Genomic DNA, 144179 nt, shown 5'->3' with positions numbered 1-144179 from the left:
GTTGTTCTAGCAATTTTTGTTTATAGGAACAATTATTAAAATATGTCCCTATTTTTGGACCTTTGTCCTCCATTATTTTAGGCTTTGTCCAGATTTCTAGTACTAAGAGATTAAGATTAATGCTTCATTTTTTTAGATCATCACTATCTTAAAATGCAGTACTTGCCTGACCCAAGAAAACAATACTTTAAAAACAATCAGTAACAACCATTTGACAGTCAGTCACTTTCTTACTATAAACAAACACTTTAAACCCAACTTGCCACATAACATTACATTTTGTGCAGATAATCACCAGCTCTGTTGCTGACATGGAGCATAGTATTAAATCCAGTCTTTTTGTAATACTCCCTTGTATAGCCACATAGCCTGTGAACAAAACACATTAAACATATTAAAAAATGTTAGGTTCATCTTCTTGAAAGTAATTAATATAGTTAAATGTTACTCAACACAAGGTGCTGTGACTGAGTGGATGTGCAGCCTGTGGTAAGGACTATATGAAGAAGATGTTATTGGAGAGGAGCCTTGGCATAAGCTGCCATGTGGTATTGCACTTTGATGCTTGCTGTGTGTTCCAGGTGTGCTTTGTTGGCACTATATAGTCTGTGACTTTGGCATTTTAAGAGACTGGTAAGCAGGATTCAGCAGCTCAGCAATGGAAGGAAGTGACTTTATCTAAATCACAGTCTGAAAGTATTTGTAACTCAGATGCCGGCATCATCTGAGCCTTGAAGACGTAAAGACAAGTCAGATAAGCATTTGTTATGCTAGCATGGCAGTTGGTGGATGTATCAAGATGATTAGTTAAATGAAAATATGTTTTTTGCACTGGAAATCACTCTAGTAAGGCAACTGACAACCTCTACATTAGATACATAATATTACCATGTTACAAATGGACCATGGCAACAAAGACTCCTGATTAAACAAAGAGCACACATTTTGCAAGTGATTGAAGGAATAAGTCAAACATAGTTCTATTATTTAATATAATAAAATAATTATTATTTTAAATAAGTACTTTTTGACACTAAACATTTTTTTATATATGGATTGGTTCCTGGTTAAGTAAGTTATAATAATACACTATTGAAGTGACAGTCTGCAACAACAAGTTGTCTAAGATAATGTGGTGAATATGAACAAGATAAACATTTCCTATGCATTTTTTTTCTTTTTATCAAGGAAACGTTATTCTTAAATATGTTAAAACACTTAACAAGTTGCACTTCCTGTATGACTGTGATGAAATTCATGTAAACTCAGTTGTAAGCACATATGTTTGCTCTTGGTAACTACCTCCATGACGAATACAGTGTCATTTGTCTCTTGCCATGAACACCCTGAAATGATGTATCTAACATGTTCACACAATATTCACATGCCTTAAGGGCATATTTCAGCATTTGTTCCAGTTCTGCCATCTCCTTTGTGGTATAGATGTCTTGTTAAGCATGCAGTATGGCAGTGTTGTATACTGTAGTAACATACCAATGTGTGGGCTACATATCACATTTACAAAGCAGCAAAAACAAAAAGATAACATATTCCTGTGCTTCAGCCTAAGAAGGTGTGACATCATACATTCTAAATATCTCAAGGCAGTGATTTTGGATCACATCAGCAATTAAATAAAGGAGTTTGTTTGCTAAGCTTCAATAAAATATGACACACTATATTAATTGCTCTGTGTACATTTATATGCAATCATATTAAATTTGAAGGTCAGTGATTTATTTAAAAAACTCTGTTAATGTGTGTAAAGACATTGCAAAAAGAATAATATGCTAAGACTTTGCAAAACAAAAGGCTATGTTATCTTTAAATAATCAGTTAAAATTTAAAGTGAGCCCCTTTAAGCTATTTTAATTAATAATATGTGCAGGCTGGAGAATGGATGAATCATGTTCTTACTCACACAGCTCAATTTTGTGTAGGCTACTGAAGGTCCATCCTAGAATCATACAATAGTATATCTCCAACTTACTGTAATGAACTCCACTGAAGTTTCTGTTGTGGTAACTTACCAATGATAAGACATGACATTTCACGTGGAACTTTGTTCTCTGATTATTTAGCACTGCATGAAGCAGCTAAAAAAAGACAAAGAGATTATGGAGAAAGGTATGAGTCAGAGATTTAATTACTAAAACAATTACTCCAACTGATGTTCATAAAAGGCACTGGATGTACTGCTGGATAACTTAAAATAAAAGGACCTCTATTTCCTGTTATATGAAATAGGTATAGTTGATGGGGTGGGGGTGGGTTCCTTTGCTCACACCAAAATGAGTTCTAAGTAAAATATAGTTTTAACGCCAGTTTTATTTAATTCTCTTGATAGAATCTAACATCTATAGCAAAGTAAAAGCAAACTCTGCTGAGTGTGTATTCTACATACATTATCATTTCTCACGTTATTACCAGAAGTCATACAAACCCAGCATGATAAATGCCTATGAATGAGTCATAACTAAGGTGAACAAGAGAAACAATGTTGATGTGGGATACCTGAAGTTCAGTGAGGCCTTATAATCTCTACCTTAAAGGATTGTGTTAGAAAAATTAATGATAACTTGTGACCTGCTGTGCTAAAATAAGGGGAAACTGGATGCTTTAAAAGGGACACAGGGTAGGTGGAAGAAAGGAAATGTCAAAATTAAAAAGCAATGAATTCTACATGATTCAGTGATCAGACAAGGCTGGCTTAGTATATGTATCATATATCATAATTTATATGGACAGCAATATCCCCACATTTTGGTGATATAAAAACTATTGCAGCAACATCAATACAAGTGCCAGAATCCAGAGTGGCCTGTATGGTAGCATTGTGCGCAGACAGTTGATAGTCGGGATTTAATGTGAAAAAGTCCTGTATTATTTTCTTAGCAGTGGGGATTGCTTTACAGAATTGCTTAATGATTAATACTAAAAGTGTTTGAGGTAATATTCAACCTTAAGCATTGCCACCAAATCAGATAGTCATGCAGGCTACAGTGGGCAGATAGCAGTTGTCAGAGATTAGGACATAATCTTTACACTGAACATGGCACAAACCAAGCCATCTCTGTAGCACTGTGCACTGTTGGAGGTTATAAAGAGGAAATGAAAGAGGAACAATTGCAGGTCAGAGTTACCATTACAGAGACTGAAATAGAAGGGTTTGGGCATGTACAGAGACTTACACAGTTGACCCTATATACAGTGAAAGAGAGAAGAGAAGTCAGCAGATGGAAACACAAACTGAGAACATGGAATTGTTTAAGATAAGGGGAAGGGACAGGGCTGAGCAAGAGGAAAAAGAAGAATGAATGGCAACACGCCAACAGTTGTAATTGAGGCGGTTTAGAATAAGCATGGGTTAATATTTCTTCACATAAGAAAGCAGTCTACTAGAAGGTGTAACCTAAGCTAGAGGTGCAGTTTGTCTCTGGTGGGGTCAGGCAGGGGCTTCTATCAGAGCAAGAGAAAGTTAGGAGAGGTGTGTCTTTGCAAAAGCTAGCTGAAGTATAAGGTAGTTTAAAAGAACATGGGCCACCTTCCAATGGGATCTTTATTTGTCCATAAAATAAGGGTAGCTTAATCTAGTCTACAGTAAAAAATTACACACATGCATATACATACACCACACCCCTCAACTGTTCAGCTTTTCCCTGAATGTTCAGATTTCTGCCTCATATCTTTGGTCTGTTCCTCATAAAATTTGTGGTTTTCTGTCAAATCACTGAGGGTTGAAGTCACTAAACAATGGCAGACTTTGAGTTTCAGGCTTCTTATCCTTCATAAAATGCATGTTAACACATATCCTGCAATTTTAGCAACTTTCAAAATTCATAAGAGCACTATATAAAATCTGTCCCTATTTTTTGGCCTTTGTCCCCCACTATTTTAGGCTTTGTCCAGATTTCATGTGCTAAGAGGTTGACAGGTATGACACACACACACACACACACACACACACACACACACACACACACACACACACACACACACACACACAGTCACACGCAGACATAAAGAAATCCAAGTCCAAGAGTACCTAGCATATGATAGCAGAGGTAATTATTTGCCTAAAGAGTAGCAAGCACATTAGACCATGCAAAACCTAGCATTATTGTCAGCCATGGTTATCCATTGAGGGTACACATATCAGTCAGGAAGTGTGGTAAACAAGAGGAATCTTAAAGTCACTCTTGTACCAAGATGACACTAGTGTGCTGGGACAGCTATCACTCACATGTTTCATATCAAACAATGGTTAAAAACAAAGAACTCACTACAAGTACTTGCATGGTTAGATCTATACATAGCACTGTGACCTGGTAGCATGTATGTGGCTAAATATGGAGAAGTAAATTCCATTTAGATTCTATAAATATTGACCACTTATGCCTAGTCCAACATATACCCTTTAAAATAATCTCAGGATATAAACATCTGTCCAGTACATGTGGGAGGCATAGATAGGCTTAAAAGACCCCCTAGGATCATCACCCTAATAATCACTTATGAACCTATGAATAATTCTTACAGGTACAGCTGTTGTCAAAGCGCAACCATTTTATTGAGCACATAAACAGTAGAAAGTCTTGGTTATGTTCTGTATTAGTTTAGATTTAAATTTGCCATGATTTTGATCATGCTTTATCTCCTGTAAGACCAGAGTCCTGTATTTGAGGACAACTGCATATCTGAGAGCTAGCCTTTTTAGCACAAGTCCTTCCAACTGGGAGGAATGGAGGAGGTAGTGATACAAGTTCATTTGAAGATGGTTAGCCAAAGGGTGACATTATTAGAGCTGTAGCAATTAATAAACTAAGTTGTTCATTTGCTTGCTAATTTACATTCTTCTCCATGTCCTTTTTTTCTAATGTTTTATTGTAAGGGTGACGAGAAGTATTAAGAAAGGAAACAATAGTTGTAACGTATACTGTATATTTTAAATACAGTAATTCTTATTTAAAAAGGCTGTCCACCAAGTGAGTTTATTGTTATTAGTAATTTGCACTCACTAATTTTAATTCTTATTTTTTTATTCTTCATTTGACTTGACTTTTTCCTTCCTCACATTTGAGGATCAGAGATCATCAAAGCACATAAGGAAATATTGCTCCATTGTTTTCTTTCTCCTATTGCTGCAGTGTAAGCCATCAGTGGCATTTCAGTCCAGCCTTTCATGTCATCTGTCTGCCTTCATTTCTGTCCTCTTTTCGTTATTTTCCTGTCAGTTTACCTTGTAGAATCAACACTGCCAATTTCTGTTCTCTCATGATGTGACTAAACTATCAACGATTCTTTTGAACAGTCACATATGCATTTATTTATGGTCTTTATTTAGGAAAAGTTAAATTCTCATTTGTTTAAAGTTTCACATTTAGTCTCACATTGTCTCCAAACTTTTATTCTGAAACCTAGCCAAATAAATACTTCAAAATCAGGTAAATATTTAATATGTACATTTTTGAAGTTATGTTATATTACTAAAGTATACAATTCAGCATTGCATATTTGATCAACTAAGTTAGTCAGGTCTCATTTGTTGGGAGTCTTGAAGTTTTCAATGTCCTAGTAAAACATTATCTGGGTGGGGGATGATGACATCTAGCATGCTGGGACAGCAGCATTAAAAGTATTAGCTTTCAAGATGTAATCATATTACCTAATCGCAAAATCTAAAATCGATATTGAATATAAGGGCATAAAGTAGTAAATAGGAAGCATTCAAAACTGGCATGACTCAAAGTACAATTTATTATATTAGAACATTTCTAACACGTAGCTTTAGCTGTGGGGAATATTTTGACAGTCTTTCTATTTTATGACCAACTATGCATAACACCTTCTGGAAAAAATCTTCAGAAATGATAGAAAAATATCTTCCCTCAAATTGACTGAAGTCTGAGTAGAACAGTGACTGAAGTCTGAATAGAAACCTTAAGAAATAAATCTAGATATGGATCTATTTTTCCCATCGAAGAAATCCTCTTTGAACTGAGGTGTCTAGCTGATACTCCAGGAAAACAATCCTGTGTGATGGAGCCAAAAAAGACTTTTAAATATTTTTTTTGGAATCCAGTCTTGTGTAAGAGATCTCTGACCCAAGTGAGATATTCCTGACACTTTGAAAAAGTATCTGCAAAGCTAAGCAAGTCATCTAAATATTGAAAAATGTGGATACTCAGAGCTTACAATGAGCTATAACTGGGCCTAGACACTTTGTTAATAGTCTTGATACAGTGGATAGGAGAAAAGGCAAGACAGAGAACTGATAATGCAATCTGGGTACTCAGAACCTTAATGAAAAATCAAAAGTCAGGATCAATAGGGATGTGATGATAAGCATATTTTAACTCTAGAGTTATAAGGAAACTTGAATGAGAAAGGAGAGTTAAGAGGTTGTGAAGTGATGTCATTCTGATCTCGGGCACTATCACAAACAGGTTTAGCAAAGAAAGATCCAGAACTTGTCTCCAAGAAGTGTCTTTCTTTGACACTAAAATCATTCTCAAATAAAAACCTTTTGCCACCTGGGAAAGAGGAATTGGTTCTATCAATCTCTGGGACTGCAAGTGATGAAGAACAGGTAGAAATAAAAGACTCTGGTCTTGTGGAAGAAGAATTACCCCCTGCAAAGGAAGAATTTCCTCCCACTGCCATCTGTAACCTTGAATGATCTTTAGAACTCATTTGTCGGAAAATACCTGTTGCCGAAGAGAAAAGTAGAGATTCGGACTTCCTGGAAGAGGAAAAGGGACTGCTAGTGTAGTGGGGGCTTAAATAGTAATTTTTGACTTCTTGGACTCTCCTTGGTTTTGAGTGGTTCTTGAATTCTTTTTGGAGCCAGCCACAATTTGCCAATACACACTTTATTAAAACAAAAAAAAAAAAATGAAAAGCATGTTGGTCCCTTTTAAAATATCTGGACTTCATCAGAGTAATGGGCCTTAATTAGCCATGCAATAAAGAGCACCAATTATTTATTTATTTATTTTACTTTTGTTGACCGGGCTAGTCTAACTGGATATATGTCCATTTTCAGTAGAGGCCTGGGGAGATAAGCTCCACGACAAACTGCTAACATAAAAAATTACAAAGAAATATAAAAAAATGAAATTATAATAATATATACACTGACAAATTTGGTTAACTGGAAATCATTTGAAGAAGATCTATTAAATACAATGAAAACTGGAGTTTCAAAAATGACATGGAGGTACATTCCATAATGCAAAAAGGAGGCATACAATCTAGTTCATTGTACAGGTAAAGTACATTACTTAATGACAAAGAAAAAAAAACAGGAGGTATACAGTCTGATGCCATATACAGTACATTACACAATGAAAGAGGCTGATTAATGATCAGCAGTAGTAATAATTAGTTATAAAGAAAAATTTATAATAAAATGTTTTTAATAATTTTTTTTTCAAATAACTGAGAGAGAGAAGGAAATTAATGAGATATAGAGCATAGAGCATAAATAGCACCAATCAATGCCAAGCTCATGAATAAGTAACTTCTTAACTACCCTAAAGGATTTGCTGCTCAAAATTGTTAAAATGTAGTGTAATACACTACAAAAAATTTGAATTTTAAACTGCGGTGAAATAATTACAAACCAATGAATAAAAATCCTTTCTTAAAATTATTTTAAATCATTTAAAATAGACATTGTTAAATATAAGTTAATAACAGAATACCTTCATTCTTAATACACTCGTAATATACATATAATCATTGACCCCTGGGGGCTTCCAAGCACTACATCTCAGTTGTCATACTAACTCCTTATCTTCCAGAAGATTATCAAAGTCACCATTCTTTTCAAAAAACTACCTTGTCAATTACAAAAATACATTTCTTAAAATTAGAACAACAATATCTATGCCTATTCAAGGTGTTCATGAATTTGTTTCTCTTAATATCATAAATGTGTTCCCTTATCCTATCTTTTAACCTTCTATTAGTTTTAACAAAATAGAAGGCCAGGTATATAGGACAAGCGGCCAAATAAATAAAATACATAGATTCTTTCCAGCAAAAGTGGAACACTATATTTACAGTCAATTTGAAAAAAAAAGTTGTGTGAACAAATTAGGACAGTTTTTAGTAAAGCGTTGTGTTTGAAAAGTTTATTGGAGAAGAACCCTATGGGAACAAAACAAACAGGAAGGCCTAATTGCATGAAACCATGGGGTAATTGCAAATTTTGTTGATTTGTTAATGATGGACCATACATAATGGTGGAAGGGTTGGAGACAAGTTTGTCTTGCCCAGTAGATATAATTGCAGCACTATCAGGATGATTTATCTCATTAAAATCCAAATTTTAAATTTCATTTTTAATTTTAGTTTTTATGTTTAATTTTTATTTTTATATATTTTTTAATTTTATATTAAAATTTCATCTCATTTTAAAATCATCTGAGAAGTTCTGAAAATGCAGCCAGGCACACCTCATCAACACAGTACCGGTGGTCGAAGCCCTTAAAAAGTATCAACTGAATAATGTATATACTGTAAGAATGAGTAGTGACTTATATAATAGTAGAAACTATATTATTTAAAACAGATTTTTCCTGACAAGAAGAAATTGCAGACAAACCATTCCACAATTAGTTTGAACAAATCTTAACATATGAGCCTGACAATCAAAGTTGCAGAAACATGCATTTTCCCATACTTATCAATAATCTTTTATCTATACCAGAAAAAGAATAATTAGAATTAGCCTATGTTTCTATAAATAAATTATTTATATGTGAAAAAAATCTACTCACTAAACAACAGTAAGGTTAGCTACAGCTATAGCTGCTGGGTCTGGTTTGAGAAGAGTGTAGAAAAAATTAAAAGACTGAGGGAACTCTATGTATCTTATCTGCATCTTTAGGGGCAGTTGGCTGACTATCAGGAAAATTGCAGGCAGTAACACAAACACATATCCTCCAAAGCTGACAGAACAGGAGGAATAGGTGACGTTCCCAGAAATTCCTTCTCTAACAGCTCATATAATTTTCTGAGGGATTGAGAAATCTCAGTGTTCTCAAATTGAAAGCATTAAGACATTCAGAGAAAGATACCCCCCCACACAAAGAGAATCAGAAACTGAGTTCTCCTCTGAGACTGAATCAGAAGTCTGAAGAGAAAACCCTGTATCTCTCCTTTCATCTTCCTGTCCAGATTCAGAATCTTGAATCGCTTCACAAAAACAGGTATCCCTCCTTCTTTTACCAGAAACTATTTTATAAGAAGGATTGATAGCCTGATTTAATCCCTGAGTCAGGCCCAATAAAGTACTGTTGTTCAAGGACATTTGATGAGGAGTAGATACATGTTTAATTTTCCATTTCTTTTTAACAGGAAATATGGATCCGATAGTGTCATTATGGCAGCAGCAGCTTTCCCAGAGGTGGGCATAACATTCTCACAACACAGAGCAGCCTTTCCTGTTCCCTATCTCAAGACAGACAAGAATGGCTCTTTCTTGATCTCTGAGGGGACCAAACATTGAGGAAGACGTGGGTAACCCTTGATCCATACTGGCTGTAGGTGCTACATCAATGAAATCTGGGGCAAAACATGAGTGGTCTGAGGTATCTAATGGCTACAGCAAAGTCACCCACTCTTGGCTGAGGCAAATTGCTAGTCTGTTGTGGTGGCAAAAACAGCTTGCTAAACCTTTTCTTTTTTGTGCCTAGAAGAAGGACCAACCCTGGGATGAACAGTTTGTTCCATGGCCAAGCTAAAAATGGTACCTCTTTCATTGGGAAAATAAGCAGCAAGAGCTGGTAAAAATTTTAAATCTTTAAACGTCATTTTTCTTCCAGAAAAAAAAAAACACAGTAAAATGCACTTTCAAACAGTTTCCAGCTCCAAAAAGTTAAATAAACACAATTTCACCACAGAATTTTTTTTTTAAATAGCTTAAAAAACTTTTAATCTGACAGGAAAAATACAGTCTCATCTCAATGCATTAAAAGATAATCTCCTAGCTTATAAATAACTTTCCTGAGCAAGGAAGTTTTATCAATAAACACTATTTAAAAATAGGAAAGTTTTCCCCAAAAGGAAACTTTTCTGCCCAGCAAAGAATCAGTAAAACCCAACTGTTGACCCTCAAAGAGTCAGAGGCAGGAAAGCCCTGAAGGGTTTGGTGCCCAAATATGTCTTTTCACTCAGCTCAGCTTGAGCTGACTAATGGTTTGGATGTGAGGAAGGTGGCCTGAAACTATGGAAGCTGGCAGGCTGACTGCTATATCCTTGCATGATATAACCCATATAGCTTAGGCTACTTCAGCAGTGCAGAATATGAAGAACATCTGATGACTATTAGTAAGACAAGCATGGCAATAGACTGATATAGTCATTAACTCAGCAAGACACCATAATTTCAATTTAAATAAGAATAAATGTTATGTTAGTGACAAGGTCATATTCTAACATCAGTGAGATTGAAACCTGATGAAGAAGAAGTTAAAACAGTTGTTCAAACATAAAGTTCAAAAGAGATGCAGGCATTATATAGCTTTCTAAGACTGGTGCTGCATCATATGAAGCTTATGCCTAAAATGTGTGTGCTAAGTATATGTCTCTTAGAAAAATTTTAGAGAACCATGTGGCCTGAAAACAGAGATATTAACAAGAAAATCGTTTTGAATGCACAGGAAACTAATTATAGGCACTCCAACATTAAAATGGCATGGTATGAATAAGTCAAGTTATGCTGCAAGTAGAAGTCAGTCAGAATGGTTTAAGAGCTATTAGACAATGGCACCTCATTAGAATTAAAAAATGTGCACTCTGAATGGTTAGCCCAAACAGTGTGCCTGTTGTAAATTGAGCATATACCAATTGAAAAAAGTCCAGTTTCCTGGAGTTTCTTCTATTAATGTATGCTGTTACACATTTCTTAAGCTAAGAGGTCAGGAGGAACATATGTATGGCAGAGAAAATGCAAGGAAAATCAGGTGCATTTCTTTAGTTGTGCCTAATGTACTTATATTTTTGCCCTGACTCTCCCACACCTTAAAAAAATAAAAACAATGAAGAGCTATGAAATCCAGATAGTTTAGAGATTATTGCTAAATTGTTCATTTAATTTAGCCATCTTTCTCGAGTGTCATTTTTCCATATAATTAGACTCTAGCCTATGTTTCTATAAATAAATTATTTATACATGAAAAAAATCTACTCACTAAAAGCAATGGATATCTTCCTTTCTGCATTGTTTGCTTTTCAAAGCACTGATATATTGTGTAAGCATGGGAACGTAGTCTCATATGCATTGGGCAATACATCAGCAAAGTGGCAGAATGTGTAAACACAATGGAAGAACACCACTGGGCCATTGTTTAAAGACATTACTTAAGAAAAGTAAGTAATTTTTTAAATAATGTCATTGTATAATAGCAATAACCAGCTCATAGTTGTGGGTATATTAAAGTGGTGACCGCGGTGGTGCAGTGGTTAACATTGCCACCCGACAGCAAGAGGTTCTCCAGTTTGATCCACAGCTGGAGGAGCCTTCTGTGCGGAGTCTGCATGTCCTCCCTGTGATCATGTGGGTTTCCTACAGGTGCTCTGATTTCCTCCCACATCCCAAAGACATGCTGTAGGTGGATTGGACACTCTAAATTGGCCCTAGGCGTGCATGTGTGTGCCTTCTGTGGAAAGTTGGGCATCGGGCTGGCAACTCGACACTGTAAAATTTCACTGCCAATCATGAGCTGCTGTGGTGACCCCTAAAAGCCAAAAGAAGAAGAAGTTGTGGGTATATTAAAGATTTACCCATGGTTGCCTTTGTTTAATCACTTGGGCATCACCCTCATGATTAAACCATGCCAAGCATAGGTAAATCTACAATGTGCCACACCAACATCGGTTATTGCTTAATTATTCTACCAGACAGTAGACTGATTAGCTATGGTTCAATAACAATTTTCAGATGCATGTCAGCAAAAGTATAGATATGTGTGATTCCATGAATACATCAATAGCAAAGAAGTTCAGGTGGAAACAGAGTACAAATCTTTGTAAAACATGTTTAAAAGTCTTGGCATAAAGTACAGAATAGATGGGGTCACTCAGCTCATCACAGAATAAACTAAAGAAGATTCATCTCACTGAGATTCATTCCTTTAACCTCAAAGTGCTGTGACTTCAGAAATTTTGGGGGTTGAAAACACCCCCCAAAAAAACGATGAACACTGATTTTTGATGAACTCATTTTACAGATGCCTGCTTCAGTGAAATAATTTATAGCTTATGCTGACTCACCATAGAATGCACGGGATAATGTTTAATCTCTAGAAGTATAATGCAAAATTCAAATAGATACCTAACAAGAAATTACACATAACAGATAATATAAGTCAAGAGTAACTAACAGATATTCATGAAGATCTGCAAGATGAACATGAAGTTCTCTACATAATCCTACATTTGCCGATAGTAACAGAAAATGTGAAAATAGCACAGTGATATAATGACCCCAACCTTGATGTGCATTTATTAAATTATGTTGCTATAAAAGTTGCCTTGAGCAAAAAAAAAAAAAAAAAAAAAACCATCAGTGACAAAAAAAATTGAAACTTATTTTACTTTCAAGGCAAAAATGAGTTCTATAATGGTCTTGTGCTGAAAGTGACAGAATAATAGTTCTAATTCTTCTCACAAGACAAATATAATACAAATATCATATCTGGCAATAGGAAACTGAAGAAAAAAGAACAGATGCAATGTACTAGCTAGTGATATCATCTCATAAAGATCATGTGTGACAGAGGTGAGCCACCTGTAGTAGTTACTGTAATGGTAACTTGAAGGAAAAGATGATAGCAAACCCAATACCATATCATACATGAAACTCAGTGGACCCCGATGTGTACAATTACAGAGAAGCCATGCATGTTTCATATATCTGGATTAATAATCCATGTTTTGTGAAGTACCCTGGCAGCACAACAAGTTTAACTGCAATTAGTACATTCAATTTTGTGTGTTTTCAGCACAGGGTGTACTTAATGCCAAACCTAACCTAACAATAATATATGATACAAACAATGGAATATTTGCAAATAAGTACAAATTCAAAACATAGTGTCCAGACAACAATATCTGCAGTCTAACTGACACAAGGAGAGAACTATTCTAACAATGAAAATGTCATGAAAATGAGTGATAGTTAAATCTATGAAGATTGTCATCTCATAGTTTGGAAGATAAGGATACTCCATGAAAGGGTCACAGTTTCTCACCAGCTCAGCAGTTGTTGAACAGGAGGTGGAAAGCAAAGCATTGTTATCAGCTACATTGTCAGTGCCTGAAAGTCAGTACAAAATAAAGGGACTGCTGGAAAGATATCAGCAGAGGCAGAAATAAAACTGGGATAGATACTGCAATAGACTGCCACATTTACAGGTTAGAAATAAAGTAAAAAAGCAAAATCCATAGAAAAGCTTTCATATTGAAAATGATTTATTTGTTATAGCAGCAAAACAAGATGTTTTATTCTAGTGGAAGACAGAAGTTTGTAAAGAAGTAATCCTAGACGTGTATGTGATAGATAAGTTTCAGAAAGACATGCAATAAAAAAAGCCACAAGCAGTAAAGCTGCAGGATAGCAGTATTTAAGAAACTTGAGAGGAGAAGCAGATAGATACTTCTCAAGCTTTGCCTACAAGTAAAACTTTATTCCATTAAGACATTTCACAAAAGTAAGATGCAATGTCCAGAGTGCATAGACATTTTACATGTTCCAGATCTGGAAGACCATTGAAGAAAAACAACAGGCATATGTACTGTTTCAAAGTTTGTTTATCTTTTTGGCTTTTTCCCGGTAAGGGGTCGCCACAGCGGAACTCTGGTCCACTAATGATTGGCAGTAGATTTTTACGAAATGCTGAGGTGCCAGCTTGATGCCCAACCTTCAATGAAGGCATGCCCATTTACGCACGCATGTCTTTCGAATGATACCCAACTACAGGGAGGACATGCAGACTCCACACAGAAGGCACTCCCAAGCCACGCCAAGAATCGTTAGGAGAGATCCTCTTGCTGTGAGGTAATAACACTGCAGCCGTACCACCGCGGCTACTATATGTACTGTTTCAAAGATTAACAAAATACTAAATGTGGAAGAGGTTTTTTTTTTTTTTTATTAAAGTCTTGCCTTAAGTACGTAAAGAGTTCCATATAAATATTCCATAGCATGTTGAATAGAGAGTTAAGTTTAAAAATAAATGATCAGTGTAATATAATATACAGGCTGTGTAGGAAATACAATTTCTCATATATTACATGAATTATAATTGGTTTATAAATATTTATACAACATGTAATCTTCAGTAATGATGCAGCAGAGGTTCGGAAAATGAAATTCTTTTCAGACAGCTCTGCCCCCCCCCAATGCACACACACAGAGCTTTATTAGCAGAGTGTTTCATAAGCTGTTACTTTCATCTGAGAAGCAATTTACCATCAATGCATTGTAATTTTTAAGGCTAGGCAGCCTAGCACTATTTGTATTAGAAATGCTAACCTAGTAGTAAATAAAAAGAGCATGACAAGGCTGATTATCTGTCAATATTAATGTATTTCAGGATACACCTAATAATCAGCAAGTAATATGACCATTAAAAATTCAGAACTTCAGTTACTTATCTATGTTTCTTCACCAGTTGCTTTGGTAAACCAAAACAATGATGGGAAAATAAGAGGCCTTTTCATGGCCATTACATGTAAGAAAAAGAGACAGAAAGTGATTGAGATTGCTTCTTGAGGACAATGAATTTACAACTGCATATATATTTATATATGTTTGCTTTAACTGTTGAATCAATTTATAAGATCAAAATAGCCAGTTTTGGAGGTCTTTTTAAATTAAAAATATAGTTAGGAATAATAGTACTGTTGCTAGTATTTTTCTGAAGATAATTGTTCAAAAATCTTTTGTAATTTCCCAATAAAAGATTATATGCCTAATTCACAGATCTCTCTTTCTCTTTATATATACATCTCATACATATATCCATCCATCCACAACCTCGTTTCCCATTTTTGAACAAGGAGTTGGGGTGTCACTTCTACTGTGTCAATCATCTAAAGTCAAGGTTTACACCGCCAAGTGGCTACCCCTGCCATGGTAGTTACTCCACATGACAAACTCACACCTAGGTCCAGTTTAGAGTTTCCAATCAACCTCCTGCGTGTTTTTGGAATGGAGAAGGAAACTGGAGCACCTGGAAGAAAACCACGCAGACACAAGGAGGAGATGCAGACTTTGCAGAGAAGGCAACCCAACCAAGAACTGAACTGGGGGAAGCTCTTGCTCTGAGGCAACAGCACTATCTGCTATGCCACTGTGCTGCCCGAAGTCATACATACACACACACATACACACACACATATATGTCTATATCTATCTATCTATCTATCTATCTATCTATCTATCTATCTATCTATCTATCTATTTTTTCTCCCAGTTTAATTTGTCAGAGTGTTTTGGGTTTCTGGTAAACTGACTGGAATGGACCCCATTCCTAAGTCAAAAAATGATTAATATTCATAAAATTAGTATTGTTTCAATATTTGATGTTAGCCAACAGTGCTCTTCGCAGCATCCACAACATGCTTAGAAATTACTTCTTCTGTAATTCCTATGGAGTTACCAGTATTGGTAGCATATCTAAATATGACTCTAAATAACTGTAAATTCTTTTGTTTGAGATCCACTGTTCCTACTACTATTGGAACTGTCTCGGTGTACTTATTCCATAGTGTCCTCATTTCTGCCTACTCATTTTGGTATTTTATAACTTTTTGTCTCTCTGTATGTAAATCGCTGTAATCACTGGGTATAGTAATTTATTAGATCAATGCTACTTTTGTCTTTTTTCCTGTACTACTATATATGGCTTCCTCTCATCTATTTTTTGAACTGTTAATAGTGGGTGATCCCATGTGATATAAACTTAATAATTCTCTCCAATGTTTTGTGGTTCATGTTTCTAATGTTTCTCTGCTACTTCAATATTGCAATGATTGCACAATCTCTTTTCTTCCCACGCCTCCACTGAAAAATGGGTTTCTACCCTGTTGGACTTTCTCGGTAATCAAATTCAATAACTAACTAAATAAATAAATAAATGGATTTTGCAAACCAACATGTAAGTAGTTCACTATCCTGGGCCGTCGATATTAACCTTTCATCATTTGGTTTAAATTTACTTCTCCGTAACCGTTCCTGTGTCGGATCCTCATCGATATGAGGTTGTCCCATGAGTTTCTGTGCTTCATATTTATCTTCTTTCCACATGTCTTCCTTCTCATTTGATCCTTCTCCTTTTATTCTTTCTTTTTTATCACATTCAGTTGCTGCCTGATTTTTATTTGTTTCTGGTTTGATTTCCATTCCTGCTTGACACAGATATGCTTTAGCTAAACTAAGCAGGGAAGTCATATTAGAATGGTTCTCCTCATGTTCTAAAACTTTCACTATATGTTTTTATCTGGTGGAGTTAGCAGATATGTATGCAATCCTACAATTTCAGATCTATACATGTAGTGAATTTCTAGGAAGCCCATGCTTTCTTCAGAATGAGGAATACATAATTTTGGTATGCATTGATTTTTATATATCATTTGATAATCATAAAGCATTTTTCTTAGTTTTCCTGCCCAGCTGATCCAGTACCCGATCATTCACCCCAAAACTGTAAGTTGGAACAGGAAGAGCAAATTGGTTTATAGCCTGGACTTTGGTCCTAGATGTCAGGGGTGTTTTCAGTATTAATTTTTGTCTTGTAAAATGTTCCTTACTGAGATTTGTTCACATCTGCTCATGTTTTATTGTCAATCCTTGATCAATTTATAAATATTTATATACTCCCTCCTGCTTAAGTTCCTTTCTATCACATTCCTGCCCAGACTATTTTCTTGGTGCTACACCTTTCCTGATTCAAATGTTGCTTTTACGCATTTATCAAGACCAAATGTTGTTCTTATATCATCCGAGAAAGTTTTAACCACTTGCAGTTGGGCTTTCAGCGCCTCATCTGATGAACTGTATAGTTTTAAATCATCCACAAAAATAAGACGAGAAATCTTTATACTTGGTTGTTTTTTGGGAGCCAAAATGTAACCATGAACTAATCTGTTAAGCAGATAACTGAATGAGTTAAGGGAAAGACTAAAGAGCAGAAGTGACAGAGTCACTGTGGAATATCCCCTTTTGAATTTTTATGCCTGGGATAATACTTTGTACTTTTATCATGGCTTAGCTGCATTGTGGTTTGCCACTGTTTCATGGTCACTGAAAATTATCAATGCAGGGTATATCTTATACATATGTAAGCACTGCTTTGTCCAAGAATGTGGAATGTTGCCAAATGCTTTTTTGTAATCTAGCCGTTCCATACTTAGATTCTTCCCCTTTTTACAATTGTCCATTTTGACTTTACTTAACAACACATGATACTTTACACTGTGACTTTCTTTTGTTTCACTTTTGTTCTATTGTCATGATTGAGTTGGCTTCTCAATGACTATAAAATCTGTTGAATGTCAGTTCCAGTATGTTGTTTGTCTTTCGGCTTTTTCCTGGTAAGGGGTCGCTAATGATTGGCAGTAGATTTTTTTACAAAATGCTGAGGTGCCAGCTCGACACCCAACCTTCAACGAAGGCACACCCATTTGCGCATGCATGTCTTTCTAATGCTACCCAACCACATGGAGGACATGCAGACTCCACACAGAAGGCACTCCCAAGCCAAGCCGAGAATCGAATGAGAAAACCTCTTGCTGTGAGGTAAAAACGCTACCGCCGTACCACCGCGGCAGTTCCAGTATATAGTTTATAAATCGTTGGAATGCAAGTTATTATTCTATTATTTTAGGCTAGCTTGCAGTTTCTCTCTTAAGGAGGAGTATCATTTTTCCTGCTGTTAAACAGGATGGTCTATGTTTGGGATGAGATTATAAGTAGTTCTTATTTTGGGCTAAATCTGTGCATAAAGATGTTAATACTTTTAACCAGAAGTTAGGTACTAAATCTGGGACTGATGTTTTCCACTTAGGAGCTGTTTTTAATTTTGTTTCAATTTCTCTGACTGTTGCTTCATCCTATTTCATATCCTGTACATTTGAACTTTTTACTGATTACTTCTTCTGTCCATTCATCATTTTTGTTATGTTCCAAAGGGTCTTCATAGATATTTTCCAAAATATGTCCATTTCTTCTTCTTTTTTTGGTGGTGTTTCTATTCCTTTTGCTTTGCTCCCCAACTTTCTATAAAACTTTTTTGAGACATCAGTGAATTGCTTATTTTGTACTATCCCTTTATATTTATCAGCTTATCTTCTAAGTTTTTCTGCCCATGCTGATATCTTTAGCTTATTATTTGTAATAGCATACAAAAGGTCTTGGTCTGTTCTAACACTGAGCATTGCTTTCATCAGATCTATCTTCCTAATTAAATTTATTGTTCGGTTCCCTCTTCTATACTCTTCTAATAGTGATACTTCTTGTCTTAATTGCTTTATAGTTGTCTCTATTTGATGTTTCCACTATGGCATTTGATTTCTCCCCTTCCTTTCCCTTACTGCTCTGCATTTTTGTGGTAAGACTTAATTCTGTTATTAATTTAGTTGCAAATTAATGCATCCCATTTACTTCTATTATATCACATGAATTTTTTTAATAGTCTTAACTTCTATGTTCATCTGCTTTATCAGACTTCTGATATTTTGCTCTGTCTTTTTGCAATCTATTTCTTTCATTGATTTTAATAGGTCTACACATCTTTATTAAATCAAACAACTCTTCCCGGAGATCATTTTCTTCTAAACTGAGGACACATTCTTAGATTTTCTTCATATTGATCATGGTTGCAGTAGCCATAGCTATACAGGTTGCCAAGGATATAACAGTTAGTCAGCTTACAAAGCTTCAGGATACTTTGCATTTGCACCGGCTGTCAAGCAGCTTGAGATGAGCTGACTAAAAGACAAGCTGAGATGCAAATCCCTTCAGAGCTTTACTGCCACAGAAGAGTAGACTCCCCTGTGGCTTTTGACAGTCAATGTCCACTTGCCCTTTCCTTTGCACCGGCTGTCAAGCAGCTTGAGATGAGCTGACTAAAAGACAAGCTGAGATGCAAATCCCTTCAGAGCTTTACTGCCACAGAAGAGTAGACTCCCCTGTGGCTTTTGACAGTCAATGTCCACTTGTCCTTTCCTTTGCTGGGCAGATAAGTTCCCTTTGAGAAAGAAAAAAGAAAAAAGCTTCCATTTTCTTGTATTACTGATGTTTTATTACTTTTCCCTTCAGGCACATTATTTTAAAGCTGGGAGTATTGTGTTTTAATGGACTGTTTTGAGACTAGAATGTACTTTTAAATGAACATTTTTTTATTTCACTTTTAAAGCAGTGTAAACTAATTGATAACGTATTTTCTGTGGAGAAATTGTGTTTAATTTTCCATTGTGGGGCTGGTGCTTTTTACTGTGATTTTCTGTCAAAAAGTAACTTCTCTGGACTGGTAGTTTTATCAGCATTTGCTGCTTATCTTTGAGGCACTATTTTCAACTTGACCATGGAACAGATTGTTGGTCTCATGGTCAGTCCTTCATCCAGCCACAGAAAGAAAAATGTTAAGTAAACATCCATTGCCACAATGGCAGGCTACCAATTCACCTCAGCTGCCATTGGCTGACTCTGCTGTGACCATTTGTTGTACCTCATTCCACTCATCTTTTACACTAAATCCCTCTAGTGTAGCAACTACAGCTGCTATGGACGAAGGGTATCCACATCCTCTGAAGCTGTCATATTCCCCTCAGTGGGCAAGAAAGAGCCACTCTTGTTGGTGCTGGAAGTGAGAACATGAAAGTTTTTTTTCTGTTATATTAGAATGATGTGCCCATCCCTGGGGAAGAAACAGTTGCTGTTAGTAACATGATTGACCCCATTTTTCCTGTGAAAAAGAAACAGAAAACCAAACATGTATCTATGCCACAAATTCCATTGGATAGGAGTAGTTTACTGGAGCTAGCTTAGGGTTTAACTCAGGTATTGATCCTTCTTGTAGACTAGTTTCTGGTAAAAAAAAGAGGGATGCCTCTTTGTCTGAAGTAGTTTAAGATGCTAAATCTGAGCAGGAAGATGCAGAGATGGAGTCAGGGTTTTCTCCTTAGATTTCTGCTTCAGACTCATATGAGGGCTCAATTTCTGATTCTTTCTGTGGAGATTTCTCTTTCTCCAAGACTATTGCTAGAATGCCTCAGTGTTTTCAATGGGAGAACACTGAGGTTTCTCAGTCCCTCAGAAAATGCTATGATTGTTACAGAAACATTTTCCAGAACATAGAACTAGTTCTGCTGTCCTGTCTGCTTTGGAGGATGTGTATCTTATTGCCTGCAATTTTCCTGATAGTCAAACAGATGTCCACAAATAGGCAGATAAGATGTATAACGATCCTCACAATTTTAAATGCTTATACACTCTTTCCAAACGTGACTTAGTAGCTATAGCCCTACTTGTCTCCACTGCTGCTAAGCACTTATTTAATTCCAATCCTACTCTTTCTAATAAGGATGGAAACATTTATTGACTGGCATGGCAAAAATTGTACACTTCTGCAACTTTGATTTTCAGAATTTCAAATTGCCAGGCTCACATGTTAAAGTTTATTCCAACATATTATGGAAGTCTGAGGGGCAATGTATTTACAGTTTTTTCTTGTGAAGAAAAAAAATCTTCAAATAACTTGGTCTCTTATATTGCTCAGGTCGCCACTCATTGTTTGCAGTGTATGTATGATTCTGTTGATACTTCCTCCAGGCCCATGGCCACTGCTACTGTTCTAAGGAGAATTGTTTGGCTGCATTCTTAGAGCCTCCCCAAAAAAAAAAGACTTTCGGCTTTTCTCGGTTAGGGGTTGCCACACCAGAACAGCGGTCCGCTCATGATTGGCAGTGGATTTTTACGGTGCTGAGTTGCCAGCCCGATGCCCAACCTTCAAAGAAGGCACACTGATTCACGCTCGCACCTACCTGCATGTCCTTAAAAAAATAGATTTAAGTACTCCCTTAGATAGAGGTTTAATGTTTGGTCCCTCTGTTGCAGACATAATCAAAAAATGTGATGAAAAGGGCAGGTCCAGGGAATCTCCAAGATTTTCAACCCTTCTTTTCCAAATTGACAAAGGGATTTTCTTTTTCCTCATCTAATTTTGGCAAAAAAACAGAATAAACAGTCTCAACAGAATTCAGGTAAACAGACATTTAAGAGGTGGCAAGGGGTTTCCAAAAAGAAGTCCCAAACCTCCCAAAACCAAAGAAAGTCCAGAAAGTCAAATGACTGTTCGGGAAATCTTATAAATCACTCCCACCCTGGCTCTTATTCTCTTCCAAAAAGCCTGAATTTCCATTTTTCTCTTTAGCAGCAGATTATATCAGACCAATGTTTTCTGAAAATCATTCAACAGGGTTAAAGATGTCAGTGGGAGGAAATTCATTCATTCCCGAGAATCATTCCTCATCCTGCAGATCAGACTCATGTTTTCTCCTGTTCTTCACCATATGCTGTCCCAATGAGTAATAAAACCAGTTCCTCTTTCCCAGGTGAAGAAATGTCTTTATTCAATGATGTTCTTAGTACCAAAAAAAGGCAAATGATTGGAGACGAGTTCTGAGTCTTTCTTTTATAAACCTGTTTGTGGTAGTACCCAAATTCAAAATGATGTCACATCACAATCTGTTACCTCTTCTTACTCTTTCAAGTTTTCTGTTAACACTAGACTTAAAAGATGCTTATCATCACATCCCTATTCATCCAGATTTCAGGCATTTCATAAGATTGTATGTGTGTTTGTCTGGATCACATTGTCAGATATTCACCTTACCCCTTGGACTACCCACTGCATCAAAAGTGTTCACAAAGTGTCTGGCTCTTGTTATAGCTCATTGCAGGCTATAGTGTACCCACATTTTTCCATATGTAGACAATTTATATATATTTGCAGTATCTTTTTCAAGATATCAGAAGTCTCTCTCTTTCTGTATATGTATATAATATATATATATATATATATATATATATATATATATATATATATATATATATATATATATATATTATTTATTTATTTTACATTTGTTAACTGGGAAGGTCCAACTCGATATATGTCGATTTTCAGTGGAGGCCCAGGGAGAAAAGCTTCATACAGTAGACATAAGACAGACAACATAATATACTGTAAAGTACAATAGAGAAATACAATCCATAGAAATTTTTACATAATTAAATAATGAAACCATTTCATTATAAGAGTAATTCATGAATAGAGGTAATACAATGTATTTGAAGGTCATTTTCGAAGTTCCCAGGCCAACAATCAAGAGGTGCATATATAATTGTGTTACATAATATACGTTCTAGATTTCACTTAATCACATGGCAGAGCTGGCAACTCGGCACGTAAAAATCTACTGACAATCATTAGCGGATTGGTGTTCCACTGTGGCAACCCCTAACCGGGAAAAGCTGAAAGACACAACAACAACATGGCAGTACAGAGTAATATAGGTAGGATTCAGAGACACTGCTAAGAGACCATAGTTGGGTGAACAGTAATAAAGTGTGAGGAATTAGTCAGGGGTAGAGCAAGGACAGAGCCATCGCAAAATGAAGTATTGAGTAAGGTTCTTTTTAAATTGGGTTGGAGAGGGTTGTAAGGTTAGTTCTGTAGGGAGAGAGTTCCAGACTTTACCAACTGAGCTTCCTCAGCTGAGTTGTTTGCTTTGAAGGTGAAAATTAACATTTTGTTAGAGGATGGGAGAGTTTTAAGATTATGGTAGGGGGTGATGAGTGTTTTATGATCAGGTGTCCATTCAGGCTGATAGAGAATCTTGTGGGCAATTATTATTTGGTTAGTTAGTAGAAGGTTAGGTAGTTCAAACTAGCTTAGTAGTTTGAGGTTGTGGCAATGATGGGTCCTATAGGCAGAGGCAGTGGCAAATCTGGCAATTTGATTATAGCAGGTTGTGAGTTTGTTCAGGGAGATTTTATTCAGATTGGTGAATAGGGGGGAGGCATAGAGAAGTGTGGATAGGAGACGAGTGCGAGCAAGAACAGTTCTAGCAAGGGAAGATAAGAAAGGTTTGATTTTATGTAGAAAGCCAAGTTTTTTTTTTTACTGTTTTGATGGTGTGGTTGATATGCAGATCAAACTTTAGGTTGTTGTCGACCATGACTCCTAGTAGTTTGGTTGAGGGGTCTAGTGAGTTAATAGTGCCATTGTTAGATGTAATGGAGAAGGTCAGAGAGGAGGTCTTACAAGATGGGGAGAACAGCAGCAGTTTGTTTTTTTGGGGGTTTAATATTAGACAACGATAGAGGAGCCAGTTTACAACCATGGTAAATGTGTTTTGAGATAGTGTCAGTAGGTCTTCTGGTGTTGTGGCAGAGCAGATCAGGGTTGAGTCATCCGCGTATTGGATACAAGTAGTGTCTGGTATTACTTTATGCAAATCATTAATGAATATGGAAAATAAGAGGGGCCCTAAGATGGATCCTTGGGGGACTCCAAGAATTATAGGTAAGAGGGTAGATATGTTGCCTTTCCACAGGACTGCCTGTTGTCTACCTCCCAGATATGACTTAAACCATTGTATAGCATGGGTGCCTAGGGAGATTATTTCTAGGGTTTGCAGGAGAAGTTGGTGGTTTACCCTGTCAAAAGCTTTGGAAAGATCTATGAAGATGGCTGAGGAGAGTTTTTTGCTATTACAGTTGTGATTTATGGCATTGATGAAGGACAGTAGGGCAGTGGTGGTACTGTGGTTTGGTTTGAAGCCATGTTGAGAGTTTGGCAAGTGATTGTTAACAAGAAGATAGGCTAGGGGTTGTGTTGGATATATTTTTCCAGGATTTTGCCTATAGGAGAGAGTATTGCTATGGGTCTGTACTTTCAGATGTTAGTGCAGCTGCCTCCATTGTGGATTGGAATGATATGGGATACTTTCCAGGTACTAGGAATGGTAGCTTCAGATATGGATCGATTTATCATAATGGATATAGGGTAGGCTACAGCATCTGCTGCTTTTTGTAGGCAGTCTGCTGGTAGGAGATCTGCAGCAAGGGTAGCTGGTTTTAGTTTTATATATATATATATATATATATATATATATATATATATATATATATATATATATATATATATATATATATATATATATATATATATATATATATGTGTGTGTGTGTGTGTGTGTGTGTGTGTGTGTGTGTGTGTGTGTGTCTTGTTCAAGCTGGGATTCCAAGAGAACATTCAAAAGTCTTTCTTGACTCCCTCACACAGGATTGCGTTCCTGGGATGTCAGCTAGATAACTCAATTCAAAGTGTTTTTCTTCCACAGGGAAAAAAAAATCGATCAAATCTATTTCTAAGGTTTTCCACTTAGACTTTGGTCACTGCGAGGGGAATACAGCAGAATTTTGGGTCTCATTGCATCTATGATTCTCATGTTACCCCTTGTAAGACACTACAAGAGAAAGATACAGTGGTAACTGAAATCTATTTGGTTCCAGCATCAACAACCTTTATCTTTTCAGATCCCAGTGCCAGGGTTTGTTAAAAGAGAAATCACTTTCTGGAGACAACAGATATCCTTAAATCAAGGTCTCGTCTTCAACTTACCTTCTCCAAAAGAGTCAGTCACCACAAGATTCTAAAGACTTTGCTTGGGGAGTGGTTTCAGTAGAGATAAAAGTGCAGGGGGTGTAGGACACCAAGGACAGATGCAAGCACATAAATAGCAAGGAGATGCTTGCCGTGATCAAGACACTCACCTCTCTGAACCATCTTTGGTCCTAGGACCTCTTCAAGTATTTACAGATAATACCACAGTCATGCAGTACATTAATAAATAAGTGGAAGCAGTTTGTACCACCTTTGCAGACTAGCCATGTTAGCTTGGGATATATGTAGAGTCACAGCACAATCTCACTCTACAGGCATCCCACATTCTGTCAGAGCAAAACTATGTGGCAAACAAGCTGAGCAAGACAAGGACAGATGCTCAGTAAAGGAAACTGGATCAGAGAGCCTTCCAAGATCTGATCTATCTGTAGGGAATTCCTGAGGAAGACCTCTTTGCCTCCTCTCTGAACAATCAACTGGCAAAATTCTGTTCCAGGACTCCATGCAAGAAGGCCTAGAAGACAGATACCTTTTTTCTTTGGACAGGAATATTCCTGTATGTTTTTCCATCCTTCCTACTAATATCCAGAGTACTTCTGAAAATTCAGAAGGGATACTGGAAGATCATTGTGGTAACTCCCTTTTGGCCCAAGCAGTGGTTCTCCCTTCTTTTGAAATGGCTAAGGGAAATTACCACAAGCTTCCTCAAAACATTAATCTACTCACACAAGAATGGGGGGTGTTTGAGATATCTGACATCAGTCATCTTCATCTGACTGCCTGGATGATAAGGTTTTAATTCCTTTCAGGCATCTGTTTTCTGAAGATGCACAACAGGTACTAATGCAGTGAATCCATGCTTGTATAAAATCATATATTAGCAAATGGAAAGGTTAAAAGGTTTTCTTGTTGGTGCCAACAACATATCCAGCCCCCATTCAGGGCTAGTTAGTCTCTTGTTTTACAGTATTTCTGTGAGTTACTGTTCTATGGCCTTTCTTATTCCTCTATCAAGATTCATTTATCAACCATTTCAGCATGAATGTTCACAGATGCTCCTCTTTCAATGCAGTCTCATAACAAATTGTTCTTGAAAGGGGTTTTGCATAAAAGACCTCCAAATAAACTGGTGGCCTCTCCTTAGATCTTAATTTTATGTTAGAGAACTTAACATTTGCTCCATTTCAACCAGCTAATCTGGCTGTCTTGAGATTCCTAAAATTGAAAGCATTTTTTAATTTTACTCCTCTGACCTTTGCAAAAAGGGTATCCAAGTTGCAAACTCCTATGGTGAGTCAAACATATGTAATTTTCCATAGTGGCAAGTTTTCTTTGAGAAACAATCCTTTTATGCCTAAAGTGGTATTGGAGATTTCCTTAAGCCAAACTATCCCCCTTCCTGTTCTCTTTCCTGAAATTAAAAATGAGGTTGAAAGGATACTTCACTCCTTGGATGCCCACAGACAACACAGGTACTATCTTGACAGAACTAAATCTTGCTGGTAGACTGGGACTTAGCCAGCCTGGAACAGATGTGTTATGGTGAGGAGTATAACAAATGGTAATAACCTTAGACAATCATTTGGAAATAGTCTGTTTTGACACTGGTTTCCCTATCTTACCTTTACAAGAAATGAACAACCGATCTGGAGAAGATCTATTAGCTGCTATTTGGTCCTTACTCCTCCCAAATATAGTTAGTTGTTGTAATCTACCCATATAGCTAAAGCTGCTGCAGTAATGATTAATACAAGGAACACAGTACAGCTGTGCAAGTTTAACTTAGCATAACAACAGATGTTTGAATGATCACTGTTGCAGTAGTCACTCCCTCCCTCTATTCCCCTTGTTTTTGGTGTATTTTTATCCCAGGGTGTGGACATTTATTTTTTGTTATTTCTAGCATTGTTCTTTCAGGACTCAGCCTCCATTTCTTTGCTGGCAGGAAAGCTCTGAAGGGCTTTGTGTCCAAACGTGTCTTTTATCCAGCTCATCTCAAGTTGCTTGACAATTTGGGCATGTCAAAGGTGCCCTGAAGCTTTGAAAGCTGGCCAGCTGTTATATCTTTGGCAGGATAAAACCATATAGCTAAGGTTATTGTAGCAGTGATCATTCAAACATCTATTGTTATGGTAAGTTTAACTTACACAACCAAGCTTTCTGTTTCCTATGGACATTATATAGAAAATTCCAGAACATCTTCCTGTGACATATTCTCTTCAGCTGTATCCTGTGTCACCTGTTGCTCTTTTAAATAACAACTCAATGGCTTATCACTCCACACCACTGACTAAGTGAGAGTTGCCACTCTTTTCTGCCCCATCCCTTGCTGTGCAACTCCAAATGAACTTCTGTACTGGTTTCACACTGAAAGCTCCAGAGTATATTCATGTGGAAAATGATCAGATGCTTTCTGTTCCACCTCTTTCTTGTTAATTTGGAGACTCATTGTTCCATCATGCTGTGACATTCCCCAGAGTTTGATTTTCTACACTAAATCCTTCACTTTGCAAGTCATCATAACCTCAGTTTCTATTTCTTTAACTTCTCCATTACTAATCCTCTTTTCTACTTCCCCCTTTGTTTTCTTATTTTTGTATTGTGAAATTTTCCATATGTAGATGCCTTTGCCTGTATTTTTCTTCAAATATCTTTGGTGGTGCTTTTTGTATTGATTAGTTTGCTTTCTCCTTTGCATAAATATTGCACCCTATTAAATCAATATTTCTTCCACATCTCCACCTTTCTTCTTCAGATGACTCCAGCTTCTCCTTTCTCCTTACTCTGGTGATCTATTGTTCTATCATGTTATGGCATAACCTGTGTCACACTTTCTACACTAATCCATTTACTTTGCAGGTACTGCATAACTTCAGCTGCTGTTTATCTAACTTCTAATTTACTAATCTTCTGTTCTACATTCCCCCTATGTGATCTTATTTTTATATTGTGAAATTTTCCATATCTAGGTGAGTTTGCCTTTATTTCTCTTCAAATATCTTTGAAGCTCCTTTTTTGTATTGATTAGTCTGGCTTTCACCTGTGCATATATATATATATATATATATATATATATATATATATATATATATATATATATATATATATATATATATATATATATATATATATATATATATATATATATATATATATATATATATATATATATATATATATGCATTTCCCTATAAAATATTGCACCCCTAATGCAGAAATATATATTGGCATAATTGTTAAGGTGTTTACTTCACGGACACAGAGTACAAGGTTTGATTCTCACTTTTGAATGTAAACTGACTAAACATAAAATGGCATGCAAAGGCATCAAGCCTCGTACTTACCTATGAATATTATAGCTAAGAAGTGTCTCACTCAGCATTCCGTAGCTCTGATATACTTTTTGAGCCCATTTACATATGAGACATAGGATATATTATTATCATGAAAATGAGATGATGTTATACTGTTCTTTAATCCACTGCTGATTTTCAAGAACAATTTGGGATGCCCACCCAAAGTGCGCTCTTTCTTCTAAAACACCATGACTTGCTAAGATTGTAGCTGTCATGCAATACCATTTAAGTGCAAGATAGTTTATATAGATGCTTAGATCATTGGTATTTTTTTAATGAATTTGCCCTTTATTTATGCATTAATGGCTGAGGTCAGCCAGGAGCACTTATTACCTTTCTGTCTGCTAGTTTGTTTTGGTAAGAGTTTCTTCTGAATTGCGGATGAGGGATTGTTTAGTCACTTTCTCAGAAAACAGGCACCAGTCTATTTGGTCTCAAGTAGAAATGTGGTTTATCGTCTTTAGAAAGACCTTTTTCAGTGAAACCTGGTTTACTGCTATGCTTCTTAAAATATGACATAAGGATTAAAAGACAATGATCATGCAAGACCTTTTAAAGGATATAATTGTCTGTGAATTTCCTTATAATATTTCTTTACTTCCATTCCTGTCAACCATCATGCAAAAATTATCTATTTGTTTTCCTCTGTGAAACAAGAATCTAGCCATGGCATGTTTATCTGGCAGACAACAATTAGAGGGATCTTCATTTATGAATTAGGTTCCACAAGTACATGCCTACTAACAGGCAAGAAGGGGCATGCTACAGACCCCTTTTTGGTTTCTCCTTTTAAGAAGAATGTAAGTCTCAAGGGCCACTTTTCTTCTGCAGTGAGTGCCTTTTTGAGATCTCTGGTTTCATTAAGGGGTTCTAGAACACTGTGTGCTCCCCTTTCTTTTACACCCACGTCCTCAACTTGACAGAGATGAGTAGGTAGTGGGTCACCATTCGCCTCTCTCCTTTCACTTATACTGTATTGCCTAAGACACTAATCAAAGCCAGATCACCTAAGGCATAATCAGGGCTTTATCTCTGTTTACCACCAAGCTAGCTTATTAGCCAGCTTATGCATTTCTATGCAATACTAATAAGTACTGCATCTCAAAGAATGTGTACTAGTTAATGCCCTTGAAGACATTTAGGTTAAAATTAAGAATAGAAGTGGTTCCGCCAAGTTTAATTTCCTTGGGACCAATCCAGTCTGGATAAAAATCAGCAAGAAGGAAATGCTGTTTCTGAGCAATCCTGAAACATGGATACTAAGCAATATTCCTGTAAGAGATTTAGTTTTTGTGTGTGTGGGGGGGCAAGCAAGAAATCCTCATAAAGATGCTGGGGTGACCTCCTAAAATATGCTTTATTAGTAACCAGTAGGTGGGCTCTTCATTTCTGTATTTTTAACAGATCTATCACAAGTAGAAGAGGACACACTCTCTCTCTTATACACAAATCTGACCTTTTGTGTAGGAAATGTGGACATTTTGTTAATTGTAAGTAGTAGTCCAAGAAATTTCATCTTTGAACTATCTCTGCATCAGCGTTTTCTTGCAAAAGCAACAATTCTACAACTTCTATTTGCTGTTTAGGGTATTCACCGTCAGCAGACTATCTCTTGCATTAGAATTGTCCAGGTTTATTTGATTAGGAGACTCTGGGTGGTACTTGTCTGTTGAATGTATGCTAATTAACCTGCTATTTAAAGGCATATTCAGATGCAAGACAGCTAATGTAACGACACCTAAGGAAGGGACAGATTAAGAAGTCAGAACACAGCAGCAGCAGGAGCAGCAGAACAACATGACTGCATATGGTTCTACCAGATGAAGGGCCAAGAAAATTCAATTTATGTAAAGCAAACTGCTTTAGAGAGAAATGAGAAAAAAAAACAAAACAAATATGACACTTTATTCATTCCAAATTGTTATCATGTAAAAGAAGTAAAGAGGACAATCATTACTCTAACACAGAGTATAATGATCATGTGTCAGATCATAACCAATTTATTATGTATTCAAAACATTGATGACAAGAAATTCTCCTTCAGAGCAAAGCTCAAGAGGTGAATGTTTGCATTCAAATCTAGAACACTTAATAGGCTTTATGACTGTGAGGCCTGGTTATAATTCCTTGTAGACAGGTGAGTGGTGCTTCATGTGCTCTATGGACAACCAGATACAAAAAATAAAGATGAAGACAAAAGTTGTGGGAGCATGACCTGTTTTACTGGCTTCCAAAGCCTTTGAAAACAAGTAAAACACTTGAAGAAAACAGCAGGAAGAAAGCAAAAATTCCTCTAAAGAACGAATATCTTTAGAAGCTATTAGACACTTTGTTCTGCCACATTTTCGTCTATAAGCATGCTGCTCTGAAGTAGCTAACAGCTTTTACAGCTGTTTTACCTTCTGCCACTTTTCTTTGCCAGATGGCACTGCCTGTTGTTAACCCACAAGGAGAGAGCAGTTACATGAAATATAGTCATAGTGTTTCATGCACTATAAATGGGATGTAGGCTGTTACTGACATGGTTCATTTCTACAACTCCGGCATGATACTTGCGGTGCTGGTAAAGAACATGGTTTTGACACTGACCCAAATTCTGACAATTTATAAGCAGGTAACCTTAACATTGGCAGATGGCCTAATAGTTAAACACCTATACTCAGAGAATTCCAGAGAGCTTGAGATTATACGATTATATCCTAATGACTATATATTATCATCTAGCACACAAAATATCAGAGTTTGTGATATTTCAATTTTGGGACATTAAAGAAATGAAGTATTGATAGAATTGTCATTCAAATCAAAATGTTTTTCAGTGGCAATTATTTACAGGTATGACAGAATATTGTCATTGGCTATAAAATTGGATCCTTATATGAGCAGATATGCATTGCTCAATCAGTTCTAGAAGTTTTAGCTTAAATGGCTTTAGGTAAGCTGCCATTGTATGTAAATGTATATATTATTAACAAGCTACAGATGATATCTTGGGTGTAAATCAAAAAGCTGTATGCATACCTAAAATTATGTCATATCTGGTTATGTCTGAAAAAACGGTCATTGCGGATCAATGTATTATCCTAGTAAACAAATTCAAATGATTAAATAAAATACAAGTGTACCAGTAACAGGAAATATATACAGCAGTCAATACTTAAAGTCAAACCTAAATCATAAAGAAAACAGTTGATGTAACATTGTAAAAGATTGTGGTCTGTGCCCCTAGCTGGCCTAATACCTTTTCACTAAAAGATGTAGATTTAAAGCAAGTCTAAAAAAATAAATACTCTGGGAAGTTATCTGTATCTTAGCTCTCAACATAGACTGTCTTAATAGGAGTTTGAATGCAGTTGCCATAGCAAGGAAGACTTAATAGTTCTATGAGTCTTTACTTCCTTTGAAAAGCAGTGATTGTTTCAGAGGGTACACACAGGACAAACATAAATTAGTGAAAATCAGCAAACAAGAAAGTTGAAATAAAAATAAATGAATAGTGCGTAAGCAGTGTTATACAACTTTCATCAATTGGTTACTGCTCTCAGTAGGTACCCTGAAGAAACTATGAAACAAAACAGTCTATAAATTTCAGGTGTTTGCTGACAAGCTTGTCTGGCATTTTGAAATTATACTATTTTTTCCTTAAATATTCAACTTATTTCAATTAGAAAATAGATTGTCTACATGAAGCTGTCATGGATTTCTCGTTCTCCAACAAAGCAGGTAGGAGGTTGTTGAATGTATTGCTTAAGCCTGAGGTACTGTATTTGTGATCTGAGGCTTTTCACAGTTGTTTAGGACAAATAAAAGAGGGACAGCAGATAAAAGGCATTTGAGAGGTAGCTGTGTAACCTATAGCTACAACACTCACAGAGACCTCACAGAAAATAGTTATTTTTGTCACCATCTCTTTTTTTTTGTATGTCTTTATTTAACCATATGCCAAGTATTACACCTGTTAGTGTTTTCTGGTGATGGATGCATGCACTGCTGGTGAGTACGTCTGTGTCTCTGTATTGCAAATAATTTCTGTGCTCTACTGTGTCTGATCTCTGGATGCTTATATTTGTGAAGTCCTGGATCAAAAGTCTAATTTTGCCACATACTTCAGGGCAAAAAATGGACTCCTGACTCTAATTTTTGCAGAAGAAACCTCTTGCTGTCTAACTCAAGGGATCATCTTCTAACATATTTTACTGCAGTTAACTTGTAGTCCATTTTTCATCCCACTGATGTTCATTTCCACACATTTTAGAATGGAATTCTTCCCCTTGTGCGCTTCCTCCTCTGTACTCATTGATGGCTGAAAATGTTTCAGGAGTTCTTAACATTGACTAGTTGTCATTCATTTGTGCTTCAGAACTGCTCCTAACTGAGCTAAAATATTTCTAAACTCATACTATTAAGAAAACAATGCACTTTTCAGCTGACCGTTTCCCATTTAACACACTCTAATGTTCCAAACACACTGAAGTAATTTAAATAACACTGTATGCTATATTCCAGAGTATGACCTGCAGATAACAAAATGTGTTTGTTCATAAGGACACATTTGCATACCTCTCAGTTGTCCAGAATTAAATAGAATGTCCAGATTTTTGCCTCAAAATTTCTGTCAAATTGTTGGTTTTCTGGCAAATCAATGTAATGATCTGGGGAATGAAATTGGTAAATAATGTCATACAGTTGAGTTTCAGATGTCATATCCTTTAGAAAATACTTTAATACATAGTATTTTATTCTAGCAACTTTCTAAGTTTACAAGAGTAATATTTAAAATCTGTCCCTGTTTTTGGGCTTTTATATCAACATTATGTCAGGCTGTGTCCATATTTCTTGGTCTAAGAGGGTAAAAGGTATTGTCATGTGTCAAAAGTCAAAAACTGGGTTGTAAAATGTTTGGAGAAATTGCATTAACAAGCAGTATGCTACTTTATTTGCACTGGTTATAGTAAACGAGTGGAGGTCTCAAAACAAATATGAAAATGAATAAGCAAACTTTGTCCAAAAATGTTTCAGTAGGATGGGAGGATTCTAAGTTTAATTGGGTAAGTAGTTATGCTATTCCGTGTTTGTTATGTCAGTGAAGTGAATTTGCAAAGCAAATGCATATATTTCCAATTAAATCAAAATGTTTACTTTTACCTCTCTCCAAAATAGTGCGTAAGAGTTCATACCTCTCAACTGTCCCTGATTTTCAGGGATGTCCCTGATTTTGACTCAGATTTTAAATCTGTCCCTCTTAATCCCTCCTAAAACTAGTGACTTTTGGAGGAAAGGTGGTAAATTACACTTAATGAATAATGACAATAATTAAGGGTTATAGACTTCTTTTACTTCAGAAAATGTGTATTTATTCATATGCACCTATTCTGTCAATGTTTCAAGTTAATAGCACTAATATTTTAAAAGTATCCCTGCTTGTCCCTGATTTTTTCTTGACTTTTCCCTGATTCTGTTGAAATCTGTCCCCAATTGGTTGAGAGGTCTGGGGTGTGTGTGTGTGTGTGTGTGTGTGTGTGTGTGTGTGTGTGTGTGTGTGTGTGTGTGTGTGTGTGTGTGTGTGTGTGTGAGTGTGTGTGTGTGTGTGTGTGTGTGTGTGTGTGTGTGTGTGTGTGTGTGTGTGTGTGTGTGTGTGTGTGTGTGTGTGTGTGTGTGTGTGTGTGTGTGTGAGTGTGTGTGTGTGTGTGTGTGTGTAAGATATCTGTTTAATTATTAGTTGATGACTGGTAAGAGTAATGACAATAGGGCTAGGAATAGTGTCTTGTTATTCTGCTATACAGACAGATATTAGTTTTATGAACAATAATTTCCTTTAGTGCTTTAAGTAGTGATGGAAAGCTGCAGAACAGCTTACCATATAGTACTGAATGAAAATAGGATAAATTAGTCCAGATCATTCATTTATGAATATGCAAAATGGTAAGGTAGACTGTAGATAAATCATTTCTTTTGCTCCTTATGAAATATGTATATATTTTAGATAAACAATAGTTTTACAAGTATATATATTTTCCCTGCCAGGAAGCCAATGCAACACAATACCCATGACACCTGTTGAAAGGCTATTTAAAAGCATATTAATCATGACATAAATGCTAATACCGCCTGAACTAGTAGAAATATTTTTTCTTGTACATTTGCAAACTGACCAGTTTGAAATTTTACCAAAAATATATCCTAATATATATATGCACCTCTCCATTTGTTTAATTGCCTTCAACAAATCTTATTCAACTAACATTTTTCTATTTATCATTTTTTTAGAAACCACTCCAAACTTCTGACATTCTTGCTATAAAATGGAACCCTACTAAATGCAGTATATTTAGTTTTCCCCGAGCATAGATATCCATATTTGAAGTGTTGGTAGCATTACAACGTGTGGCATAGCTCAAATAACTGAATAATGTATAGGAAAAACATAAGACATACAGAATACAGGTGAAAAATAGGCTGCTCTCATGTAGGATCTGAATTTTTCCAGAAGATATGGAAACTGTCACATTGCTGTGCTATAAAAATCTTTTATCTGCTATCAAAAGTGTGTTTTATGTTGATACACACACAAACATATGAATAATATGTAAACATATTTTGTTTCTTGTATTCAGTTTTAGAAGCCAACTTTTCTTAGAAATGGCTTACAGAATATTGCATTTATTTAACTATGGAATCATAAACTGAAAGTTTTTCCTAATAATTAACCTGTAAAATATACCTTCATTACTAATGAGTTTGTTAAAAAGGCAGCAGAATTCTTTTCAATTTTACCTGAAATATAAATGTTGTGCATGAGTCATAAAGTACTTTTCACCATGTAAACAAGGCTGCCTGCTCTGACAGTGTCTTCTGATATATCCGTTCCACAGCGGCCATAAGTATAGACACAATCACAATAATCATAATACCCCCCAATACGATTTTTCAGTAGTTTAGGAAAATAATAGTGATCAGTAAACAGACATTTATTTATTTTAGGAGGAACAGATAAAAAAAATCCAGTTTCTATTTCTTGTTAAGCTAAACATAATGACATTTGCAAAAGAAAATATTGTGATTTCTACAAGAAATATACTTGTCAAGTAAAATTTGGCACAGCTTATTGCCATGAGTCCTTCAAATATTATTGGAGTGTTTTAAATGTCTTTTTCATTTGTAAATAACTGAGCATATGAAGGCTAACTTGATCTTAAGTAGTGATTTTTGTAGTTAAACAATGAGGAGGGCTGAGGGATAAATTCTGACAAAGGGTAATATGAATTAAAGTTCCTTTAAAATTCTGAATCGTCCATGAGTTTTAGAACTGAAATAAAAAAGACTATCCCCAGGATTCAATAAAATCTATGTAGGCTCAGTGTAGAACCTACACAGAATGTATCCATGTACACAGCCACGGTTCCCCCTCAGCATCACACCATGCATATTAATCATGACGCTCTTCAGAGGGAGATCACCATAACATGGATGTTTAATCCATGCAAGCAGCAGTGTAGAGGCTGTCCCGATCTTGTGGACTGCCTAGAAAATTTTGGACAGGTGCTAAGCACAGGACAAGTTTTTTTTTAATCTTTATGAGATGTTTGTGGTACGGAGTGGTGCTTAGCGATGCTGCGCTGTGCTAATACATATATAACAGATATCTGGTATATATCTAAAAATAGAAACCAGATGTAATCAATTGTATTTGTTTTTTTTTTTTTTTTTTTATTGTTTTCTTCCTGTTTCTGTGGTGCAGTGTGATGATTAGCAATGCTGAGCTGCACTTATACATATATGCATAGCAGCCATTAGGTATATATTTAAAAATAGAAACCAGATGTAATCAATTTAGATTTTTCTTCCCTCCTGCTTATTTGAGCATTGTGGGCGCAGTGCTTAGCAATGCTGACAGACATCTTAAGATAGAAACCGGATATATTCAATTGTTGTAGGTCTGCTGTGTTTAGCAAGTGTAAACCCAAGCAGCAAAGCTGCTCACTGCTAGCAGACACCTTAGTGGTATATGTGAAGATATAGTGTTTCACTCTGTTATCCAAGTGGCTAAATAGGTTGAGTCATGACCTACAATGGAGTAGGTTCTGAGCTCAAGTCTTGAGAAGTCATATGTTTTACATTTATTGTTGTGAAAATGTGTCAGGTGACTGAAACAGTTTAATTTAAAATAAAAAATTGTTACATTTGGAAAAGCTACAGGATGCTAAGCAGTACTTAATCATCGTAAATGGTCTACATCATGTGCGGATTGCTAAGCTTGGCTTAAACATGGTTTCTACAAGTTTGTGCGATGCTCAGCTACACTAAAATGGTTTGGGAAGTTTGCGCAATGATAAGCAAAGCAGCACTTTTTTGAAAGTTACAGTATGATGTAAGGGTGGGAATGCAACCTATACAAAGGCCAATAGGCGGGAATTTCTGACCATTCATTGGAGTCTTCACTTAGTTGTCGATATGCCTGGTGGTGTTGGAGGGGGACTGCGCTTTAGGGTGCAGAGGTGTGATGTGCAGGACTCCAAAGTTTTTGTTGGACTCCTAGTGAAGAACTATGAACCCCGGCTGCTGCAGGGCAATCACCATGGGTTAGAGTGTAAGTCTGAGGCCTGGAGTCATTGGCTAGGGTACTAACCAGTGCTACTTGTATCCCCTACACTGGTGAGCAATGTTATCACTGCTTCAATGACCTGAGGCATAGGAAGAGGGGAACATTGAACACCTGGGTCCAAGAAACTAGGGCTGAACAGACCACACAGATATGTAAGTATGTTTGGCAGTACTTTAGAAACATACAAGCTGAATCTGTGCAAAACTGGATACGTAATGGTTTGCTTCTTTTTCAACAGCTGCAGACGAGAAGGCTCACAATGTCCAGTCCCATGCAGGGCACCATGTGGTAAGTAGGGAAAAATCAAAGTAATAATGTAATATATAACAAACTTTTATGATAACTTATTTACTGAGTTTGCAGTCTTAACAATCAAGTATGACATACTTGGGACATCTAACATGTTTACTAATGTAGAAAACACAACTAAGAACAATTAATCCATTCAAACACAGCAAAACCTAGGTCAACAACAAAAACAAAAACAACTGGAACCAGGCTGAATCCAACAGACCAAATTAGCGTACAAAACACTTTATTCATGCTTTTGTCCTAAGACTTCTTCAGAATACACATTATACCCAACAGGTAATATTAATATAAATCATCATCCAATAAAATTGCACCAAATCAGACTTAATCAACTTGTTAACGCTGTAAAACAAATATAAAGCCATAAAACAGGTACACAGCACATATTATAACATTATATGTGCAAATATGCTGTCCAATCCTTCAGAAAGCATTTAATATAACTACAACATTCAGCCCAGGTTTTATATAAGAGTTTAACCTTATTTGCCATATGGCTTCTTTTTGTTCTAACTGGGTCTTAAAATCCCCACTCCTCAAATCCATAGATGTTTGCTCAAGAACTGCAAAAATAAACTTTTTTATAGTTTTGACATTTCAATGTATGCCTAAAAATGAATTTTTACTGTTCTTCTTCTTTATATTATATAAATATTCCAAAATTCTAACACATAACATCCTAGTAGTCATTTCAATATAAAATGCAGTACAACCAGTGCATACCGCAATATAAACCACTCCTTTACTTTTGCAATTAAAATATCCCGGCATCTTAATAGTATAAGACAAATGTGGCCCTTCTAAAATGATTCTACAAGTGTTGCATTCTCCACATTTATGCATATCATAGGGCTTGTTAGTCATTAAAATCCCATCATTTATACTAATATTGGCATTATCCCTATATAATAAGGACATTAAGTTGTACTGATTCATATATACAAACTGTGGGCGAAACCCTACAACCTTATATAATTCAAGGTTCTCTTCTAATATTTTCCAGTTATCCTGTATAATCTCTCATATTAAATCACTATCCAAAGACATGTCTAAACTACAATATACTTTTGTGTCTTTTATAGAATTTGTATTGGCATTAGATCTGGAACAACTAAATGGCACTTTCAGTATAGGGGGATAATCAGTATGTCTTTTACTCAACACATACATTGCCTGTTCCCTTAAATATTTTTTGTCATATCCCCGATTTTTAAATAACATAATAATAAACTCAAATTCTTCAACTAAATGTGATAATTCACTAGTAGTACGACTGGCTCTTATTAATTGCCCCTTTGGTATGTGATTTTTTTTCATAAAATGCAGATGCTGACTACTAAAATGTAGGTAACTATTAGTAAAAGTTTTTTTGTGATGTAGTCTACTCACAAACTTTGATGAATCCCATTCTAAACAAACATCTAGACATTTGACTTTTATACCTACATCCCCTAACACAAAGTTTAAAGAGTTTGTCCCATAATTTAAACTTTTCAAAAACTCATCAACGTTCTTTCAATCCCCCTGCATGATGAAAAACAAGTCGTCAATAAATCTTTTGAAGTCAACGACATGATATTGGTTAATAAGTATTTTGAAAATTAAATGTTCCCACAACCCATAACTACATCAGCAAAACAGGGAGTGCCTATCGCAACTCCTCTTATCGGCTTATAAATTTTTTTTTCATAGGTTCATAAGTTCATAGGTTCATAGGTCTGTTCTAGGCTAATGGCCCTGGAGCCTTTACATGCCTTGCCCAAAAAAGTGCCCTGACATTGTGCCGCCTGACATTAGTTCCCAGTGCCTCTATCAAGTATATGCTGAACAATAGAGGAACCAGGACCTATTCCTGTGGGACTCCACTCATGACTGGTTGGCAGTCTGGCTTGTAGTCCACTACATTCATAATGTGTGTTCTATCTTTGAGCTAGTTTGCAACCCACCTAGTGATGTAGGGGTTTATGCCTAATTTGGTGAGTTTATCAATAATTCCTGAGTAAGGAATGGTATCAAAGGCCATGGCCAGATTGAGGTAGTCTGTATGCACTGCCTTACCTTCATCCACAGCCCTGGTGACTGACTCAATAAATTCAACCAGCTTGAGCAGACATGAGCTCCCATTCACAAAGCCAAATTGCATGGGGTCTAGATTTTGGAGATTTCCTATATCTTGTTAATCAGGTCCATGATGATGTGCTCCATAGCTTTACATATCAGACTTGTCAGGCTAATGGGACAATAATACCCAGAGTCTGTATTTACTCCCTCTTTATGGAGAAGGATGACTGTAGCAGTGAGCTATTTGGCAGGGGCAAAGCCTGAGGTGAGGCTGTGGCTGAACAGGGCACAGAGATGTGGTGCCAAATCGCTTTGTAGTTCATGTAGAATACAACCAGGGATATTATCAGGTCCCATGGAAGTTGTATTCTTGGCCTTGGACAAAGCAGCTTTAACCTGTGCTGCAGTAATGCTGGGTGCTTGGCATTCTTCAGGTATTGTGATTGGTCCTTTGGGGGGTGAAGGACTAAAGTTGGGACTGAATCTGTTGTCCAGTATTTTGGCAATATCTGTTGGCTCAGTATAGGAGGGACCATTGTGCAGTAACTCAGAGCCAATCTGGGTATTGCTGTGGAGGTTCTTGATATAGCTAGAGAAAGCTTTGTGATTATTTTTGGTATCTGCTTCAATTCTACCTTCATAACTAGATTTAGAGGATTTGATGAGGGATATCAACATTTTGTTGAGACTAATAAGGGAGTTTTCCCAGTCTTGGGACTTCACCTTTTTTCTGCAACAGTTTCTTTCTTCTGTTGTATAGTTTATTAATGGCAGGGGATCACCAGATTGGCTTCCTTTCTTAGAAGGAGAGCATCTTGGTTCTGTTGGGTATAGCTAGTTCCTAGCATTTATGTACATGTTCTTACAGTGCATTGGTGTATGACTCAGCAGTCATGCAGCTATTTTCCATTGGCATGGGTGCCGTGAAGTTAGCCACCTCTGTTTTTAGGAATCCAAAGTCAGCTTTGGAGAAGTTTTTCAATGTAGTTTCCTTTGAGGGTGGTGTGGGTGAGATGTGGCTTTCCATGGTGATTAGTTTATGGTCAGATCTGACCAGGGAGGGATTGACTATTGGTGTAGAGCAATGGTCACCCATGTTAGTAATAACCAGGTCAAGGATGTTGCTTCCACTAGTGGTGGTCAGAATGATCTGGTCCAAGGCATTGGAAGTGATGAATTCCAGGAACCATTGGGCCAGTGTATTGGTGCTTCAATAGTTTTCCCAGTTGATAGATGGTAATTGAAGTCTCCTAGTAAGAGAACGTTCGTTGGACCTTGATAGATTCCAGGGTGTTCAGGAACATGGAGTGAGAGGCTAGGGACATTGTTGGGGACCTATAGCAGGCTATGACCTGGATCGCTGTCTTACCCAATGTTAGTTGTACCTGAAGTAACTCAGATGCGTTATGCTGGGCTACTAGTCTGGTGGTGTGCATATCCTTTTTGAATATGGAGACACCACAGCCTTTGCAGCTTTGGTCCATGTTTCGGGGCCGAAAGATGTGGAATGAATTATAGCCTGGTAGGACAGGGGTGCTTTCTGCCACTTTAAACCAGGTCTCTGTTACAGCACAAATGTCGATGTTGTCCGTTTTGAGGAGTGCTTCGAGTGAGTGCATCTTGAGATTTAGACTTCTAGTGTTGAGCAGCATGACCCTCAGATTGCATTTATTTATAGTTGTTATGGTGGTAATTTGGTCTTTAGAACACTGCCTAAAAAAGGCACTATAGGGTTGGCAAGAGCCTTAGCCAGTACCCGGAAACCCAGGGTTGACAGATGCAGGCTATGTCTGGCAAAGCATCGAGGTCTGTCAATCATGTCATCCCAAGCAGACAGATACTGGATCCAGAAACACACAAATCCTCTATCAACTGATAAAACAGCTGGTGTAAAAATATATTGAATCCAAACAGCAAAACAAACACTAACTGTACCGCAGCTAGGAAATTTATTGTAGAAAAACACACAGGTAGGCACTTTGAGGGATGTGCCCCTTCATCAGACATCTTACAAAAAAACTTTCACTCCTTATATAGTATTTAATCAAACACATTCCACCAATTCAAACTTAAAAAGATAGACCTACAAAAATAATAATAATTTTTAAAAAAAAAAACTTTAAAAAAAGCATTTTCCAATACAGACCTAAAACATATACATTGCATCTAATACACATCAATAATATTTGATACTAAATAACTATATTAGAAAATTACAGTACATAAATAGTAATGTATATAAACAGAAGACTTGTAGATATAAAAATATATACTGAAAACAAATACATATAAATATTTGTTACACACCTAAACATACAAGTTTAGATGTGTATCAATATTCATAAAAAAAAAAAATAATATATATATATATATATATATATATATATATATATATTTTTTTTCAGTCTATATTTATATATCTAGAAATCTTCTGTTTATATACATGACTATTTATACACTGTAATGTTCTAATATAGTTATTTAGTATCAAATATTATTGATGTGTATTAGATGCAATGTATATGTTTTTGGTCTGTATTGGAAAATGCTTTTTTTAAAAAAAATATTATTTTTGTAGGTCTACCTTTTTAAGTTTGAATTGGTGTTGTGTATTTGATTAAATACTATATAAGGAGTGAGAGGTTTTTTGTAAGATGTCTGATGAAGGGGTACATCCCTGAAAGCGCTTACCTGTGTGTTTTTCTACAATAAATTTCCAGGCCGTGGTACAGTTGGTGTTTGTTTTGCTGTTTAGATACTGGATCCCCTTAGAATGACACCAGAAATGTAGCCAATTGTTGAAGTCAATCATTTTTTGTTTGTACTGCGGTATCATTCTGGGTGATGGTAGGATACTGCTCAGGGTTAGTGTCATACCTGCCTGGGCCACATAATCTGAGAGCTCCACCATGTCTTTTTTCATGTAGTTCAGGGAGGTGGGTCTCAGGTCATTCACACAAACATGGACAATGGCAGAGTCATACTTGCACTTGTTGTGGAGTGACCTGAATGCGTGTGTTATGTGTCAGTTTCTGGCACCTGATAGACAGCTGACCATTACCTTCTCCTTATTCAGCCTGGAGAGTGGGACATCTGTATGCCTCACTACTGAGTCACCTATGATTAGTGTATTGAGCAAGGTGTTTAGCTTAAAGGGCTTAGGTTGAGGGGCACACTGTGAAGGTGAGCTATGCGTCCTGTGGTTTGTGCTGTGTTGTGGTGGTCGAGTGCATTTCTGTCTTAGAGGTCTCTGCGGTTTGGGTAAATTTCTATTGAGACCCTCTGCGAAGGTGGGTGTGTCATTTGTGTTTTTATGTGAGAGCTGTGATAGTGGGTGTTCTGGAGGGATATGTGTTTCATGTGGTGTGCAGCAGGTGTTGAGATTCTTCTCTTGACCAGCTAGTCTGGTCTTTGCTGGAGAGTGCGTAGCTTCCACTTTGGTCATATAAGTGAATCTCTCACAAGTCTGAGGTTTGGGAGGTAAGATGAGAGAGTTGTCTGTGTATAAGAGGCAGTTGCTACACTGCCTCAGAATGCCAAAGTGCACCATGTTAATGGGAGAAAGCACAGGGAACTGCCCTTTAATCATGCTAGGAGGGGTGGTCATAACTACTAAGTATTGGAGCTATTTCCATGAAGACTGACTAGTGTCGATGGCACTTAGGTGTGCTACAATAATTGCTACAAAGACCTGTTGAAGTGGAAAGTGATTAGGCTATTTGAAGTGCAGGAGAGAAAGAACTAGCAAGATCTAAGGGAAAAACTGAAGAGCAGACTTGCTGGCACCAGTAATAGTTTACCTCAGCTGCTGCATGGAGCTTAAACAAATGCAAACCCATGCAAATGTGGGCTTTTAAACCAGAAAGTTGAAAGGGATGGAAAACTGCCCAAACGGCCAATAAACTACAATTTCTGGGCCAGAAACCACTCCTCTTGTGGTAGATAGGCTATCTAATGCTTCCCACTCTCACTGATAAACTAGAAGACTTCCCTCCAACACAGAATGGTTTTGGGAGCTCAAAAGCTTACAAACAATCCTGTATACAGCAAATCTGTATCTGGGCTAGACTAGTTACAGGAAAGGAGGGAAACAAGCGCAAATATGGGCTTTTAAACCAAAAAGTTGAACGGGATGGTAAAACTGCCCAAACGACTAATAAACTACAATTTCTGGGCAAGAAACCACTCCTCTTGTGGTAGATAGGCTACCTAGTGCTTACCACTCCCACTGATAAGCTAGAAGGGTTCCCTCCAACACAGAAAGGCTTGGGGGGCTCAGAAGCTTACAAACAGTCCTGGATACAGCAAATCTGTATCTGGACTAGACTAGTTACAGGAAAGGCAGGAAACAAGCTTAGCATTTTTTTTTTCACAGAAAAGCAGCTAAAACAGCAGTAAAAACAATTCAAATGCAATAAACAGCAAAAACGACAAAGAGGCACAAAATAAATGTTCGTTCAGTATAAATAAATAAAATGTCCACAAAATAGCCCAAATACTGAAAGAACGAACACGGCAGCATATACTGAATAAAAACTTGTAAAAATTTTAATATATACAACACGGTAAGTGCTTTCACAAAAAATGCTTCTTCAGACCTTAATAGTGCACAAACAGGAAAGGTATTAAATACAATCAATAAATTCAAATAAACCAATGAACATTCAAAGCTAATTAATTATTCAAATCAAATTAAAAAATAAAGGAACAAGATACTAAAAAGATATACAAATAACATACATACATAGCATTCTAAACATGTCCTAAATATAAAAAACAAATATTTAAAACAAATGTTCATCTAAATAATCTCCTTTCTTTCAACAGCGGTTTTATAGAGACACGTTCATTAAGTCCATGACCCCTGTCAGCTCTAAAAATTACCATCCAATTATTTTCTTTAAACTCAGTATTGTTACAAATATTACCCATCCGAATGCTAGTTAAAACTAAATCAATCACTCTAAAAATAAATTGATGTGATTCCCCATAAGTCATAACATGTTTGGAAAGGGCATTTGTAGTAATGCCCTTCCTAATGCTATAAACATGTTCTCTAATTCGGTCACAGAGGCTACGATAAGTTTTGCCTACGTAAAAACACCTACACAGTGTGCACTGAGCAAGGTATACCACATTGTTCATCATGCAGTCAGCATTAACATTAAAAGAAAAACACCTACATAGATCAGGATGTTCAAAAGTTAAAGAAGTGTCAATATATTCACAGAAGTTACATTTACGACAAGGAAGAGTAACACCATCTTCACTAAAAGTGTTTCCTTTCATGATCACTCTATCACCACAAAGTATCCGCTTCAAATTCTTTTTATTCCTAAACACAAATTTAGGATAAGGACCAACAATGTTACCTATCTAAGAATCAACATGCAAAATAGACCAGAATCGCTTAAAAATATCACAAAGCGCATTCTGGTCTCTAGTAAAAAACAAAGCAATACGCACATAATCAAAACAATTCTCATAAGAAGAAGAGGTGTAAGCTGGTTCTATAGGTTGTGGTCCATAATAAGGGGCTGCTATACCCTTCCTCATGGAACTCAAACCAGACCAACTAGAAAGAACCTCATCCTGTGAATATCCTCTCAATATTAGTCTCTGTAATAACTCATTAATATCTGAGGAAAAACCTTGGGCTGTAGGGTTTAATCTGGACATTCGAATTCCTTGTCCACGAACCAAATTGCGAAACACATAATTAGGGTGCATACTGCACCTGGCCAATAAACTATTCCGAGAACAATTCTTATGATAGACACCAGTATTAATCAGAGAGCATGGTAACTTCTCTACAAATAATTCCAGGAATTCAATCCTTTCATTGGAAGAAACCATAGTAAATTTCAAACAATCCAACAATCCCTTTAGACCTATTGTCACTGCTGAGGGATCCAAGACAGTTCCACTTGCCAAATTTGTGGATTTTAAAACTAAGCATATTTGGGTCAATAACACACTGATTCTCAAAGATTCATGGGATTTTTTAAGGGAACTGAAACAGGACAAGTACAACGAGGACCTTTTATTTATAACTATAGATATAGTTGACTTGTTTGGATGCATTCCCCATGGTGAAGGAATGGAATACTTTGAGGAGAGTGTGTTTGGTGATGGGACCCTTAGCCATGAAGACAAAGTAGCAAGTGTTATATTTATGGATACTGTTTTAAAATACAATTTTATAATGTTTGCTGGGGAATATTATCAGCAAAAAACGGGAGTATCCATGGGGGCAGCTTGTGCCCCAACATTTGCTAATATAGTCCTGTCTAAATGGGAAGAACGATACATAGTTAATTGTAGGTTTAAGGAGTCATGGACAATGTATCATCGATTCTTGGATGACATAGTCATTTTTTGGATAGGGGGGCACAATAAATTTATGGAATTTATGGAATATCTCAAACAAACCACTAGTTATTTGAAGTTCACATATACTATAAGTAATGAATCCTTAAAATATTTGGATGTGGAAATATATAAAAGGGAAGGTAGACTTGAGAGTAAAGTATATAGAAAGGATACATATGTGAATTCATTTTTGCATTATAACAGTGCACACCCCCTACACAGCAAAAGAAACATTGTCAAAGGACAATTTGTAAGGGGTTCCAGAATGACAACACTGGATGCTGATTTTAGGGAAGAATGCAGGAAGTTGGAGAAAATGTTCCTGGATAGGGGCTATCCAGAGTTTTTTGTGACTCAGTTAAGAAATGAGGTAGAGAATGGTAGGACAGACAGGTTCACACCTATATTGGGGATGAGGGGTGTAGATCTTGGTCCTGGGTTTTGTAAAACATCGAATAAAGACAATAATATAGGCGATGGTAGGGCTTTAGTGAATAGAAATGACAAAAATGAGCAAGGTGTATATAAGAGAAGTCTGGTGATGGAATATAACACCTCAAATATTAAATTAAGGGAAGCCTTTAGTAAAGAATGGAGCAAATTTTCTGCCTTGACTGACATAGAAGAAATTTCCAATATAGAACCAAAGGTAGTCTTTAAAAATTCACAAAATATTGGGAAAATTTTGGAAAGGAACAATGGAAAAATATATAAAGGAAATAAGGGCAGGACAGGCACATATAAGTGTGGGAGGTGCCAGCAATGTCCGTTTATTATGAATAAGGGAGAAATATACATTGAAAGTAGAAAAAGAGGTATAAAAAGTGACAATTATTATAATTGTGAAAGTAAGGGTGTGGTTTATTTAGTCATTTGTCAGAAATGTCAATCATTCTACGTGGGCAAGACGGAAAGAAGCCTAAAACGTAGAATTTATGAACACAATTATGATATTCAAAAGGGGAAATGTACAAATGCACTATTTAAACACACCAGTACCTGTAGTGATTATAGGTTTTTATTTTTTGTTCTGGACCAAATAAAACCAGACATAAGAGGGGGCCTTTGGGAGGAATTACTGGAAAGTAGGGAGCTTTGGTGGCAGATTAATTTGGACTCAAATACAAAACCAGGAATGAATGATTTTTTAACAATTTCCCCTCTATTGAAAATAAGAGCTAGTAAGTTGTAGGGTATATAAATGGACACTAGAGGGAGACAACATATCATAGATACATTGCCAGTTCCTATACATGACATTTATACATTTTTAGAGTTTTTAAAGCATATTTATTCAAGTTTTTTTAAATGTTATATAAGTTATTTATTAGATTAATATTATAATCAATAATAAAATTCATGACAGATTTTATCGTAAATTTTAAATATGTTTGTATTTTTGAGAACCTATATGCACTTTGGCACTTTAGGAAGTAGACATGAATATTCATGTTTTATTTACTGTGGTTGGTTCATTCAAATTACATAGGAGTATGACTATTGGATAATTGAAGCAATTAATTTTATTTAATGTGTATTTAAATGTGATTAAATTGAATGTATTTGTCTGATGAAGTCCTATGTGTAAGGACAAAAAAGTTTGTTTGTACTAGTTACAAGTGCGTTAATACAGTGTTATCGTGCTATCCATTCCTGTGTGGTTTCTTATTTCGTTACACTGTGGATGTGTTGGTGTTTCCACTGTCTCAGGCACTTTTTTGAGTTTATAAACCATTAATCTAAGAGTGGAAAGCTTCAAGATCAACCATATTATCATTCCACAAAAAGTAGACGTCGTCCACAAAATGGCGATAAAAAACAACATTCTTACAAAATGAACCTGTATTAAACAAAACATTCAACTCCCAGTATGCTAAAAACATATTGGCGTAGCTATTGGCACAAGAAGTGCCCATAGCTACGCCATGTTTCTGAATAAAAAACTCATCATGAAAAACAAAAACGTTGTTCTCCAAAATAAGTTCCAAAAGAAAACAAATAAGCTCAATCTTAGCTAAATCATAATCACTATTGAGCCTCAAATATTCATGGATATAGCGAAGCCCTAGCTCATTCGGTATCATGGTAAAAAGGAATTGAATATCCATGGTTACAAAAATCAAACTTTCTAAATTCCCAATAGTCTTGATGCAATCATATAAATCTATAAGGAATTGTTTAGATCCTTGCAAAACTGTTTTATTTAACGCTATTACAGGTCTTAAGTGCTTCTCAATAAATATGGACAAGGGTTCCATTATCCAACCAGCCCCCAAGACAATGGGTCTCATCGGGGGATTGGTGGGATGTTTATGTATTTTCGGAAGCCTCTGAATCGACTGTATCAAAGGCTCAGAAACAGAGAAGAATTTAAAGGTTTCATCTGAAACTAAACCTATATTAAAGATTTCCTGTATCAAATGTTTAATTCTAATAATAATTTTTAAAACATCCAACCTTGATAATTTCTGATAAAAACTAGTGTCACTCAGCATCTCTCTCATGCTCCTAAGATAGTAACTGTTATCCATAATCACAACTGTACCACCCTTATCAGCTGGTTGAATATAAATATCATGATTATTCTTAAGCATCCTCAAGGCTTGCCTTTCATGAATCGTAAGATTACATTTCTTACCAGGTCTATACTTGCCCAAGTACTGATGGTAATATTCATATAAACAATCCTCAGTGAGCTTACAATAAGCTTCTACCAGAGGATGATTTGGTGGAACAAAGGTGCTCAAGGGTTTAAAATCATGAACAACATTACTAGATACATTTCCATCATTCATGGTAGTAAGAGGGTTCCCATCGTAATGTCTTAGCATTAAATTCCTACAGAAAACTCTTAAATTCAAAATAGTTTCTGTTAATTTACTATTTTCAGAGGGAATAAAAGATAAACCTTTGCATAACACACTCTGCTCTTCTATACTCAAGCCATACGAAGAAATATTAATAATCAACGAGTTTGCATCTTTCCCCACATTTTCTTCAATGACTGGGCCTGGGGCTGTTCCCCTGATAACTTCCTCTTCTGACGACCCCGACTCATCGATCTGCTCCGTCTCCCAAAATGATCTGGTTGAACGGGCAGTGGAAAAGAGAGGTCGCCAGAAACATCAACAGAAGTAGTACCAAAAGGTACACGAGAAACATCATTATTAATAACTTTAGGTCTAACCACTTTACCTTCAACACATTTACTATTGACAATAACTTTAGGAAATAAATTCGGCACCATTGGTACATGAGATGGAGCAGCAGACACAGGTATATCTCCACTACTAATACCATCATTAAAGTCCTTATGCACATTGCTAGAAATAGCTGATGATACTAGAGGCACCTGCATGCTAGACCCGCACGCATTAACAGAGTCAATGTTGTCAGTTGTTATAACCGCTGAACCATTACGTATATTAGGAACAGCACTAACAAAGTCACCAGTCTTTACAGGAACTGTCTTGTCAGGTCTCGGAACCTCCAAACTAGGTGTATCATTAATAATAGGCGTAGCAAATGTTTTCTTAAATCTGGTACTAGCCGGAAACTCATCCGATCTAGACCACACAAAGACTTGACCAGTCTTAAAATCATTAAAATCTCTCAAAATGTTTACTTTATTTTGCTGTAACAGTTTCCTTTCATAAACTGCCACAACATCTAGCACACTTTCAAGCATAGAGTTCAAAAGATCATGAGGGAATGTTTTAAACAAAAGTTCTTGTTTAATCTTAAGTTGATTTCTCAAACAGTTCTCTTCCGGAGAAAAGAACTCATTAAGTAAGCGCATATAACTAGCGCTCATTTCTAAATTCATTCGCTGGCATTTAGAGAGTAAGTCCAGAAAATGTTTACCTTGTGTAGGCATATTGAGGACGCGCAGTCCTCGAGGAACAATATTATTCTCCAGGCAGAACTCAAAATGCTGTCTTTGTAACTGTAGTCTCTTGAGCTTTAAAAAATCACACTCAACAGCTTCCAACTGTTGTTGGAGTTCCTCACGCATTTGCGTCGCATCAATGACACCTTCCATTGTACCTTCAGTGATGCCTTCGGTGATGCCCATGGTAAATAGCAACTTCCGATACTTCTCAAGGTAACTAGAAAACCGCTTGGACAAATGCAAATCACCTCTGCCAGTACTGGCCGGATTGTAGTCCAACTCGATCGAAACGGGAATACCCTCTGCCATCTTTCTGTGTGCCTTGTCACAGTAAAAATAGAAATAAACAGCAAAAACGACAAAGAGGCACAGAATAAACGTTCGTTCAGTATAAATAAATAAAAAAGGAGATTGTTTAGATGAACATTTGTTTTAAATATTTGTTTTTTATATTTAGGACATGTTTAGAATGCTATGTATGTATGTTATTTGTATATCTTTTTAGTATCTTGTTCCTTTATTTTTTAATTTGATTTGAATAATTAATTAGCTTTGAATGTTCATCGGTTTATTTGAATTTATTGATTGTATTTAACACCTTTCCTGTTTGTGCACTATTAAGGTCTGAGGAAGCATTTTTTGTGAAAGCGCTTACCGTGTTGTATATATTAAAATTTTTACAAGTTTTTATTCAGTATATGCTGCCGTGTTCGTTCTTTCAGTATTTGGGCTGTTTTGTGGACATTTTATTTATTTATACTGAACGAACGTTTATTCTGTGCCTCTTTGTCATTTTTGCTGTTTATTTCTATTTTTACTGTGACAAGGCACACAGAAAGATGGCAGAGGGTATTCCCGTTTCGATCAAGTTGGACTACAATCCTGCCAGTACTGGCAGAGGTGACTTGTATTTGTCCAAGTGGTTTTCTAGTTACCTTGAGAAGGATCGGAAGTTGCTATTTACCATGGGCATCACCGAAGGCATCACTGAAGGTACAATGGAAGGTGACATTGATGCGATGCAAATGCGTGAGGAACTCCAACTACAGTTGGAAGCTGTTGAGTGTGATTTTTTAAAGCTCAAGAGACTACAGTTACAAAGACAGCATTTTGAGTTCTGCCTGGAGAATAATATTGTTCCTCGAGGACTGCACGTCCTCAATATGCCTACACAAGGTAAACATTTTCCGGACTTACTCTCTAAATGGCAGCGAATGAATTTAGAAATGAGCGCTAGTTATATGCACTTACTTAATGAGTTCTTTCCACCAGAAGAGGACTGTTTGAGAAATCAACTTAAGATTAAACAAGAACTTTTGTTTAAAACATTCCCTCATGATCTTTTGAACTCTGTGCTTGAAAGTGTGCTAGATGGTGTGGCAGTTTATGAAAGGAAACTGTTACAGCAAAATAAAGTAAACATTTTGAGAGATTTTAATGATTTTAAGACTGGTCAAGTCTTTGTGAGGTCTAGATCAGATGAGTATCCGGCTAGTACCAGATTTAAGAAAACATTTGCTACACCTATTATTAATGATACACCTAGTTCGGAGGTTCCGAGACCTGACAAGACAGTTCCTGTAAAGACTGGTGACTTTGTTAGTGCTGTTCCTAATATACGTAATGGTTCAGCGGTTATAACAACTGACAACATTGACTCTGTTAATGCGTGCGGGTCAAGCATGCAGGTGCCTCTAGTATCATTAGCTATTTCTAGCAATGTGCATAAGGACTTTAATGATGGTATTAGTAGTGGAGTTATACCTGTGTCTGCTGCTTCATCTCATGTACCAATGGGGCAGAATTTATTTCCTAAAGTTATTGTCAATAGTAAATGTGTTGAAGGTAAAGTGGTTAGACCTAAAGTTATTAATAATGATGTTTCTCGTGTACCTTTTGGTACTACTTCTGTTGATGTTTCTGGCGACCTCCTTTTCCTCTGCCCATTCGACCAGATCATTTTGGGAGATGGAGCAGATCGATGAGTCGGGGTCGTCAGAAGAGGAAGTTATCAGGGGAACAGCCCCAGGCCCAGTCATTGAAGAAAATGTGGGGAAAGATGCAAACTCGTTGATTATTAATATTTCTTCGTATGGCTTGAGTATAGAAAAGCGGAATGTGTTATGCAAAGGTTTATCTTTTATTCCCTCTGAAAATAGTAAATTAACTGAAACTATTTTGGATTCAAGAGTTTTCTGTAGGAATTTAATGCTAAGACATTACTATGAGAACCCTCTTACTACCATGAATGATGGAAATATATCTAGTAATGTTGTTCATGATTTTAAACCCTTGAGCACCTTTGTTCCACCGAACCATCCTCTGGTAGAAGCTTATTGTAAGCTCACCGAGGATTGTTTATATGAATATTACCATCAGTACCTGGGCAAGTATAGACCTGGTAAGAAATTTAATCTTACGATTCATGAGAGGCAAGCCTTGAGGATGCTTAAGAATAATCATGATATTTATATTCGACCAGCTGATAAGGGTGGTACAGTTGTGATTATGGATAACAGTTACTATCTTAGGAGCATGAGAGAGATGCTGAGTGACTCTAGTTTTTATCAGAAATTATCAAGTTTGGATGTTTTAAACATTATTATTAGAATTAAACATTCGATACAGGAAATCTTTAATATAGGCTTAGTTTCAGATGAAACCTTTAAATTCTTCTCTGTTTCTGACCCTTTGATACCGTCGATTCAGGGGCTTCCGAAAATACATAAACATCCCACCAATCCCCCGATGAGACCCAATGTCTCAGGGGCTGGTTGGATAATGGAACCCTTGTCCATATTTATTGAGAAGCACTTAAGACCTGTAATAGCGTTAAATAAAACAGTTTTGCAAGGATCTAAACAATTCCTTATAGATTTATATGATTGCATCAAGACTATTGGGAATTTAGAAAGTTTGATTTTTTTAACCATGGATATTCAATCCCTTTTTACCATAATACCGAATGAGCTAAGGCTTTGCTATATCCATGAATATTTGAGGCTCAATAGTGATTATGATTTAGCTAAGATTGAGCTTATTTGTTTTCTTTTGGAACTTATTTTGGAGAATGTTTTTGTTTTTCATGATGAGTTTTTTATTCAGAAACATGGCGTAGCTATGGGCACTTCTTGTGCCAATAGCTACGCCAATATGTTTCTAGCATACTGGGCGTTGAATGTTTTTTTTAATACAGGTTCATTTTGTAAGAATGTTGTTTTTTATCATTGTTTTGTGGACGACGTCTTCTTTTTGTGGAATGGTAATATGGTTGATCTTGAAGCTTTCCACTCTCAGATTAATGGTTTATTGGATTGTTTGAAATTTACTATGGTTTCTTCCAATGAAAGGATTGAATTCCTGGAATTATTTGTAGAGAAGTTACCATGCTCTCTGATTAATACCGGTGTCTATCGTAAGAATTGTTCTCAGAATAGTTTATTGGCCAGGTGCAGTATGCACCCTAATTATATGTTTTGAGATTTGGTTCGTGGACAAGGAATTCGAATGTCCAGATTAAACCCTACAGCCCAAGGTTTTTCCTCAGATATTAATGAGTTATTACAGAGACTAATATTGAGAGGATATTTACAGGATGAGGTTCTTTCTAGTCGGTCTGGTTTGAGTTCCATGAGGAAGGGTATAGCAGCCCCTTATTATGGACCACAACCTATAGAACCAGCTTACACCTTTTCTTCTCATGAGAATTTTTTTGATTATGTACATATTGCTTTGTTTTTTACTAGAGACCAGAATGCGCTTTGCGATATTTTTAAGCAATTCTCGTCTATTTTACATGTTGATTCTGAGATAGGTAACATTGTTGGTCCTTATCCTAAATTTGTGTTTAGGAATAAAAAGAATTTGAAGCGGATATTTTGTGGTGATAGAGCGATCATGAAAGGAAACACTTTTAGTGAAGATGGTATCACTCTACCTTGTTGTAAATGTAACTTCTGTGAATATATCGACACTTCTTTAACTTTTGAACATCCTGATCTATGTAGGTGTTTTTTTTTAATGTTAATGCTGACTGCATGGCGAACAATGTGGTATACCTTGCTCAGTGCACACTGTGTAGGTGTTTTTACGTAGGCAAAACTAATCGTAGCCTCCGTGACCGAATTAGAGAACATGTTTATAGCATTAAGAAGGGCATTTCTACAAATGCCCTTTCCAAACATGTTATGACTTATGGGGAATCACATCAATTTATTTTTAGAGTGATTGATTTAGTTTTACCTAGAATTTGGATGGGTAATATTTGTAACAATATTGAGTTTAAAGAAAATAATTGGATGGTAATTTTTAGAGCTGACAGGGGTCATGGACTTAATGAACATGTCTCTATAAAACCCCTGTTGAGAAAAAGGAGATTGTTTAGATGAACATTTGTTTTAAATATTTGTTTTTTATATTTAGGACATGTTTAGAATGCTATGTATGTATGTTATTTGTATATCTTTTTAGTATCTTGTTCCTTTATTTTTTAATTTGATTTGAATAATTAATTAGCTTTGAATGTTCATTGGTTTATTTGAATTTATTGATTGTATTTAATACCTTTCCTGTTTGTGCACTATTAAGGTCTGAGGAAGCATTTTTTGTGAAAGCGCTTACCGTGTTGTATATATTAAAATTTTTACAAGTTTTTATTCAGAATATGCTGCCGTGTTAATTCAAATGCAATGCAAGCTAGCACGCTTGAGTGTGTAGCAATATTAATGCAAATACAGTTTAAATAAATGCAATTAAATTTAAAAAATGACTAAAAATAAGTGCAGAAACAGTAAATTAGGAAAAAAATCAAGATGGAAGCCCTTAGACTATCAGAAAGCAATGCCAACAAATATAAAAATAATTCAGTCAAGCAAAAATTAAAACAGTGCAGAGCTTTGAACAGTTAAAAAGTTCCAAAAAATATCCTTATCAGCTCTATGTTTCCAGACTGTTTGAGAAGCACACTCAGTCAGAACACAAAGAGATTCTAGCAATGGTAGATTCTAGCAAAGTGTTTTTTTTTTTAATAAAGTGGAAAGGGAGAAAGGAGGAACAGAAGATAATTCAAGGTTAAGAAACTAAGTGGGTTGGCCTTCTCAAATGTTCTCTCTGTATTTGGTAGAATGAGATAATGACACTTGACTGGGAGGAGTGTCCCAAATCAAATTTACAGTAGGGGCGGGCAACTGCAAAGCCACCAAGTAAGCTTCTAGCCACACTATTTTTGGCAGAAAACACTGCAGAAATGTTTATCACAGCAGAAAAACAGCAGAATAATTATTTGTTAATATAACATCCACAATTTTTCAATAAAAATTACATTCATTGTTTGAAAGGCTGGAATATTTCACTAAAAATCTCTCTAATAATCTATCCCTATATCATGAGGGATACACATAAATAGAGATACAACATCAATAGTGAACAAAGTATGTTCCTGTGGTTTAAAACAAAATACATTAGTAAAATCTCTACTATTATTCAAGAAATCCCATGAATCTCTTAAGTAAGAGTTCATTCTCTTAACCAGGGGATTTAAAATAGAATCAACAACCAAAGAAATTCCTTCAATAATATAGTGGTGAGTGGTAACAATAAGTCTAAATGGGGGATTTTGGACACATTTATGGACTTTTGGTATTCCAAAAAAGTCCCTACTTTAGGTTTGTCTATATTACAAAAATCATATGTAACTTGATCTAAATCACCATTCATCGAACTTTAAAAAAAAATGAATAAATACTTCTATAACATTGTATATGTATGTGTTGAGTAAAAGAGACACTAATTAACCCCTCTATTGAAAGTGCCATTTAGTTGTTCCAGATCTAATACCAATATGGATTATATAGAAGACACAAAAGTATATTGTAGTGTAAACGTGTCTTTGGATAGTAGTTTAATACGAGAGATTATACAGGATAAATGGAAAATATTAGAAGGGAACCTTGAATTATATAAGGTTGTAAGTTCTCACCTACAGTTTATATATAAGAATCAGTACAACTTAAAGTCCTAATTATATAGGGATAACACCAATATTAGTGTAAATGATGGGATTTTAATGACTAACAAGCCCTATGGTATGCATAAATGTGGAGAATGCAACATTTGTAGATTCATTTTGGAAAGGACACATGTTTGTCTGAGTCATTTGTCTTATAGGTTCATACGTTCATAGGTTCATACTAGGCTATCTGCTCTAGGGCATTTATAATCCTAGCCTAGAGTGTGCTTGGCTTTCGCCACCCATTTTAAATTAATTTTGCTATGCCTTTTTTTGAGGTTAGTATACTGTGCCTCTGTCTAACAGTGACACAGAAGTGATAGCTGGGGTAAACCTACGATCTCCCATCCACTCATCAAGATTTCTCTTGAAGAGAGTCAATGTGGGACTCTGCCTAACCTGGACTGGGATTTTATTCCAGAGTGAAGGGAGCCTCTGGGTTATGAATCTGTCCCTCCAGCATGTCCTATTTATTTCAGTGCTGAGGTTCAAGTCCCTCGAGCGCGTAGCTCAATGGGATTTGGATTTTCTGAAGTGCAGCATGTCCATTAATTCTGGGTTGGACATGGCTTTATACGTCAGGCACAGATCGCCTCTCAGCAGGCGGTATGTCACTGAGTAGAGCTGGAGTTTCTTTAACCGGGCAGCATATGGCATCTGTTTGAGCCCTTTGATCCTCTTGGTGAGGTACTTTTGGGGTCTTTCCAGTTGCTGCAGGTGTCTGGTAAGGTACATCCCAAAAGGGGCATTGTACTCAATTATGGGCCTGATGAGGGATGAGTAAAGAGGCATGATGACCTCCCCTGATCTAGATGTGAATCCCTTCATGATTAGGTGGGCTATATAAAATGTTTTTCTAACCACTTTGGCCACGTGGTTGTCAAATGAGAGATTGCTATCAACTTGGGTCCCCAGGTCCCTAATGACTTCTTCTGTACTTAATGGATTACCACCTATGTGGTAATTTGTGGGCACTTTGTTTTTGCCAAAGGGGATGACTATACACTTTTTGGCATTTAGCTTGAGGCCATGGCTCTGGCACCAGTTGTCTGTTTCTATGAGGCCCTTTTGGAGGATGCTTGTGTCAGCTGGAGAGTTGATTATGGTGCCCAGTTTGCAGTCATCTTCGAACTTGGTCAGCCACAGTCCTTCCGTGTTGGCCTGTACTGCCGAGAAATATATACCGAACAAGAGAGGTCCCAGGACTGAGCCTTGTGGGACGCCACTTGTAACTGGTTTGGAGTCTGACATGGCTCCAGCAATTCTAACCATGTGGGTTCTGTCCTTGAGCCAGTTTGCAACCCATCTAGTGACATAGGGGTTTATATTTAAGCTGGTGAGCTTATCTATAATGCCCGAGTAGGGTATTGTATCGAAGGCTTTTGCGAGGTCCAGGTAGGCTGTGTGGACCACCTTCCCCTCGTCAATGGCCTTGGTGACTGTTTCAAAGAAATTGACCAGGTTTAAGAGGCAGGATCTGCCCTTAACAAAGCCAAACTGGGTAGGATCCAGTGTCTGTAGGTCCTCAATATCTTTATTTATGAGGTCCATGATGATCCTTTCCATAGCTTTGCAGACCAAGCTAGTCAGGCTTATGGGGCGATAGTTTCCAGGATCCATTGAGGCACCACCTTTGTGGAGAGGGACCACTGTTGCTGTACGCCACTCTTTGGGTACATATCCTGTAGTAAGGCTAAGATTGAACAGTAGTTTTATGTTTGGGTTTAGCTCTTCTTGGAGTTCATGTAGGACACAGCCCGGAACACCATCTGGTCCCATTGATGCTGTGTTTTTTGCTTTGGAGAGGGCAGCTCTTACCTGAGCATCTGAGATGTCAGGGGGGCAGCACTCTGTTGGGATAGATATTTGCCCTATTGGTGGGGAGGGGGGGAGAAGTTTGCACTGAACCTGTCAGCTAGGATGTTGGCAATGTCTGTGGGCTCGGTGTATTTTTTGTCATTTTGGACTAATTCTGAGCATATCTGGGAATTCCCACCCAGGTTCCTAACATAACTAAAGAAAGCCTTGTGATTATCCTTAGTGTCCTGTGCAATTTTTCTCTCAAGCTGGCCTTAGACGATTTTATGAGTGCCCATAGTTTTTGCTAATACTGATCAGAGATGCCTTCCCTTTTTGGGATTTTGCTCTATCATGTAGTAGCTTCCTCCTTCTTTTGTATAGTTTGTTTATGGCTGGGGTCCACCAGACAGGACGTCTGCCTTTGGAGGATTGGGTCTTGGTTTTATTTGGGATTGCATGATCCATGCATTCCTGAAGGTGTTCATAGAATGCGTTTATAAAGGATTCTGTGGTCTGGGCCGTATTTTCTACAGGCCCGGGGGCTTTGAAGGATTCTGCCTCGGTTTTGAGGCATGTGAAATTTGCTTTAGAGAAGTTTTTCACTGTGGATTTCTGGGCAGGGGGTGGAGTCGAGATGTGAATATCCAGTGAGATTAGTTTATGGTCTGATCTTACCAGTGAGGGATACACTTCTGGTCTGGAGCATAGTGTCCCCATGTTGGTGATGATCAGGTCCAGTATGTTTTCCCCTCTTGTGGGAGTGGTAACAAGTTGTTCCATAGCATTTGAGTTTATAAATTCTAGGAATATTTGGACTAGGGTGTTGGAGCTAGAGTAATGCTCCCAGTCTATGTTTGGGTAGTTGAAGTCGCCCAATATAATGGTGTTTGGAGAGACCTTCATATTTTCCAGTATTCTCAGGAAGGCCGAGTGGGATTCCTGTGTTTGGGAGGGTGGTCTGTAGCAGGATATAAACTGGAAGGCAGTTTTACCCACTGTTAGTTGCACATGGATAGTCTCTGATGCTTCGTGCTGTGCCACCAACCTGGAGGTGTGGGTATCTTTGACGAATATTGATACTCCCCCTCCTTTTGTGGTTTGGTCCAAGTTTTGGGGCCGAAAAGCATGGTATGAGGTATAACCTGGTAGTGCTGGGGTGCTCTCGGGAGCCTTGAACCAAGTTTCTGTTACTGCACAGATATCGATGTTCTCCATGCTAAGGAGAGTTTCGAGTGCATGCATCTTGAGGTTTAGACTTCTGGCGTTGAGTAGCATTACTCTTAGTTTCTTATCCCATGTGATGCCTATGGAGGTGGGTTTGTCTTTTGAGCCTTACCTAAAAAAGGCACTATGGGGGTAGCAAGAGCCTTTGCCAATATCCAAAAGCCCAGGGGTGATAGGTGCAAGCTGTCCCTAGCAAAGCAGTGTGGCTTGTCAAGCATGTCATCCCAGGCTGACAGGCATTGGATCCCCTTTGAATGACACCAATACTTAAGCCAATTGTTGAAATTGATCATCTTGTATTCATATTGTGGCATCATTCTTGGTGAGGGTAAGATGCTACTCAAGGTCAGGGTCATACCGGCCTGGGCTACATGCTCAGAGAGCTCCTCTATGTCTCTTTTCATGTAGTCCAGGGAGGTACATCTCAGGTCATTCACACCAGCATGGACAATGACTGAGTCATATTTGTACTTGCCTTGGAGTGACCTGAGTGCTTGTGTTATGTGGTGGATCCTAGCGCCTGACAGGCAGCTCACCGTGACCTTCTCCTTGTTCAGCCTGGTGAGCGGGACATCAGTGTGACTGACGATAGAGTCACCTATTACAAGTGTATCAGGTGTGTTGTTTATCCTTAAGGGCTGTGACTGTTTGGCACACTGGCTTTGTGAGCTATGTGTTGCACGTGTTTTGTTTTGGGGTAGCGGTTGCTTGGGTGTCTGCTTTGGAGGTCTCTGCTGCTTAGGCAGATTTTTATTTAGAGGCTCTTTTACTTTTAAGATACCTGGATATTTTAATTGTGAAAGTAAAGGAGTGGTTTATATTGGAGTATGCACTGGTTGTACTGTATTTTATATTGGGATGACTAGTAGGAACTAGTAGGATGTTATATGTTAGAATTAGGAAACATTTATATAATATAAAGAAGAAGGACAGTACAAATTGATTTTTTAGGCATACATTGAAATGTCAAAACTATAAAGAAGTTTCTTTTTGCAGTTCTTGAGCAAGGATCTATGGATTTGAGGAGTGGGGATTTTAAGACCCACTTAGAACAAAAAGAAGTCTTATAGCAAATAAGGTTAAACTCTTATATAGACCTGGGCTAAATGGTGTAGTTAATATTAAATGCTTTCTGAAGAATCGGAGAATATATTTGCAGAAATAATGTTATAATATATATTGTGTACCTGTTGTATAGTTTTATATTTGTTTTACAGCTTTAACAAGTTAAGTAATTCTGAGCTGGTGTAGTTTTATTGGATGATGATTTGTATTAATATTAGCTGTTGGTTTACTGTGTATTCTGAATAAGTCTTAGAACGAAAGCATGAAGAAAGTGTTCTGTACGCCAATTTGGTCTGTTGGATTCAGCCTGGTTCCACTTTTTTTTTTTTGTTTGTTTTGCATGTTTAGTAATGTGTCACTGTTTACCTGAAATGGGAAAGCAAGTTAAATCAAGTAAACATGCATTACTGTGTAGTATAGTTTTCAAGCATCCTTTAAAGTTGGGGTCTACCCAGATTAAGAGTCACTGTTCTGGTCTGCTCATTGTGTGAAATATGTTGTAGGTTGTACTCATTTAATGGACAGGTACATGGCTTATTTATTAGAAGTCTTACACAGCTATCCATGGTCTACATGCCAGCCTTAAAGCAACATTAATCAGTAAATTTTAAAGGGTGATGGTGCTTTGATATGTAATGTTTTCAAATAAAAAAAGTGTTCACTATTCTTGTATTCACTGCATGTGTGTTCTAATCTGACACCAGTCAACTGTTAAATGTAAATGAATAAAGAATGTAGCAAAAACTGTTTGAAATAAATGTAGTGTAACACCAAGAGTAAGGTGCAAGGATGTGTTCTGGCCATTTTCTCTGAGATAATGTTATATAGTCCACCCAGTCAAGGAACATGGTTTATAGGTAAGGTAGCTGAAGTCCTGGGCAGCTATCTGTGTATATAAATTCCAGATGCAAGGAACATTATCAATAACGTTTAAAACAGGATTGTGCTCTGATAAGTAGTCTTTTAAAATAAGTGTGCATTATTCTTGCATTCACTCCATGTGTGTTCTAATCTGACACCAGTCAACTGTTAAATTAAGTGCGCATTTTCCCTGTAGTCACAGCTTGTGGGTTATAATCCCATGGCAGCCAGATAAGAAATGACTGTCTGTCTAGTCTACTTAGTTTACATGAACATACCTCTCAACTGTCATGATTTTTCAGAATGTAATGACTTATGCCCTATACTTCACAGAACCCATGCAAATGGAGAATAGTTGCAGGACTGCGAATCACACACCAATGCATTGTATGGACATGTACACAAATGCATGGATATTGCCATACCCAATAGAACCAAGATGCTCTCCTCCAAAAAAGGTAGCCAATCTGGTGATGCCCTGCCATAAACAAACTCTATAAAAGAAGGAGAAAACTGATGCAGAATAAGGTGAAGTCCCAAGACTGGAAAAACTCCCTTATCAACCTCAACAAAAAGTTGAGATCCCTCATCAAATCCTCTAATGCTAGCTATGGAAACAGAATTGCAGCAGATAGTAAAAACAACCTTCTATAGTTATGTAAAGAACCTTCATGGCAGTACCCAGATTTGCTCTGAGCTACTGCACAATGGTACCTCCTATACCGATCCAACAGATATTGCCAATATACTGGCCGACAGTTTCAGTGCGAGCCCCCCCCTCCTGAAAGGACTAATCACAATACCAGTAGATTGCCAGGCACCTAGTATTACTGCTGCACAGGTTAAAACAGTACTGCCCAAGGCCAAGAATACAGCTTCTATGGGACCTGACAATATCCCTGACTATGTTCTACATGAACTACAGTGTGAACTGTCACCTCATCTGTGTGCCCTGTTCAATCACAGCCTCACTTCAGGCTTTGTCCTTACCAAATGGTGCACTGCTATAGTCATCCCTCTCCACAAAGGAGGAGCGACTACAGATCCTGGGAACTATTGCCCCATTAGCCTGACAAGTCTGATATGCAAGGCTATGGAACCTTCATCATGGACCTAATAAACAAGGTTATAGGGAATCTCCAAACTCTGGATCCCACACAATATGGTTTTGTGAAGGGTAGATCATGCCTGCTCAACTTGGTCAACTTCTTTGAGTCAGTCACCAGAGCTGTGGATGAAGGCAGTGTGGTTCATACAGCCTGCCTTGATCTGGCCAAAGCATTTGATACCATTCCCCACTCAGGAATCATAGAAAAACTCACTAAGCTAGGCATCAACTCCTATATCACTATGGGGGGTTGCAAACTGGCTCACAAATAGAACCCACAGTGTGAAAGTAGCTGACTCCAAGTCAGACTGCCAAACAGACATGAAGGGACTCGCAAAGGGATCAGTCCTGGGTCTTCTCCTCTTTGGTATCTACTTCTCGGAAGTCCAGTCAAACATGAAGTTACTCTGGCTGACAAAGTTCACACATGATTGTAAATTGGGAGCCATTATTAACTCCCCAAGTGATGTTTACATCCTACAGAAAGGCTTCACTGAGACCAACGACTGGTGTCAAAACTATGGCCTTAAGCTCGATGCCAAAAAATATGTCATCATCCCCTTTGGGAAAAACCCAGTTCCTATGAGCTACCACATTGATGGTATTGCACTGAACAAAGAAGGCATTATAAGAGATCTGGGAACACAGGTTGACAGCAACCTCTCTTTTGACCACCATACTGCCACTGTGGTTGGAAAGTCCTTCTATGTGGCATATCTCATTACTAAGGGTTTTGCATCCAAAAAGAAAGAGGTCATTGTCTCCCTCTACTCTTCCCTCATTAGGGCAATCATTGAGTACAATGCTCCATTTGGCATGTACCTCACTAAACACCTGCAACAACTGGAGAGGATGCAAAAGTACCTCACAAAGAGGATCCTAGGCCTTAAACACTTGTCCTATATGGACAGACTCAAAAAGCTCCAACTATTCTCTGTCTCATATTGTCTACTTAGATGCAATCTCTGCTTGACTTATAAAGCCATGCTTGACCCAGCTCTGATAGAAATGCTACATCTAAAGAAATCCCAATCTCTCTGCACCACATGTTCCAGACACCTCAACCTCATTACCATAATCAACAGAAAGTGCGGAGGGACAGGTTAATAACCCAGAGACTACCAACGCTATGGAATAGACTTCCCATACATGTCAAATAGAACACCTCACTAGCCCTCTTCAAGAGAAATTTTGATGAGTGGATGGGAAATAGAAATTCACCCTGGGGATCATTCCAGTGGCTCTATTCGACAGAGGCACTGGAAAATAAGGTTGGGTGGCACAATGCCAGGGTAATCTTATGGGCTAAACTTGTAAAGACTCCAGGGCCATTAGCCTAGTACACACCTATGAACCTATGAACCTATATGTCTGGTCCTTGATTAGCAGATAAATGACACTACTTGGAATGCAATTTATTGGCAAATTCCTTATCAGAACACCTTGGTACTAACGTATAAGCACAATATGTCCAAATGTTCCTTGTAGTTGTGCCTCTGCATCACCATGTGTTAGAGCTTGGCACAAACTGTCCCATGCTAACAGGTTGAGAGCTATGTACATGCAACATCATCTGCACACTAGTTGCAGTCACTGCACTCACAACTGAAACTGTACATATGTAGAAGTATGTAGTAGTAGTCTGTTTAGTAATATTATCTGCAAAGTTACTAATGGTATTTTTCTCTCTCACACCCTACCCCCTCTCTTCTTTAATTTATTAATGTCATTTATTATTATGATTTGATATTAATATATATTTTTGTAACTACCTCTTATGTTGGCCTTATGTATAATTTCATATTTCTTTCCTGTAAAATACTTTTATTTACGTTATTTATTGCTGTGTTCCTCATTATATTCCTTTCTATTTCTTTTGATTAATCATTATTATCTTCTATTATGTTAATACTAACATCTGTTTGGTTATGTTTATTTTGATCTTATGTTTATATTTATTTTCTACAGTGCGACAAGGTAGGCCAGTTCCCGGTAATTCACCTACCTTGGCTAACCCTGCTGTGGCACCTGGGCTCAGCACATCTGGGCCGCAGCCTTATGGAGCCCACTCTGCTGCCACTGCACTACCTGGGCTATGAAGTAGTTTTGCTCCAGTGGCTGGGGTTGGTCCCCCTTCTGGGAGTGGAGGGGATGATTATTCCAGAGGAACTGCAAGGCATGGTGTGTGGGCTGCTATGCAGAACTCTTGGTGCACACCTATGCCAGATGGAGAGCATGCTGTCCATCCTGGTGGGGCAGCCTCATCCCGTGCACTGTCTTCAACCACTGCCTCCACTGGAACAGTGAAGGAGCAGTGTCTGTCTTGTCTGTCTGCAAAAGCTTCCTCACCTTCCCAACTTACCACCCCCACATGTACCTATGTTCCTTACCCAACATTCCAGTTTAATCTTAAAAAAAGGACACCTGTCCCAAAAACAAAATTGTCCCATACTTAGCTCTCCATTTCAAATACGTGTCCACTGAAAACACTTAATTTGGTCCAATAAGCTTGACAACAAATTTCTGTTGTCTCCACCCCTCTCTCTGGGGGTGACAGTCCAAATTCATCTTAAACATCTGTTAAAGTGCATAGTTGTTGCTGTACAAGAAATGGATAACTATGGTTCTTTCCAACACCCTTCCTGCCTTTCACTTTGTTTTTCCCCTTGCTTGCACCCCATTTCATCACTGTCCTGTCTCCCCATTTTTCTTTTCTTTAAATATTTTTTGCGGGATGTGGCGCATTGTGCTGCATCACTTAGCTATGCTAAATAGTACTACATTGATATATGCATTTGAAAAAAATATTAATCACATTCAAAAAGTAAATCTGCACCCTATTTTGAACCCAGCGCCATCACCCCTGCAGAACAGTGGATCAACCCACCAAGCCACACAGCTGCTAATTAGCATAGGCATTTTAATCAAAACATAGTAATACTCAAGTTCCCATCATTAAACATGTTTAAACGATGCTGTGCATCATGCTGCACAGTGCAAATCAGCTAAGAGTAAGAGACAAATACGTAATTGGGACTCTAAGACAGAAATACATCAGTGTCAAACCATACACTGATGTATAGATATAAATGAGATATCTAATAGCAGATAACCCTGCAATTGTATGTACAACATGTAGAAATACACTCGCTAAAACATTAATGGAAAAGTAGGGTTTTAACTGGGACTCTGATAGACAAATATAGCACTCTAAAGCCATACTCATGTAATATATGTAAGTGAGGTATGTAACAGCAGATAACTGTGGAATGATAAATGCAACATGTATAAATGCACCTGCTGTAACAATGATTCTTTACCTTAGTATGTAAAATGCATAGAGAACATTCGTTTTTGGTACACGTGGTCCTGGGTTCAACTACAGCTGCATCTAGCATTGAAAGTGCATGTATATGGACATCAGCATTATAAATTGTGATATGTATGTCTGTCTCATCACCTATTTATCCAACCAGAGCAGTACAGATGGAATGCCTGCTTCTAAATAATATAAGATAAAGGCCTAAAGATAGTCTCATTCTTAACTACTGTTATTACAACACTAGAAAGCACAGAGAATGTCAGGTCATGCATTATCCTGAATTCCCAGAGGATTTTGAACTGTGTACTGAAATTGTTGCTCAGTAATATCAGACTGCAGCCCACAATGATTTGGTAGTGCTATTACAGGCAATCACAGCTGCATAAGTAACATACATATATGGAGGTTATACTAGATTCAAGGGTTGCCAGCACACATGTAATAAGGGAGTACCATGACATAACACATGACTTGGCAGTTGCCCAACTGTGTAATATAATGGTTAATGTACTCCTACCTTTTTCTAGGACACACCAAGCGTTTTATCTTTTATTCTGTTAGTAATACCTTTGGCTAACATACTTACCTTAAACACATAACCTAATTTCCAGTGGGATGGGTTCCTTCGATCTGGCTCTGCCTATACAGCAAGGCTGACACAGGTCCCACAATCACTCTTAAAACTTAATGTCTTGCAAAGTGTTCACCCTCTCTGACTATGCATATTGCCAGCAGCAGCTTCAGCCTGTAGCACACACATCTGTATATAAAAAGTAGCTGCTACAGACATTCTCTCTGCGATGACATAGTATCTTTACCCCCATAATTTCCACTCCAACATATGAGAAAGGGGTTGTAATCAACATTAAGGCCTTATATTTTGTTGCATGGGACTGGCTGATTATACAGAAATCAGCTGTGTAGGCTGCAATTAGCATTTCAGAAGCACAAACTGGTTCAGAGGCAATCGCTTGCCAATGAGAACCATGTTAAAAAGCAAACATTAGGTTAGGGGAACCATTGTGTATGAGAGTTACTTTACAGGGTGAACTCATTGGTACAACATTTATATATCTGTACCTTTCAACAGAGTAATATTGTACTCCATTTTGTTTCTAACATAATACATATGTTTGAATATACCTAGGGGATGGGCATTACATCATTAAGCCTTTCGTAGAACTGTACTGATCATGTCATTGATCTCCAGATGTGTTACATCTACAGAGGAACTAGAGTACAGTAAGAGTAGAATGGCTTGTGTTAATTAGCTACACTGGTCTCTTGGAAATGTCCCTTGATAACGGTTGTAATAGTACTCTGCTAATTGTTTGGCATGGTTGTCTTTACATATTATAAGGGGGGGGGGTTACCCCTAGGGGCCACACTACAATGGACTCCTGTGTTGGGTGTGTGATCATACATCAGTATCTGTCCTGGTACAAATAGGAATAGCTTACCATTGCTACTATCTACTTGCATTCACACACTTTGTATGTCTGCATACTGTTGAATATTATGTGTAATCAAGCAGTGAATACTGCTAGCCATCCTTTATTGATGTATCTCTACATATTGTACTCCCATATATGTGATCCTGACATGTGTTCCCATTTTGTTGTCTTTTAGGAAATATGTATCTCCAATGCCTGGGCCCTTTAACAGACACTGAAAATGACTTCATCCTGGAGGCCTTGTACCAACACCATCAACTCCTGTTGTCCAGGGGGAGGGCAAACATGGAACAGTGGGCAGCACTGTGGGCTAACCTGGTCCATGACGTGAATGATATTGGTCACCAGAACAGGACATATGAGCAGGTGTGACAATGTGCACTGACATGATCAATGCTGCACTTAGAAGAGCAGTGGATGTGGCCAAGGATTGTGGTGTCACTCATGGAGGGTCTTTGGCAGAACAACCACTTTCAGCAACTCAGGAATTCCTGGTGAATGTAGGAACACAGTACAGCTCCCAGGCATCCATCACACAGTATGGTGTGGATGTGGGTGCCACCATTTCCACACAAGAGAAGCATCCAGGTATGCTTAGTTGGATCAGTTATGTGGGTGCCAGGTGTAATTTTGAAGGAAGAGGAGGTTAGCAGCACTTTGAATGTCAATGTCATGCTCAATTTGTGACCAACATACCAATTAACATAGCAGCTTCTGTAAATGTTGGATTTTTGAACGTATTACCCTGTTATAGTGTAACATGTGATGCTGTTTACATTACCTCTCACAGAAATTTTCACAGGACTGTCAGGAAATGGATGAGGCCATGTTCCTGCTCCTGGTAAGCACAACACTGTTTTGTTAGAGATGTAGATTTAGGACAATGTATTTGCTACAGTGTCATCCCAGGCCTGCTGGCTGGATTGACGTACTGTCTGCATGATTGCCAACTGTACAGATATTTTCTGATTGTACACAGTTTAGACTCATACCTATACCTTGTAAGTGTGAGCACACTGATAGATTTCACAGTATTGTCAGGGCATTACAGATTGCCATATGTGTCAGCTTTGCAGAGTTTTGCCAAATGTCAACAGTGTACGTCATTGTTGCTCATGAGATTCCTGTGTAAAGAGTTTTTATTTACAAGTAACTACAGATGTCGGTTAGAAAATAATGTCCTCATGTCCTACTATATGAAGTTGGGGGTCCAACAAGCCTGTAGCAGTGACAGCTGTATATACAGCTTAACATATATTGCAACATAGTACTGCAGAGCATAGTAGTGCAGGTATTAATGTAATGCTTTTCCCTTTTTATCATGGGCGACCGGGGGGGGGTTGGTCTCTGTCCCCTTCACAACCTGATGCCAGTGTCTCTTCAGACTCTGATGATGATGGTGGCCAAAGTGAGGCACAGGTGGGGACTGCAGGGGCTGAATCTGTCAGAGAGGTTTACATCCCTCTTCTGCCCTCATTATCACCACATACAGTCAGTATGCCTACACATACCCAGTCCTCTGAGGCCACAGCTATTGGACAGCTGGAAGGAGGGGATATTGAAATGTGTGGCTACTATGGCTGCAGTGAGAGTTGATACTGGCCATAGCCAAAGACTTGGTGAGGTTCCACACAAGCAGATTGATAGAGGTGCTTGTAAGATGCCTGCTTTCCCTCCTCCAATTGTTGCAAGTGTCTCATCATGTATCACTCGGCGTATGTTTAGGGCTGTCATGGGGGCACAGGCACATTCAGAAAGGAACTCCAGATGAATGTTCAGGGTTCTGGATGCAGCACAGTCTGACATCCGTGACTGCCTCCACACTGTTGCTGATACCCTGGATTGGTTGACTGATGCAGTGGAAAGACGTTGGTCTGAGACAGATCGCACAATATCTGTCTCGGAATGCACATTGTCTGTGATTGAATGTCTGGTTGGAGTTAAGAGTCAGACTCATGGACGTAGGTCAGCAACTATATCAACTGAGAGTCCATGTGGCAATGCACAATCGCACTTCCATAATGGCAGTGCATCCAGCATTCCGTGGGGAATGCTCTGTCCACACCATGACATGGCAGGCTATGGGCTTGTGGTCCTGAGTGTTCACTTGGAGGACACGGTCCCAGCAGACAGCAGTCACCCACATGTAGTAGCCCCACTTCTAACCTTGGGCATGGAGGTGCCAGTGCAACTCCTGGCAGAGCCAGTTTCCATGTCTTGTCTAGGGGCGGAGACAGTGAACTGTCAGCTCTACCATGCATGGCTCAAAGCTGTCTAACATGCAGACATGCATGGCTAGCACAGACCTTGACTGTGTTCATACAGACACTCACACACCACTGTCACAATCTGGTCAACAACAGACACACACGCCACATTTCCATGGTCCATGTTATCTGCTTCCCTTCCTGATTCACACACATGCTTGCCAGCCTATTGAGTCAGCTTAAGCCTCCTGCACCCCCACAAATCACCCTGTGCAAGTGATAATACCTGTGCCACATCCCTGTCATCCTTGTCATTGATGCAGGGAAATGAAACTATGTGTCTGATGCACAGGGAGACTATATAAATTACTATGTATTTGTTTCATCCATTGTTGCTTTTGACATGTCACTTGTACTGGTCACTGACAGACATTGTTTACTGCCATTTGTAATAAGTAAACCCCATTGTTTTGTGCACATTATGTTGGATGATGTTGTAATGGCTGTATACTTACACAATGAAAGGTGTTTCATAGAACTGTTTATGTTTCAGTTTCAGGATTGTGTAGGACACATCTATAGGTACACAATTACAATAAACCCATACACATTAGATCACAGGATGGAATGTCAATACAGAAGAACAATGTCTTCAGAAAGGTAAAGTAGTATAAATGCATGGATCCATAGGTTCATATGTGTATAACACGCTAACAAGAATAATGGCTTCTTTGAGCCTAGTCATGCATCCCTAATCTCTGACAAGGTCTGGTACCCTTGATAAGTATAAGCAGGGTTTTGGGAGCTGAGACATTTACAAACTGTGGCATGGGAGATGAACCATTTAATTTACCTGTGTCCATTAAACATACTGTATGTGTCCTAAACCAGTTATGATTGTCTTGTTCCCCATCCAATTGTGTAACTTGCACAGGATATGTGTTATAGCGGATGTGTTCTTCACATGGATGGGGAGACTGTTACATATAGGATGTAGTCTCTGGGTTATGTACCTGTCTCTCCATCATGTCCTATTTATAACACAGTCAAGGTGTAGGTGTGTAAAACAGGTAATTCTCATGCTAGTCCTTTCTTGGATATGCAGGAGGTACAAAGTGGGGTCTAACACCTCCCTGTATGGCAGCCATACACCTCCCCTCCAAAGCAGGTAGGAGACAGAATACACATTTACAGCCTTGCCAAAGTCTGCATAGGACATGTTATGTACACTATGTACTGGTTTACTGTGGAACCTCTGTGCCTGTTACAGTTGTCGGATATGCCTGTGTAGTTGCATACCAAAGGTGGCAATGCACTCAATGATAGGTGTGAAGAGTGTCAAATACAGTGTAACAATGACATTCTGAATTTACATATATGCCTTTTTCTATAGGTTGTGTAACACTGAATGAATCCCCAAATCTTACCGACCCGTGAAATTCAAAGGCTAGATCACTCTCAGTATGCATAAGTCCCTGACTATTGGGTCAACTGTTGGAGGTGTGCAGACACTACAATATTTACCAGGGATGGATGACTTTCTCATAGGTAGTAATGTGCATTTCTTGGCATTTAGTAATTGTCAATGGCAACAACTGAATGTCTTTGTCAGCCCATCCTGCATAACTTTTGGTTCTGTTTACGATTCAGTGACAGCTCCTAATTTGCAATCATCTTCAAATAATGAGTCTGAGGTCACTGATAGTGGCTGTGATTGCAGAGAAGGGAATGGCTAGAGGGGTAGTCCCAAGAATGATTTGTAGGGATGTCCACTGTTGACTGGCCTCATTATAGTGATGGATTACCCAAAGCTATCATTCCAGATAATGATTGTCAGACACATGGCTATCCACTAGCTGACATACTAGTTTGTAAATTACCTATACAGTTTTTCAACAAAGCCTGATGGCCTAATAGTGTTGAATGCCTTGGCAGGTCATGGTAGGTGGAGTGAGTAATTTTCTCTTCATCCATTGCATAGTTTAACTGTCAATGAGGTCCACTGGTAGCATAAGCATGATCAGCTCTTGACCAAAACAAACTGGGTTTAGTTCAGTGTTTGTAGGTGTACTACATTGTTACTGATCATTTCCATAATAATCATTTTCGTGACTTTAATGAGACATCTGAGGGCAGTGTGTGTCACTGCATGCTAGTTGTCATGTGTGCAACTCAGTATTGCAGTTAATTCCATCATGGTTTCCAAGAAAATAGTCATCCAAGGTGTCTGTGTCTGTAGAGAGAAAAGGCAAACAGTGGAGGGGAAAGTAATATGTACAGCCTGTGAAGGTAAGGAGGGAGGTTTTACACAGTTATTCTGCAGTTGGATACTACTCAAACAGTGTGTACTGAAATGGTACAATTACCTTGTGAAGAATGCTGAAAAGAGGGGAGTCCCCTGAAATGCTGTATCTGGAAACTACTAATGCTCCACCACAACCACTATCTCCTGAATACCGCTATACTTTTTCTCTCACAAGAAGCAAAATGTTAGTACCAAGCTGAGTAGGCCACAGCCTGTTTTTCATCCACATAGTTGTCCCACGTCATGCAAGGCTCCATAGACTTGACATACCCTTTTCCAGGTAGATGCCTTGATTAGCAACCACAGCAATCATTTGAGTTTGCATGTATTATGTCTTGAGTTCCAGGGTTGTTAGGATTTCACTAGGGCACTGATCAGATGGTGTTTAGGAGCACAGCTGCAGCGTTGCAATATAATGTTTAATGTCAGGTGACATAAATGTCAAATGTTGCTCGAACAAGCAGCACAAACAGCAATGATCCATGTTAGGTGAAAATTTCACAGCAATTCATGCAGCCTGATCTTCAACAGCTTAATGGTGGACATCTGTGTGACATGGATTTGAGGTTTACTGCAGAGGAGTGGCCACCTTTGGCCAAAGTATGTCTACCTCCAGCATGTCCTAGATATGTCATACTGTACATATATGTTACCGGAACACATGTCTTTGTTCCCACATCATGCCACACTACATCCAGTTTACTGTCTGGTTGTTTGACAGGCATTGCAGAGTTGCAAGACCAAAGTTATGACTGCAAAGTTGAACAAATTCTCTGTGCATGCACGAACATCTACATCTTCACTGCAAGGAGTGCCTACAGACTATATTTGATGCTGTCAACCCAAAGGGTATAGCAGCATGACCTTAACTTTGCTGGAGTTGTACACTGTCACATTTGTAGCTATGCTATTTTGACCGTGCCTAATAACAGTATTATAGCTAATGCAAGAGTCACATCCCTGGCAAAGCCTCATACTCACTCAACTATGTTATAACATACAGCCAGGTGCTGTTTTACCTTAGGAGAACTACATAAAGGTGATAACATGTTACATTTCAGCATCTGTCAGGCCACTGACTAACAATGGCCTACTGTAATGTGCACACAAGCAAGACTCTATTGCTAATGACATTCTCAATGACTGCTGACGACATGTGGAAAGTGTCCCCACCCCTCTACTCCTATGCCACACAAGCATAACATGTAAGAAATGTGAGTATATTACAAACCTTTATTCCATGGTGTCTCACACAGCAGTCAATACATATGACAATGAGCAGTTTGCCAGCATTCATGTCTTAACTCCTACTCCACCCACACCCACATCACACACACCTGCATGTGTGGAGCTCCTTACCAGACACATATGCAAACAACAGACACCTCAGAAACCCAAATGTAAGCTCACTACACATAATCATACCTCGGCAGAACACAGTTCACATAATAGCTCACACACCACTGTGTCATCAGTGAAACACCTGAGACAAAACACAAAATCAAACCTATTACTCATAGGTGATTACACCATGAGACACACTGATGTCCTTCTCAGCAGGCTACATATGGGAAAGGTCACAGTTAGCTGTCTGCAAGGTGCCAGGATACACCATACCACACATGCACGCAAGTCTGTCAACATCAGGTAACGTTATGACAATGTCATAGTTCCTGTTGGTGTGTACAACTTGAGAAATACCTCACTGGACTGCATGCAGAGACATGACTGAGCTTACTGAGTCTGCATCTCTGATGGGTATGCTCATAGTCTTCAGCTGCATTTAATCTTCACCTAGAATGATGGCTCAATACACATGAAAAATGATTGAAGTCAATAATTGCCTTAGCATGTGGTGTCATTGTAAGGGGATCCACTACATGTCAGCCTGGAATGACTTGCTCAATGGATCTCAATGCTTTGCCAGAGATAGTCTTCATTTGTCACCCCTGGGAGGTTGTGTGCTGGCCAAGGCTGTTGTCATCCCCATAATGCATCTTATAGGTGGTGTCTCACGGGAAAACTTTCCAGTGAGAAAACAACATCTTCAAACAACATCATGGTTAAGCTGTTACGTGCTAAGAATGCAAACACTAAACTTTACTCACTGGAAGGTGTCCCCATCATGGAATATGCAGACATTTGCACAGTCACAGACACCTGGTTGAAGGCTGTGGACAGCACCACAACCATACCAGGCTATACATCCTTCCACATGTTCAGACCTCAAACTGACAGTGTGCAAGGTAATGCAGGTGGTGCATACATACTCATTAAAGATAGATACACATCCAGATTGGTTAAACAGTGTAAGTCCCTGGAGACACTGCAGGTGCTATTCTCGCCTGGAAGGGCACCTAATCAAGCCATTGCCAGTTACAGGAGCAACTCTATGAGTCATGACACCCATTGTGCATATTTGAATACATGTGTGTCTATCAAGATACATCACAAAACCATGGTTTGGGGTAACTTTAACTACCCACCAAATGTGTTGGTTAGGCATGCTCAAACTCACTTGCCTAAAGGTTAGTTCATGTCCTTAACTACAATGACCTGAACCAATGTCGTGACATCACCACAAGGGGAGACAACAACTGCATCAGGTATTTACAAATATGGGTGACCACTGCAGCACCTCCACTCTGAGGTCCTCCTGGTGAGATATGACCACAAATTGGTGTCATTAAAGTAAGTATCACATCTTAACCCTCCACACAGCAATTACAGTAATAAACTTCAACAAAGCAAATTATAACCTCCTATGGGATGGTATAAATAGCTTGACTGCACCCCTGCCAGATGGAACAGGCAACTATGCCGAGCTCTACACCAATGATTTATACAAGCACCTGTACAACTGCATTATAAAGAATTGATGGATAGATTTTGAGCCAGAGGGTATAATGTTGCAACTATACATAAGGCACAGTGTTTTGCATGGTCTGTGGATAGAACCACTTTATTAAAATATAAGACACATTTTAGAATGGATCATCATGTTCGATTTATTGCTAATTTTGGGGGCAACACCAGACAGTTTTGTAATCTAATTTATAAATGTTGGGACATTTCTTTGACAGACAAAAATTTAGTGAAAATGTTGCCTGCAGATTGTCAGTTCACTTATAGAAGAGGGAAAAGTACTGAACATTTTTTGAATTGTTGTAAGAAATCTATGTCAACTGTTAATACTAAACAGCAATCTATTGAAGGAGTTCCCTTAATTGGGTATTTCCCATGTGGGGACAGTACTGCTTGTCAACATGTTGTGAAAATTAAACATTTCTCAACTGCTAATCCATCTGTGGTGCTTGATATTTGATATTGTGTTAATCGTATTTCTGAATGGGTTATTTATTTGGTTGAATATCATTGTTCGGCATTTTATGTAGGACAAACATTTTGACAGTTTAAGATTCATATTTCTGAACATCTGAGTGATATTTGTGGTGGAAGAATGTCCAATGCTTTATATAGACATCTTTTGCAACATCCTACTGCTAAGTTTAGATTCACTGCTATTGATCGTATTGTTATTAAAGGATGTAATAAACTAGGCTAGCATATGTTAAATAAAAAATAAAAGTTTTGGATTATTAAATTAGGGGCTTTATTTTCTCCTGGGTTAAATGATATGTTATGATTGGTGTAAGGTAGGGGGTGTGTCTTGTCTTTTGTATTTAATTATAGGTATGGATGAGGTTTGCACTGAAGAGGGCTTATGCCGAAACTGGTTTGCAGCTTTTTGTGTCTGTTTATTGATATTACAATAAGTAGAGAGTGAAATAGCACCTATTTTGTGCTGGCCATTTTTTAATGTGTTTTCTGGCTTTGCTCTTTTGGACATGCACTGTTGCCATACTTGCCTATCTTTGGAAGTTTGTTGGTTTGAGTTTGTGTACACTGTTGGCAGTTGGGACTAAACACTCTCCTAGTTGTAGCACTTTCCTGTTCATTGCTGTTTGGGATTTATTATTATTTTTTGGTGAGGCCATTTGGGACTGGTTCGAGATGGATATGAGTTGTAACATGGATTTACCATCTTTAATTCTGGGACTCATTTGCGATAAGGACGACCTGCATGTATTTGAACATTTGGGCTCTTTGGATACATATGATTCAGGTATGTTTTGACTTGTGAAAAAGCATTTGAATGGCTTACAATTATGGTAACTAAACTACGGGCCAGTGTGTGGCATTTGAAACTTCTTAAAGCATACCATTTGGAAGGTGTTTGTACAACCAATGGTGTATGGAACCAATGAATGTTTAATTAAGGAATGGACCCAGGCATAACAGGCAGTGCCCATGATGTTTGTAACAGTGCTTATGGCTTTTTATGAGAGACATATCTCTAAAATTTTGCTTGAAGTTATGCATTGTGTTAAACAAGCTAAGAGTTTTGAGGAACAAGTTGAATATAATAAATATTTTATGGAATTTTCATCTGTGCTCTGTATCTATGAACATGAACTACAAACTCGCAAAATAAAAACGGTTAAGAGAGACAGTACAGACTATCTTAGTTGGAGGGCCGTTAGTATCTGCAAATCTGTTAAATGTAATGTGGATAAAGAAGGCCAGTCCTGAGATTTTAGTTTTAATCCTAAAAATTGTAAAAAGAGACCTTGGTCAATTTTGAAAAAAAAACATCAGCAGGAACAGGGTCATCAATGAATGAATCATCATCTGCTATGGAGACTGATGTCTCTAATGAACTGCCAGCAGCCAAAAAGAAGAACCTTTTGGTACTAGAAGGGCTGGATGCAAGCATTTCAAGAGGGGCCACTACATTAGAAGTGCTGATTTGTTTGATGGCACCCAAATAGCTGATTCATGTATTATACATAATGTTTCTTCAACTGCTTTGACTGTATTTGAAAGGGATGTGCTAAACAAAGGACTTGAGTATGTTCCAACCTATATGTTGACAGAAAATGTTTTGGTTAATGACCTTTTGTAGGAAATTGAATTAAATGCTGTATTTTGATAATAAAAATGTTAAGAGTGAATCAGAATTTACATTTAGACCTTCTACCTTTACTCCACCAATGAATAATTATGTTTCTGTATTTCAGGAGAAAGTATTGAAGGATTTACATTTTAATTTTAATTATAAGTTGTTTTGCAGGAGCAATTTAACCCGTGAACAATTTCGAGCATTATTGTCCATAAAAAAATAATCATAAAGTGGTCATAAATATTGCAAACAATGGAGGTGCAGTGGTCTGCTGGGACTGGGAAATGTATGTGCAGGAACCTTTGAGTCAATTATCAGATCCACAATTTTATCAGAAAATGGTGTTGGATCCTACTTTACACTTTAAAAAAGATCTTCATTCTGTTTTGTCTTTAGCTTTTGAAGAGGGAATTATTACTGGGAGTACATTATATCATTTGGCAGTTGTTGATCCTAAACCACAATATTTTTATATGCTTCCTAAAATTCATAAAAATGCAAAAAAAAAAAAAAAACCCAGGGAGACCTATTGTTTTGGGTCATGGCTCTTTAACAGAACCATTGTCTGCTTTTCTTACTACGTATCTTAAGCCTTTACTAACTGGAGTTCGTGCCAAGATACAAGACACTACTGAATTTCTTATTATATTATCTGATATGCAATTGGATCAAACATAGTATATGTCTACTCTAGATATAAAGGCTTTATACACAAATATATCCAATTGGGCTGGTTTACAAGCTGCAGATTTTTGGATAAACCGAATGGGTATTTATGAACCAGGGTTTAATACCTTCTTATTATGTTTAACAGAACAGGTTTTGACCAAGAATGTTTTTTATTTTACTGGAGATTGATATGTACAATTGAAGGGCAGTGCTATGGGGGCATCTTTTCCCCCCATTTATGTTGACCTCTTTATGGGATTTGTAGAAAAACAACTGATATATGATGGCACACGTAATACATTTTTGCCTGAGATGGATATTTGGAGACGTTATTTAGACAATTCCTGGTTGGTATGGAAATAGTATGTCATTTATTTGAGAGAATGTATACAGTATTTAAATGATAATACATGGGGCTTACATTTTATTATTTCTTATGATATCCAGCAAATGTCTTTTCTTGATGTTAAGGTTGTTAAAAAATCTGATGGTACTTTGAGAACTACATTATTTAGAAAGGAAATTCAATATAACACTTTATTGGCAGCTGCCAGCTGCCATCCATCTCACACTGTAAATAACTTTCCCAAGTCTCAGTTTCTAAGGGTCAGAACAATATGTTCTTCTGAGGATGAGTTACACAAACATAATAAAGAATTGATGGATAAATTTTGAGCCAAGGGGTATAATGATGCAACTATACATCAGGCACAGTGTTTTGCATGGTCTGTGGATAGGAACAATTTATTAAAATATAAGACATATTCTAGAAAGGATTATCATGTTTGATTTATTACTAACTTTGGGGGCACAACCAGACAGTTTTGCAGTCTAATTAATAAATATTGGGACATCCTTTTGACAGACAAAAGTGTAGTGAAAATGTTGCCTGCACATTCTCAGTTCACTTTTAGAAAAGGGAAAAGTATTGACATTTTTTGAATCATTTTAAGAAATCCTTGTCAACTGTAATAGTGGACAGCCATCTACTGAAAGAGTTCCCTTAATTGGGTGTTTCCCATGTGGGCACCGTACTGCTTGTCAACATTTATCATCTGTTAATACATCTGTGGTATTTGATATTAGATGTTTTGTTAATTGTATTTCTGAATGGGTTATTTATTTGGTTGAATGTCATTGTTCTGCATTTTATGTAGGACAAACATCTAGACAGTTTAAGATTCCTATTTCTGAACATTTGAGTGATATTTGTGGTGGAAGAATGTCCAATGCTTTATATAGACATGTTTTGCAACATCCTACTGCTAAGTTTAGATTCACTGCTATTGATCATATTGTTATTAAAGGATGTAATAAACTAGGTTGGCATGATATTTTAAACAAAAAAGAACAGTTTTGGATTATTAAATTAGGGACATTATTTTCTCCTGGGTTAAATGATATGTTATGATTGGTATAAGGTAGGGTGATGTGTCTTGTCTTTGTATTTAATTATAGGTGTGGATGGGGTTAATGTTTTTATTTAAATGTTTATGTTTGCACTGAATAAGGCTTATGCCAAAACTGGTTTGCAGCTTTTTGTGTCTATTTATTGTTTTTACAATAAATAGAGATTGAAATATCACCTATTTTGTGCTGGCCATTCTTTAATGTGTTTTTGGCTTTGCTCTTTTGGCCATGCACTGTTGCTGTACTTGCGTACCTTTGTAGGTTTGTGGGGGCACTTTCCACATCTCGACAGTGGTCATTGATAATGCCATTGGCAAGAAAGTCTTGCTTGTGTGTACATCACAGCAAGCCATTGTTAAGCAGTGGCCTGACAGATGTTGAAATGTAATATGTTATCACCTTTATGTAATTCTCATAAGGTAACACAGCACCCGACAGTGTGCCATAATATGGTTGATTGAGTACAATGCTTTGCCAGGCATGTGTTCCATGGATTAACTATAATCCTGCCATTAGGCATGGTTGCAATAGCATACCTACAAATTTGACAATGTACAACTCCAGCTAAGTTAGGGCCATGCTGCTACACCCTGGGGGTTGACAGCCTCAAACACACTGTCTATAGGCAGTCCTTGCAGTGGAAATATGGATATATGTGCATGCACAGAGACCTTGTTCAACTTTGCAATCATTACTTTGGCTTTGCTAGCCTACAGTGCCTCTCAAGCAACCAGACAGCAAACTGAATGTTGTCTGACATGATGCAGGAACACAGATCTGTGTTCTGGTTACATAAATCTACAGTACCACATACCTAGGACATGTGTGAGGTACACACACTTTGGCCAAATGTGGCCACTCCTTTGTAGTAGGCCTCAAATCCATGTCATGCAGATGTGAACCATGAAGCTGTTGAAGGTCAGACTGTATGAACTGCTGTGAAATTATCACCAACAGGGATCACTGCCACTGTGGTGCTTGTTCTAGCAACCTTGGACATCTATGTCAATGGACATTGAACATTATATCGTGATGCTGCAGCTGTGCTCCTCTCTAGTTAGTACCCTAGTGAAATCCTAACAACCTTGGAATAAAAGGCATAATACATGCAAAACTCAAATGAGTGCTTTGGTTGCTAATTAAAGCATCTACCTAGAAAAGGGTATATGAAGCCTACAGAACCTTGCATGACTTGGGACAACTATGTGGTTGAACAAACAGGCTGTGGCCTGATCTTCATGATGAGCTTGGCACTAACATTTTGCTTCTGGTGAGAGACAAAGTATACAAGCATGGTATCCCAGGAGAGAGTGGTTGTGGTGAGACCAGCAGTAGTAGCAGCCAGGCACTAGCATTGCAATGGACTCCCCTCTTCTTAGCATTCCTCACAAGGTAATTGTGTCATTCCAGGACACACTGCTTGAGTAGTGTCCAACTATAGAATAACTGTGTAAACATGCCCTCCTTACCTTCACAGGGTATATGTATGACTTTCCCCTCTATTGTTTGCCTGTGCTCTGTACAGACACAGACATCTTGGATGACTATCTTCTTGGAAACCATGATGGAATTAATGGCAATACTTAGCTGCTCACAGGAAGACAACTAGCATGCCGTGACAAGCACTGTCCCCAGATGTCTCAGTACTCCTATATTTAAAACCATGAAAAGACTTATCATGGAAATGAACAGGAACAATGTAGAACACCTGTAGACACTGTCCCAAACCCAATTTGTTTTGTTCAATTTCAGATCATGCCTACCCTAATCAGTGAGCCTCATTAAGTGTTAAACTATGCAATGGATGAGGGGAAAATGACCCACTCCACCTACCATGGCCTAAGAAGGAATTTGACAAGATTAGGCTGTCAGGCATTGTTAAAACACTGTACAGGTTATTTACAAACTAGTATGTCAGATGGTGGATAACCAGTGTCTGCCAGTCATTATCCAGGTAGATAGAATAGGGTAGCCCACCACTATTGTGATGTCAGTCACCAGTGGACTTCCCTCACATCATTACTGGGACTACCCCTCCTAATCATTCCTTTCTCTGCAGTCATGCCCATTGTCAGTGACCTCAGAATGAGTATATTTGCAGATGGTATTAGGAGCTGTCACTGAATCCCACACAGAACAATAGTTATCCAGGAAGGGTTGACGCACACATTCAGTTGTTTTCAGAGCCATTGACAAATACTAAATGCCAAGGAATGTACAATACTATACTTTTGGAAGTCATCCATACCTGGAAAGTATTGTATTGTCTGTACACCTCCAACAGTTGACTCATTAGTCAGGGCTTTATTGACACAGAAAGTGATGTAGCCTTTAACTTTCACTGATCAGTAAGATATGGGGATTCATTCAATGTTGCACAACCTATAGAGAAAGGTATGGTATGCAAATCCCAGAATGTCATTGTTACACTGTATTTGAGACTCATCACATCTATGATGGAGTGCAATGCCACCTTTGTAATGTAACTACACAAGCATATCGGACAACTGTAACAGCCACAGAGCTTCCACAGTACTCTCCATCAGGGGGGGATGAAAAGTCAGCAAGCAAAGGAGAGTAGTAGTGCTGAAACTGAATTCATCCTTAAGCCTTGGTGAGTACCTTCGTGAGGTGGACCCTGTTTTTCACAAAATCTCATCAAGGCGACACCGATATATAGACTGTTTTTATATAGCATATATCATGGACAGAAGTAAATCAAAAATAAAAAAAAAGATAGCTGGGTGCACAAGACCCAGGATAAAAAATGCCCAATCCTTGTAGGCGCACTGGTGCCAGGACTGAAAAAAATGGCAATGTAGAATCTTCACAATACGGAAACATTCCTACAATGGGGCCAGGCTAGGCTCAGGGGAGGATGCCCTCCTTATTGTAGAAGGAAATAGCAGTCCACAAAAATGACAAAAACTTATTGGCCAAAGAAGAGCCATAAAGATGATAAAGTGGACTATTGAGGATAAGAAAGAAATTATATATTGTTACTATTATGTAAAAAGCCCAGAATGTCCATACACAAGATATGCAAAATGATTAAGAGAGAAATTAGAGGAAGGAAAAATACTTTGGCAGGAAAAACTGTCCGTAGGGTCAAAAAAAAAATTTGCATTCATTAATACAACAGCTTTTTGAAAAACAGTATATAGATCAAGAAATTTGTATCTGTTTGGAAAAAGAAGCATCTGAGGAAGTGAGAACATATAAACAACAAAACCTAGAGATATTTGAAAAATATAAAAAAGAAATATGGACATGGGAGAGAAAGAGAGATTGGATATGGTGCAATATTTATGCAAAGGAGAAAGCCAAGTTAACTAATATAGAGAAGGCAGTCCCAAAGATATTCGAAAAGAAATACAGGCAAAGGCATCCAGATATGGAACATTTCACAATAAAAAGATTTATAGCACAAATATGTAATTTAGATAAGATGATTAGTAAAGCAGAACTTAAAGAAAGAGAAGTTGAGGTTATGGAGTGCCTGTGAAGTGAAGTATTGAATGTAGGAGATCTAAAATAGACTACATCACAGCATGATGGAGTAAGTCCCCAGAATAAGGAAAAGCAAGAAGATCAGGAGACATGTGAAGAAGAAATATGAACAGGAGAAAGGAAAAAAGATTTAATATGGTGTAATATTTATGCAAAGGAGAAAGCAAACTAACCAATACAAAAAGAGCAGCACCAAAGATATTTGTAGAAAATATAGGGAAAGGAATCCAGATATGGAAAACTTTACAATACAAAACATAAGAAGACTAACAGGAAAAGTAGAAAAAGAGATTAGTAATGGAGAAGGCAAAGAAATAGAAACTGAGGTTATGGAACAGCTGCAACGAGAAGGATTCAGTGTAGTAAATCGAATACAGAAAGCACCACAACAGGATAGAGCAATGGATATCCAAATTAAGGGGAAACCAGTGTAACAGGAAGCAATTGGTCAGGTGCCATATCAAGATATTTTGGAGCCTTCCACAGGAAACCAGTATAAATGTTCATCTGAAACTAGACAACAAGGAAAGGAACAGGAAACTGGAAACTCTGATGCAGTCAATGTTGAGGAGTGATAAGCCAGTGAGTTCCCATATGACAGAACAACAGATGACACAGGATGAAATTGAAGAGAATGTGCCACAGGAAGATGCTACAGAACTTTCTATAGAATGCCCGCAGGGAACAGAAAACAAGGGATGTACCCTCAGTATGGACGAAAAGGAGTTAAGAGAAGAGTGCCTTGATTTAATAGACAAAGGCAGATATATCAAGATCAATGAGAGAAATAGACTGCAGAAGGTTAATAAAACCCCAAAAGTCAGAAGCTTGATAAAACAAATGAACACAGTACTTAGGACTGTCCATAAAGATCCATGTGATATAACAGAAGTAAACAGAATATATTACAGTGCTGCTAAATTAATAACTGATAAAGTTCTACCACAGGAACACAGGGTAGCAAGGGGAAAGAGGGGGCAAAAGTGAATACCATCATGGACATATCGAATAGAGAAAACTATATAGCAGGTAAGACAAGAAGTGTCATTGTTAGAAGATTATATGAGGGAATAGCTCAACAAAATACAAAGAAAGATAGATATGATAAAAACAATACACAGTATTAGAACAGACCAGGATCTATTATGCACTATTGGAGATAACAAACTAAAAATTACAAAACAGGTGGAAAGACGATACAAATATAAATATAAGAGAAACTCACAAAATAAGCAATTTATTGATGACCCAAAAAAGTGTTATAGAGCATTGGGAAATAAGGTAAAAGGAACTGAAAGACTGCCAAAAAAAGTGGAAGTAGATACATTTTGGACAAGTATCTATGAAGATCCTGTGGAATATAACTGGATAGAAGAAGTAAAAGAAAGAATAAAAAGTTTAAAGGTACAAGATATGAAATGGGATGAAATAACAGCCAGAGAGATTGAAACAAAGTTGAGAAAAGCCTCTAACTGGAAAACCCCAGGCCCAGCTGCAGTACCTAACTTTTGGCTTAAAGTATTAACTTCTTTGCATGAGGATTTAGCTATGAGTAAGAACTATTTATATGTGCACCCTGAACACACACCGCACTGGTTAACAACAGGAAAAACAATGCTCTTACATAAGTGTGAACCTGCAAGCTATCCTAAAATTATAGACCAAAAATTTTTCTTCCAACGACGTATAAACTATACACAGGAATTGACGCCGACAGAGTTTATAGTCATTTAGAAGAAAACTCAATTATGGCAGTAGAACAAAAGGCCAATAAAAGAAAGTCATATGGAACAAAGGATCATTTGTTGTTAAACAAAGTTATAGTGGAGAACTGTAAGAAGGGGAAGAATCTAAGTATGGCATGGATTGACTACAAAAAAGCATTCGATAGTATCCCACACTCGTGGATAAAAGAGTGCTTAGAAATGTTTAAGATACACCCTACACTGATTGACTACATTACAGTAACCATGAAACAGTGGCAGACCACTTTGCAATTAAGCCATGATAAAGGACAGATTATTAGCCCAGGGATAAAAACTCAAAGGGGGATATTCCAGGGTGAGTCTTTGTCACAGTTGCTATTCTGCCTTGCCATTAATCCATTAATCTGTTTACTTAACAGCTTAGGCCATGGCTACAAATTGGCTCCTAGAAAACAACAAAGTCTAATGACTTTTTCGATGATTTAAAACTGTATAGCTCATCAGATGTGGAACCGAAAGCACAACTGCAGGTTGTCAAATCTTTTTCAGATGATATTGGAATGTCATTTGGTCTTGATAAATGTGCAAAAGCAACATTTAGAAAAGGAAAACTGCAGCACCAGGAAAACATCAGCTTGGGACAAGAATGTGACATAAAAAAACTCGAGCAATTGGGAGTGTATAATTACTTGGAAACTGATGAAAGATCAGCAATAAAACATGAACAAATGCGAATAAATCTCAGTAAGGAGTACTGTAGAAGACTTAAATTAATTCTGAAAACAGCATTGACATCTAGGAACAAGATCCAAGCTATAAATCAATTTGCTCTTCCTGTCCTAACTTATAGTTTTGGAGTGACTGACTGGCCCCAAAAAGTGTTGGATAGATTGGATATAAGAAGGATGCTTCATGCTTCCCAAATGATTTATAAAAATCAGTGTAGACCAAAATTATATATTCCCCGTTCCAAAGGAGGGATGGGCCTCCTTGAAATTGATTACATGTAGACATCTGCAATTGTGGGACTCCACACATATTTACTGACCTCACAACATCCAAATGCAGTGAAAGTTTTGAAACATGAGGAGAATAAATCTAAGATGATGTCTCTGCTTAATTAAGCAGAAGCATATCAACATCAAGCAGGAATGGAAATCAAACCAGAAGTGGATAAAAACCAGGCAGCAACTGAATTTGCCAAAAAACATAGGAAAGAATATAAAGTGAAGGACCAGATGAGAAGGCAAGAAATGTGGAAAAACATAAATATAGTTGCAAGTATAGAAAACTTCTGGAAGAGCCTGATGTGAATCAAGAACAAACACAGGAATGGTTAAGGAGAGGTGAATTCAAACCAAGAAATGAAAGGTTAATATTGGCAGCCCAAGATAGCGGGCTACATACACGCTGATTTACAAAGTCCATTTAACATGTGGAGGAAACAGACATATGTACGTTTTGTAAAACCAAATTGGAAACAGTCACATACCTTGTTGCTGGTTGCGACTCACTAATGGCAGAGGGACTGTATACTGAAAGGCATAATAATGCGGTGAGACTGTTACACTGGAAATTGTGCAAACATCATGGTATTGAAGTGGCTGAAAAACACTGGAAACATGAGCCACAAAGAATCATAGAAAATGATGAAGTTTATATCACATGGGATCACCCAATACCAACAGTTCAAAAGATAGATGCTAGAAAACTGGATATAGTGGTCCAAGAAAAGAAGACAAAAGTAGCATTGATCATTGAAATCGCCACACCCAGTGACTACAGTGTCTTGCGTACAGAGAGACACAAAGTCATAAAATACCTGGATCTGCAGGCAGAAATGAGAGCCATGTGGAGGAAAGATACCCATACAGTTCCAATAGTAGTAGGAGCAACGGGTCTTATAAAAAAAAACTTACAATCGTATTTAGATATGTTATCAATTCATGTAACACCATACGAATTGCAGGAGTCATTACTGGGCACATTGCGGGTGTTGCAAAGAGCACTTTTGGCTGACATCAAAAAGTGAAACAATACTAATTTCATGAACTTTAATCGTACTTTGACTTAGGAATGGGGTCTATTCACATCATGGTATTAGAAACTCAGAAGATTTGTAGAAATTAAAAAAGCACAGTTCCACAGTAAACCAATACACAGTGTACATAATGTCCTATGCAGACAATGTCAAGGCCCTAACTGGTAATTCTGTCTCCTACATGCCTTCGAGGGGAGGTGTATGACTGCCATACAGGGAAGTATCAGTTTCCACTCTATACCTTTTGCATTTCCATGAAAGGACTAGCACAATAATTACCTGTTCTACACCTTGACTGTGGTATAAATAGGACATGCTAGACAGACAGGTAAGTAACCCTCACAATACACCCTATATATAACAGGCTTCCTATCCATGTGAGGTACACTTCCACTGTAATGCACATCATGTGCAAGTTACACAATGGGATGCGAAACAAGACACTCATAACTGGTGTAGGACAAATGTCTGTAATGGACACAAAGAAATTGTAGATGGCTCATCTCATATGCCACAGCTTGTAGATGTGCCAGCTCCCAAGACCCTACTTACACTTATCAAGGATACCAGACCTTATCAGATATTAGGGATGCATGATTAGGCTGAAAGAAGCCATTGTTCTTGTTAGCCTGTCATACACATATGAACCTATGGAGCCATGCACCTATACTGCTTTACCTTTCTGAATGCATTTATCTTCTGTGCTAACATTCCATCCTGTGCTCTGATGTTTATGGGTTTATTGTGCCTGTGTACCCATAGGTGTGTCCTACACAATCCTGAAACTGAAACATAAACAGTGCTATGAGACACCTTTCATTTTGGGAGTATACAGCCATTTCAACATCATCCAATGTAATGTACACAAAATAATGTAGTTTACTCATTACAAATGACAGCAAACGATATCCATCAGTGACCAGTATAAGTGGCATGTCAAAGGCAACTATGGATAAAACAAATATGTAGTAATTTAGATAGTCACCCTGTGCATCAGACACATAGCTTCATTTCCCTGCATCGATGGCAAGGATGTCAGGGATGTGGCACAGGTATCATCACTTGCATAGGGTGTTATGTGGAGGGGAAGGAGGCCTAAGCTGGAAAGCATGTGTGTGAGTCAGTAAGGGAAGTAGGCAAGATGGACCATGGAAATGTGCTGTGTGCATCTCTAGGTGACCTGATTGTGACAATGGTTTGGGAGTGTATGCCTGAACACAGTCCAGCTCTGTGCTAGCTATAAATGTCAGTATTTTGACAGTTTTGAATTGTGCATGGTAGTGCTGACAGTTCACAGTCTCCACCCTCGAACATGGGAGCTGGTTCTGCCAGGAGTTGCACTGGCAGCTCCATGCCCAAGGGCATTAACAGGGGTACTACCTGAGGGTGACTGCTGTCGGCTGGGACCGTGTTCTCCATGTGAACACCCAATACCACAAGCCCATGGCCTGTTACATCTTCATGTAGATAGCACACTCCCTCTGAAGCACTTGATGTACTGCCACTACAGGGGTGTGACTGTGCCCGGACACTTGCACCCTCAACAGATGTAGTTGTTGACCTACATCCATGAGTCTGACACTCAACTTCAACCAGACATTCCTTCACAGACAATGTGCATTCCAAGATAGATATTCTGCAATCTGTCTCAGACCAATGTCAGTCCACTGCATCTGTTAACCGATCCAGGGTATCAGCAATGCAGTGGAAGCAGTCACGGATGTCAGACTGTGCTGCATCCATAATATCCCTGAGCATTTGTCGGAGTTCCTTTGTGTAATTTCAATTGTGAGTACAGTGACTGCAATTCTTGTATAGACGATGTTGCATGTATATTCCACTCAACCTGTTAGCATTGGACAGTATGGGCCAAGCACTAAAAAATGCCAGTACGCAGGTACAACTACAGGAAACTGTTTTACATAGTGTACTCATACATTATTACCAAGGTGTTCTATAAACAGATTTTCTAGTAAACTGCATTCAAAGTAATGTCATGTGTCTGATAATCAATAGCCAATCATATGGGGCACTAGTCATTACATTCTTCAAAGGTGTGACAGTTGAGAGGTATGTTCATGTACACTAAGTACACTAGACAGCTGGTTATTTGTCAGCTGGCTGCTATGGGGTTAGAACCTACAAGCAGGGATTGCAGGAACCGTGTGCACTTTATTTCAATATCACGAATTCTCAAAACACTATTCTCCTTTATGACTTTTATTGCAACATTTTTTTTGAAACCCTACATTTACACACATGCATTACTGTGTGTGGTATCACACTGGAAACCAAATGCAGTGAAGACATGAATAATGAGCACTTTAGTTGAATATAGTAGTTATCAAAGCACCATCTCCTTTTACACTCTAATGATTAATGTCAAATGAAATATGGCAGTTACACACATGTATGGCTGTATATGTCATCTGTTGACCTAACCATACACCCTGTTCATTTACTGAGTGCTATCTACAGCATATGTACAAATATGTATAGCTATTTACAGAAATTATCTGAACTGGGGCTTGACACTCTGGGTACTGCAATGCATGCATATCTGAAATATGATGATGCACTGTATCATAGGTAATATATAACAGTTGACCGATGTCTGAATGGAACACACAAGCAGTGACTACAGAAATAATGTTCCTTTAAATCTGGCATTTAGACACATAGATAGCAGTCCAGGACTTTGGTTACCTTACCCATATACCGTGTTCATTGCCTGGGTGGAATATACAGCATTATTTCAGACAGAATGAGCAGAACACAGCCTTGAACCTTACACTGATTATTGCACTACATCCATTTCAGACATTTGTGGCTACATTCTTTAGTCATTAACATTTAACAGTTGACTGGTGTGAGATTAGAACACATGCAGTGAATACAGGAATAGTGAACACTTTTTATTTGAAAACATTACACATCAAAGCACCATCACCCTTTAGATTTTATTGATTAATGTTGCTTCAAGTCTGGCATGTAGACCATGGATAGCTGTGAAAGATGTCTAATAGATAACCCATATACCCTGTCCATTAATTAAGTACAACCTACAGCATATTTCAGACAATGGGCAGACCAGAACAGTGACTCTTAATATTGGCTGACCACAACATTAACTGATGTTTGGAAGCTATATTATACAGTACTGGATGTTTACCTGATTTAACTTGCTCTGCCACTTCAGGTAGGCAGTGACACATTACTAAACCATGTTACATATCCCAGGTGTGTCATACCTGACTATTAAGACTGCAAATTCTGTAACTAATTTATTATAAGATTATGTTATGCATTACATTAGTACTCTGATGTTTCCCTACTTACCACACTCTCACCTCATCCTGGCCAGGTGACCTGCGTGGGACTGGACATTGCAAGCCCTCTCATCTGCAGCTGTTGAAAGAGAAACAAAGCATTATGCATATCAGTTTTGCAGAGATTCATCTTGTATATTTCTAAAGTGCTGGCAAACATACATATCTGTGGGGTCTGCCCAGCTGGAGCTTCTTGGACCCAGGTGTCCAATGTTCCCATCTTCCTCCACTTTAGTTGTCATAGTGGTGATGACACTGCTCACCAGTGCAGGGGATAACAGTAGCCCTGGTAAGTTCCCTGGCCAACCAATCCCAAGCCTCAGACTTACACTCTGAGCTCTAGTAATCACCCTGCAGTGGCTGGGGTTGATAGTGCTTCACCAGGAGTCCAACAAACACTTCGGACTCCTACACGCCTCACCTCTGCACCTGAAATTATGCTCCCTCTCCAACCCCACCAGGCATATTGACAGCCAAGTGAAGACTCCAATGAATGGTGTGAAATTCCCTCTTATTGGCCTTTATATGGGCTGCATTCCCGCCCCTGCATGTCATACTGTAACTTTCAAAAAAGTGCCATGTCGCTTAGCTTCGAGCAAACTCACACAAACCACTTCAGTGAAGCTGAGCATCATGCAAACCCATACAAGCCATGTTTAAGCATAGCTTAGCAATGTGCAAACATTGTAGACCATTGACCATGTTTAAGTGGTGCTTAACATTGTGCAGCTTTTCTAAATGTAACAATTTTTTTTTAAATTTTAAATTAAACTAACACATTTTCACAGCAATAAATGTAAAACATATGACTAGTCAAGACTCAAACCTAGGACCTACTACACTGTAGGTCATGAGTCAACATATATAGCTTCTTGGATTGTACAGGAAAGCAATATATCTTCAGATATACTATTAAGATGCTTATTAGTGTTGCACAGTGAAGTTGTGTGAGTTTGCACATTGCTAAGCACAACACAACTACAACAATTAAATACATCCGATTTCTATTTTTATATGTCTGACAGCATTGCTAAGTACCATGCTGCTCCACTCCACTCAAACAGGAATAGACCAAAAAAATACAATTGATTATATCTGGTTTCTATTTTTAGATATATAGCAGACATCAGGTGTATATGTATAAGCACAGCTTGGCATCGCTAAGAATCATCCTGTACCACGCAAACATGGAGAGACAAAATAAAAGTACAGTTGATTGCATCTGATTTCTATTTTTAGATATATAGCTGATGTCTGCTGTATATGTATGCTCGCAACTCAACAACACTAAGCATTGTGCCACACCATGTAAACAACACATAAAAATAAAAAAAATAAAATACTGTCCTGTGCTTACCACCTGTCCAGATAGTTTCCTGGACAGTCCACAAGTACAGAACAGCCTCTACACTGCTGGTTGCATTGATTCAATATCTGTGTTACTGTCATCTCCCTCGGCAGAGCACCATAATTAATATGTATGGAGCACTGCCAGTGAAAACTTTGGCCGTGTACATGGATCCATTCTGGGTAGACTCTACATGGAACCTACATGGATCTTATTGTATCCTGGGGCAAGTGTTTTTTTAAACTTTAATTAGTTTGATTTTTGAGATATTTATGCATCAATATTTTTGCATCAGTGTTTATTCATCATTAGACTAGTTTGATAGGATGATGTTTGTTATGATATTTATTCTGACTTTTTATTTAAAATGGGGAACTAGCTTTAAGATTTTTAAGGGGCAGAGAGTGAAGGATAGTCAAATGATTTTGTATTTTGGCATTGGTTCCGATAATTGGTTTAGGCAGGAAATTACATTTAAATGTTTTACTGTTTGCTAAGGAGCTATTTCTGTAGAAGTTCCATTTTATTAAAGTTTGGGATGAAAGCACTAAATAATTCTCCTTGGTCATTTTAAATATTTTATTCTTGGTTCCTGTGGTGCTAGCAAGCCATTTTAGCCAAGGTTTTCATGATTTGATTTAAAGAAAAAAAAGATGAGTGGAATATTAATTGCTGTAGTTCTATGATTATGTAAAGTTAAAATAGATTCTTAGCCACTGTGGTCTGCTGTATTAAGCACAAATGTGAATGATTTTGTTAAGATAAAACCACAACAGCTGTTAAAATAAGAAGTCAAACAGTCAGAAATATATACACGTGTAGCATCCAAACTGATTAAATAGAAGAGTTACTCAAATTATTACAGTACATAATTGCAGTTCAAGATATTTTCAGACTTTTTTAATTTAAAATACATGTTAGGACACCATCTTATACAGTAGAGCATGTACAAAAATGTTAAAACAGAATAGAGTATAGTGTATATTAAAATTTGGCATTTTGACTCCAAAGCGACTCAGTGTATATATTCATTAGAACCAGTTGCACTATAATTGATGTTTTTTTTTTTGAAGAAATATAAGAAGGCTGCATTCACTTGTTTTAATTTTCATTGGTTGTTTTAATGCATCTGCACGTGTAATGGTGTTTGGAATTGTTACTGCAAATGAGAAAGATTTTTATCCAAGAAACGTAGGTGCCTGTTTTTATTTTATATAAATGGATTTTCCTTAACAAGAATCATTTTATTATATGTGCAAGTACATCTGCCTTTGAAGTAATTCTAGTTTCTTTCAGACAGTTGAAGAAATAGTAAGACTGATTCTGGTATAGCTAGAATTTGACTAAAGTGAAATCAGTATGGTTACTGAGTATATCATTCTACACAACTTGGTCATGGTTTTGGTATGTCTCCACAAACTAGGAGGGGAACTGTATAGCAATGATGTCTAATGAATGGTGAAACTTGGAATAACAGTAGCAAGATATTGTTATGTGAGTGCATCGTAGTGAGTAAGCCATGTTTACAAGTGTTTTTAATAGGAAAAAAAAATACATTGTCTTAGAGTAAGATGGGTAGTGGATTAATAGTTTGATAGTGTATAAAGCAAAGCTGGGACAGCTTCAGCAAGTATATCACACAAGAAACAAGGAGATCTGATGGTCTATGATTGTTAAGGGTATATTATGTGCTTGCCCTGAGAGCATTATCAGAAAACATTGAATAATAATATGCTTCAATTTAGAATTGTGCAAGGTTTCATTCAGTTGGAATTATTTTGCTTAAGCAAGGAGGGTTTCCACATTAGTTGGCAAGGATGACTAACATAAATCTACACAATTATTAAGACACTTTTCCGATCCTTTGCAGCAGCTAGGCTGATAAACTTTCCAGAGTTTTGAACTATATTAACTGTGCAAGCAACCTGAATCCTTTGAAAATGTTTTGCAGCAAGGTAAAAAAAAAAAAGAAAAAAAAAAGAAAAATACATAGAAAATGTCTAAATGTAAAATGCAAGCCTGAGTGGAATAAAAGCAAAACTTCTGTTTTTAATAGAAGTGACAATTACTTTCATCTGAATGTGAAGACTTCTTGGGACCATTATAAGCCTCTCCCAAAAGGTTCTAGGTATGTAGGTACAACTTTCAAGCTTACTTCTCTATGACCATCAAGAACGTTGATTGCCTTAACACCATGTTGATATTTTCCTGCTTAATAAAATTATTTTTGAAGGATGTTAGTGATAAGCTTATTCTGATTGTAAGAGTGGCTTGTTGTGGAAATTTGTCATATTTCTTTGGTATTACTGGTATTTGTTTTTTAGAAATAGATTTCCAGAGCTTGTGTTTTCTCTTTAACAGAGGGTTCCAAGAATTAAATTTCATATTGCGCATCATCAAGTGAGGTCAGGGGTTAAAACAAATGGGGGTGGGGTTAGCATAATGACTAAGGTGTTTACCTCGCAGACAAGTGGTATGAGATTTTATTCCCACTGAGGAAAATTAACTAGGCTTAAAATAGTCCACAACGGCAGCTAGCCTAGCACTTACCCATGAGCTTATAAACATCTGTCTGATGTACAAGATAAAATTCATCTCTTATTAACCCATATGGTGCAGAATGTAATGACATTTCTTGAAGCTTTTCTGAGTAGTCAATTATTTCTAACCCTATAACTTTGTCTAGTAAGAAGTTTGAGTACCTTTTCATATTGTTTCAGATAGATTTTTAAATTACAAAATGCTGCATTGTGTTGAAAAATTTGTTGCCTCAGTAAGTTAAGAAAGTGTAAAATCATTTCCTTGTAGTGATTAAACATGTGATTTCTCACTAGATGAACTGCAAAAAAATTGCTTTTCTGACTTTGGTTGATACACACTGTTCAAAGTTCCATAAAATCTTTAGTTTCTAGGACACCTATACTTCATCATCATCTTCATCATCATCATCATCCATCCCCCTTTTCCCATTTCCTCCATGGCATTGGGGTATCATGTCAACTGTTGTCATCTCTCTTTATTCACCACCACTCTTCTGCCTTCTTTCCTCTTGTCTTCTTCTTGTCTGTCTCACATCATCTTCACCAGATTGTCTTCAGCTTTTCTGCATATGTGCTCAAACCACCATAATTAGTTCTCTTTGATCTTTCCTGGAAGTGGAACTACTTTGTCTTCTGCTCTGATGTTCTTATTTCTTCTTTTGTCTCACAGTGTGCATCTTACCACCCATCTCAGGTGCTTCATCTCCATTACCTCTAGCTTCCTCAACTGCTCTGCCTTTACTGCTCAGGTTTCTGTACCATGCAGTAGTATTAGTTGCACCAATGTTTTGTACAACTTACTTTTCAGTTTCTTTGGCATTCATCCGTAATATACTACTACACCTGACACTCTCTGCCAGTTTGCTTCAGACCCCCTGAGTCTGGCTTTGACCTCCTCATTCAGACTTCTTTTCTCCTCAGTCACCCCTGCCAAATACTTGAAGGTATTAACCTGTTCCACGATTTTCCCTTCTGTCTCAGTTTTCAGCTTCTTCAGAATTCTACCATGTGCTGTCATTACAACTGTCTTATCTGTACTCATATTCATTCCATGTGCCTTCAAGTTTGCATTCCCTTCCCCTATCCTTTGCTGACGTTCTTGCTCACAGTCTGGCTGTAATGCCACATTGTCTGCCTACAGCAATTTTGTTGAGCTGACCTGGTAACTAATGAAGCCCATCTACTTTAATCTAGTACACCCATATGTGATAGATTTTTTTAGGAGAAGACAGAATAATGATGTGCCTTCAGATGCTTGCAATGGAGGGGATGAGAGGGAGTGATCATGTGTAGATATAGAGATTTTATTTTAGTTATCAATATGAGTACTAAAGGTGTTAATACATTGAGAAGGATAGACAAGTCATAGCAATGATACATTTTTATATATATTTTAACTCCACTTGCTTCCAGCCCTCATACCTTTGACAGCTGACTGGTACATCTACATCTCTTAGGGTGAAAGTTGATCATGGGATACCACCATCATCAGGCAGCAATCAGTTTTCTTAAAGGCCTCTATACTTCCTCCAGGCTGACATGAAAGCTTCTTTGCAAGAAGGGCTATCATGCCTTCCCCTTCCCTGCCACAATATACTACTCACACATGGCCAAAGGAAGGCTACCTCATTTTGCACTTAGCAGAATCAGACATAAATGCCTGGTACTACATACACTACATTCCCTCTTGACTGCTGGCTCCAGTAATGCAGTAGGCTGAACTGCTTTACTCTTCTTACCTGAATAGGTGAGCAGCCAGTGCTATTGGCTGACTCCCACACTCCGTCCGTGGTTCCTTCAGCACCTAGGCTGCTAATCAAATCAGGGACATCTGGGCCATATTCTGTGATTCATCGGTATGCCAAGGAGCTGACATGGCACTGGCAGTAATCACAATTTAACCTTTAAGGTTTGATTTAATGAAATCAAGAAAGTTGTATTCTTCACTATTTTTGCTATAAAGATATGCTGAAATGGCTCATCTCTGTCAGCAACTATTTCTAGATGGGAAATTTTGAAAAAGTTGTTCTAGCAGTACATTTGCAAAGAATTGTTTTGTAATTTTACAGCACTTAAAAGTGTTTGTAGAGGCTAGTAAAAAAAAAAAAAAAAAAAACAGATCTAGGCATTTCCTGTAACATTACATAAATAAAGGCATATGCAATCATTTGACTTGAAAGTGCAACTGCCACTTCCAGAGTTGATTTTAATGAAGTAGCAATGCTTTAATGTTATCCAATGGATGGTGAATAAAGTAATGGATGAGTATAGGGCCCACCTCCTTTTCTGATATAAAAGCTATTAGATCACATTCACTGTTGTTGTTACCTTTTTGACATCAAGGACATCAAGCTTTTACTCACTTTGAATCTTTCTTTTACTCATCCAAAAAGTAAATTCACAGTGAAAGACTATTAACTGAGAAAACAAACATTATGCTGAATGATGGCATCTGAAATGAGATTTATATAGCACATCAAAAAAATAAATTTTTACAATAAATTCACATTTAGGGTTTGCTTATTCAGTGATAGAACTTGACTTGAAGCTTGAATGTACTCTATGTGCTCATTCCAACAATTAATTAATGTGATTTTATATAAACTAACATGTATGTATTATTTAAACTTATTTATTTTAGTTTTGACTGGGTGGGGGGACAGCGGCATCCATATTATTGTAGGAATAAACTATAACTCTGCAATGAAGTGACAGTAGATACAAAAATCTAGAATGAAGCATGTAACATTCCTTTCCTGTTCATGTAAGGTATAATCTTCTAAACCAGTACAATGAGGCTAAAAAATTAGCCTGAGATCTTGTATAGTCCTAAATGTTAAATGTTTTTTGTGCTTGTGTGGGGGGCAGTTGTTAGCTGCAGTATTAAGGATGTATGCCTTATAATGTAGGTCAGGAAGAAGTGTCATGTTCTGAAACAGCATTTAATGACTCTAAATTTAAATTAAATGTAACGAGTCTGGACCTCCGGTGCAGTGTTCCTAAGTAAAATGATTCCTTTAGGAAGAAAATAAAATAACATGTTTACCCTGAATAGTAGCAAGAAGAGAAGTATCAGCCTTCAAATTCATAACAGAAGATGAATGCTTTACATGCAAGTATAAGATGCAGCATACAAGGCTGTCTGGCTTGCTCAAGGGAACGGCAGAAAACAAAATGCCTTAACTAATAATCTGCTGATGTGAGATACATGACCAGAAACCTATATGCCAACATAACATTATATAAAAGATTGTGGCCCCTTTTCAAATGAATCCACATTTCATTTAAAAGGCATTCCATTTGTTTTACTGCAGGTTTTACACCATTAGTCAGCCCTATGTAATGGCTTGTAAATGCAGATAATGCTCTAGAAACAGAATGAAGGCAGATGGCAATTGTTATTCTATGATTATAGATTTTTAAAACACTCTGTCTCATTGCCCTCATTGGTTACGTGTGTTAGAGTGTATGTGCTTATTATCATGGATTTGCTCTTCATTAGAGGGGCCATAGATGAGACTGCAGTTTTATTTAGCTTGTAACACATATCAAAGATCTAAGATGGAAGCGTAATATATTATATTCCAGCAGCAACCTGCCATGCCTCCCTGCTTGGTCTTGGTTTGAATAATTATTTGGTTACATTTCCTGTTCTTTCATTATATACTTTCTTTTCCAGCCACACTATCCCCTCTTATGATCTTGCATTTGTCTCTGCTCTTCCAAACTCAGATCCCTGGTGGTCTAGTTGGTGGTCTAGTCTGGGACATTATTACTGCAGATCATGTGGTTTCTGATTCAAGCAGCATGTCTCATCCACCTGCTGCAAGACACCAGAAACGCAGTCAGATTTTAATGGTCCAGTAAATGAGGTCTGATTGCAAGCAATTGTCAGCACATCTGTCATGTAGCCAAAGATCGTACAAACACAGAAGGCAACATGCAGTTTAAAAACAGGTGAAAATTTTAACTCAGACTACAACAGATGCACTAATGCACTTTGATGAAAAATGAATCATTGGCTGTCGACCTCTGTTATTATGAAGCATTTGTATTTCACCTGTCATGTGGATGTCTGTAACATGTTAAAATGGGAAGCATATTTTGGAAATGATGAATTCTACAGTCTTGCAGTATAATGTAGAGTCAAATGGTTACTCTAGTACAAATAACATGACTATTTTGCCAGTTCTTAATGTATACTGCATTCCAAATCATTTAAATGAGGAGGGAACTTTTTTTAAATGTATACCCAATGATTTTCCCTACCACACAGCATTTGCAATTATTTATTTATTTATTTGTCTTTGTTTACTGGGAAAGTCGAACTGGGTAATACCCATTTTCATCAGAGGACTGACGAAAAAGCTCCATTTGCTAACATTCCATTATATTAAGTTCCAGTTAAGCACAGAGTAGTTACATTTCTATTTACATTTATACACCTACAGTAGTTACATTTATACATTCTAAAATTTTACAGAGGTAGACGTTACTAAAGAGAAAGCCTATGTGCAACATAATGGATTGTACAGGCAACAGTTATGTATAAAACTGTTTTGTCATTTCAGTGAGAGTTTAAGTATATTCTGTTTAAGGAGAGGATTTGAATAGTATCATACACTGAGCACAAAGTCTTACCCCTGTGATGAGCATGTGTAGGACCAGGATTGGTTAAGATGTTATTTTAAGCAGTGGTTTAAAACTACTGAGTTTGTCTGAGAGTTCTATTTGTGTGAGGATATTATTTTAGAGTTCAGCAATGTATTGGAAGTAGAGCGAGTCTGGTAAAAGATTTCTATTGATTTTGGCAACTTTTTGAGGTAAAAAGCATTAACTTTGTTTTCTTGGGGTTGAGTAGAAGGTCTGGCCATGTTTCTATAGAGGTGAAAGATTTTTGGGTAATGGCTTCGATCTTATAATTGTTGAAACCACAAATATTACTGTTGAGTTGTCTGCATACTGAAGTAAACTAGCATGATTAGTGGAGGTCTGAAGGTCATTAATAAATATATTAAATAGGAGAGGACCCAGGATAAAGACCTGAGGGACACCTGTAGTAACTGGCTGAAAGGATGAGTAGGTTTGTTGCCATTTAACTGCTTGTTGCCTTTCAGATAGGTAACTTAAAAACCACAACAAGGGTTAGTGTGAAAGTCATATTGAACAGAGTTGAATGAGCAGTGGCTGGTGTGAGACAGTATCAAATACCTTTGACAAGTCAAAGAACATGGCAAACACAAGCAGACCACTGTTTCTATGTTGATTTATTATGTTGGTAAATGTAGTAGAGACATAGTGGTGCTGTACTAGAGCCTAAAGCCATGTTGTGTTTCTGTGTTTCTGGGAGCAGGTTATTTGAGGTTAGGTATTGCATCAGGTGCATATGGATCCATTTCTAGAATATTTTAGAGAAGAGGGAAAGAATTGCTATAGGTGTGTAGTTATTAAACTCTGTAGATGCTTTGTACAGCGGTATGATAGAGACATTTTTGATTAACCCAATGTTTGTACCTGTTTTGAACGTCCTCACTTTACAGCATCTTTTAAAAAACTAAACATTTTGATATTGTTTTGTAACTAATTTATTTGGTGTTATTTTACCTAACTGTAGACATGTAATTGACCACAGACTATTAGTTATTGTAATTAACCACAGACTAAGCTGTGTTTCAGTGTTCTGCTACAATTAACAAATGCAAACAAACACTCAACAAGTAAATAATGGAACATTGCTATAGCAAAGTGACAACAGCTCATCTAAGCATGTTAAGCCTCTAACCTTGAGTTAGATAATCCACGTTTTTCTTCTTGTATACAGAATAGGGCATTTCCCTGTTCATATCCCAAGTTCTGCAAGGTAGCATTTCTAAGGAAGATGTATAAGAATAATGTGTGACAGGTACCTGCCCAGTAGTTGTTACTTTTAAAATCTTTCCAGGTATTATGTCAGAACACCTTGAATGATGCAATGTGAGATACCTTTCATAGGATAAATGTTACAAACATTGTCCAGAAGACATTTACCTACTTTGTACTATAAGTTAATACTTTTGATGGAAATTGTGTCTGAGAATTTTGACACAATTCTTATAGGGTTTAAATGCCTAGAAATACATTATTATGCATACAAAGATTTAGAAATTCAGTTTACACCTTGTGATATTAATCAGATAGGTTTAGCTATAGCTATAGCTAAAAACACTGAAAACATGCCACTATGGTAATAATGTGATCTATGTGGTATATTATAGCATTGTTACACTATTGTTTTTTTTATATCAGTATGTTTACTAAATGTTCAGTGGTAGTTTAATGTTCATGATAAATTTTCATATGGATACAAATTAATGAATTATTTACTGTAACACTCAGGTTTAGAAGCTGATCTAATTTAGCAAGCCAAATTCAGGAAACTTGGGGGCTGATTCTAGAACTGTCTGATCTCAAGTAGCATGACAAAGGCAAAGAAATTGAAGAAGCTACCACTGAAGACCAAATTTATGACGGTATAGTTGGCCATACAAGACTTCTGAGAAGCATATTGCCAAAAACCACTCTTCTTTCCTAAGGTTTCTCTAAGCTCCTAAAGTTTATGTAAGGAAAGCAAATGCTCAGTTTGTATTTTTTCCCTTTGGCCTGGCAGCTGGTACCAGGGTGTTCTTCATTTACTTTACTATAGCTGTTCTAATACCCAGGTAGAAGAGAGTCTGCATTTCCCTTACCAAGATGATGGCTGCATCCATTCTCAGTTCAGTCTGTAGCTGATGGATGGTCTCTAGTTAGTCATTCTCTGTCTAGACCTCCTTGGCTTTGCTAATAGTGAGAGAATGCTAGATTCAGCACACATTTGGAAAAGGTATTTCTGACTACAGGTTTTAAAACAGTATAGCACACAGCATTCTTAACACAAGTTGGGATACCTATTATGACTTTTTAACCATGTGGTACCTATTTATTCACAGTCAGAAAGTGTCTGGCCTTGTTGAGCCATACATCAGCCATTTTCTTTATGGTGCAACATATAAGCCTCTAATGGCTGACATTTCAATGTTATTTCAGGTGACTGACACCAGACTACATATCTCTAATCTTTTGAACTTTCATTGATTTCATCATTACTCAAGGAGTTACAGTGATTGATTATGATAGCTGGTCATTGCAGCAGGCATTTTCTGACCCTTTCTTTCACATAGACCCTGAAGGTACCTCTGCCATAACTTTGCGAGCTCATATGAAGTTATGTTGGCTTCAAGGATCCTGATGTACTACACAAGCCACCCATCACATTACACTAAAGGAACTTCTCATATTGATGTGGTGATTAAAATATATAATGTCATTTTGCATTTAGACCTCTTACTAGTTATGAATAATAAATAATAAATACAGTCATAACGTTTGCATTGTCCCTGCATAGAGTGTTACAATAATTTCTTTGTAAGGCAGCTTTCCATTTATTTTTTTTAATGGCATAGTTTATATTTCTATATTAGAAGCTTAGGTTTTTGTTTTTCTGGCTCCCATTTTCACTAAATCTGATTCAGGGCTCTGCAAAATGATAGCATTGAGTGCGGAGCCTGAATGGCTAACTGAAGGCAACATTTTTTGGAGCTCCATAAACTAGTATTACAAACAGAAATTATATTATTTATTTCTAACAAAAATATTACAAATAATTAGTTAATAGTCTAAAGTAACTAAATACAAGTTTGGGTGGATTTTTACAAGAAATTTCCTGTCAAATTATTCAGGAGTCTATACACAGCGTTTGGAGAGATGAGTAACCTGAACATTTCACATTATGATCTAACACTAAAAAAGGAACTACAACTGGTGACTAACACATTATATGAATTATCAATGAAGATGGATGGTTTTAAGGTTAATCTACAGAATCTAAAAGAGAACTCTCAGAAACAGAGGTCTTCAAAGAAATACTTCAGCAACATCAGTCAAAGATAACAACCATTGAAATGTCTTTGTCTGACATTGACGGAAGGCTTAAGGAAGAGGAAACACAAACAGAATTTCTCCTGAAGCAAAATACCTAGCCCTCCAATAAAGTAGATGACCAAGAAAATAGGGAAATAAGGTCATATATCAAGATTTTTGGTTTACCTGAGAAAACAGAAGGAGGGGGCATTATATCCTTCTTAAATTCATGTATTCCAGAGATTCTAAATCTTAAAGAAGACTTTTCTTTTGGAATAGAAAAGGCACATCGTGCTTTGGGAAATACAACTTCAGCATCAACTTCATCATCATCTTCTATGCCACGAAGATCAATTATAATAAAATTTTTATCTGTCATCGACAAAGAACTGGTGTCAAAAACAGTATGGAGGAAAAGTCCTATTAAATGCATTCAGAAGCTAATAAGATTCAATAATGACAACTCCACTAAAGTACTGGAACAGAAAAAAAAGGTATAGTTACTAATAAACACTCTAAAACAGAACAAAGCTTAAATAGCCTTCCCTGCAAAAATAAAGATACTGCACCTTAGTGAGATAAGAACCTTCAACACTCTGGAAGAAGCTCTACAATTCATCAAAAACAATAACATCATAACTATCTCAGAAGATATGGAATGGGCATCCCCATCCTTGAAGAGAAACACTATTAAAAATGGCTGGACTGATGTTAAAAGAAGAAGCAGTAAACTGAATCTAAAGTACCCACATCTGTAAAATCTCTCAAAGTATCAACTGCAACCTAATTATTAAAACTTTTTAAGTGGATTTAATATGTTTCAAAACTTCTAAGATCATGCATATGTATACCACATATATACAGGAAAAGGTATGTTTCATATATCTCTTCACACATGATTTACTAATTTAGATATACATTAGTTATAAATTATTTCTTTCTGACATTTCATCTCCTTTCCCCTTTGCCTCATATCTCTTTTGTGCTTCTTTGTTGTTTTTTCTCTTTCCTGCTTCTAAGCGTATGTTAAGGATTGAGTGTCTGACATAGTTACTCATACAATCCAATAATATCAAATTTAGAAATTCTGTTTTGTAGTCCTGTAGTACTCAGTTTGTTGGTCCTATGCAAATTAGTTAACTATATTAAATTGCTTATTGATATTTCCTTTGTATGATCTGAACCCAAATCGCTAAATGAAATATCCTGTTAAATGTGATGGAATTGTACAGTGGCACTCCAATGATTTTTTTAGAATGTGTTTCTGATGAGTCTCTGGTAACTGCAGAAGATTTCCATTAAATTAAGCAATGCAACTGGGGAGTGTTAGTTAATATTGAAGTGACATGGGGTGGATTTATTCGTAGCTGGCATGAATAAAGTTGTTTGGAAATGGGGCCCGTTTTGAGTCCCAGTCATATCACGGTGAAGCTTTGTTTAGAATGCAATCCTGATGCTTGTTTTGGTTACCATCGGGAGTTGTCTGACCACATCTGAATAAATGCCCTTTATACGTGGCACTGATGATGTTGAAATGTTTTAGCAAGGTATAATTGGATTTGGCTGCAGGAGACAATCTATAGGTGAGTGCAGAATGCACCAAATCTATAATTTATGTTGAACTATGATATGACGAGGGATGTCAACTGCTTTGGGTGGGAGTGATGTAGATGAATGACAGAATTTCAGTGCTCTTATGGGAAGTCATGAGTTGTAATAGGCAACGGAAATAATGATACATTAATGTTATGCTCTAAGCTATGTCATGGCTTGCTTGAATTACAGGACTGTTTGTGTCTTGGATTGGGTAAGGGATGGTGACTTGTTGTGCAGTGTATGCGGAGCCTAGCACAATAGCTCTTTGGTTATGAATGTTTTAAGCTCGCCATGAAGGAGAAGGAAAGGGAAAGGGGAAAAAATGTATAATGGGCCGTTTAGTCACAGTGAAGTGTTTGAGCGAGGAAATGAGAGATCGTGAATTTAAAATGAAGATTTCAAAGACTGCAGGCCGCACAAGCTATACATTCAGTTATCAGTTTTTCTTTAGCTGTTGAGTTGTTTAATGTTGTTATAGCAATGAGTAGGAAAGGATTTGATTGGCTATGGGTTTACTCATAGTTTACAGAAGCATGAACATATTTTACTAATGGTAACAGATTATAAATCCTTAATTAGTTATATCTCATAAATGAGAATATAAAAAGCTTAAACAGTCTGATGTTTGAAGCATTTTAACAAAATATAACATTAAAGTAAACTAAGCATCCAGAATGCTGTAAACATCTGATAGTCATATACACTGTACTGTAATGCTGTACATCACTTTGTAAATATAACTACATACACTTCCTTTGAAAACCTTTCTGAACATAACTTTAAATGCCTGCTAAAGCATAATAAGTTTAATTGTTATATTAATGTTATGAAATAATTTATAGTCTCTTTTAGTTTTAATAAATAGCATCTGAAAGTGTATGCTTGTCTGCTACACAAAGTGATAATCATCAAAGATTTATGTTATTTGTTGCAAGCCTTTGTGTTTAAGGCTTTAAATAACGTGTGTGTTTCAAACAAGTGATTATTATTTCCAATATGGAAACATATGTTGATACAAACAAATTGAATAAGTTTAATGATCTGTATAATAGAATTACATATGTTTATAAGTATAGAGAATGAGAAGAAGAGAAGGTTGGATGATGTGCGGATAGTGAATCAAGAAGTGCAGTGGATTAGCAAGGAGGAAGTAAGGATAGCTATGAAGAGGATGAAGAATGGAAAGGCTGTTGGTCCAGATCACATACCTGTAGAAGCATGGAGCTGTTTAGGTGAAATGGCAGTGGAGTTTTTAACTAGATTGTTTAATGAAATATTGGAAAGTGAGAGGATGCCTGAGGAATGGAGAAAAAGTGTTTTGGAACGGATTTTTAAGAATAAGGGTGATGTGCAGAGCTGCAGTAACTACAGAGGGATTAAACTGATCAGTCACAGCATGAAGTTATGGGAAAGAGTAGCGGAAGTTAGGTTAAGAAGGGACGTGATGATTAGTGATCAGCAGTATGGTTTCATGCTGGGAAAGAGCACTACAGATGCGATGTTTGCTCTGAGAGTGTTGATGGAGAAGTACAGAGAAAGTCAGAAGGAGTTGCATTGTGTCTTTGTGAAATTAGAGAAAGCATATGACAGGGTACCTAGAGAGGAGTTGTGGTATTGTATGAGGAAGTCGGGAGTGTCAGAGAAGTATTTAAGAGTGATACAGGATATGTACGAGGATAGTGTGACAGTGGTGAGGTCTGTGGTGGGAGTGACAGATGCGTTTAAGGTGGAAGTGGGATTACATCAAGGATCAGCTCTGAGCCCTTTTTTATTTGCAATGGTGATGGACAGGTTGACAGATGAGATCAGACAGGAGTTCCCGTGGACTATGACATTTGCAGATGACATTGTGATCTGTAGTGCGAGTAGGGAACAGGTGAAGGAGACCCTGGAGAGGTGGAAATATGCTCTAGAGAGAAGATGAATGAAGGTCAGCAGGACTAAGACAGAATATATGTGTTTGAAAGAGAGGGAGGATAGAGGAATGGTGAGGATGCAGGGAGTAGAGGTGGCAAAGGTGGATGAGTTTAAGTACTTGGGATCAACAGTTCAGAGTAATGGTGAGTGTGGAAGAGAGGTAAAGAAGAGAGTACAGGCAGGATGGAATGGGTGGAGAAGAGTGTCAGGAGTGATTTGTGATAGACGAGTACCAGTAAGAGTGAAAGGGAAGGTCTACAAGTGGGTAGTGAGACCAGCTATGTTATATGGGTTGGAGACAGTGGCATTGACAAAAAGGCAGGAGTCAGAGCTTGACGTGGCAGAGTTGAATATGTTAAGATTTGCACTGGGTGTGACGAGGATGGACAGGATTAGGAATAAGTATATTAGAGGGTCAGCCCAGGTTGGAAGGTTTGGAGACAAAGCCAGAGAGGCAAGATTACATTGGTTTGGACATGTGCTGAGGAGGGATGCAGAGAATATTGGGAAAAAAGATGCTAAGGATGAAGCTGCCAGGTAACACAAAAAGAGGGAGGCCTAAGATAAGGTTTATGGATGTGGTGAGAGAGGACATGCAGGTGGCTGGTATGACAGAGCAAGATGCAGAAGACAGGAAGAAATTGGAAACAGTTGATCTGCTGTGGTGACCCCTAACAGGAACAGCTGAAAGAAGAAGAAAATGGTAATGATATAGTTGTTCATGTGTATAAATAATTATTTCTGCTACTGAATGTTTTAAAATCACAATAATAGTTTTAATAGACTCCTTTAATATTTAAAAGTGTATATATGGAGCTCAAGTTAATGGAAAAAGGAAGTTAGAGTGATAGTTAATCAGATGTATCTATCTGTTGGACTAGGAATGTATTCCATTCCATGGTGGGTAGGGATTAATGTTCAAACTAGTTTAAATTTAGTATTTACTTTAGTTTTTAGGACGTTAATTCGTTTCACCAAGACTGACTTATACATGTTGATTACTTTAGTGATAACATGCTTCAGTGGGATAGATGAATTTTACAAATTAATAATATTTTAATATTAGAGGAGGGGATGGTTCAGGTAAATACAATGGCACTTCAAATGCTTCTTCAAATAATTTGATATGGACCTTTCTTTATTAACTTTAAAAATTAATGGCTTAGATAGTCCATGTAAAAGATCTAACTTATTAAAATATCTAAAGGTAAATAGAGCTGAAATAATTCTTTTACAGGAAACTCACTTCAAAAGCGATGATAATTTCATATGGAACCCAAGTGATTATATGACCTTAGCATGCTCCAAATTTAAATCTAAGAAGAGGGGGGTATACATTTTATGGAGAAATAATTCCTTAAACCCTAAAATAATACACAAATATATAGATCATGATGGTGTTATAACTATATTCATCTTGAAGTTTAATAATGGGTTGTGGACACTAGTAAACATATACTGGTTTCCTGGTATTGGGATGGGAACAGTTAAAAACATCTAGATCATATTATAAATATATCAAAAGGTAATCTAATAATGGGGGGATTTTAACTTTATTACTGATACTTCTGAAAATACTAATAAAAAATCTCCATGTTTAACAGCTATTACAAAACTATTAAAAAGATGAAATGAGTCTTTAAAATTGAAAGATACCTTTAATGCTATAGATAACAACTCATTGTTATTTTCTCACCAAGATTATATATTTGGTAGTCAAGCCAGAATAGATAAACTATACATTTCTCAAGATCTTCAAACAAAAATTACTTCTTTCTCAATAATCCCATGTCCTCTATCAGATCACAATTCATTAGTTCTAAAAATGCAAATAGATTTTAAACCACTAACATCCATATCTAGAATTCCCTCGTACATTACAAAAATCAAAGAATTTAAACAATGGTTAGTGAATGAACTTAATTTCTTTTTATATATAAATTACAACTCAGAAGTAAACATAGTAATGGTTTGGGATTCATTTACAGCTTATATTTATGGAAAAGCGATTGGTTGGTATAAAAATAGACTCAAGGAATGGGAATCAGAACTACAAGAACTACAAAGAAAACTCACATTATATAAATCCAAAAAGTTTTTTTATTCTATTGAGAACAAGAAGACAATAGAAGAATTAAATAAAAGATATAACAAAATATTAAATCATAAAATTAATTTAGCCATGGAGAGGTTAAAAATACATTCTTATGCTACTTCTTCAAAACACATAATTTATGTGCTAAAGTTAAAATGCAACCTAAAGCTAATTCTATTGTTAATATTCTACATGAAGAAAGATGTAAGAAAGTTTTGGAAATAGGAGATATACTAGATGCTTTCAGGCGCCATTACAGAAATCATTATAAAAGTAAGAATATTACAACAGATCATTTCAATTTATAAAATATGATCTCTAATATTAAATCAATCCCTGAAAGTTTACAAAGGAATTTACAAAAACCCATTACAAACAAAGAAGTTACTGATAAAATCAAAGAAAGTAAATCTGGTAAATCTCCTGGAATGGATGGTTTAATCACAGAAATTTAGAAATCATTTCTCAAAAATATAACCTCATTGTTACATAAAATGCTAATTGAAATTCAAACCCATGCAATAATTCCCCCTTCATGGAGATACTCTTTAGTCATACCCATTTAGAAAGAAAATAAGGATGCTAACCATTGTAGTTCATATAGGCCAATTTCATTATTAAATAATGACTATAAAATATGTATGTCTATCTTGGTAAATAGAATAAAAAAAATGCATGAAATAATCAACAATGATCATACTGGATTTATTCAAAATAGATATGCACACGACAACATTAAAGGAATATTGGCATTAATTAATTAATTAATTAATTAATTAAATAATGAAAATATAGAAGCCTGGATAATAGGACTAGATATTGAAAAAACATTTAATTCCTTAAATTTGGATTATTTAATTAAAATTCTAGAAGCATTTACTTTTCCTCTCTCCTTTATTACATTTATTAAAAAGGTTTATGAAAATAACTTAGCTTATGTTAGAATCGGACCCTTTACTTCAGAGGCTATAAAAATTATGAGAAGTACTAAACTGGATTGCCCTATGTCACCCATTTTATTTGTATTGGCTATAGAGCTATTAGCTATATTAATACGAAATAATCCAAAGATAAAAGGAATAAATATATTTGGACAATATAATTCTAAGATCATGCTCTTCGCTGATGATGTACTTCTTACACTATTGAATTCAAAAGGAGTCTTAGATGAACTAGATATTCTGATGAAGAAATTTCATAAGATCTCAGGACTTCATTTTAATAACCAAAAATCTAAATATTTATTATTAAATAAAAAGAATGATATACAAATAGACAAGAATCATATCATAGGAGAACAGGTCACAGCAATAAAATACCTGGGGATAGATCTGTGTGAGAATATACAAGATACATTGAATATTAATTATAAAAGGGTAATCGATACAATAGATTCTCTAATGTACAAATATAATCATTTATTCATAGTTTTTTTAAGCTAGACTAAAGCTGATTAAAATTGTTCTTCTTCCTAAAATTTTGTATGTAGTACAAGCTACTTTGTTAATGCCTGAGAAAACCTATCTTAAGAAAATAGCATCAATACTGCTAATGTTCTTATGGTATCCTAAAAGAAATAAAATTGCATATACCCACCATACCAGACAATGGGATCAGGGAGGAATACATTTTCCGGACATTGAATCCTATATAAGAGCTAGTCTACTTAAAACTGTAATTGAATGGATTAATCCTAGTTATACATCCAACTGGAAATTGTTACATACAACTATAATAATAAATGAAAACAAATTACTTAAAAATACTATTACCATAGATAAGGATAATATATTATGGTACTCATTGAGTTTAAATTTACAATATAATATAACTAAACTAACTAGATCAAATCTAATAAACCATTTATATGATCACTTTAGAAAATTTATAAATATGAATATGGCTTTAAAGCTTTGGTTCACCACATTAATTCCCTTCAGCATTACTAAAAACTTTCCAGATAGAATTCGTAGGGGCATATTCATCTCGTGGGAACAGAAAAAATTAATTTTTTGGCTGTATTGTATAAATAATCAACAAGTTTTTAATATACAATATATGATGTCAACTTATAAATTAAATTCTTATGAATGGTTAATACTTCAGAATATACTGACATACTCCAAGGATCTATGTAGGATAATAAATAATTCTTCTTTCTCAACTCCACCTAAATTCATAATCATAGTTTCATAGTTTCATAGTATAGTACTAGGCTATCTGCCCTGGGGCATTTGTAAGCCTAGCCATAGTGATGTGGCTTTTGCCACCCCATGAAATGGTACAAAAAATGTACAGAATAAATTTAGAGTACTGTGCCTCTGTCTTAATAGTGACACAATGAAGGTCCCCTTATATAATAGAATTAGTTTACTGTGCCCCTGTCTAGCAGTGACACAGATGTGACCCCTGGGGTAAACTTACGATCTCCCATCCACTCATCAAGATTTCTCTTGAAGAGAGTCAGTGAGGGGCTCTGCCTAATACGAACTGGGATCTTGTTCCAAAGCATGGGAAGCCTCTGGGTTATGAATCTGTCCCTCCAGCATGCCCTATTCATACTTGTGCCGAGGTTTAAGTCTTTAGCTCTCGTGGTCCTGATGGATTTGGATTTTTTGAGGTGGAGCATGTCCATCAGATCCTGATTTGACATGGCCTTGTATGTCAGGCAGAGATCACCTCTGAGCAGCCGGTATGTTACTGAATAGAGCTGAAGTTTCTTTAGTCTGGCAGAATAAGACATATGTTGGAGACCCTTGATCTTCTTGGTGAGGTACTTTTGTGGTCTCTCCAGCTGTTGCAAATGCTGGGTGAGGTACATACCAAATGGGGCATTGTACTCAATCATGGGTCTGATGAGGGAGGAATATAGGGGTACAATGACATCCTTGGATCTGGATGTGAATCCCTTCATGATGAGGTGTGCAAGGTAGAATGTTTTTCTAACCACTTTGGAAACGTGGGTGTCAAATGAGAGGTTGCTTTCGACTTGGGTCCCTAGGTCTCTGATTACATTTTCCGTACTCAGTGGGTTGCTGTCTATGTGATAATTTGTGGGTACTTTGTTTTTCCCAAAGGGGATGACTATACATTTTTTGGCATTTAGTTTAAGGCCGTGACTCCGGCACCAGTTGTCCGTTTCTGTGAGGCCTTTTTGTAGGATGTGTGTGTCTGCTGGTGTATCGACTATGGCGCCTAGTTTGCAGTCATCTGTGAACTTTGTCAGCCATAGCCCTCCCATGTTTGCTTTAACATCTGAGAAGTAAATGCCGAACAAGAGGGGTCCCAGGACAGATCCCTGTGGGACAACACTTGTGACTGGCTTTGAGTCTGACATTGCTCCAGTGATTTTAACTTTATGGGTTCTGTCCTTTAGCCAGTTTGCAACCCATCTTGTGACATAAGGGTTTACTTTTAAGCTGTTGAGCTTATCTATGATGCCTGAGTGGTGTATTGTGTCGAAGGCGTTAGCCAAGTCCAGGTATGCTGTATGGACTGCTTTGCCCTCATCAATGGCTCTAGTGACTGTTTTGAAAAAGTCAACCAGGTTTAAAAGGCAGGATCTGCCCTTTACAAAGCCGAACTGGGTGGGGTCAAGTGTCTGTAGGTCCCCTATGTCTCTGTTTATGAGTTCCATAATGATTCTTTCCATAGCTTTGCAGACCAGGCTGGTTAAGCTTATGGGGCGGTAGTTTCCAAGGTCTGTAGAGGCACCCCCCTTGTGGAGTGGGACCACTGTTGCTGTACGCCAGTGTTCAGGTACATATCCCAAAGTAAGGCTAAGGTTAAATAGCATTTTTATGTGTGGGTTTAGCTCCTCTTGGAGTTCACGTAACATGCAACCCGGGATACCATCAGGTCCCATTGATGCTGTGTTTTTTGCTTTGTTTAAGGTGGTTCTCACTTGGACATCTGAGATGACAGGGAGATTACATTCAGTTGGGATAAGTATTTCTTCTTTTGGGGGTGAAGGAGGGGAGAAATTTGCACTGAACCTGTCAGCCAGTATGTTGGCAATATCTGTGGGTTCAGTGTATTTTTTTGTTGTTTTGAACCAACTCTGAGCATATCTGAGGGTTTCTGCCCAGGTTTCTAACATAGCTGAAGAAGGCTTTGTGGTTATCTTTAGTGTCCTTAGTGATTTTTCTCTCAAAGTTGGCATTGGATGTTTTTATGAGAGAACGTAGTTTTCTGCTAATGTTGATCAGAGATGTATTCCCTTCATGGGATTTTGCTCTGATGTGCAGTAGCTTTCTTCTTTTGTTATACAATTTGTTTATGGCTGAGGTCCACCAGACAGGACGCTTACCTTTGGTGGAGAGGGACTTGGATTTGTTTGGGATTGCATGATCCATGCATTCTTGGAGATGTCCATAGAAAGCATTTGTGAAGGATTAGGCATTGTGGGATGTGGTATTCACTGGCACAGTGGGCTTAAAGGATACCATCTCAGTCTTAAGAAGAGTGAAGTCTGCTTTTGAGAAGTTTTTCACTGTGGTCTTTTGTGCTGGGGGTGGAGGTGGGATATGTATATCCAGGGTGATTAGTTTGTGGTCAGATCTCACTAGTGAGGGGTATACTTCCGGTGTGGAGCATTTTGTCCCCATGTTTGTGATGATCAGGTCTAGTATATTATCTCCCCTAGTGGGAGAGATGACCAGTTGTTCCAGTGCATTTGAATGTATGAATTCCAGGAACCTTTGGGCTAGGGTATTAGGGCTAGAATAATGGACCCAATCTATGTTTGGGTAGTTGAAGTCTCCCAGTATGATGGTATTTTGTGATACATTCATATCTTCCAATGTCTTCAGGAAGGCTGAGTGGGTTCTTGAGATTGGGAGGGTGGTCTGTAACATGCTACCAGTTGTATAGCAGTTTTGCCTATGGTTAGTTGCACCTGTATGGTCTCTGATGCTTCATGTGTTGCTACTAACCTGGAGGTGTGGGTGTCCTTGATGAATATGGACACTCCCCCTTCCTTTGTGGTTCGGCCCAGATTTTGGGGCCGAAAAGCATGATACGAGGTATAGCCTGGTAGTGCTGGGTTGCTCTCAGGAGCCTTGAACCAGGTTTACGTTACTGCACAGACGTCGATGTTCTCCATGCTGAGGAGTGCATCAAGTGCCTGCATCTTGAGATTTAGACTTCTGGCGTTGAGCAGCATTACCCTTAGTTTTTCCATTTTGTTTTCTAAGGAGGTGGGTTTGTCTTTTGAGCCTTGCCTAAAAAAAGGCACTATGGGGGTGGCAAGAGCCTTAGCCAATATCCGGAAGCCCAGTGGTGACAGGTGTAAGCCATCCCTTGCAAAGCAGCGTGGCTTGTCCAACATGTCATCCCAGGCAGACAGACATTGGATCCCCTTAGAATGACACCAGTACTTGAGCCAATTGTTAAAGCTGATCATCTTGTCTTTGTATTGTGGTATCATTCTTGGTGAGGGCAAGATGCTGCTCAGGGTCAGGATCATACCAGCCTGGGCTACATAATCGGAGAGCTCCTCTATGTCTCTTTTCATGTAATCCAGGGAGGTAAGTCTCAGGTCATTCACACCAGCATGGACAATGACAGAGTCATATTTGTACTTGCTTTGGAGTGACTTGAGTGTGTGTGTTATGTGGCGGATCCTAGCTCCTGATAGACAGCTCACAGTCACCTTCTCTTTGTTCAGCCTGGTCAGTGGGACATCATTGTGTCTGACTATAGAGTCACCTATTACTAGTGTATCAGGCAAGGTGTTTGGCCTTAAGGGCGGTGATTGGTTGACACACTGATTTATTGAAGTATGTGTTGCATGTGTTTTGTTTTGAGGTGGTGGATTTTTGGAAGTCTGCTTTGGGAGCCTCTGTTGTTTTGGTAAGTTTTTTATTAGAGCCTCCGAGTTTGTCTTTGTGTTTTTATGTGTTTTGTTTGCAGTTGTGGTAGGTCTATGTGGGACTGCGATTGTTGTGTGTGTGGTTGCCATTTCCTCCTGTCTGGTCATGCCAGCCCTGAGTTGAGAGAGTTCAGCCTCCAATTTGGCTATATAGTTGCATCTCTCACATGTATTTGTGTTTGTTGGGAGGAGGAGAGGGTTGTCTGTGTACATGAGACAATTGTAGCATTGTCTCAAGATACCCAGATTGACCAGCTGAATTGGAGACGACGCCAGTAATCTACCACTCGACATGCTAGAACAGTATAAGGGAGTGCTGTACCTTTAAGGGAAGTGGATATTCACAGGGGTGGTAAGTAGATGTAGTGCTTTACTTAGTATGAGAGTGCTTACTTAGTAGAGAAGTATTGAGAACAAGTGCTAGGCTTATAATATAGTGAGTAGTCTGGTTATAATGAGAGTAGAGCTTCCTTAAGGGAAAATTTGAAGAGCAGACTTGGCAGAGCCAGAAAAAGTTTAACCTTGTTTAACCGGCACTGCGCTCTGTGCACAACCGCCCAAAGCCATGCAAATGCGGATTTTAAACAGTGAACTACAAAAGAGCTAGAAATGGTCCAAAACAACCAATTACTACAGCTTCTTGTGCTGAGGTCACTTCCTACAGGGACAGATAGGCTGCTCAAGGCTCCCTACTCCCACTGGTGAGCAAAGAAACTTCCTTCTATCCATGTAAGGTAATGGACAACACAGGAACTACACCACAGCCCAGAATACAGCAATGCCTGTAAACTGGTCTAAACTAGTCGAGGAGAGGCAGGAAAACAAGGATTATTTTTTTGTTTTTTTGGTAGAAACACACAGAAAATGCAGAAACAGTGATAAATTAGATACACAGGCTAGCACACTTTAGAGGACAGCCTCCACAGTTAAATTAGACAAACAAACAAACAAACTTTCGATCAAATTTGACTAAAATGTAACTTTAAGTGCAGATTTTAAAATAATGCAGCAAACAGTTAAAAAGCAGTTCAAGCTAGTTCAGGGTAAGCTACAGAAGCTATTCCAAGTGAAAAAAAAGCAAAGATACTTAAATCCAGAAAGTAGTCGCTTTTCTGAGTTCCCTGCTGCTAGGACCACTCTGCAGAACCACGAGGAGCTTGTCTGAGCAGTATAGCCAGAAAAAAACGCCCAAAGGTGGATTTTAAACAGTGAACTACAAAAGAGCTAGAAATGGTGCAAAACAACCAATTACTACAGCTTCTTGTGCTGAGGTCACTTCCTACAGGGACAGATAGGCTGCTCAAGGCTCCCCACTCCCACTGGTGAGCAAAGAAACTTCCTTCTATCCAAGTAAGGTAATGGACAACACAGGAACTACACCACAGCCCAGAATACAGCAATGCCTGTAAACTGGTCTAAACTAGTCGAGGAGAGGCGGGAAAACAAGGATTATTTTTTGTTTGTTTTTTTGGTAGAAACACACAGAAAATGCAGAAACAGTGATAAATTAGATACACAGGCTAGCACACTTTAGTGGGCAGCCTCCACAGTTAAATTAAACAAACAAACTTTCGATCAAATTCAACTAAAATGTAACTTTAAGTGCAGATTTTAAAATAATGCAGCAAACAGTTAAAAAGCAGTTCAAGCTAGTTCAGGGTAAGCTACAGAAGCTATTCCAAGTGAAAAAAAAGCAAAGATACTTAAATCCAGAAAGTAGTCGCTTTTCTGAGTTCCCTGCTGCTGGACCACTCTGCAGAACCACGAGGAGCTTGTCTGAGCAGTATAGCCAGAAAGAAACGCCCAAAGGCGGATTTTAAACAGTGAACTACAAAAGAGCTAGAAATGGTCCAAAACAACCAATTACTACAGCTTCTTGTGCTGAGGTCGCTTCCTACAGGGACAGATAGGCTGCTCAAGGCTCCCCACTCCCACTGGTGAGCAAAGAAACTTCCTTTTATCCAAGTAAGGTAATGGACAACACAGGAACTACACCACAGCCCAGAATACAGCAATGTGTAAACTGGTCTAAACTAGTCGAGGAGAGGCGGGAAAACAAGGATTATTTTTTTGTTTTTTTGTTTTTTTTGGTAGAAACACACAGAAAATGCAGAAACAGTGATAAATTAGATACACAGGCTAGCAGACTTTAGTGGGCAGCCTCCACAGTTAAATTAAACAAACAAACAAACAAACTTTCGATCAAATTCGACTAAAATGTAACTTTAAGTGAAGATTTTAAAATAATGCAGCAAACAGTTAAAAAAAAGTTCAAGCTAGTTCAGGGTAAGCTACAGAAGCTATTCCAAGTAAAAAAAAGCAAAGATACTTAAATCCAGAAAGTAGTCGCTTTTCTGAGTTCCTTGCTGCTAGGACCACTCTGCAGAACCACGAGGAGCTTGTCTGAGCAGTATAGCCAGAAAAAAATGCCCAGAGGCTGTTTGAAATTATATATAATAATGAGAATATGAAAAATGGAACTTCATACTTATATAATCTAATAAAAAACTGCAAAGCTTTACTCAAACCAGCATATTGGCAGTTTATTACTAAAAGATATTCGATTCAATTAACCCCAGAAAATAAATCGAACATACTACTCTCACTAAAATTGACTTCTTGTTCTCATTATTGGAGACTATTTACCTGGAAATACCTCCATAGATCCTTCTTAACTCCTGATAAAGTTTCAAAAATCAATCCTTCTAGTAATGGGTTATGCTGGAGATGTCAGCACATCAATAAAGCTGATTGGTCTCACATTTTCTACGAATGTATAAAAATCAAACCCTTTTAGGAAAATATTAATCATTTTATGCAGGCGATTCATACAGATAATTTTGTTATGACCAAAGCTTTAATATTACTGAATATGACTGAAGGGGGTTTTTTTTAAAATTAAACTAACCTCTATGTACTTTGGACAATACTAACTATAGCTAGGAAATGCATAACAAAGAGCTGGAATTCTACCACAGTTCCTATCAGAGACAATTTTTTGTGTTTATGGAAGAAGACAGCCTTAATGGAAGTTAAAATCAAAGAATTAAGAATGTTTTCTAAGTCATTAACTAATAACCCTTGGAAAAAGGTTTTGACATTGATTGATTCTTTACAAATGGATCTAACCTCCTCTTGAAACAAATACTTCTTAAGTTAAATTGAACTACTTCTGTATAACTTGTTATCATTCATTTTTTCATGTCAGGCTGAATGTAAATTTGTATATAGTTAATTTATTAAGTAATATGATAGTATATTGTAATAAGTATTCATTTATTGTTTATTTCATATCCAAAATAAAAATTATCTGAGTAAAATAAAAAAAAAAAAGATAGTATTGAGGAAGCGATACTCTGTTTGTGCAAGTTAAAAATAAATTGTAAAGTGCTGAATTATATTTATGGTAAACTGCTGAAACTGTGACTTTGTTTCAATACTGTCAGGTAATGGGATACTCTAACTAGTTACACTTACTGCTGTTAAATAAAAATGGTTGTACAGTCATAATGTATTTGTTTTTGGTGACTTTTAATGGGCTATGTTAACTCGCTCTGCTTTTTGTACAATATTTATTATGGCTATGCTTATTTTGATGTCCTTATTTTGTTGATTTTAGTCTTATAATCTTTCTTTTTGTCTTCTTTGCAACTTTTATCACCAGTGAGCATCTGGTCGCCTCAGGACCCCCCCCCCCCCCACACACACACACACACACATACTTCTGAGAGCAAGGACTTCTCTCACTCCAGCTAAAAGCAAAGGAAACTCTAACCAATAATCATCAAAAAATAAAGACTGTAGCCTCAACTTTAACTCCGGGAACCTTGATGTTGCCAACTAATGGACAGTATAGGTACCTGCTTTTGTGAACTATTATGCCTTGTTAAAATCTGTTACAATCAGCTAGACTGCATACACCAGGGGTGACAGCTGCAAACCTTCTTCCTCTTAGCTCTCCCACCCTTTTCATCTGTTTCACTGCTGATATATTTTGCTTAAATTATCTGTATTGTTTTGTTAAGTTATTGAGTCCCTCTCAGTAGAATCATAGCCTTCAGTTCCTACCCCTCAATACTTATTTTTCACTAAACACAAAACAAATGTGCAAAGTCTCAAGTTACTTTTATCTTTAGCTACAAAGTGTGCATCAAAAAGAGCAAAAGGGAATACAAATGTAAAAAAGAATAAAAGCCACCATTGCAGACTAGTAAGCAGCATACAACTTCTACCTGTGGTATACTCTTACTGGTTGTTTTTCTTAGTGAAACCTTCCAATCCTTGAACAGTGTGTAAGCCAGCTCTGTTTGCGCTCACTGCACTTGGGCTCAATCTGCTCTCCTATCCTACCCCCATTCAACTCACCTTCGCTTTCATTTAATTTATACTCTGTACCCAAATACACAACCCAACCCACCTCATCTCATTACCTTATCCCTGCTCCCTGACCTCACACAGCCCCACCCGTTTCCCTTTACACTACATCTAATCAGATTACTGCTATTTCTTACAACTCTAATGAATACCATGGCTATAATCTACCTCCTATCCCCTTTACTTTACTTTCTCATTTCACTCACCTCCTATGAATCACAAGTCCACCACTTCCAACCTCAAACTACTATTGTGTTCATTCAACAAAAAGAATCATCCTACACATCCACTATCTCATCATCTCTATTCAACATCTCCCCTACCCAACTTCACAAACACAAACTCTTAGCGCACACTCCCTTATCACCTAAGCTAAAGCTAAAATACTTATGTCATGACAACTACCATTACCACTCCAAACCTCTCCCACTCCCAAACACAATTTTAATTGATGGGGATATCCACCCCAATCCAGGTCCTGCTTCTCCTACAACTTCCTCTGCCATCCCAACAACCACCAGTCTCAACAGTCTCCCTCCCCTCAAATCCAAAACATCTTAGTATATACTCAATTAACATGCAGAGCATCTCAAATAAAACCACAGAACTACACTCAAGGATTATCCTCCATTCCCCACACATCCTAACCCTATCTGAAACATGGTTAACACCCTTCATTTCAAACTCTGAAATCCTTCCCCCCATTACAATATCTACCGGCAAGACAGAATGGTTAGGAAAGGTGGTGGAGTCACCATTATGTACTCCATAACACCTCATTTTATCCCACCTACACATAATCCATCCAAATTTCTACCCCGCTGAACTATTTATCCTAAACTGTTACCTTAACCCACAAAATAAATTTGCCCTAGCTGCTATATATAACCCACCAGATAATAACATTACCATCCTCGAATCCATATTCTCATGGCTATCACTCAGTATCAGATATGAAACCATCCTGTTAGGAGATGTTAACATTGACTAGCTAAAACTATCTACAACCAGCCCATCTCTCACCCTCAACCTACATGGCTTTCTTCAGCTACTAGATTCAATAAAAACAATAATAGTAGTTCCACTCTTGACTGGATCCTAACAACTGATCCTAACTTGTATCAAAACCCTACTACCCTACCAGACTCCCTTAGCAACCACCTTCCTATCCGAGTTCTTAAGCACACTGTTCAGACACCTAAATACCATCTCTGTAAAAATTGTCACAATCTCATCAGTTTTTAATCACATGCTAAACTCTAGAGACTGGTCAATTCTGAAACACACATCCCTCTAAATGATGCTGTCTTTCATTTCAATCGCACTTTTCTCTACACTCCCTGGCACCTCTCAGAAAAGTAAGAATCAAAACAGCCCACACTCTCTGTTTCTCAAAAGATGCACTCACTCTTATGAAAAAAAAGACACAGCACCTGGTAACAATGGAATCAAACTAAATCATCTCCTCTTCTCCAGACCTATAAACAGCTACGTAATGTGGCTAAAAACAAATCAGTACAGATAAAAAAGAATGCTACTACAATGCCCAACTCATCCATAAGTCTAGCCCCAAAACATTCTGGCACTCTGTTAATAATATCCTGCACCCAGGCAACCCTTCAATCCCCAAACCCTACCCTGACAACCCCCTCCTTGAAACTGCAACTCTTCCAAATTCATACCTCATTTACTCTATTCACAAACTTACCCACAATGGTCAGAACAATAAACACACACACCTCCACTTCACATCTCACCAATGCTCCCTCTTTCACACTCAACCCCATCATTACATCTTACATCAAATCTTTCCTGCTTAAGCTGAAGCCATGCTCCCCCTCTTCTGACAACCCTCCCACACTCTTTCTTAAACTAGCCACTCACTTAATAGCCTACCCCGTCTCTGTCCTTATCAATAGATCTATTCAAGAATCCACCATCCCAGATATATGGAAATCATTCTTTATCATTCCATTACATAATGGAGGCAACAGCAATGAGCCATCCAACTACAGACCTGTTACCATCCACTCTCTCTTCACTATCTAAACTCCGTGAAAAATCCATTCACAGAGAGCTTATTAAGTACCTTCTAGATAATAACCTCCTAACCCCTATGCAACATGGCTTCAGAACCCATCATAGTACATCTACTGCCCTACCCATCATAGTACATCTACTGCCCTACTATCCTTTACACAAACAGTTGCTGAAGCCGTGGACAGAAATTTACTGGTTTCTTGCCTCTTTCTTGACCTTTCTAAAGCATCCAATACTGTATCCCACTCCAAACCTCTCGATAAACTATCACAACTCAACTTATCTCCCTCTTCTATTAAATGGTTCACTAGCTAGTTCACTAATAGACAACAATCAATAAGATGGCAGGCTACCTGCTCCCCTTACTCACCATTCTAAATTGGGGTGCCTCAAGGTTCGATTCTTGGTCCTCTACTCTTTAATATTTTCACATACCAACTGCATACTTTCTGTACAACATCATCCCTGACACAATATGTGGACAAATGTAGCCTTATTACCTGTTCTGACAGTTTCTCTAACCTCTTCTCTACTACTCCACATAGCTTCCTAGCTGTAGAAAATGGCTATCTGACAATCAACAAATTCTGAATCCCCTAAAAAACAAAGCTACTACTCTTTTTTTCCAAAATCCCTTTCTAACCTCAAAACAACCTTCATCCTTTCTTATTTCGACAATACCATCATACAACCCGACTCACATACTAAACTTCTTGGTGTTATTATTGATGACCAATTAAAATTTGATACCCATATTCAGCACTGAATCAAAAAGGCCAATCAAAAACTTGGTCTACTCTACAGACATAAAAAATACCTAGCCCCTGAATCTAGGCAGAAACTAGCTCAAGCCTTTCTCTTTCCATGACTACTTTATGCCTCCCCCATCTTCTCACATCTATAATCTACTCTTTTGGCTAAACTCTGTCAATCATACTATAATGTTGCAAGATTTGCTAGTAACCAACCCTACAAATCTCATCACTGCCATGCACTAAAACAACTCCAGTGGCTTGACTTCCCCCTGCACCTGCTTTACTCCCAGCTGCAAATGACTCATACTCTACTCTTAAAACCCCTTTCATGTCCTGCTCTATCCCCACTAATACCACATTATACCCCTCCCAGAACTCTCTGCAGCTCTGACCAGCTCCTAATGGACACCTATAAACCAAACAAAAACATTGGTAAACTTCTTTACAAATATAGTATTTCCCATGCATGGAACACACTCCCCATTGAAATCCGAACCATTTCCAACATAAATCTCTTTAAATCCGAACCTAAAACTTTTCTCCTAAATGCTAACACCTGTCACTGCTATGATCTCACTTAAATCCCACCTTACCATCTCACTACTTCTCACACTTTTAACACCCACCTACTGCAAGTGTCCTATCTCATTTGCATCTTTTTCTGTTTGTTGATTAAAAGAAATTCTAACTTTTGTACTGCATGTTATGCATATTATTGTTATGTTTATGTAAACTTCATTCTCAGGACTTTTATAAATTTCTAATGTTCTCATGTAAAGCACATTATTGTAATGTTTGCATAAAACTTCATTGTCAGATGTTTTTGTTTTTTGTAACTTTGTAATAACTGCCTGCTCGGTTCTCCACTGAAAATGGGCCACTGGCTCAGTTGGACTAACCCGGTGAACAAAGGGTCTATATTAGATCATCGAACGCTTAGGTAAGCGAACGTTGATTAATCAACCCCATGTAAGCAAAAGCTTACAAAACCAAACTGTCAGAACAGCGATTTTTTTTCCCAAGGGAAAATAAGCACATTAAAACATGAGATTACGTGGGGGGCTTTGCCCCCACACCCCCCAACATGGGGGGCTGTGCCTCCCACACACCCCTACTTAAATATATCAACTCCAAGACTGCACTGCAGTGCCAAAATCGGCAAAGTACCGAAGCGGCCAAGCAAATTCTTTCCCAGGGAAAGAATTTGCTTACATGCCACTTCGATATTTTGCAGTTTCGGTTTTGTCAGTTCGACCAAGATGCATTCAAAAACATGCATCTTCGGTCTGCTGATAGGAACCCTGAACAAATGACAAATAAATAAATAAATAATGAAAATAGAGACCTGTGGTAAATAAAAAGTGTGCACTTAATCTCATCTTTGCAGATCATACAGACAATAGTAGGATATGGCATTGCAAAATAAGCTTCACTTGCTGGCAGTTCACTTATCTGGAAAAAGTAATGCTTTGGCATATGGCCTGAGCCAAACAGTCCAACAGGATCATAAATTGTAGCTTACTCCTCACATTTTATTAGCTCAAGGGAAGTTTGGGGATTTCCAAAGATCAGTCTATTTGCATTTTAGCAGAACATTCATATTTCATATAACTTTATAAGAAGTCAAGTTTTTTCTTCTGATAATAGTAAGCAAAAAGTCCTGCTTTTCATTTCTTCCTTTTTATTGGTTCAGAGGGTAGTCATAAAGGCAAAAAGAAATGGCCAGATGACATGGTGATGACAGATGCCATAAATGCATGTCTTTTGTGCATGTGACATGAAACATTTGCAAATATAAATTCATATTGCTAGTAATATTTGTATCTCATTAATTTCCATGGCAGGATTTGTGGTGTCATTTGGTCTCGAGTGTGAAGCACAACTGACTAAACTAGATTCCCCCACTGTGAGTGAAAATATGAATTACTCATGACCCTGCCATGGAGTATTAGTACCATAAAATTACATTATAAAAATCTTACCTTTTTTAAATAAGGCTATTGTATAAAGCATTTGTTTTGATAGTGCCATCTTTCTGTGTTCATAGGAGTGAGCGGGATAGATTTAATGTATGCTGCATACACTAATTAATATATTCATTTTATCATTTATGGGCATTTGTGGCCATTATAATTGTGGATTCAGGGAAAAAATGTAAATATAGTGTCAGCGTATAGGACAGGTATGTTTTAGAGTAAAATATTACATATTTAAGTGAATTTTGGTGCTAACCTACAAAGGAAAAGAACAATATAAGAAATATGCTTGATTTATTTGTTTCCCTGCAAGCATCAAGAAAAAACGATGCTAGTAATGTTTTGAGCTGTTCTTTGACTAAACACAACCAAGTTAAATGTAATTACTGAACTAGGAAGTGTATAACAGTTAAATGTGGTTATTTAAATAGGTGGTTTATAACAGAGTTTACTCTTAAATTGGTGTTCAGTGCACTTAACTGGGATTTAAAATTTACCGACTTATATAATATAATAAGCAAATCAGTAAAACGATTCTGAACAGTCAGTTTAGTTCACATTTTCTATCAAGCCATAGACTTCCAACAGGTAACAAAACAGGTGAGAAAATTCATTAAAAGCCTATGACAATACTGTGGACATGAAGTCAATCAGTAATTTTCCTGTAAAGAAACATGCATTGTCTTATTATATTGTCCCTGAAGGATGATGAATTGCTTACAGTCATGGCCTTCAATTAGAAAAGCTAAACCTTTGTTAAAATGTGCATTTTTATGGACTTAACTTTTGTATTCATTTACACATAGGATTTTTTTGTTTTTATTTCTGATCATTTTAGCCATTTAGGTTCATAGGTGGTTACTAAATTATTGACCTAAGGTATACCTCTAAACGTCTTAGCACAAGAAATTTGGACAAAGTCATGAATAAAATTGGGACAAAGGCCCAAAATATGGCCAATTTTTAAATATTCCTTTTACAAACTTAGAAAGCTAATAGAATGACAGGTTTTACATTAGCATGAATTTCCTGAATGGTATTAAATCTGAAACTAATGTCTGTCATTATGTTTTAACTTCAATCTTTAATGATTTGCCACTAATGTGCTAGAAAATCACAATTATTTGAAAAATGGACCATAAATATGAGGCAAAAATCTGGACATTCTGGGAAAATCTGTACAGTTGAGAGGTATGACCTAAGGGTATTTATAGGCCTAGCCAGTTGTACCCAATATAATGCAAGAGAAACCCAATATAAAAAGGATCTTGTCTAGACACAAGACTTTAGCTAGCAATAACTGCCCATATCTAGGAGGGTCATAGGTGAAATCCCCAGAAAGAATTTGTGGTTTCCCATCCAGTCATCCAGGCTGCACTTAAACAGCATCATAGAGGTGCTCTGTTTGATGTGAATTGGTAGCTTATTCCAGAGGATCAGCAGCCTCTGAGAGGCATATCTGTCTCTCCAGCAGGTCCTATTTATGTCGCAGGCCAGGTTAAGGTCCCTGAAGTAGGCAACCCTTGTCCTATTTGACTTGTGGATGTACAGCATTTCCATTAAGTTTGGATATGAGATTGTTCTGTAGGCCAGGCACAAGTCTCCTCTAAGTAGTTTGCATGCTACTGAGTACACTGACAGTGACTTCAGTCTGTCAGTGTATGACATGTGCTGGAGACCCTGAATGTTCTTGGCTAGAAATCTCTGAGATCTCTCATGTTGCTGCAGGTCACTGGTAATGTACATACCAAATGGAGCATTGTACTCAATTATTGGCCTGATGAGGGTCAAGTACAGGGGAGTTATGATCTTTTTTGCGCTTAAGGCAATGCCTTTCTAATGAGGTGCCTTACCACAGTAGACACATGGTAGTCAGTGTTTAGGTTACAGTCAACTTGCATTTCCAAATATATATATATATATATATATATATATATATATATATATATATATATATATATATATATGGATTCACTTCAATTCACTGAACTTTCAATTCACTGACTTTCATTTCACTGACACCATTTCACTGAAATTCATTTCACTGAAACTTCATTTCACCGAAAGTTCATTTCACTGACAAGTATTATTACAAAGTAAATGGAATATGCCCCCTTCCCCACTGTAGTGCGACCCTGGAGTTAGAATATATAGTTAGGGGGGACTTACTTTTCTTTTACTAAGCAATATTATATCAAAACGTAAGAATATCATATGAAATGAAGTGGGGGGCTGCGCCCACCACACCCCCCGATGTGGGGGGCTCTGCCCCCCACACCCCCCTAACTATATATTCTAACTCCAGGGTCGCACTACAGTGGGGAAGGGGGAATATTCCATTTTATTGCTAATAATAGTTGTCAGTGAAATGAACTTTCAGTGAAATGAAGTTTCAGTGAAATGAATTTCAGTGAAATGGTGTCAGTGAAATGAAAGTCAGTGAATTGAAAGTTCAGTGAATTGAAGTGAACCCATATATATATATATATATATATATATATATATATATATATATATATATATATATATATATACTATATGATAGCCTGTATATCATTTTTACCGAAGGGGATGATAATGTATTTTTTAGCATTGGGTTTGAGTCCATGGCTTTGGCACTAACCACTGGTTTGTGTAAGTCCCTCTTGAAGTATATTGATATTGTTTGGGGATTCAATGGTTGCACCTAATTTTCTGTCATCAGCAAACTTCATCAACCACAGCCCCTCATTTTGGTCTGAACTTCTGCGACATTCCTTCCAAGCAACAGGGGGGCAAGTACTGACCCCTGTGGAACTCCAGTGGTGATAGATCTGCTGGTTGAGATAAAATCCTGATCTTTGATGGAGTGTGATCTGTCAGAGAGCCAATTAGCAACCCACCTGACAACATAAGGGTTGATATTCAACAGGGAGAGTTTATCAATGATGCCCGAATGTGTAATTCTGTCGAAGGCATTGACTAAGTCAAGGTAGGCTATATGTACAGATTTGCCTTCATCTCTGGCTCTGATGACATTTTCAAAGAAGTCCATCAGGTTTAACAGGCATGACCTGCCTTTGACAAAACCAAACTGTGTCAGATCAAGTGTTTGGAGATCACCTATATCCTTATTTATGGGGTCCATGATGATTCGTTCCATGGCCTTAGAGATAAGTCTGGTTAAACTTATGGGTCTCTAGTTCCTAGGGTCTGTTGCTGTACCGCCTTTGTGAAGGGGGATGATGGTAGCTATTTTCCATTCATCAGGGACAAAACCAGTACTCAGACTTCAAGCCTAATGAAGTTTCTAACTCATGTTTTAGACCAATTAAAATGCAACCTGGGGATGCCATCCGGTCCTATAGAGGCTGTGTTTTTGGCCTTAGAGAGAGCATTAATTTTCCCAAAACCTGCCACCTAATAGGTTAGCTATTTTCACAGGATCAGTGTGTGTGATGACATCCACAACTAGTTCACCTCACATCTGGGTCCTACCTCTTAGGTTACAGATGCAGCTGAATAATGCCTTATGGCTATCCTTAGCTATGGTTTCCAATATTTTTCAAAGTTTCCCTTAGAGGATTTTACACGTTGTGTTATTTGCTTGTTCAAGCAGAGGAGGGTGTCTTCCAGTGCTGGGACCTCTCCTTTTTTATTCTTAGACAGCAACTTTTTCCTTTTGTTGTATAACTTATTAAGGCTAGATGTCAACCAGAGAGGCTTGTTTTTTCTTAGGACCTTGTTTTGATCCTATCAGGCACAGCTGTGTCAATATATTTGTATAAGTGTTTGCACAGGGCATTTGTGCATATAATAAAATGTCTATGAGGATGTTGTATTCCATTATTGTATGATAGCTTGATTATGGCCTCAGTTAAACAGGAATCTATTATACATCAGTTCGTTTACAACTTATCTCTCAATTAACAGAGCATTCAAATTGCAGTCATCAAATGAAGATGTTTTACTAGAAGTGAATGCAGAAATGTGAGTTCATTAACAAAAACAGGCGTGACAAACAAATAAATAAATAAAGGCACACTAGAAACTAGAGGGAAGAAAACGGCACTACATTCCTAGCATCTTTCATTGAAAAGTGGAGATTGTTTTAAGCAAATCTGGAGGAATTCATAGAATTTACCAGTACATTTGTTATCAGAAGCAATGATTTTATAATACTGTGGTACCAACAGGTAAAGATAAATGACCAATACAAATTACTTAATCTGCAGTCTTTTCTTATAATACAGTGTGTGAATTATATAAATAAGCAAGTTTGCATTTGAGGCTAAACATAATTAACTTAATAAATTTATATCTCCTTTTGAATGGATCATGCCAGCCCGAAGTTTGAGCAATTGCCAAACATATTATTATATTACATCTGTGTTCCAGTGTTCTTGTTCCTTATTAGTGGAATAACACTGAATTTAATGTTTTTCTTGCTCTCCTGTGATTTTAAGCATATTGGTTCCTGTTCTACATGGTCGACCTTGCAGGCATACTTGTTATTTTGCATTTTAAGAAGATGCCATTAAAAAGTAAATCAGAGTGTTCCCTGCCTGCTTTCCTAATGAACAGTTTATATAATAAGGAGCTATAAATGTTTAAAACTGTCATTTAGTATTTTAAGACAAATAACTTTGAGTAGACATTTCACATATGCTGTTACCCATGAAATACATGCTACGTTAAACTACAAATGTAAATCATGTACAAACTTATCAAATGATTGTAAGCAGATGCCTCAACTGTCCCTATTTTGGATGAACATACGTGTTTTCAGACCTGATTTACCACTGCATACAATGTGCTTATTCTTGGAAGTCTTTTCAGGCTTGTTGGCTGTTGGTGAAGCACCCTCCAAGAGGAAAAAATGCTGAGAGAAGAAGGGAGCCACTTTTGAGATTTTAAGTATTTTTTCTCTGTTTATTTGCTAAGTTTTTCTGAATAGCTGCCTAGCTTGAGCATTTTCTGGCTTGTTAAACTTGATTTCTGTATTAGTAGCTGTATTTAGAGCACAACCAAAAGCTGTTTGCTGACATTCCTGTTTGCACTTAATTTTACATTGTTTTTTTCTTAAAACTTGCATATTTTCTGTCCTTGACCTAGCACTCTTGTGTGGGGTCATTTACTGCACTGTTATAACTTGATATTACTTGTGAACCTCTGCTATCTCTGTAAAAAACAAAAACAAAAAAAATCTTGCTTTTTCCCACTTTTCTGAGAGTTAAAAAGTTCAGTTACAGGCTTGCTGTTCCTGAACTGTTTGAAAGTTTCTGTGAGGCCATTTTTGCTTGGGCTGGAGGAGGGTCTCTCTGTTGATCAGTGGCAGTGACTAACATTGAGCAGCTTCCCTGCCCCCGTAGAGGTGGTTACTGACTTGAAACTGTAGTTTTATTGGCCACTAGGGGTCATTTCCATAACTCCTTCATCTTCCTCTCTTAAAACCCAGTTGCCTCGTGGTTTGGGTGTCTTTTCAGGCTTGTTGGCTGTTGGTGAAGCACCCTCCAAGAGGAAAAAACGCTGAGAGAAGAAGGGAGCCACTTTTGAGATTTTAAGTATTTTTTCTCTGTTTATTTGCTAAGTTTTTCTGCATAGCTGCCTAGCTTGAGCATTTTCTGGCTTGTTAAACTTGATTTCTGTATTAGTAGCTGTATTTAGAGCACAACCAAAAGCTGTTTGCTGAAATTCCTGTTTGCACTTAATTTTAAATCGTTTTTTCTTATAACTTGCATATTTTCTGTCCTTGACCTAGCACTCTTGTGTGGGGTCATTTACTGCACTGTTATAACTTGATATTACTTGTGAACCTCTGCTATCTCTGTAAAAAAACAAAAACAAAAAAATCTTGCTTTTTTCCCACTTTTCTGAGAGTTAAAAAAGTTCAGTTACAGGCTTGCTGTTCCTGAACTATTTGAAAGTTTCTGTGAGGCCATTTTTGCTTGGGCTGGAGGAGGGTCTCTCTGTTGATCAGTGGCAGTGACTAACATTGAGCAGCTTCCCTGCCCCCGTAGAGGTGGTTACTGACTTGAAACTGTAGTTTTATTGGCCACTAGGGGTCATTTCCATAACTCCTTCATCTTCCTCTCTTAAAACCCAGTTGCCTCATGGTTTGGGTGTCTTTTCAGGCTTGTTGGCTGTTGGTGAAGCACCCTCCAAGAGGAAAAAATGATGAGAGAAGAAGGGAGCCACTTTTGAGATTTTAAGTATTTTTTCTCTGTTTATTTGCTAAGTTTTTCTGCATAGCTGCCTAGCTTGAGCATTTTCTGGCTTGTTAAACTTGATTTCTGTATTAGTAGCTGTATTTAGAGCACAACCAAAAGCTGTTTGCTGAAATTCCTGTTTGCACTTAATTTTAAATCGTTTTATTCTTAAAACTTGCATATTTTCTGTCTTTGACCTAGCACTCTTGTGTGGGGTCATTTACTGCACTATTATAACTTGATATTACTTGTGAACCTCTGCTATCTCTGTAAAAAACAAAAACAAAAAAAATCTTGCTTTTTTCCCACTTTTCTGAGAGTTAAAAAAGTTCAGTTACAGGCTTGCTGTTCCTGAACTGTTTGAAAGTTTCTGTGAGGCCATTTTTGCTTGGGCTGGAGGAGGGTCTCTCTGTTGATCAGTGGCAGTGACTAACATTGAGCAGCTTCCCTGCCCCCGTAGAGGTGGTTACTGACTTGAAACTGTAGTTTTATTGGCCACTAGGGGTCATTTCCATAACTCCTTCATCTTCCTCTCTTAAAACCCAGTTGCCTCTTGGTTTGGGTGTCTTTTCAGGCTTGTTGGCTGTTGGTGAAGCTCCCTCCAAGAGGAAAAAACGATGAGAGAAGAAGTGAGCCACTTTTGAGATTTTAAGTATTTTTTCTCTGTTTATTTGCTAAGTTTTTCTGCATAGCTGCCTAGCTTGAGCATTTTCTGACTTGTTAAACTTGATTTCTGTATTAGTAGCTGTATTTAGAGCACAACCAAAAGCTGTTTGCTGAAATTCCTGATTGCACTTAATTTTAAATCGTTTTTTTCTTAAAACTTGCATATTTTCTGTCCTTGACCTAGCACTCTTGTGTGGGGTCATTTACTGCACTGTTATAACTTGATATTACTTGTGAACCTCTGCTATATCTGTAAAAAACAAAAACAAAACAAAAATCTTGCTTTTTTCCCACTTTTCTGAGAGTTAAAAAAGTTCAGTTACAGGCTTGCTGTTCCTGAACTGTTTGAAAGTTTCTGTGAGGCCATTTTTGCTTGGGCTGGAGGAGGGTCTCTCTGTTGATCAGTGGCAGTGACTAACATTGAGCAGCTTCCCTGCCCCTGTAGAGGTGGTTACTGACTTGAAACTGTAGTTTTATTGGCCATTAGGGGTCATTTCCATAACTCCTTCATCTTCCTCTCTTAAAACCCAGTTGCCTCGTGGTTTGGGCGTCTTTTCAGGCTTGTTGGCTGTTGGTGAAGCACCCTCCAAGAGGAAAAAATGCTGAGAGAAGAAGGGAGCCACTTTTGAGATTTTAAGTATTTTTTCTCTGTTTATTTGCTACGTTTTTCTGCATAGCTGCCTAGCTTGAGCATTTTCTGGCTTGTTAAACTTGATTTCTGTATTAGTAGCTGTATTTAGAGCACAACCAAAAGCTGTTTGCTGAAATTCCTGTTTGCACTTAATTTTAAATCGTTTTTTTCTTAAAACTTGCATATTTTCTGTCCTTGACCTGGCACTCTTGTGTGGGGTCATTTACTGCACTGTTATAACTTGATATTACTTGTGAACCTCTGCTATCTCTGTAAAAACAAAAACAAAAAAAAAATCTTGCTTTTTTCCCACTTTTCTGAGAGTTAAAAAAGTTCAGTTACAGGCTTGCTGTTCCTGAACTGTTTGAAAGTTTCTGTGAGGCCATTTTTGCTAGGGCTGGAGGAGGTTCTCTCTGTTGATCAGTGGCAGTGACTAACATTGAGCAGCTTCCCTGCCCCCCGTAGAGGTGGTTACTGACTTGAAACTGTAGTTTTATTGGCCACTAGGGGTCATTTCCATAACTCCTTCATCTTCCTCTCTTAAAACCCAGTTGCCTCGTGGTTTGGGCATCTTTTCAGGCTTGTTGGCTGTTGGTGAAGCACCCTCCAAGAGGAAAAAACGCCGAGAGAAGAAGGGAGCCACTTTTGAGATTTTAAGTATTTTTTCTCTGTTTATTTGCTAAGTTTTTCTGCATAGCTGCCTAGCTTGAGCATTTTCTGGCTTGTTAAACTTGATTTCTGTATTAGTAGCTGTATTTAGAGCACAACCAAAAGCTGTTTGCTGAAATTCCTGTTTGCACTTAATTTTAAATCATTTTTTTCTTAAAACTTGCATATTTTCTGTCCTTGACCTAGCACTCTTATGTGGGGTCATTTACTGCACTGTTATAACTTGATATTACTTGTGAACCTCTGCTATCTCTGTAAAAAACAAAAAAAAAATCTTGCTTTTTTCCCACTTTTCTGAGAGTTAAAGTTCAGTTACAGGCTTGCTGTTCCTGAACTGTTTGAAAGTTTCTGTGAGGCCATTTTTGCTTGGGCTGGAGGAGGGTCTCTCTGTTGATCAGTGGCAGTGACTAACATTGAGCAGCTTCCCTGCCCCCCGTAGAGGTCGTTACTGACTTGAAACTGTAGTTTTATTTTCCCTTTTGGGTCTATTCCTGCTTCTTTCCAGCCGCTGCTATCAAGCACGCTTTAATGTGCTTTAGCGCAATTTAGCGCGGAGTTGCCACTAGAGCAGCATCGGGCAGCGCCGGTTAAACAAGGTTAAACTCTTTCTGGCTCCAGAAAGTCTGTTCTTCAATTTTTCCCTTAGAACTGCTCTGTTAGGAACCTAAACAGTTTACACCTACACTAAAAAGTGCAGCACTTGTTCCAAATAGCTTTTTCTTCTCAAAAAGCTCAGCACTTGTCTTATAAGCATATCCCTTGTCTTATAAGCATTCTCTTTGCAGGTCAAGCACTCCTATATTATACAAATCTCTCACTAGCAAAACTCCCCAGGAGTGCCCACTTCCTGCTAAGCCCACTACTTTTCTGTCTCATACCAACTCATAATTCTTTCTAGCATGTCGAAGGGTCAGATGCTGGCGTCCTCTCCTGCCCAGTTGGTGAATCTGGGAATTCTGAGACAATGTTACAATTGTCTCATGTACACGGACAACCCTCTCCTCCTCCCATGTAACACTAACACTTGTGAGAGATGCAGCTATTTAGCCAGACTGGAGGCTGAGCTCTCTCAACTCAGGACTGGCAAGACCAGGCAGGAGGAGAAGGCAACTACACACACCACAATACCAGTCTCACATAACTCAACCACACCACTGAATCAAACACATAAACACACTAAGACATACTCGGAGGCTCTGAGTAAAATTTACCTAAACAGCAGAGGCCTCCAAAGCAGACACCCAAGCAACTGCAAACTCAATACACCACACAAACAACACATAAACAACAAAATCAGTGTGCAATGCAGTCACTGCCCTTAAGGCCAAATACAACACCAAACATACTTGTCATAGGTGACTTCATAGTCAGACACACTGACGTCCCGCTCACCAGACTGAGTAAGGAGAAGGTCAGAGTAAGCTGCCTGTCGGGCGCTAGAATCCGCCACATAACACAAGCACTCAGGTCTCTCAACAGCAGGTACAAGTATGACTCAGTCATTGTCCATGCTGGTGTCAATGACCTGAGACGTACCTCCTTGGACTACATGAAAAGAGACATTGAGGAGCTCTCTGATTATGTAGCCCAGGCAGGTATGACCCTGACCTTGAGCAGTATCCTACCTTCACCTAGAATGATGCCACAATACAGTGATAAGATGATCAGCTTTAATAATTGGCTTAAATTCTGGTGTCATTCAAAGGGGATCCAATGTCTGTCTGCCTGGGATGACATGCTGGACAAGCCACGCTGCTTCGCAAGGGATGGCTTGCACCTGTCACCCCTAGGCTTCCGGATATTGGCAAAGGCTCTTGCCACCCCATAGTGCCTTTTTAGGCAAGGCTCAAATTCTAAACCTACCACCCTAGAACACAAAAAGTAAAAACTAAGGGTAATGCTGCTCAATGCCAGAAGTCTCAATCTCAAGATGCACGCACTCGAGGCCCTTCTCAGTATGGAGAACATCAATGTCTGTGCTGTGACAGAAACCTGGTTCAAGGCTCCTGAGAGCACCCCAGCACTAGCAGGTTTCACCTCATATCATGCGTTCCGGCCCCAAAATCCGGACAACACCAAGAAAGGAGGGGGGGTGTCCATATTCATAAAGGACACCCACACCTCAAGGTTGGTGGCAACGCACGATGCATCGGAGACCATCCAGGTGCAATTAACCATAGGCAAGACTGCTCTGCAATTTGTAGCATGTTACAGGCCACCCTCTCAAACTCAGGAACCTCACATGGCCTTCCTGAAAACAATGGAGGGGATAAATGTATCTCCAAACACCATCGTACTAGGTGACTTCAACTACCCTAATATAGACTGGGAACACTACTCAAGCCCAAACACTCTAGCCCAAAGGTTCCTGGAGTTCATAAACTCAAATGCCATGGAACAACTAGTCACCATCCCCACAAGAGGAGAAAACATACTTGATCTCATCATCACGAACATGGGATCAAAATGTTCAACACCGGAAGTATACCCCTCACTGGTGAGATCAGATCATAAACTAATCTCGCTGGAGGTCCTCATCCCGCCCCCACCTGAAATTAAAAAGACCACAGTGAAAAACTTCTCAAAAGCCGACTTCACACTTCTAAAAACTAATGTGGTCTCCTTTAAGGCCCCTAAGCCAGTGGTAAACATTACTCAAACTGCTGAATCACTTACAAATGCCTTCTACCAGCACCTACAGGACTGCATGGATCAGGCAATCCCAAACAAAACTAAGACTCTTTGTACCAAAGGCAAGCGTCCAGTCTGGTGGACCCCAGCCATAAACAAGCTCTACAACAAAAGGAGGAAGCTACTACAAGATAGAGCAAAATCCTTGAAAGGTAAGACACCTTTGATCATTATAAGTAAAAAACTAAGAGCTCTCATAAAATCATCCAAGGCAAATTTTGAGAGAAAAATCGCCAAGGACTCAAAAGACAATCATAAGGCCTTCTTTAGCTATGTTAGAAACCTAGGAGGAAACTCCCAGATATGCTCAGAATTAGTTCAAAATGATGTGAAGATTACTGAACCTACACACATTGCCAACATACTGGCTGACAGGTTCAGTGCAAACTTCTCCCCTCCCCCCAAGAGGAGAGATATCTATACCAGAGGATTGTAGCCCCGCAAACATCTCCAATACCCAGGTGAGAACTGCTCTCTCCAAAGCAAAAAACACAGCATCCATGGGACCGGATGGTGTCCCCGGCTGTGTGCTCCACGAACTCAATGAGGAATTAAACCCGCAGTTAGGACAGCTGTTTAATCTTAGCCTCACCTCAGGATACGTACCCAAGAAGTGGCGCGGCGACTGTGGTCCCACTTCACAAGGCGGTGCCTCCACCGACCCTGGAAATTACCGTCCCATTAGCTTGACAAGCCTTATCTGCAAAGCCATGGAGAGGATCATAATGGAACTCATAAATAAAGACATAGCGAACTTGCAGACTTTGGATCCAACCCAGTTTGGCTTTGTCAAAGGCAGATCATGCCTTTTAAACTTGGTTGACTTTTTCGAGACAGTCACCAAGGCCATTGATGAGGGAAAGGCAGTCCATACAGCCTACCTTGACCCGGCAAAGGCCTTCGACACAATACCCCACTCAGGTATCATCGAAAAACTCATCAGCTTGAATGTAAACCCATACATCACAAGATGGGTTGCAAACTGGCTAAGTGACAGAACCCACAGGGTCAGAGTTGCTGGAGCCATGTCAAACTCAAAGCCTGTCACAAGTGGTGTCCCACAGGGATCAGTCCTGGGTCCACTCTTGTTCGGCATCTACTTTTCTGAAGTACAAGCAAACACAGGAGGGTTATGGCTGACAAAGTTTGCAGATGACTGCAAACTGGGCGCCATAGTCGAAAACACATCTGACACAGATATCCTTCAGAAGGGCCTCACAGAAACGGATAACTGGTGCCAGAGCCATGGCCTAAAGTTAAATGCCAAGAAATGCATAGTCATACCCTTCGGGAAAAACAAGGTTACCCCTAGCTACCATATAGGTGGCAATCCACTGAGCACAGAAGAAGTCATCAGGGATCTGGGGACCCAGGTTGACAGTAGCCTTTTGTTTGACACTCATGTTGCTAAAGTAGTTAGGAAAACCTTCTACATTGCCCACCTGATCATGAAGGGATTCACATCTAGATCAAGGGAGGTCATCGTCCCCTGTACTCATCACTCATTAGACCTATGATTGAGTACAATGCCCCATTCGGAATGTATCTGACCCGACACCTGCAGCAGCTGGAAAGGCCCCAAAAGTTCCTCACCAAAAGGATAAAGGGTCTCAAAAATATGTCTTATGCTGCCCGACTGAAAGAACTCCAGCTCTATTCAGTCTCATACCGCTTGCTCAGAGGTGACCTGTGCCTGACATATAAGGCCATGTCAAACCCTGATTTGATGAATATGCTTCACCTCAAAAAATCTAGATCCCTCAGAACCACAAGGGCGGGAGACTTAAACCTTGACACGGTTATTAATAGAACGTGCTGGAGGGACAGATTCATCACCCAGAGACTCCCTATGCTGTGGAACAAAATCCCGGTACATGTGAGGCAGAGCACCTCGCTGGCCTTGTTCAAGAGGAATCTTGACCAATGGATGGGGGATCGCAGATATACCCCAGGGATTACTTCAGTGTCACTGCTTGACAGAGGCACAGCAAAATAATAGGCATAGTTTTATTCAAACTAAAGGGGTGGCGAAAGCCAAATAACTATGGGCTAGGCTTATAAATGCCCTTGGGCAGATAGCCTAGTACGAACCTATGAACCTATGAACCTATATATCCCGATTTTGAGACTTTATTTACCACATTCCTACAATCTTTGAAGTTGTCTAGTACACAGAAAAAACATACTACATGGCCAACATACTAGTAGCACAGTAATGTAATAAAAATGTTGGAGTTGTTAGCATACAAGTTAAGGTCTTTTTCTCACAGATACAAGATACAGGGTTTGATTCTGACCTCTGTTTATTGACTAGACTTATAATAGTCTGCAGGCTGGTAGCCTAGTATTTACCAATGAACATAATCTTACATTTCCTCTTTTCAGTATCAAACATAAATGAACATGTCTGATAGAATTTTGCAATACAATTGATTAAAATCTTCAGATTTTACACTTTCTTTGATAATGTTTACATTTTCCATCTTTTTTGTCACTATCTGTTTTTAAATGTGTTTCTGAATAGTAACCCACATTACTAGTGGAAGCAGGAAAAGTTATGTGCTATTTGGTATTCAAATTTTATGCTAATTAGGCATCCATATTTTTGACTGACTGTACCTATTTTCAAGTGCCTTTGTATCTATTTTCAGTATCTGCAGCTGGAGAGGTCTGCAGTAATGTAATGCAAAATGCAGTATGAGTACATTTCCAGACTGTGTATCATTTTAGTACTTACTAAATTATGATGATAGGTGTGCTGTCTGCAGATAATATCAAGATTTAACATGAGATAAAACTATATCCATATTGTTGTAATGATTTCTTACATTACATATGACTAACTTATTTTTTGACTAAAGAAGGTGATTTATTTTTTTACTGCTGTTGTTTGTTCATGTGAAGGAATCACAAAGGAACATTTTCTAAGCCGAAATACAAACATTCCAACATAATCCACATCCTGGGAAAGTACTATCACTGTTATTCTTTGGCAGTTTTGAATTCAAGTGGTCAGTTTCTGATATCATACATCACTAATATATACTGATTAACATTTTTATTTTGTGCTTTGCTGCCCACTTGAATATCTAATAATCATAAGATATTATGCAGTCCATTTTATGCCAGGAAACAATGTTCTACATTTTTTACTCTCTGCTTTATAAAAATGTGTCCTTAAAACAATGCTGCTCAATATTTAATCAGTGGCTGTAAAAATAATGCATGTGTGCTTTTCAAAGCAGTTCACTATCAGACAGTGTTCCATCATGTTAGTGGAATGTTTTTCTTAGAAGTTCACCACTGGAAACACATATAAAATTGTTATTGACTGGAAAAGAAAAAAAAAGCAAATGGTCAAAGATTTCATAATAGATGTTACTTGATTTATTTTGTATCAGAAATTATGTATTCACCAGAGTAGCAGTAATTCACCCCATAAATCTAGCAGAGCACTTGTCACGTTACTGAAATCATTCAATTGCAAGTGATTTGTCTCTTGTGTTCTCACAGTCCAGGTAACCTATGCTACTGTAGAAAAGAAAGTTTCAGTCAGCCAGAAGGAATTATGAGAATGCTAACATGTCTGACACATCACAGTATGAAGGCAGCAAATATACAGATGTCAACTTCTTTTCACTCAAATCCCTACTATTGAGTTTCACATAATTCCACTTCTCCATTTATCTTCATCCACCCATAGTCACTTCTCTATCTCCCAACCACTTGCCAACAAAAAGATGCAGTCACCTTTTCATATATATTTTTATTTTAATAAAAAGCATTTTGCTTGGAAAAAGGGATTGCCACAAGCTAGTCACATGTCAGACAGAGGCATGGAATGGATGTGTATTTAATCTCTGTCAGTTGTCACTTTCGTGAATGGCTAACATAGTTTGCCCTAAATCTGACACTGTACTTTGCCACTTGTTATTTCATGGAGATGACACAAATCTGCCACTAACCAATAATGTCGGATAGCCATCGTGCTAGTTAACTCATCAGCAGGCTAACATTTGAATGCCTGTGTGCTGGTTTATTGGTTCTGTTGGAAGTTTTATTAGAGCAAGGTACTTGCATATAATTTGCAGCACACAGTGCAGTGTGGGAGGTTGGCATAATCAAGTTGCAGTTTTTGATAGTGGTTAACAAGGGCACTCTATAAAGCTTGAAGGTAATGCTTTATGATAAACAATAGGTACTGATTTAGTGTTTTCATTATTTAGCAGGTCAATGTCTAACTGCCGATCACTGTAGTTAAGCATACATATTTCAACTTAATTTGCATGGCCAAGTGTTTTGGTCCTAGCTTTGGTTGCTGTTGTTGGTAGGTTGTTTAATTTGGTGTTTTACTGTGAAGGATCCATAGACTGCCGTAATGTTGAGTGTCTGTAGGTGGACCCACACAATTAAGGTGTCCCAGTTGTTATGTTTAATGGTAACTCCATTTGTGATCAGTATCTCCTTAGTAGGGCAATCCATGAAATAAAAAAAATGTGAATAGATAGGTGAAATGGAAAAATAAATGTTAATAAATAGGTGAAATGGGCTACCAGTGGTGTCTAAAAGTGTCTGACAGGATCTTGAATTGGGGAGTATGGTTCCTGTGCTCTGTGGTAATTTGCTTTGTGTGGAACACCTGAAAAGCTCACACATGTCATATTAATCATCTGGTTGTAAGAGTTTTTTTTTTTCCTGAAGACTGGTGCCAAGGATATATTCCGTGCAATTAATTAGTACATGAGCCTATCAACATCTGGTTGTGGGAGAGAATTGAGGCAGTTCATTAACTAGTGCTTTCTTTTGTGGAGATGTTTCAGAAGTACTTAACAGAGTGCATCTATTCAGCAGCTGCAGGTGGTGATTGTGTATAAGAATGACCCGCTTATCTTAATTTAGTGGGTGAGTTAGCAATCCATGCTTTTAATTTTGGGCATTTCAAGAAGTTAACACAGAAGGACCCACTCTCTCCTTTGTCCTTATAGTCAGTTAATAATTTGCCCTTTCTTGATTTGGGCATGTTCTTGAGTCCTGTTAAAAACAAAAAGGGTGAGGAAGGAGATTTTGTTATATATGGGAATAACTATAACGAGAGAGAGAGAGAGAGAGAGAGAGAGAGAGAGAGAGAGAGAAGACGAAGAAGTATAAGAAGATGAAGATTTAGGCTGAGAGAATTTTGGGGAGAACCTAAATAAATATGGATATAGGCTTGGTTATTAAACTCCAGTGGGGGCACACTGCAATTTTCTTGTATTGATAGTTTGAGGCATAATACATTTTAATTAGTTAACTCAGAAGAAGAAGCAGGGAAAGATATAACAAAGGAATTGTCAATCTGAATTTTTGTTAATAGGTTTAACTGTTGGTTGTTTAGCCATTATTGTACAATGTGGATAGTGGTTAAAGGGTTATGGGAACACAATGTGTTTTATGTTTTAATGAATTAGCAGTGGAGATCTTTAACCAGTACTGTTACAGAGAGACCCCTGATTCTTAAAAAAGTCTGCACCTTGAAAACACTTTAGAAAATAGCAATTAGAAGAAGGATAGGTGTCACAATTAATAATGATGATGACAGTAATTAGAGTCACAGATTTTCTTATTTCAGATATGCATGTTAATTCAAATGTTCTTATTCTATTAATGTTCAAGCAAACAGGTAAAAAGCTATGTATGAGGATGTTGATAAGCTAAGGTATCTTTTCTTAATTTAAGCACTTGGGGGCTAAGTGGAAGAAAGAGTTAAGTAAACACCACCAGTAGGATTAATTTAGTCAAGGATATAGAAAGTCATAGGTTAGGTCCAGGTCAATTTAAACAAAATATAGCAATATCTGAATAATGATAATAATAACATATAATTTTCTCTCTATTCTTCACTTTCAGTATGTCAAGCAAACAAACTCTTAAGTCTCAGTAGGAGAGGATTGCATTGGAGGCCAAAGACCAGTTTGGAGAATTAGAAGTATGAGGAAGTCGCAGGTGTCTTGTATCAAATAACAGGGGGAGGACTGATATTACTGCAGATGATCTGATAACAAACTTGATGGCAAATAAGCCAAGACACCACTTGAATAAGGTTTTTCCTTGAGCTGGCAAATGATGATTAACCAACTAGATATTCAGTGATGATTTAATTAGAGCTTAATGTAGAAGGTAATGACCCTACTGTTAGCACTATGAGAAAGAGTTGCTTGACAGAGCAGACAACAGAGGAATATTTGGAGGAATTTTTAGGAATGTTTAAGTTCTCTTATGAAAAAGAATAGGGTTAGACATTTTGACATAGTGTTAGAGAAAGGTTTTGGCAATGGCTATTCCTCATTTATTAGTGAAGATGGTAACCTCTACTTGGGTTCCATCTCTGTAGTTAGGAATACCGGAGTCATCTAAGTTAACAGATAATGGCTATACTCAACAGACAACAGATAGTTAGCAGGTGGTAGTGAGGTTAGAACAACTTTTAGCTCCTAATGGTGATAACTCTACCAAGTTAAGATCAATTTTACAAGGAAATCTGGTTTCCTGCTCTCATGTCATGTCCCACATCTCCAGTTTCAATCAAGACAAAAAAATGCCACAGGGATTACATCAACATTTTCAATTTAGTGGATGTGGATGGCATTCAACTTTTAACAGAAGCAGATAATGTAGAGTCCAAAGATTTTATGGCAGCCCTGGCTGCTTTAGGTCAGACATCCATTGTCAAAGCATTAGGCAGGAATTAAGATAACTAAATAGCAGCTTTTTCAATCTATAATGCAGTTATAGTTAAGAAAGATCCCAAACAAGTCCTTCCACTTTAAGAAAAATTTAACCATGTGAGAAGCTCACCATGTTTGAGATGGAGCAGAATGAATGTAGTCTGGCCAGCAGTTATGCAAATTAAAAACAATGAACAAGGCGTTATGCTAAGATGAGTGCAACCCAATACTTGGCTCTTTGTAATGCTAGATAAACCCAGTGTAGTTAACTATGGGAATGCTCAGTACCCATCCACTAAGGGCAAGAGGTGATGGGCATTTAAGACAGGCAAGTGTACATAAGCATCCTGCCATATGCATAGCTGTTCCCATTCTGCTAAGAGTCATCCTGCCATCAGGTGTTGCTTTAAGAATACTTCTTTTACATTTCCAAGTCAAAGAAGGCTAAGGGTCATGTAGAGGAAGGAACTTATTTTAAGACCACAGGGATTTCAAGCGTTCTTTCAACAGTAACAGTATGCACTCTTCCATCAAGGTTAAAGAGCTAGATGCAGAACTTATTGATAACACAGATAAGCAAACAGTTTTCTTTTTGCTACAAGATTTTTCATTAAGCTTCTCTGTTAAATTGAGTATACCAGCCAGTGGCAAGATCAGCAAGAACTTGTACACAGTTTTAGGGAAGAAAAAGTTGGTCAACAAGTTTCGCAAACTGGAAATTACTGTGAGGAGAATAGAAGGGCAATTGTGTACTCCCTTCCTCTTCTTGGGCTTGAGATACTGAAATTCGAGATTTCAGTATTTCGAGATTCTGAAGTGAATCTATATATATATATATATATATATATATATATATATATATATATATATATATATATATAGAGTATACCTTCATTTCATCGTAAGGAAGTTGTACGATGCACCAAAGTGTGAAAGTACAACCTCCAGATCTGACAAATGTCGACTACCACTGTTGTGAATCCAAATGAGTGAATGCACATTGGCATTCATTCATATGAATTTGGCATTCCAGGTGCAGATTGTACTATAGCGGGGATCGGGAAATGAATCCTTTCCCTTACTGTAGAGCGATGTCGGAGTTTGTATATTAAAGTAGCGGGGGTGTGGGGGATGCAGCCCCTGCATAACGATGTTTTGAGACATTCAAAAATGTCTCCTGACATTTACTGTTGTGCTACAGTTTGAAAATAGTCAAATCTAGTTTTCCAGATTACCATTTTCGACATTTTTTTTGCAACATGTTGTGTTTTGGCATTTAAAGTCACACGACAGTGCAATCATACAAACGCCTTTCTAACAAATTAAGGTATACCATATATATATATATATATATATATATATATATATATATATGTATATATATATATATATATATATATATATATATATATATATATATATATATAGATATATATGAGTTCAAACAAACGAAGTAGGCAAACCAAAAACTCCAAAGCAGATCAAAGTGAACGTATTTTTAATAAAAACGTTTTCGCTCCTGGCCAAGACCAAGAGCTTCTTCAGACAATACAAAAAGAGCGCCAAATGACTTTTGTATAACATATACATGATGTCATTTCCTGTACAATCCCAAGTTAAACATTTTTTAAGAAAACAGCAATTTTAAAAATATATAATGATAAAATTTATATTAAAAAGGGGGATTTTATTACCATATAAATTAACATATGGTGATGCCCCTAACAAGATCTTTTATGTATTTAATATTGGTGGGAACCACATTTTATGTTACCTCCACATAGTACCTGTACTTAATTATAAGACGTAACAGTCCCGGATATTCAAAATGCTTGGGAAATTAAAACAAAATAATTTCTTTGTAAACTGTTTAAACATTTACTTTATAGAAAAACATACCCGACCATACTCATAACTATATGAGTTCCCTTTGTTTGTTTGTTTGTTTGTTTATTTGTTTGTTTTGTCAGTGATTGCTTTGGTGGAAGTGGAAATGCAGTGTTTTTTGGTTGAATGTCTAATTATTCAAACAGACATTTTTTTTTTGTGTGGTTTGTGTTTCATCAAAACAGGTAAGTAAAATATGCGGTACATGTTTGAGCTCATGTGTGTGTTTGTAGTTTGCAAATGTGTGTGGGTTAGGTTAAGAATAAGGATTAGGTTAGAGGATATATTAAATGAGTGTGATTGCAAACGTTTAGGGTTAGAAGGCTAGGGGATAGATTTACCCCCGGATTTACTATCCTTCTGTGCAGGACTAGCTTAGTCCTGCATGGAAGTGGCCATTTAGGAGCAGGACAGCAGTGTGTCATGCATATTAATGAAGGTGTGTTGCCTGAGCTCTTAATCTTACACTGAGCGTGTAAGAGTGCAGGGGGCATGTCCGAGAGCAGAGCTCTCAGAATATACATGTCCCTGCAATGAAGAACAGAAGACAAGTCCAAAAAGAATGATCAAGACTGTTCGTAGGTTTATGCATACCCCCAGCAACATCTCCCCACATGTACAAGAGCAATAGTTAAAACAACAAATATAAAGATTTTTTTATGAAACAGATGAAATTTAACAGTAGGTGCATGGGTTTGCCCATCGCTTAGCTACAGTTAATGCAGCTTAAGTGGCACAAGAGGATAAAAAGCAAGATATATGCAAATGAAGCAATACAGCAATAGTGTAGTGACCAGAGCATTCACCTTATGAGCAGTCATTCCCAGTTCGAGTCCCACTGCAGTACATTCGATTTTCCATGGCAAATTACTTTATGGACAATATTTGTAGTTGCATAACCTATGAAATAACATATATTTGTGAATTGGAGTACTGCATTAAATGCAGATGTAAGGTGTCAGTGTCATAATGTTGCAATGTCCACAGATAATCACATGTGCCCATACAGTATATGTACACCAGAATCAGGGATACAAATGCAAGGTAAAATGTGTAGGTTCATAGATTAGTACTACGCTAACTGCCCTTGCGAGCCATTTTAAGCCTAGCCAATTATCCCTTGTGAGGCTCAAACCCTACACCTTGTGTCTATAAGGCAAACACCTTAACCACTAGGCCACCCTCCCAACCCGGTGTAATGAATGATAACTCCATACAGCTTCCAAATCCCCCACCTTCCCAAGAACCATTAGACATTACTGTCTAAATTAGTGCAGTGGTAAGCAGGAGTAAGCACTAGTAAAGAAGTATAAGCATAATTAAGCAGTAGTAAGCAGAAGTAATCATATATAAGCACTAGTAAGCAGGTTTAAGCCTGTATGCATTGGGGTAAGCAATGCACCCACAGGTTAAGCAATACTGAAACTAACTCTCTGTATGCATATGCAACCGGAGGTTAGCAATGCTTACCTTCACTCAAACCCATGCAAACCCGCTTACAAGTGCTTAAAAGTGCCTTAATCACTCTGTATGTAACAGACAGTGTCCTGGCCAGAAACAAAATAAACAGACTTTGCAGGTCTTGAATCCACAACCCTGTACACTATAGTCACAGCAGTTAACCACTAAGCCATTATAGCAGTATGTAGAAATTGAGGTATCACCAAACAAATCCTCACTATAGTAAAATCAAACTAAACATGTGAAAGGAATCTATATACAGTCTTATGTTCTATAACCTACTACATAACATAAATATGTGAATTGGAGTACTGCAGTAAGCCCAGATGTGAGGTGTAATTGTAATAAAGTGTTGAAGTCCCCTAATAAACACAAGGACCACATACAGTGTACGTACACATGAATCATAGATACCAGACATATATATATATATATATATATATATATATATATATATATATATAACATGTAATGAATAATAAATCAATGCCAAAAAGCAAATATAATGCAAAGTAAATATTAAGCAATGCTAAGCATTGCACAGGCCAGCTTAGTACGTGTAACCAATGTGTAGGCCAGCTAACTCAATTTGGCCATTGGTATACCCCTTTAAACAATGCCAACCTTAGGTAAGCAGGTTTGCCCACAGCTTAGCCTTTTCAAAATCATCCAATCACAGCAAAATATGGGAAATCTGCCTTATCTAAACCCAACAGGCAGGACTACATCTCATAACTGGTTGTAGCTTCCCCTTGCAGGCACCATGTCTGGAATGGGAGAGGGATTGCACTTTTGGGCACAGCACTGGGGCATCCAGGAGTCCAGAGTCATGGCAGGACTCCTTGTCAAAGACCATGAGCAGAGAATGCTGCAGGGCCAGTACCAGGGTTTCAAATATAAAGTGGAAGCCTGGGACCATATCGCCCATGACCACACCAGTGCCACTGGCATACCCCAAACTGGTGAGCAGGTCAGGCATCACTATGCCGCCCTGAAGTGGTGAAAGGGGAGTCTCTTGGTTCAGTGGATCCAAGAGGCTAGGATGATAGGGGAGGTCCCAGCAGTGTGCTAGTATCACTCCACTACCTGTTTAATAATTGCCAGCTCATGTATATTATGGATAGGTATGGCTAAATATTCCTCTTATGTCCTTCACAATGGCAAGTGAGTGGGCTGTTAACCAGGAGGCCCATGGATGTCGCTTGGAGAGGTTGCAACGCTAGGCAGGTTAGTAATACTCTTGCATGTACTGTCATAGGAAATAAATCTAACAGTATTAGTAAGTTAATTGCCTGTATAAAACCTGTATTGTTTAAGGCAAGTACTGCATACACCAGAGAATATGGCAGGAAGGGTCTCATATAGGCTGTATGTAAATAAAAGCATAATAGCCTGACAATGAAGGTCTAACTGCTGTACTGCATGTGTTTACTCTGGTATGATATGGTACTGTAGATTTGCAATTACTTAATAGTACTGTTGTATTAAACACTGTTACCCACACTGTGCAACAGAAATAAAAAAAAATGTGTAGGAATGCCTGTATATGACTGGTGTAATCCCTAGAGGTCAGCTAGTATAACTGAGAGAGATATAGACAGAAAACAGTGAAAAAACAGACAACAAAATCCAAATAGCACATGCAACTGAGACATAAACTGTTATCTTTTTAGCACACACAGCATTGGTTCAAATCCTGGGAGTGGTAGTAGTCTGCATACATAATCATACCCCACAACTGGTACAGATATGTCCAGAATGTCCAGTAAATTGGCCAATATCTGCTGCCTGTCAGTGTGCCCCCCTGGGAAAACAGTGGGATGATACCAGATGTATAGGCTGCAAACAAGAAATACAACTGATTGTCACACATCTATAAGAACAAACCTGTCACTCTAGCAAATCCCCAAACTGTTTGAGAGTGATAAGCCAAGTATGTCCCATCTACACCCCTATATTGTCAAGCTGTGACCAGAGTGTGTACAGTAACAGAGTGAGATGTAAGTGCATAATACTAATGTGAAATATGGTACTTTGTGTAGCAACATTCAGGTAGTGCTAACAAACATTGCTCCCACAGGTCCAATAGATATGAACACTGTGCCTAGAAATAAAAGAGTGATACCCTGTACTGCTACTGTTTACTTTGGTATTGTATGGCATTGTTAGTGTTACAGTTGCTCTGAATAATAAGGTATTACTCATCACTGTCACCCACACTGTGCTACATAATCTAACTGTCTAGGAAATCCTATATAAGAGTGTTGTAAGTCACTACAGGTTGAAAAGGGCAATAGTCTACATATGTCCCGGTTCACCTACATGTGGTCAAGGCATGGCCAGAGTCCATGCCAAAAGAGATGGACAGGTATGTGCATAACATCAACCTGGAATCTGGGAGCATGTGTAGAAAGAGTTAGTCTGTGTTAACAAATAAATCCTCCACAGGTATACTAGGTAAGAGCTGTATACTGCAGGTAAAACCAGTTCATGTATATAGTTGTCAACAGCCATATCAATGTCCAAACTAAGGTGATAGGGTAGTGTAGTA

Source organism: Protopterus annectens, chromosome 2.part0 (genome assembly GCF_019279795.1).
Source record: "Protopterus annectens isolate FY-2018-M chromosome 2.part0, PAN1.0, whole genome shotgun sequence".
In the NCBI taxonomy this organism is placed as follows: domain Eukaryota; kingdom Metazoa; phylum Chordata; order Ceratodontiformes; family Protopteridae; genus Protopterus; species Protopterus annectens.
Note: the sequence above shows the minus strand (reverse complement) of the source record.